Below are 131,203 nucleotides of genomic sequence, written 5' to 3'. Positions count from 1 at the left end.
TTGATACTTATGCAAAAACTCTCGCAGCAACCGTGTATATGACGTCATAATGACCTGTTGTGATTAGGTTCTAGAGTTGTAAAACAATCAGGTGATTGTATTTCACTGCAGGCATTTTGCAAACTTGCACCAACTTTAAGGTTGTGGCTGATGCAAGGTATAGTTTATGTTTAACTTTTTACTGACGACATTGTTTTAACAGAAGGATTGGAAAAAATACAACTTATATTAGAGGAGTCTGCGATTTCCAATGTAAGGTTTAAAAAACAAAACCAATATGTTGTTTTTGCTGTAATTGTTAGCCAGTCTGCTTTCTGTGGCAAGTGTGGATCTGAGTTGTATTTAGAGAAATTTGTCTGCACATTAGAATGAGAAAATTACACATATTCTAGAAAAAGATTACGTTGTGCTAGATTCCCGGACCTCTGGTGTGCTTAGCCTTGATTTCACACCTAATTATCAGAGGATATGGCGCTGCACTCCCGATATCTCGGGAACAAATGCTAATAAATGCAGACTATGAAGGTTAGTTCAGCCTTAAATGTTTATCAAATAGTGCATCTCTCTCTGTATGTTTTGAAATGCGATATCCATTGCAGGTAATTTCGTAGCTAAAAGTTGGAAATTAATTCGTTTTTAACGAACCTGAAAAGTACAATTTAAAACAAAATTAGTTAAAAAACATTAGGATTTTAGAAAAAATACTTATTGGTTATTTGCACGGCCCGCTCGGTTACGAACACACCTATTAGTGGTTCTACATTGTTTAAAACTACTTTTTTGCCGGGTAGCATATTCCTTTTAAGAGTGATATACTTTTTGCAAATAGTTGTATATCATCGAGGTTTATAACCCATGGGTCTGATTAGCCAGCCCCTTAGGAACCGATCATCCGTGACGAGCCTGATTTAAGTTCGACAAATTGTCGCTTCGTAAAAAAATGTGAAAAAATGTTTCGTGAATGAAAATGTGTTATTGGGGTTAAAATGTTGTACCAGTAATAAAAAATGTAGAGGCTCATTTAGCTGCTATTTTAGATATTGGTTTTCCGTATAAATAGAAGTTTTTTTATTGTTCGCTGCTACTAATTGATTTTAGTTTTAAAATATATTTTAGCCCTAAAACCGCTTTGTAAATGAGCTACCAAAGGGTCGCATGCGTTGTTTACCAGTTTGGTGCAAAATATGCGCGAAGTACTTGAATGTGAAGTGTGCAGGCTAATGTACCACAGCTAGTTTTACGTAAAGTAAGAGAAATAGGTTGTTTGTATTTCCCATTCAGTTGGTTATTGAACGAATACTTTTATTTTGCGGCCAAACTGGATTCTGTTATTTTTATTGAATTATAAAAAATGATACCCGGTCAGGAATTTGGAGATTGTTCTTTTTTGTATCAAACCAAGACGTTAATAAAGAAGTAAAAAAGGTGGACATACCATGAAAATAAGATTAACTGAAACATAATATGCAAGTTATTGTGCGGACCACATTAAAAAATCAATGTTAATGTAGTTTCGAATCGCCGAGATATGCTGGGAATTTGTGAGTTGGTTATTCTAAGTATATAGTAGAAGAAACACAACCCCCCAATTCCGTCATATGGAGCCTATGTTAAATAAATGAGTATTTAACGCAAAAGTTGTACCAGCAATAAATACGAAAAGATATCCAGGTTTTATAAGTTTTGAAATTAATTTGAAAACTTGATCTACTGCAGTTATGCTAATACGCAAAAAACGTCATATTTAGTGATTGTGAATTACAACACGCGATTTTTAACGGAAGTAAAGTTGTAAAACATCGCTTTAAGTTCAAAAACTCTCTGCATCTGATTTGTTATTTTCGACTTTTAATAGTTGTCCAAACAAAAGGCCACCAAACTTTTCATAAAGTGCCGGTTAACTGTTAGGAATGACAAACGCGGGCTTGTAGATACAACATTTGGTTTCTAACTTTGTTATCGTTAGACGAAGGTAATTTCAATATATATTTCACAAAAAGTGTAGTGAGCTTAATGTAATTGTCTGCGGGTGATGGTTTGGCGAGCCCTGCTATAACCCGAGCCCAAACCTCGCCATTAACTTCCTACCTCTTCACTGTGGTTTGTTATTCGATCGCTGATCAGCTTACTTAAGTTACAAGTGGATTGCAATTGTGCTTATCAACTTCAAACAGAGGTCGACAAACTATTGGAATAAAAATACAGTCAAATTATATCGCAGCGGAATGAAATCAACTTGAAATGCTGCAACCGCCAAAATAATATTACCGCATATTTACAAAATTGTTTTAAACCCCAAACACTCAACAAAAGTTCCTTTACCCCACAATTTAGAACACAGTGGTTCACGTATTTTCACGCATTACGTTTTTAAAGGCGTTGGATTGACCGAAGTCGTTTTCTCAATTTCTCCGACGTTCTTTCAAAATAAAGCCTATACTTCTAACCACAGCAGAGAAGTAATAGTTAAAATATTTAGATGAAATAGGTCTCTTTAATTTTCTATCGGTCACCAAAGGTGTGGATTGGGTGTATTTCAACAAACTTAAAAACTTGCTTGTGATTCCAGGAACCTTGATGCAGTAATTATTCAAAGCACGTTTCACATCGTCATTTAAGGCAAAGTTTTAAAGTTCGGCTAAACCTGATTTTGTCAAATTTACCTTTAAACTTACAATGACAAGCGTTTTTTAATAAATAACGATTATAAGAATTGTAGCGGAATCTTATGCTTTTCACTTGCAAAACCTACTTTAAAATATAACCGCGAGAATTAGCTTGTATCGAAACCTTACAAGAGTGGCCCTTTGTTTGTGACGTAACAAAGAAATCGCGTGCCAAAAATCACGTTCAAACAAAGAACAGCTGGCGTTTATCTTAGAAAAAATCGGAGTCAAATTTGCCAAAAAATGCAGTAACTTTAACCTAAGGCTAAAACACGGCTTTAATATTTGTATTACGTCAAGCTAAAACTTCCAATCATTATTCTCTACAGAATGTGTTTAACAATTTCTGGTCATCTAGCATAGATCCCAGTTTGCTGCGGGCCTTGAGTTATTATATGCTTTAATGTCATCCTTATTGAAATTTGAGTTGGCCCTTTCTTAATCTGGTCGCGACTCCCTGGTGCCTCGTCTCAATATTGTAAAAACTTCGCACGATTATCCCCTTTCGTATCTAAAATCAAGCCCGGTAATAAATGTTTCCAAATATATTGATTGATCCCGCGATACGTGCATTTAAAATTTTGTAGCGATTTTATGTTACAAACAAGTAAATAAATAAAAATCTATAAAATTATAGTCCAACAATTTTTTTAAAGGCAATAAAAAAGACAAAAGTTTGCTTTAAACCATTGTGCCACTGCTTTAAACCATTGTGAAGTTTAAATTTTGTGACTAGATTTTATTGTGCAAAGTTAATGACTTAGTTTGCAAATGCTGCCAAAGGTAAAAGGTTTCCCAGCATTCGTGCATTCGTTTCGGTCGCATTCGCTTTGGGAGTTTTTTCGCGGAAGTGATGATTTTTAGCACGAAGTTTCTGCAAGATCGTGCTTGTTAATTGTTGTAAGGTGCAAAGTGCGACCATGAGTCATTGCTGGTAAAAGTTGGTTTACAAATACTGGTCATCGACTAATTTCACGCAGTTGATTAATAGTTTATTGTTAGAAGTAAAATCGCTTTTAAGCATTTTGTTGAAATTTGCAGCATTTTTTTATTTATTTTTTTGACAAAATAGATACATTTTTTTTTACAAGGCGACTTGCGTAGGCCTTTAAAACATTAGAGTTTAAATATAATTGCAATAAGAAATGTTTTAACAGTTTTGCGTCTGAATCAGTTTATATTAGTGGTTCCCAACCTTTTATTGCCCACGGTCACCCCAGGAATAATTAATAGATTGCGACATCCCTACTAGAATGTTTGCTAAGTGTAATGCTAAAACAACGAAAGTGGAATGAAATCAAATTACACAATGTAGGAGCATTTGATTTATTTGTCTAACCCAGGGGTGTCCAACTCAAGCATGCCGGCGTGCCAATTTTATCTTATAACTTCTTCCCGTGCCAAAGTTTCGTAACCGAACCAATTCTTTCTAATCATAAAAGCGCTTTTTTACCAAAAATAAAAACGCTTATTTAAACTTGAAAAAAAAAACTGTCTAGTAGAAATGCGCATCACTACATCAAAGTGTCTTTCGGTGAGCTGACTTTTGTTTCTTCACACCAAGCTATATAATATTATGTGAATGCTAGCCTCCACACAGTATAATGTTATAATATCAAAAGTAATTGTTGGTTGTCGTGATTGCCGCGATTGTTTTATATTGTGAACAAACAATGGTATATTGTGAACAAACAAATTGGCTGTATAACAAATTGAGCTTTTTTGGCAATTGGCTAAATAAAAATTTTAGTATTTTGGGGGAGGGCTTGCGTGCTATTTTTTATTAGGTCGCGTGGCACATGTGGCAGGCGTGCCGCTTGTTGGACACCCCTGGTCTAACCGTACACAAAGGGTTGTACCAGGACGCTTAACTATAGAGCAAAATCAGATTTTTAAAGCAAGCTTTTATTTTTAAACCAAAAACCGTGTAAAAAAATCCATTAGATTCAGTTTACCTCAGCCTGAATAGTAGCGATTAGTTGTGACGCAACAGTTAGATGCGTTGTTACGTCACGCATGGTGTACTTATTTATTTCAAAACGATCTAATCTATATTTTGTGTAAAGTTTTAACCGTTTTAATGCAATAAAATTTTACCATTGAAAATGTGTGTTTACCGTTAGGTGGCAGTGGTGAGCATGCATTCGTTGATAGTTTTTATGGTTTAATCAAATTATTGGTTCGAATTTAAAAACGATTTTTTGTCGTTGGTTATTTTTTGTGCTATACATTGCAACATAACTCTGTAATGTAAGATATTTTTGTTTAAATATTAGTTTAATTCGTTTCTTTTACGTCATAGTGTAACTAGTTGTTTGAAGCGTATAACGGTTTGCGCCTTGCAAGTATATTATTGCTGTATTAATTAGTTGTAAAACTATGGTGTTTTAGAATTAAAAAGAGTTCGTACCGCATGTCACACTCGATACAGGACAAGATTTGTATAAAGCGCAAAAAATTACTTTACTTAGTTAAAAAATCAAAAAAAATATCTGGAATGGCCTCATGCCCAGTTTATAAAAGTGGTCACCGACCGAATGGTTTGCTTGTCGGTCGTATTTGGCCCGTGGGCCGTTGGTTTTCCGCCCCTCAACTGGAAACAATTAGTTTACAATGTTCACACATGTATTCATAGTTTTAAATTTCACATTTTCGCAATCATGACCGGAGAATCGCGATGCTAACCTTGTTCCGTTCGGGTAATCACCGCGCGATGTCAAACTTAACGCAATTTACTTTAATGACGTCATAATGTAAACAAATAAAACCAAGAAATTACCAAATAAATACATAAACAAACTGTTTTATTGCAAAACAAACTACAAGTTAGATAATTTACGTTTTTACGTTGTGGAAAACCATGGCCGCGAAACCTCACTGGTTCTAGAAGGGTGATGATTGTGACGTCAGCCGATGAAACAATCGTCGATTGTTGGCGTGTGCAGCTATGCGTGGAGAGCCGACCGGCAATCTAAACTTACGTCACAATCGATAAGGTGCAGTAGGTTTGTTTCCTGATGGCGACTTAAGGTGATTAACCCTTTAAAGCTGGTGATGCTAATAACATTAAATAATCGCACTATGCCCTTTGTTAAAGTAACTTGTGGGTTCGAATCGTTTATTTATCGATTTGATTCGAACATTTCAAGGTATTTCTCGTTTTAAGATTCTGTAAAACGACTTAAATTTGATCAACCCGGTGCGTTCTCATAATATCTCGGGTCAATTTATCAAAAATATATCTCTGGTCAATTTATCAAAATATACACCCACTGATATGTTGTGCAACTATTAATACATGTGTACCGTGCAGGTATGTTTGTAATTGTGGCGTGTAGGTATTTGTGGGTATATTTGTGTATCGATATGCACATGATGTGTAGGTTCGTATGTTCTGTGTGGGGACTTATATCTGGTTTTAAAATACAAACTGTTAGTAGGCGTTAGTTGTATGCGATGTTTGTTCGTCAGTTTGAATTATTGCAGCGAATCCTCAAAGCATGTCGACCTGTTTAGAATTACTTAGGCGAGGCGAAAACTGACCTGTGGTAAGATTCGAACCATCAACCTTCGACATATACCGGGAAAAAGCGTATGAAATGCTACGTTTGTGTTCCTATTACTTGCTACTCTTCGAGTCTGTAAATGCTTTTTGGTGAACAATACGATTCGGTTTACAACTCAACCGTAACCACAACATATTGGAGTCGATTATTAAGCGTCAGTGGAAATGTGTTGTGAAGACTTTAGAAATTAACACTCGAGTGAGATTATTAATAAATAATAGTTGTCCAGCACTCGGCTGAAATAAAGAAGTTTTACTTTGCGATGCAAGTGCCTGAAGTAACTGTTCTCAATAATAATAATACTGAAAGCAATTTGTTACCCTTTAACAATTAAACCTAAGTGATTTTGGAGTTTTAATAAAACAGTTGATTAATATAAACAAAACTATCTTGTCTAATTACGTTTCAAGCCCATTTTTCGTTTTTAATTAGGAGTTTGTTGATACTTATGCAAAAACTCTCGCAGCAACCGTGTATATGACGTCATAATGACCTGTTGTGATTAGGTTCTAGAGTTGTAAAACAATCAGGTGATTGTATTTCACTGCAGGCATTTTGCAAACTTGCACCAACTTTAAGGTTGTTGCTGATTCAAGGTATAGCCTAGTTTAACTTTTTACTGACGACATTGTTTTAACAGAAGGATTGGAAAAAATACAACTTATATCAGAGGAGTCTGCGATTTCCAATGTAAGGTTTAAAAAACAAAACCAATATGTTGTTTTTGCTGTAATTGTTAGCCAGTCTGCATTCTGTGGCAGGTGTGGATCTGAGTTGTATTTAGAGAAATTTGTCTGCACATTAGAATGAGAAAATTACACATATTCTAGAAAAAGATTACGTTGTGCTAGATTCCCGGACCTCTGGTGTGCTTAGCCTTGATTTCACACCTAATTATCAGAGGATATGGCGCTGCACTCCCGATATCTCGGGAACAAATGCTAATAAATGCAGACTATGAAGGTTAGTTCAGCCTTAAATGTTTATCAAATAGTGCATCTCTATCTGTATGTTTTGAAATGCGATATCCATTACAGGTAATTTCGTAGCTAAAAGTTGGAAATTAATTCGTTTTTAACGAACCTGAAAAGTACAATTTAAAACAAAATTAGTTAAAAAACATTAGGATTTTAGAAAAAATACTTATTGGTTATTTGCACGGCCCGCTCGGTTACGAACACACCTATTAGTGGTTCTACATTGTTTAAAACTACTTTGTTTGCTGGGTAGCTTATTCCTTTTAAGAGTGATATACTTTTTGCAAATAGTTGTATATCATCGAGGTTTATAACCCATGGGTCTGATTAGCCAGCCCCTTAGGAACCGATCATCCGTGACGAGCCTGATTTAAGTTCGACAAATTGTCGATTCGCAAAAAAATGTGAAAAAATGAATTTACCGAAGTTTCGTGAATGAAAATGTGTTATTGGGGTTAAAATGTTGTACCAGTAATAAAAAATGTAGAGGCTCATTTAGCTGCTATTTTAGATATTGGTTTTCCGTATAAATAGAAGTTTTTTATTGTTCGCTGCTCCTAATTGATTTTAGTTTTAAAATATATTTTAGCCCTAAAACCGCTTTGTAAATGAGCTACCAAAGGGTCGCATGCGTTGTTTACCAGTTTGGTGCAAAATATGCGCGAAGTACTTGAATGTGAAGTGTGCAGGCTAATGTACCACAGCTAGTTGTACGTAAAGTAAGAGGAATAGGTTGTTTGTATTTTCCATTCAGTTGGTTATTGAACGAATACTTTTATTTTGCGGCCAAACTGGATTCTGTTATTTTTATTGAATTATAAGAAATGATACCCGGTCAGGAATGGAGATTGTTCTTTTTGTATCAAACCAAGACGTTAATAAAGAAGTAAAAAAGGTGGACATACCATGAAAATAAGATTAACTGAAACATAATATGCAAGTTATTGTGCGGACCACATTAAAAAATCAATGTTAATGTAGTTTCGAATCGCCAAGATATGCTGGGAATTTGTGAGTTGGTTATTCTAAGTATATGAAACACAAACCCCCAATTCCGTTATATGGAGCCTATGTTAAATAAATGAGTATTTAACGCAAAAGTTGTACCAGCAATAAATTCGAAAAGATATCCAGGTTTTTTAAGTTTTGAAATTAATTTGAAAACTTGATCTACTGCAGTTATGCTAATACGCAAAAAACGTCATATTTAGTGATTGTGAATTACAACACGCGATTTTTAACGGAAGTAAAGTTGTAAAACATCGCTTTAAGTTCAAAAACTCTCTGCATCTGATTTGTTATTTTCTACTTTTAATAGTTGTCCAAAAGGCCACCAAACTTTTCATAAAGTGCCGGTTAACTGTTCGAACGCGGGCTTGTAGATACAAAATTTGGTTTCTAGCTTTGTTATTGTTAGACGAAGGTAATTTGAATATATATTTCACAAAAAGTGTAGTGAGCTTAATGTAATTGTCGTTCAATTGAAAATTCAATATACAGCGGGCTGGAATAAACAACCCAACCGGGATGTTATTTCTAACGCTCAAGGCCGCACTTGGCTGCGGGTGATGGTTTGGCGAGCCCTGCTATGACCCCGAGCCCAAACCTCGCCATTAACTTCCTACCTCTTCACTGTGGTTTGTTATTGGATCGCTGATCAGCTTACTTAAGTTACCAGTGGATTGCAATTGTGCTTATCAACTTCAAACAGAGGTCGACAAACTATTGGAATAAAAATACAGTCAAATTATATCGCAGCGGAATGAAATCAACTTGAAATGCTGCAACCGCCAAAATAATATTACCGCATATTTACAAAATTGTTTTAAACCCCAAACACTCAACAAAAGTTCCTTTACCCCACAATTTAGAACACAGTGGTTCACGTATTTTCACGCATTACGTTTTAAAGGCGTTGGATTGACCGAAGTCGTTTTCTAAATTTCTCCGACGTTCTTTCAAAATAAAGCCTATACTTCTAACCACAGCAGAGAAGTAATAGTTAAAATATTTAGATGAAATAGGTCTCTTTAATTTCCTATCGGTCACCAAAGTTAAGGTGTGGATGGGTGTATTTCAACAAACTTAAAAACGTGCTTGTGATTCCACGAACCTTGATGCAGTAATTATTCAAAGCACGTTTCACATCGTCATTTAAGGCAAAGTTTTAAAGTTCGGCTAAACCTGATTTTGTCAAATTTACCTTTAAACTTACAATGACAAGCGTTTTTTAATGAATAGCGATTATAAGAATTGTAGCGGAATCTTATGCTTTTCACTTGCAAAACCTACTTTAAAATATAACCACGAGAATTTTTAAACTTCCGGATAATGATGACGTCACGTCTAGCTTGTATCGAAACCTTACAAGAGTGGCCCTTTGTTTGTGACGTAACAAAGAGATCGCGTGCCAAAAATCACGTGTAAACAAAGAACAGCTGGCGTTTATCTTGGAAAAAATCAGAGTCAAATTTGCCAAAAAATGCAGTAACTTTAACCTAAGCTAAAACACGGCTTTAATATTTGTATTACGTCAAGCTAAAACTTCCAATCATTATTCTCTACAGAATGTGTTTAACAATTTCATCTAGCATAGATCCCAGTTTGCTGCGGGCCTTGAGTTATTCTATATGCTTTAATGTCATCCTTATTGAAATTTGAGTTGGCCCTTTCTTAATCTGGTCGCGACTCCCTGGTGCCTCGTCTCAATATTGTAAAAACTTCGCACGATTATCCCCTTTCGTATCTAAAATCAAGCCCGGTAATAAATGTTTCCAAATATATTGATTGATCCCCCGATACGTGCATTTAAAAGTTTGTAGCGACAATAATATTCGATTGATTTTGATTTTATGTTACAAACAAGTAAATAAATAAAAATCTATAAAATTATAGTCCAACAACTTTTTTAAAGGCAATAAAAAAGACAAAAGTTTGGAAACCACTGCTTTAAACCATTGTGAAGTTTAAATTTTGTGACTAGATTTTATTGTGCAAAGTTAATGACTTAGTTTGCAAATGCTGCCAAAGGTAAAAGGTTTCCCAGCATTCGTGCATTCGTTTCGGTCGCATTCGCTTTGGGAGTTTTTTCGCGGAAGTGATGATTTTTAGCACGAAGTTTCTGCAAGATCGTGCTTGTTAATTGTTGTAAGGTGCAAAGTGCGACCATGAGTCATTGCTGGTAAAAGTTGGTTTACAAATACTGGTCATCGACTAATTTCACGCAGTTGATTAATAGTTTATTGTTAGAAGTAAAATCGCTTTTAAGCATTTTGTTGAAATTTGCAGCATTTTTTTATTTATTTTTTTGACAAAATAGATACATTTTTTTTACAAGGCGACTTGCGTAGGCCTTTAAAACATTAGAGTTTAAATATAATTGCCATAAGACATGTTTTAACAGTTTTGCGTCTGAATCAGTTTATATTAGTGGTTCCCAACCTTTTATTGCCCACGGTCACCCCAGGAATAATTAATAGATTGCGACATCCCTACTAGAATGTTTGCTAAGTGTAATGCTAAAAAAACGAAAGTGGAATGAAATCAAATTACACAATGTAGGAGCATTTGATTTATTTGTCTAACCCAGGGGTGTCCAACTCAAACATGCCGGCGTGCCAATTTTTATCTTATAACTTCTTCCCGTGCCAAAGTTTCGTAACCGAACCAATTCTTTTTAATCATAAAAGTGTTTTTTTACCAAAAATAAAAACGCTTATTTAAACTTGAAAAAAAAAACTGTCTAGTAGAAATGCGCATCACTACATCAAAGTGTCTTTCGGTGAGCTGACTTTTGTTTCTTCACACCAAGCTATATAATATTATGTGAATGCTAGCCTCCACACAGTATAATGTTACTCTATCAAAAGTAATTGTTGGTTGTCGTGTTGCCGCAATTGTTTTATATTGTGAACAAACAATGGTATATTGTGAAAAACAATGGTATATTGTGAACAAACAAATTGGCTGTATAACAAATTGAGCTTTTTTGGCAATTGGCTAAATAAAAATTTTAGTATTTTGGGGGAGGGCTTGCGTGCTATTTTTTATTAGGTCGCGTGGCACATTTGGCAGGCGTGCCGCTTGTTGGACACCCCTGGTCTAACCGTACACAAAGGGTTGTACCAGGACGCTTAACTATAGAGCAAAATCAGATTTTTAAAGCAAGCTTTTATTTTTAAACCAAAAACCGTGTAAAAAATCCATTAGATTCAGGTTACCTCAGCCTGAATAGTAGCGATTAGTTGTGACGCAACAGTTAGATGCGTTGTTACGTCACGCAGGGTGTACTGTTACGTATTGTGATTGGGTCACGCCCAAACAGAGCTGAAAGTCTTGGTGTTGTTGGGGTTTGTGGAAATAAATGCGACTCAGTCTGTTGAGACGTCTGGTGTAAGCAGCTATGCTGAGGAAGCTAAGTAGGTCTAATGTACTTCCTGCTACCAGGAAAAGGTTTTTTACTTTATTTTTAAAGCATTTTTTAGATTAAACTTACTAAATTACATAAGATTGTTATTTTAAAAATTATAGGCGCTGGTCTAGAATCCTACCACTTTTTGCAGTAACGAAACGAGTTGTCAAAATTAAAATTGCAAGAAAAAAATAAATATGGGAGAATAAATGTAACAATAATACTTGACCCAAACGTTAATTCGCACCCTAACCCACATAATTCATATTAGCAATATACAACCCTGACAAAAATGTGGTAATATTCTAGACCTGCGCCAAATTGTATAATTTATATATTAGTTTGTAAAAAAGTCTTATGAGACCATCCTTATTAAAGCAATAGTTTGTTTACCTGCATAGAAACCATTGATAGTATCGTATAGGAGTGTTCATGTTTTGAGTGATGAGAATACATCTGCCCTAGCTAACCTTTCCTGGCTAATATCTCGTCTGAGCGAAAAAATGCGCCGGGTATTTTTTCTCGCGTCTGTGTTGTGGCTTCAACATGGTTTGGAGACTAACTGATGTGGTCAGTAAGTCAGTAGAGAGTTCACACCAGCGGGTAACATTGCAGATTACCTTGTACATATGTAGTTGCAGTTATGTTATTCATTTGTAAGTTTTAGGTAAATAACAGCTTGACATTCTCAGCAAACATTTCATTTAGTTATTATAGGTTTTAAATAAGAAAATAATCGAATATCGATATAGACTGCTGTTCTAAGAACTGTAGGTATCACTATCTTAGTGAACAAGCTTAAGTGTTTATGTAGTAAGCAGAACAGGCAAACAACATAAGGAGAATCTATCTACCATTATGCGACAACAGATGCTATTGTGACGTGTAGGGTTGAATTGATTGAATGACTTGACTCAAAGAAATTGTTGCTATTTTGCCGCCGGGTATTTTGTTTCTCGTGATGACCAAAGGGAATATGTTTATGAGTTTTGGTGGTGGTAAAACTATTACCTATTTATAGTGCGTATACATGTTAAGTAATGTTGCCTAGCTATGTATGGCCAACTGTTCTTAACACAACTTAGAAGCAATATTTGTAGAACTGATTTGCTGATTTTTTCCCAATGTACAATCCACATCGTTTTGTGGATATAGCTGTTTACGTAATGTTGTTTGTTTGTTATTAATTCCACTTTTACCTATATATTTAAAACTACTCCCAAATTTTATGTTTGCGTTCACATGTTTAAAGATGCACAACTTGTTGTTCCAAAGCAGTTATTTCCTTTCGTCAGCATTTGCATTTTACTTTACAACATTGCAAGGCCGCTTATCGGTGAAAGGGCGCCATGCGTCTGTTGCACCTATCACGTCACAATGAGGCGACGCCCGAGCATGCTATTATGACGTCACACGCGTTCTTGTCTCTGCAGCGCGACAATAACTGGGGCTTGGGGTTTGCGGGTTTTTGGGGTTACCGTGGGTGGTTTCCCTTTTGGGGAGAAATAACTTAGCCGCGCTTTTTAATTGTTTGTCACATACGCTAGTGTGACGTAATAATAGAAGGCTCGCGCATTCCTTGTAATGCGTTGTATAACATTTGTGCGTCATAAGTGCTGTAATGTTGTACGTGGGATGCTTATAGGTTAAGAACCGATGTAGGTCACAATATCGCTTCTGTTATAATTTCTGCAAATAACTTTTTATAAGTTTGTCGGGAATTTTAGCGAAAGTATTTTACCAAGAAGTTATTTCTCACCCGACAAAAAGTCAGTTTTAAAACACAAAGGTGATTGCGGCTCAATATCACGATTAGCATGCCTTTCGTTCCTAAATGTTTTTTCAACAACACTGCATTAAGATAGGGAGTATTGGTCATTGTGTTTTGTCTGTATATAGAATGTGTTTAATTCAACCATTGTGGCGTAAGCGTAAAATTTACTTTTTCTATATTTTTTTTATTTAATTCGATTTGTGTTATTTAAGATATTCTGTAACAGAAGCATGTCCGACTGATTAAAAAATGTCTTCCAATTGTGACTCGACAATCACGCCATTGTGACTCATCATTCCTGGCTATTACATCACAATCATGTTTCTCCTTCTTCTGCTTCTTCCCTGCTCGCTGCAGGCCGTTGACGTCATCACTAGTGACGTCAGGGACGATTTTGTAATCCGACTCGGCGGCCTTTTCACGGTCTATCATCGCGGTCAAGACGAAACTTGCGACACAACAAAGATATTCGGCTCCAGCGTACAGGTCATTGTTACGTCATAATCGTTCTTGTCGGTTTTGGAATAGCTCGCATTGTTGGTGTTTTTGAAAATAAACATAAACAGAAACGCGTCATGGTCATAATGTAGATTTGCGTTTATTTTTATATGAGTTTCTGTTGATGCAAAATTCACTTATATTTGTTGAAGCCCAAAAATGAATTAACGCTCGATTCATCGCTTTCAGCAGATTTTAGATTATATATCGATTCGCCACAATAATATTACACGTGCGTTAAAACTTGAAGCTTATCATGAAGCACCTGGAATAGCTTCGCGTCCAAATATAAGTACAACACAATCAACACATGTAGCACAGGCTGAGATCCAATTGCTAGGGGCAATCTAAATATACCATTATTGCATCCATTGAATACCTTTGTTTACAATTTTTGTTGTAAGGTAAATTCATAAAAGGGTTCGGAATGTTTCGAATCTCTAACAATATGATGTTGTGTGTTACGTCACAGTGGTTGGAGATGACGTTGTACACAATCGAGCGCATCAATGCTGACGTCACAATGCTACCTGGTATAAAACTTGTTCTGGAACCTTTCGACGATTGTCTTGTTGATACGAGAGCGCTAAAGAGGGTAAGTCCCTCACTTGATACCTGTCGCATGTTTTTATTTATCTGATTTAATAAATTATTTTTCTCCACGCTGTTGTAATAATAAAATATTGTTTTTACTGCAAGTTATTGGCTTTTTATGAAAATCTGTACAATGCATAGTAAATAGATGCATATTTCCATAAAGCGTTAATAATATCACAGTCTATGCCTATTCACATGGAAGGTGACAAGTAGGGATGTTCAAAGTAGAATCCCAAGGTATTCTAGAATAATAGGTTTCGAATCTAGAATAACGAATCCAGAATAGCGAATCCTAGTATATCGTTATTAAATTATTTAACCTCGATTTTGTTTGGGAAAGGGATTAATTTTATATACCCTACAGGGCCCACAATCACAGCAATAAATCGCCCAAACAATTTTCTAACATGTGTAGTTGTGTACATTATAATAAAAAACTCTCTCATATGTTTAATATTCTTAACAACTGTCATTTGAAGCAGTTGTGTAAACTGTAATATGTCAACTGTCCAGGTTGTGTCCAAAACTTATATTTTTGCCAATAGTGAGAAAATGCAACACTGCACACAGAACTCTTTAGCAATTCGGACGAAACGAACTTTATCGCGAGACGCGGTAATTGGTCCTCCGAAAAAACGCTGACACTGCACTACCAGGTTGCATTTAAAGCAAGCACTATAAATTGGTCGCCGCAGCGACAGGCCAACTTACCACTCGCGTTGGTGCAATTAGGTGCAACATCCGCGGCATTAAATTATATCGGTTCCAATTACCCGAAATAAATGGCAGAATTGGATTCGAATCCCATCTGAAGGATTCGATATTCTACTTTGAGCATCCCTAGTGACAAGTTTAAAAAATATTTATTACCCAACAATTAATGTCGTTATTTAATCCTTAAAAGCTATAATATAAGTATTTTGCGCCAATAATCGACTAATTTTAACACACAGCTGTATAAATGAATGTATTTCTTATTTTCAAAGTTAGGGTTATTTGCACAATAATGTGTAAAGCTTTAAATGCTTTTGTTAAAGTCTAATTTTTACCTCTATTTAAATATGTAAGGTTTCTATGTTCAGATCGTGGAGCGATATTTATCGGGAATCGAAAACGAATCACGGAATGACACGTACTGGGCTGTGATTGGTCCAGAGACGAGTGAAGTGTCGGTTCCAACTGCGAAGCTTCTCGGGTTGTTTCACATTCCACAGGTGAGTTGGTGTTATTGTGCATTTGGTGGAATAAAATGTCCGATCTACCAAACGTTTTTGTTTGGTGGTCTTAAGGCAGTGGTTCTCAACCTTTTTTCTTTCGTGGCCCATTTACATTGAAAAAAAATTATGTGGCCCAATATTTTTATGAAAAAAAAACTGTAAAATAGGTTTAGAACAAAACACCGCAGAACAATCCATTATTCCTAAAAAAATAAATATAGTGACACAAATGAAACTAAATCTAGTTTTTTAAATTGGTCTGTGGCCCACCACTGGTTGAGAAGCGCTGCCTTAAGGGATGCCGAATATTTCTGTTTTTATTCCGATAACCGATATATCGAAAAAAGTTTGTCTGATCCGATACCAATGACGTCATTACTAAGGTCAGCTGATCAAACTGAAACGTGACATTATGATGCTTTTTAGCTTCGCACTATAAAAATCATTTATGAATTTTCCTTTCCTACTAGAAATAACTACCTTGAAGCGCAAATCATGGCTGAGATGCTTGATTTAGTATCGGATCGGCGCCGATACCAGCCTGGAATCGGACGAGTACCGATACTACCACTTGGTATCGGGTATCGGGATTGGTCCGGTAATATTTTCATTATACTCACAAAGACACTAAACTGTTTACCATAAAAAGTAGTTTTATTTGTACAAACCAACTTGTGACCTTCTTGAAAAATTTTATCTAGTGAGTAAAATTTTGATTGTTCTACTCTCGGATCCTTCGGTTGCTCGTTCATCTAGGTTTGGCATTCGTAAAATAATAAAACATCAGCGCAATAACAAATATTGTTAGTCGGTAAAAAAGTCTTTTTTGCGTAACACTCAATTTAAAACGAACACTGTATATTTCATTTTCGTTTTCATTTTGTTCGAAATAAAAAGAGTTATATAACTTTGAAAGCAGCGTTTTACATTTAAAGCGTTTTAAATGAACTAGCAATCAGTAATTCTCTACCAACGCGAAGCTACGTAACAAGGGATTGTGACGTCATAATGGCAATCAATCGATCTGTGACAATTGGCATTATGATGAATTAACCCACATATCTCAACTAATTGCTGCAAGCCTAAACTTCCATCGAATGACGAACGCCTTGATTATATCTGATAGCAAGTGATAGTATCGGTATTCGTCCGATACTCGGGTATCGGTGCCGATCCGATAAAAAAATTAATACAGGAATTTCAGCCATGGTTTGCGTTAAAACTTATCAGTATAATATTTATAAGGTAATTTTTAGAAATTAGTAAAATTACAATGAAGGTTGTTGGGTTTTAGGTCCTGAAGAATTTTTTTGCTTAAACAACCCGAAAACTTACCTTACAACGTTTCAATTTTGTTCGTTGGAGTATTGTAATGACGTCATTTCGTATCGCGATACTTTTGTTCAAAATATCGAGTATCGGTATCGGGAATAAATGATCCATAGTTTCAATTCGACACGTGATCGCGGTCATTGTGTGTCAGTATCACGTGATTATAGCGCACCAATCAAATGTGATAAGGTTTTTAAATACATTTCCTGTTTAATCGCTATAAATAGGATTCTGCACAAATCAAGTTATTTTTGTCGTTACGGATTTCCTTAATAGAAGAACAACCTCGTTATCTTACTATTCATTAACATAAGCTTGACAAACTACCGCCATCCCTAAATAGTCGCTCTATGTTTAGATTGTTAGGAAACCACAACAAAATATAGGTTGGTGGTCCCCATTTCACTTCCTGTTTGAGTCGATCAACTTATTCCTGGTTAATCAGGGCTCGTTCAGCTGCAGAAATGTTGAAAGATTTTAAATACAAACTTAGTTTTAAAAAGACTTTTTTTCAACAGACTTTTGGGCTAATATTAAAAGGCGGGATAATTGCCTGCCTATACCGTATACCTACGTTTAGTTAGTTTGCAATGTTAAATAAAGTTTATTTTATTCTTTTTTATATTTTTTCCACAAAAATAGTCATGCAAACCTAAAAATCCAACAAATTTAAAGCATCCAGCGTTGTATAATGTTAGCAAGTGTGACCTCCATCGCTAATCCTGTTTAATCCACTTGCTTTAATAACCAGTATGTTGTGTTTAGATCAGCAGTTCGGCCACCTCCCCCATACTAAGCGACAAACAGAGGTTTCCTTACTTCTTCCGAACAGCACCTTCTGATAACTTCCAGGTAATCAACTTCTCTTAACCCACTCTACCGGTGGATATTATATATTTTGGACAAAATCTATCACGATTCGATATTAAATGACGTCATGATTATGGTCAGATGAGCAAAATTAAAATCCCAATTAATTTCTATTTAAACGTTGAAATGTAATGTCAAAACATACGCTTTAGCGTCAATATAAAAAAAATGCATTTTTTAAGTTGCGTTACCACTGAGTAAAGTTATCACGTTTGAGTTTCCAGCATTAAATGGCAACCTTTAATCTACATTCAATATCGATTTCGGTCCTCTATTACGTCATAGAGGGCCAACGAGATAATCTATTCGAATGGATCTTATTTGATTACATTTAAGTTATAGCATTTGCTACATCTAGAGAAAAGCAAAGAAAGAAATGTTAGAGCTGTGGTTTAACAAATCTTTCCATTAACTATTCGTTCAAAGTGTCTCTTGCTGACCAATTAAATCACCTTAAGCAGTTTTAAGGGTTCCAATAAAAAAAAGTTTTTTTTCAAAACCCAACCAAATGTAGTTAAAAATGCAAGTGAACCCGTCTAAATAAACTTCGCGATAGATTTGTAACTTTCATATTTATTTCGATTTTACATTGGGCTTTATTTATTGACGTTTTCGTTTTATTATTTAAGTTCTGAGTGCGGAGCTGCTAAGGTGTTTAAAGATTACTGCTGTGTGGTTTAAACCAGGTCTTGAAACTTACTTGACGTCCATAAACCCCAGCATTAACTTGTCGTCAACCAAGGCGTGAAACTCACCCACTTAACCACCACCTGTGTCGCGCGAACACCTGTGTTACGTCACAGTAGCGTGTGTGACGTAACAGTGTGGTTTATAGCTGTACAAGCGGGATTTAACCTGTCGGCTGGTTGTGCGAAATGAAGGGCGTAGAGGGAATTAGGAATCGCAGGGGTGCGCTCGATATAATCTAAAATCCAATCAGCAGAATCTTATCAAATGAGGCTTTATAGGGGATTATTTTAGGCTGTTTTTGTAATTTGAGCCCTTTTATATTTGACCCTCTTTATATTTTATATAAACGGTTTTTAAACTGAAAAGTTAAGCTATTTTGCCGCAACAAATAAATTGATTTTCGTGGCAGCCAAAAGTATAAGATCAAACATTTTACATCAAAATCAACACAGTATTTAATTTGTCTAACAAATTTTAAGTTGATAAGGCTGATGACAATGGTGGCTTTATCTTCTTTCCGTGAATTGACTTAAAATATAAACTGAACAGGAGTAAAGCAGGACGTAAAGTGTAAAACTATTAGCCGAGTGTTTCTCAACCATTGTATCGCAGTTTAATTTGGTTGGGTCGCCGGCTGTAGTAGTTTTGTTAGCCCATAACGCCGTATACAAATTTTTATCCTACCTAATTGTTTTTTAATACCCCCCTCAATTAGTGTTTATTTACGCATGGATGGGCACGTGGAATGCAGCTAGATGCTCAACACTAAATAACGTTTTTATGTGGAATCGTTTAAACCCAATTCAAGCAGTTTAAGAGTTAATCACTTTTAAACCTTCAACCACTTTTATCCCGATAAGGTCTCTAACATTCCAGAACATTTCCTTTTCTCATTTCCTGCAAAGTTTGTCGCTAAACACAAAGATTTCTATGAATCACCTTTGTTGCTATATCCGGAGCGACAGGGTAGATTGTTTGTGTTAAACACTTGTTCAGTCAAGCGTGACCTTAATTGTGGCGGGATTTTAACCCACGTTTTCCTCCGACCTTTGTACCTTGTTTTGGTTTAAATAGGACTTTTACGTTTTGATAATAATTTTTACCTGAAACAAAACCGACAGATCAGTTCTAGCTTTAAGGTAAACAGCCCGGGCATTTTTAAAAAGCTTCGAAATCTATTAAAATTAGTGGTTTAGGAATAACCATCTTCAAACAATTATTGTTTTAAACTTTGACTGCAGATTATGTTAATATTTGTAGCATTTGTGAAAGTGAATTTTTGTAATATAGTTTCAAGCTTCTGTTATTGCTTATGCACCAGATAACATAACCCCTCTTAAATAAATACACAATGCCATTGCGCGCACACATGGCTTTTGATGTTTTCTTAGCTTGAGATTCAGCTACAAGCTTGAGTTAAAACTTGAAAATCTGATACTCACGTCACCACTTTTTAAAGTTAAATTACCACTTTGTAGGAATGCTATAAGCAAGCTTATCGAGTACCGTTCTAACAAATATACAATTTTAACCAATTACAGACACAACTTTGTATAACCGATATCAAATTGTAGAACCAGTACTCGGTTGTAGTATCAATACATCAACTGTTTTGATTTTAAAGTAAATGTTTTGTTTTATAGATTGCTGCGATAATCCAGATAATACAACATAATGGATGGGAGTTCGTGTCGTTTGTTTACGAGGACAACGACTATGGTGGGTTTATAACGTTTAGAATATAGTTAATACTTTTATCTGTTAAAATGCGGTGGGTGTGGTTTTAGAAGATTAACAAACTTTGCAAAAGTTAAAAACCTAAATTTATTTTACCTTGAATTAAAACAAATCATTACAAAAAGTGTTTTTAATAGAAATCACAATTTTATTGATTTAAAACATACGTTTAATGCACAAATGGCTAGTCTAATTGTTATACTTTAAATAGACAACAATAAGGGTCATTCTTACTTCGTCATTAATTGTGTTAAAATTCCGAAACATTTTTAGTGGTGAAAAATTTAGCTAGAATTGTAAACTCTTTAAAGTTAATAATATTGCTATATCCCTAAACCCATCAATATTCATTGGTTTACCAGAATTTATTCCCCACAGGAACGCAGGCCTTTAACGCCTTCAAAAACCAAACCCAAGGTTCGCCACTGTGTGTCGCTGCGGAGGTGAAGCTGCCAAGGTCACCGACTGAAGGTCAAATAAGTGCAGAGGTCGAACGACTGGCTGCTGAGAAAGCAAATGGTTTGTTAAAATTTATCGTGTTAATTGACCAAACCAATATTGGTGTGTGGTCAAGGTTTTGTTCACAAAAACCTGTAACATTTTTGCCTAAATTGATTTTTAGAAGTATTATTAATAATTACAATGTAACCAAAATGATGTTAACAACAGTGTATATGCTGCATTGGAAGGTTGCAATAATGCAGATAATTGTGCACATTGTCTATGTACAAATGTCAATCATATAATCGCTATTATGACGTCACCATGCCCATTGTTTAGTGGTTGTTGTGACGTCACCATGCCCATTATTTAGTGGTTGTTGTGACGTCATCACGCTCATTGTTTAGTGGTTGTTGTGACGTCATCATGCCCATTGTTTAGTGGTTGTTGTGACGTCACGATGCATATTGTTTAGTGGTTGTTGTGTTCGCGACGGAGTACAACATCGCGCTTATGTTGAAGCACGTGATCAGCAAAGGTTTAGCTTCGAGGTTCCAGTGGATTGGATCTGATACTTGGAATGGAATCCAAACCAACGACCTTATCGTCTTTCTCAAGAAGTAAGTTAAAAACGTTGTTTATTGATTTGTATGCTTATCTTACAGAGATGTAGAGTTTCAATTAACATACATAGTGTATTTGTTTTTTACCGCGATTAAAACGTAGAAAAAAGTAGGATTTTTACCTGTTTTTTATGTGTTTAAATGTTTATTCTGCACCGGTGTAAGTAAAAATTTCTTTAGGGTCTGTTTTCTGAATATATTTGTTAAATGCATTGAAATATTAGTATTTTGTCTTTGAATTAATATAACATACAGTATTTTTATTTTTAAACGCGTTTAAAATAAAGGAAAAAGTAGAATTTTAACTTGAACTATTACTTTATTTCGTCAGTGATTCTTTTTACGAGCCGCTGAACGAGGTGTTAGATGGCGCAATATCGCTCGCTTGGCACTCCCTAGCGGACGAAAAGTTCGAGAGCTACATTCGCACGGTGTCGCTAGAGAACAAGCGCAACCCTTACTTCAGCGAATATCTCGCGTTTCTTTACGAATGCTCGCTAAATGCAAATGACGTGAGTTGCGTTATGTTTAAAAATAGCGATATTAACCAACTTATTGTTGTACAGTGATATTAGATTCAAGTTTATTTAGAATTTGTCGCGATTAAAAAAAAATAATTTAATACTGCCCTTATTGCTGTGGTAGTTGGTCAAAGGATTTTTTCTATATAAGCACAATATGAAAATGAACAATGTGTAACAAATAATGCTTTACTAACTATTAAACTCTGTTGTCTGCTTAAACAACAATATTCTAATAACAGTGGCTAGCATAACGTGATTTTAAAACCTTTAAATTTTGTTTGACCACTAACAAAGGTTTACCTCGCCCTTATTGTAATTATGACGTCACACTGCGTAGAGCTCGAAGCCATTGTGTGCATCGAACCTTACCCTCCCCTCGGACCAGAAGACGAACCTGATGTTACAAACTGCTGCCAACGCCGTCCTCGCATTCGCGCACGCGCTAAACAACGCACAACAGCAACTCTGCAAGTCATCAAGTGAAAGGGTCTGCGAGCGGGTGAGTGACGTCATACGTACTTTGACAAGACGTCATCAAACTTAAGTTACTGTTTGTCCGCCCTCGTACAGCAAGAGCAAATAAAGTGCCCTTGATCCTAGCGCATTGGTCCTTAAACTGACGCCTCGGACATTTTTGGGGTACGTCGACAAGTTTTAGAGCAAGCTATAAAACAATTTCCTTATAGATAAGTATATTTTTAAAAACATGATATAAAATACTTTACTTCAAACTTGAGCATTAATTAAGGTAACACCGTTTCCATGTGTTCCAGCTGGCCAAGCTTCCAGGTTCAGAATTGCGAGGATTCCTTCAAAACGTGAGCTTCGTGGACACGAACTCACAAACCTTCACCTTCGATCGGTTCCAAGATGGACCGGCACATTACGACATATGGCGGTACGATGGAAAGAACAACCATACCTGGGGCAGGATCGGGCAGTACAACGATGGAGAAGGTGGGTGTGACAATGGAGAAGGTGGGTGTGACAATGGGGTAAAGGGTGTGACAATGGGGTAAAGGGTGTGACAATGGGGTAAAGGGTGTGACAATGGAGAAGGTGGGTTTGACAATAGAGTAAGGGAGGGTGTCTTTAGCTGCAACTACCTGATTTTCATGGAACCTTCTTTTATTTAAGTGTTTATATTTATCACTGTGGGTTCATAATGTACAAACGAAACGATGATGTAGATTTAGATATTTATTTTTAAGGGGTAATTTTTTCAAAAACTTCAACGTTTTAGATTTTATAGACCGACGTAGTTTAACCATTGTGACGTTTCAATTGAAAAAAAACAAAAAAAACAGTGGCTTTATTTTGTAGAATTATTATTCCTTAAATTGTTTTGTTTTCAGCAACCTTCATCCCTGACCTTGAGCCGCTCGGCAGAGGTCAAATAACTTCGATTTGTGGAGTGGAATGTGGCGCGGATGAATATATGTCGTTCCAGGTGATTTGTCACAAATAAATGTTTTTTCAAAAGAATGGCTGGCTGTGACCCACGTGTACTTTTGAAAATTGACCTTAAGTTTTATATTTTTTTTTTAAGTCATTTTACTCGGTTAAAAAGTTTTTTATGTATTGTATGACTGTGACAATTCAAACAATTATATTATTTTTTGGTCTAAATCATGATTTACTACCTGATTACCCTATTTAGAACTAGACAAATACGGGTATTTACAAAGATATGTGTATACCCTTCTTACTCACTCGTATTGAAACGTGTAGGCGCGCACCTGCTGTTGGCTCTGCATCGAGTGTGGTAAGGATAGCGTTGTCCGCTTCAACAATTCTGCTGCTAAGAATGTTTCTTACTGCTACGAATGCCCAAAGGAACTCTACGCCAACAAGATAACGTAAGTTGAACATATTGGAAAGTGTGGGGTTTAAACTCGCGACCTTTGGAACTCTTGCGCTATAAAGTTGTACCACAAAGTGCTAATTGATTTATAATTGTTTGGGTCTCACCCCCTAGTAACCCCTAATAACCCCTTATTCCACCACTAATAACCCCTTTTTTCACCCAGTGGTAGCTGCGAACCGGTCCCCCTGTCTTACTTGTCGTTTGTTGACCGGTGGGCTTGGGGGGTTGCAGGGGTCAGTTGTTTGGGTCTCATTCTCACCCTGCTCACTGCTGCCACCTACTGCTGCTACTGGGGGACTCCCCTCGTCAAAGCCTCGGGTCGGGAGCTCTCATCCGTTATACTCGCGGGACTTACCCTTGCCTTTGTGACGTCATTCTTCTTCTGCTTCAAACCGACGCCTGCGCTGTGCGCATTCAGGTGTGACGATGACGTAATAGTGGTGCTTTTTTGTAAGAACTTAAAGTGGATTATTTAATTTTTTTTTAATTTTATTATGCTGTTAAATTAATTTATAATTCTTCATCGCCATATTTACAATTATATGTTTTAGTTGAAATATCAAAACATTTTTGTCAATATTTTTTAACTTTAACCGATCCACTTAAATCAGGGCTGGTCTTAACTTTGCTGCTTTGTGATTTAAGTCTTATTTAAGATTGCTTAAAAACGTATTACCCAAACTATCAGTTATGAATTTCAAAGAATAACTAATCAATTAATTATAATTTGTATGTTAGTGCAGTGCTTCTTAAACTTTTTTAGTTTTGTTCACCCCTAGCATCTATCTCCAGATTTCATTCACCCTTGTCTCATGATATGATAAAACTATCTCGTCTATATATAACAGCACAATAGGACTTCGATTTTTGTTAAGATCAACTCAAGCTAATTTTACCATTTCAAATCTACATTTCTCGAGTCCAGAGATATAAAGCTAAAAAAGCACAAAACACAGTCACCAAATTTTTGTACTTAAAAATACCAAAAAACAACAGTTAAGTAGTCGATTTACTGCACAGCTATCAAACATTTCTGACGGTTCACCCCTATTCACCCCTTTTGGTTCACCCCTGCAAAAATTTTATTCACCCTGGGGTGAACCATTCACCAGTTTAAGAAACAGTGTGTTAGTGAATCTAATGTTTCTAAACCAGTTAACTTTAACTTGCAGACGCTTCAGCACAGGATTAAGCTTTACCCTCATATATTCAGCTGTTCTCGTTAAAACTGTTCGTATTTCGCTTATTTTCAACACTTTTGGTAAAAAGTTGGTTCGGGATTACAAAAGAATGCTGCGGCCATTTCCACAGGTACCCTACTGACCCTGTAAATATTAATACTATTAATTGGCTTTAAAACTACCTTATTTTGAATTTTGATTTATCACACAAACGGTTTATATATAAACCTAAAACCTGTTAGTAAATGTCAAGTATGAAAATGTCAAATATCAGAATTATGTTTTGACACTATTCCGAAACTTGACGTTTTTAAATGTTGTATTTACTTCACTATACACCTTTTAAAGAATATTTTTCCCGAATTCTGACATCGATATTTCACTTTCCATGCAGATCGTGATCACAATTATCCTCACAAGCATTGAGGTTTTCCTTCTTGCAACTTGGCTTGCAATGTTGCCACCCGTTGTGAGCACAACAAGGTCTGCAAGCTTAAACGTAAGTTGAAATATTAAATGATGAATCAAGTTTGTGCTCGTGAAAATAATTTTACTCGAACCCAGAATCAAGTTTGTTTATCATAAAACTAACTGTTTAAAAACAAAAATGCATTTTTTAGTTTAAACTATTGTGTTTAAATTTTGCTTGCATTTTTGACGCTTTTACGGTAAAACAAGACAAAGTTATCTTGTTACTGAACTCTTAAAACAATTTGAGCAAATTCACTTTTAAAATACAAACCCAAACGAACAAACACATTAAAGTCACATAAACTTCAAACACAATTAACTCTTTACCATCGTTTAACAAACGTATGTTCAAGTTGTTCCAACCCACACCATCAGGATTTCAACCCACGCCCTTCCCACTGTGACGTAACAGGTGTATTATGACAGGATGTTCCGGTTGACTTCGTTGACTGCGAGGGCTTGCGGGACCACGTGTTGTTAATTGGGATCTCCTACCCCATACTACTTGTGCTCATATGTTCTGTGTACGCATTCCGTATAAGGAAAGTACCAGCTGGCTTCAACGAGGCGAAACACATCGGGTTCGCTGTCTACACTACACTCGTCATATGGCTCGCACAGGTACGTTATGACGTCATTTAGAACGGGGATGTCCGATAATATCGGATCGGAGCCGATACCGAGTGATAATATCGTCCTACCCCAGCGCGGTATCGGTGCCGATCCGATATTAAATTAATTGATACATTTTGGGTCGAATTTGTGATATCAGTGTTTTTACTGTGAAATATGTTAATCTTAGTCAATCTAGTTTCCTCCTGAATTAAGCTAACTCACAGTCAAAGTCTTGCAAATAAAATTCTATACAGCTCATTAAATGCGGTCACGTAAAGGTTTTTTCATTGAATCTATGTAATTTATAGTTCGTACAAATATATTACGGTGGCAGGGTGTGATGTGCCTTTTATCTCACTTGTAGGTGGACAATCTCTTCATATATAACACATAGGGCGTTAAGACGTTGAGTAAAAACACAATAACCAGAAGAGTTGTTTGGATTAATATGATGCCTGGTTTATATGTTGGTATACAGAGCTTTTATAACCGCTTATATTTATGCGTGAAGCGTTTTAACACGTCACTTTGAAATCAACAAATTGCTTTTACAATCTTACACACGACCATCAAGTTTCAAAACACAGGAAAACTAAACCCACAATAATTTTTTCAGGTTTCAATTTATTTGGCCAACTCTTCGACCGACGTTGTGCTGCGCGACGCCATTTATTGTCTCGGTCTCTCACTAAACGGCCTCATTATTTTGTTCGCCATCTTTGGTCCCAAGGTCTACATCGTAATATTTCGTCCTGAGAAGAATAATCATCGGATGGTGATGGGACCTCAGAGTAAGTTCACTTGAGTGAATTACTTAAGGACACTTTAAAAAGTGATTTTCTTTTTCTTTGCGCATAGAATTAATGAGGTGGGAAATCAGGAGCAAATTACATTCCTTGGTTTTAAGATTTTTTTGTTCGAATGTAAGTTCACGAAATTTATATAAAGACAAAAATATTAAAGTTTAATTTATGACTCAAATATACAACTTTACTTTATTTATTCAAATAGCAAATCAAAAGTAAAATAAATCCAAATTACGCAAAAATATTTTAATCTAATGAAGAATTCAGTTGTTTTTGCAACTTATTTCTATCTGCAACTTTCAAAAATTATCAAAAAAACGCAAACTCAATGTAAGTAAAAACTGGTAATTTTCATTTATTTAATTACTCTTAAAATTCCTAATCAGTCTTTAAACAATCACACCAAGGTTCGCGGGTTCGATCCCTGAGCTCACCCTCCTCCGTCCCAATCCCCCCACCGGATGTTACGTCACGAAAGTCGCTCCCACAATGCAACACCAACCACAACAACGACACCTGGTGGAAGAGGAATCTATCGCTTGACGTCACAATCGGGAATTCCCCCACTAGCCCGATCCAACAAACGGTCAGCTTTTATTGAAATATTCACCTATAAGAAGTATTTAATCCAACGTAAAAAAATATTTATTTAACCTAAATTTTAATTATCACTTCCTCACTTTTTCAACTTTACCTTTTATTAGGAAAGTCGTTTCTTCCCTCTATATTACTGAACTAACAAACCACGTTTACTGTTTTGTTTCCCCAACAAAGTATAAGCCTTTTTATCGAACCATAATCTCGTTTCTTTAAACATTTTTATTTCTGCTCAGATTGAAGTTGTGACGTCACAAAACGGTTTGTCACGTGACGAAACCAGCGAGTATTCTGATGATGTATCAGTGACGTCAGACAACAGCCATCAGTGGGAAGTCGACTTCATGAGGAGCTATGACGCAATCGCTAAATCGAGTGTGACGTCATTAAATCACGATGACGTCATTATCGACACGTCATCGTCGAAAGTTTTCCGAGAAGAGAGTTTTCCGAAAACAGTTTCTGAGAAAATGTTTAATAATAATAGTTTGAGGAGGTTGAAAGGTCACCCCGGGGTCAGAGGTCAGGTGAACCCAGCTTTCCAATCAGACAACTTGGTTCTGAGAACGCGAAGTTTGCCAAAACGTGGCCAAGACTTTCGGTCAAATGACGTCACTAGAAACCGATCACTGATGACGTCACACAAGTTTGAATAAGGTCGATAATGATGACGTCTTATGTTATTTATTTTGTTCTATGCAATTTTTACTCGTTTTTTTAGATTTTCCTATCTCTCTATTTCATCGTGAGTTCTTCCAATATACGCGTGAAACAAATTGAAGTGTTGGCGTGTTTTAGAATGAGAATAGGAAGGTTTAGTACAGTATGGTTGCAATTGCAAGCTTTGGTGTCATTTAACTCAGAGTGTGGAGTATTAAGTTATAGGGGTCACCAGTAGGCCTGCATCGAGTCTACAAAAGTGTTGCGCCTATATTGTGTTGGTTACTTGCGAATTAAAAAAGTCAAAGCACGATCCCAAAGTGAGTTGCACAACGCTTTAAAATCAAACAGTAAGACATGTTGTGTTTATCGGACTCAAACAACAAGGGCCGCGATAAGTTTTATTAATTTAACGGAGCTGAAGATCTAAACGTTTTGAAACCCTGGTTTAAACAAGGAGTCGAGACAAACATTGTTGAGACAGAAAGAACAGTTGCCCAGTTTTCTATTTTATTCAAAAGCACGAATTACCCCACCTATGGACTACTATGAAAACAATTGTATGAGATTCTTCTTAACGCACTTTAGATCTGTTTAGCTCTGACACCTTACGAAATATTTCCAAATACATTATAGCAAGAATATTCTCAACAACTTTAAAAAAAATCAAAATTTACATTTTACATATTACATCTACTCAACTAGAGTTTGTTTAATACTTTTTATTTTGTTTGGTCAAAAATCTGTTGCCAAAATTAAATTAACTTTATGTTGGCAGATTAAATTTAAGGTTATACAACGTTGTTTAAATTCGTTTTTGCTAATACTAGACCTTAGTAACATTTGTGAATGTCGGGTACTGTATGATTAATGACCAACTCCCAGTTTAAATAATTTACTTATTTACTTTAACATAATACTAAAGACAACATTTTTGTAGACGTAAAAGTGGCAAATTATTTTATAAAATCATATTTCTTTAAAGGTCGTAATTTACCTTAAAAAAATATTACAATTTTTCGCTTTTTATCAAATATATTCTTTAATAAACTACAAAATATAAAACAAATGATTATTTATAAATTAAATTCAACAAAACAATTCGTATAGACACAAAGTTGTCCGTTTAATGCGCACGAAATAACAAGTGTTAAAAGGGTTGTGAATAGTTCCGTTTTGATTTGTTTCAGAAGTTTCATTTAATGGAGTTTCGTTTCCAAGGTTAATGAAATGCCGGGTCACAGAAAATATTCCATCGTGGAATTTAGGGGAACGAGGGGAGGTCGATTCTGTGGATATTGCGCTAAGAATGGCGGTAAATCGAACAGCGGTTAGTAATTTGAACACAAACTAAAAACCCAAGTTTACGGATTAAAACTAAATTTTAATTACATATTTAAAATAACATTTCTTAATTTAAAATTATAATTCCTTTAAAGGCTGTGGCTGTAATTTACCAGAAAGGACAAAATCAACTATTCAAAGTTGATGTATAAAAGTACGATCATTTTCTGATTTTAACATAACTTTTAAAACTTTGTGTGTTTTTGTGATTTATGTAGTTAGCAGATTAAAATTATATTTTTGTTGTGTAAAATCGTTTTTTTTCTTAATTAGAAGTTTTTAATCCGTAACCTTGTGTTTTTATTTGCAGATAAGGTTTTTGTTTTTATAAAATTTTAACGTTGTTTCTGTAAATATGATGAACGATCACACCTTAGTTGAATATTTTAACGACCATGAAGGTTATAAATGTGGATATTGCAAAAGCAAAACTACGTCGTTCAACAGAGGTGCATACCAAGTGTTTTTCTAATTACTCTTTCGCTTTTTAGTTTTAATAAAGAAGCAATCGAAAAATGACATTTAAAATTTTACTGTAGTTTTTCTGTGCTCTGTAGTTCTGCTTCTTTTTGTCTGGAGCTGGCAGCATAAAAAAAATTGCTTGAAATCGATCTGAATTGATCATTATCGTAAGCAACCTACATTTAAAAAAAATATTTTGAGAACGAAATATTTCATTTTTTGTTGTGCTCAAAAATAAAACATAACCTATATTGGACATTTTTTTACTGTCAATAAATGACAACTATATATTAATGTTTTTTGTCGTTTAGGAATGTGGGCTCACAGTCTGGATGTGGTCGACTACCAAGGACTCATTGACCGTGGATGGAGACGCAGTGGTAAGTTCGTGTGTGTCCCGATTTGTGTTTGTGGCTACCCGTGTGCCGTGATCCATATTAAACCACAGTTTCGCAACCCCACACTTGGTGTCTGGGCATCAAGATTTCAAGCAAACGTCCACCTGGCAATCCACTAGTGTTATTCTTGTATTAGAACAAAATAAATACCCTGGTTATGGATTAAACTGGTTGAAATTCGGGAACTAATAGAAATCAATGAAATTCTTTAAATGCATGTTAACTCTCAGTTTGTTACAATCAATCTTTTCTCAAATGTAAATCCTCTTCACGACAAAATCCCTTTAAATGTAACATTAATTACAGTAAATCATCTCTGAGCATCCAGTTAAGGTTAAGTGCTTGTTTATTTCCAATGTTTAGGCCAGTATTGCTACAAGCCAACGATGTCTGTCACTTGCTGTCCTCTCTACGGCATCCGTTGCCATGCCAAAAACTTCAAACCATCAAAATCACAGAAGAAGGTTATGAGAAAAATGAGGCAGTTTCTCGTCAGTGGAGGTAAAATCACTTGTTGACCTTTTATTTAAAAAATATACTTACTATTCATTGAAAAATAGTATGTAAACAACTCAAGGTAATAGAACTTAAAGCAAAAGCAGTTTTGAAGTATTAACCGAGAAAAATATATTTTTAACTTTGAAGACCATGTTACTTTTAACGGATATATGGGTGTCACTATTGGAACAAAGTGTCGAACATATAAACCACCTCATGTTTACATTAAACAGTTTTGTAATCAAGTAACAGTATTTATGACAGTCTAATGCTTACATTTAGGTCAGGAAGATATCGACAACTGGAAGAAGAGTTGTGAAGCTCGACAAAGCCACGACCCTCCTGATGATAACGTCAACAATGTTGCACAAAACGACACTCCTGCGCAAAGTACAGGTAAAATATGTTCAGTTGAAAGTTACCGATGTTGCAAAACTGATTCAGGGTTTTGAAATTTTTTTTTCTGGTGCTTTTTTTTGAATAACTTGATTTATGCTCGTTTGAAACAAAATTTTGCCACAGCCTGCATTACATTCATTTATATGTGATTGTAAAGTAAACTTGTATAACCTTGTCGATTTGTTAAAACCACTGCACCATACAACGATGCTTTAAACTCAAACACACAGACTCCAGCTATGGTTTTACTTTGTTATTTTTAATTTCATTGTAAAGTTGTAATACTTTTTAGATGTAGAAGGCAACAGTGATTCTATGCAAACCTCTACACTTCAAACTGTGGATAAACCCAAACCAGCAAAAGGTGATCTACGTACATTCTGTTGTACCAACATTGTATCACACATATTGTGAAATGTTTATGTTACTAATCCCAGCAGGTTGAGCTTGTGACAAGTTCTGGCAAAGTTAGGCATTCTGCTGTTGATGTTTCAATTAAAACTATTGAACTCTTTTTTTTAAACTTTTTTGTAATGTTCGCACCAACTACTTTTTTAACTTGTACAGTAAATAAAATGTCTTAATAAATTACTCAAAACTTGTTGCCTTTAGATGTCTTGCATTCTTACGTTAATTACATCATGAAACCTTAAAATAATTCAAGTCGGTCAAATGAAGCTTTACTCCACTTTTTCATCATCACAATATAAATCTATCGCTCACACATCACATTATAGCAATGTGTTTTGAGAACTTGACATTTCATATTCTTAATGTACCTTGCTAACATTTTAATATTAGAACTTTATTTCCAGGAAAAGGCGCCGACCCTTCAAAACCAAAACCCAAGAAAGCTAAACAACTGAGAATGGAAAGAAAGAAAGAAAAGCTGCAGAAAAAAGGTGAATTGGTCGTTGGGTTTTGATAACAAGTACAACATATTAAAGTTAAAAAGATCCAAAACATGTAAATTTGTTGTTTTTACTTCACACCTAATGGATTTCAAACACTATCAGTAATTATTATTTGCTTGTTTGAATAAAAGTAGGTAATAAAAAATATATAAGAAAGCTCCAAACAAACAAATATTTTTTCAAAAACAATAAACTTCATAAATCTAATGATTTCGTTCTAAAAACTGTGAAAGTGAAATGGAGTCTAATTACAGTCAGTGCAAAACCGTTTGGTTTTTAATTAAACTGCTTTCTTTGGAAAAATGATTACTTTTTAAATATAAACTAATATGTCAATTAAGCCTTCATGGACCCCTAACACTAATTTACCGCAAGGGGTCCATGGACCCCAGTTTAGCTTATGACTTATATTATTTTTCATCACTAATAATTTCTATGTACGGATCTGTAATGTATCATGATAACAACATATTAACCGATTATGATTGATGATACACATATGTAGCGAAATGTTTTTTTTTTGGTTTAAGATTCATTCTCAAGATATTGTGTATATTGTAAAGGTGTTGATCCAAGCACATCTGAAGTAAAACCAAAACCTGGTTCCCAGGAGAAAAGTCTCGAAGAACTTCTTCCTCATCTAAACCCACCTGAGAACGCAAAGCATAAACTAGAAGTGGGTGTTATAACATGGATAGAAGTTTATATTTGGTCTTAAGTTGGGCTTGTACAAAATATTTAAAGTAGGTTTATTTTTGTGGTTTGTTAAAATTTTACTTTTTTATCACTTGTGGCAAATTTTATAGTTTACAATTTGGATTGCCTTTTGTTGCCATTATGTTTACTTAAAAAAAGTGCCAATTTAATTGGTTGTACCTTGTTCTATCAATAATATAATTTTGTTTTCTAACTACGGTGGCCCGCATGAATTGTACAACATTTCAGGATGGCATAAAAACATAGTTGAGTTAGTTATTGAACAGACAAGCAGGCCCTTGATTTTATTATTTATAATTTGTAAACTGCATAGCTTTGAAGATTAAGCAACTTATCCCAGTTACAAATACACATATATGTAAAGTGGTTTAATTGTAATATTCCAATGTCTTAGGTTCGTTTGGTTCAAAGCAGCCCGAGGACACACGATTTTTCGAAATCGAAGCAAGAGTCGTACGAGATCTACAAACGTTACCAGATGGCAATCCACGGTGATCACCCATCAGACTGCCACGACAAACAGGTTGCCATCATAATAAGCTAAGACTAGTAAAAACTGCTTCATAATAAGTTAAAAACTGAGATAAACCGATATACGTGTTATTTTGTGATCAATTGTGTATTTAGTTCACATTTTCTGCAAAAATTTTGTGTTAAAAATTAAATTATGCTTTTTATCATACAAAAAACTTTGGGTCTGTTTTAAAGAAGCCTCTTTTTACAAAACACCTAGGTAGTTGGTGTTTTTGCTAACATTTTACTTTTTTGTTTTTCAGTGGAGTCGGTTTCTGGTTGATTCTCCACTCAATGTAAGTTTTTGTTTTTCCGTAAAATATGTTTTGTTTATTACATAGCTGTGGAGTAAGTTTAAATCTATGACTTTTATTTGTAAATTGTGATTTTTGTGTTAAAGAAAATTGTAATAAACCAACCCTGACTATTGTACCCCAAAACCTTACAAACTTATTACAAATTGACCCAATTTTATGTACAATTTGAAATGTTTATTTTTAGAAAAATATATACAAAAAAGTTTTTAAAAATAATATTTCTTGAAAAATTAAAAATGTCAAAAAAAGGCAAGCCTACAACCTTACCGAGTTTTTAAATACCACATACAAACTTTTGGTCTAGTTTTAAAAGGTCTTCCAACAGGTTGCTTAAAAAATCCCAACAAACTTTCCCAATAAATTTTTTTTAATTAAAAATTTAGCTCTTAAAGCATAAAAATTATTTTGTATTGGAAAAATGGCTAAATTGTACACTTTGCATTAAGTATCAGCTCCACTGAAATATTACTGGACATCCCTAGCCATGAATCCCACCCCAAACAACTTATAAACATGATCCTCAAATTTACCCTCAAACACTTTTCACCCCCACAGGCTGAAGACCGGTTATTCAGCCCAGGCTTCGGGTCGTTCCACAACCAATATTGGCTGGACGACGAGCTTATAGCTGTCGGTGTGCTCGATATCTTGCCAAACTACATCTCATCCGTATACGTTTACTACAATCCCGACTACGGGTTCCTCTCACTAGGTGTCTACACCGCCCTCAGGTAAACTGTTGTAATAACTAAAATATGGATTAAATTAAAAAAGACAAATGTTATTTATTTGACCTATTTTAAACCTTAGATTAGATATTTACAAACTTGTGTTCATTCACTACTATTTTTTGTTTGATAATCGAAAATTTGGTTTCTATTTGTAAGTTTTGTGTTTTAGTTACGTTATAAGGAGAACCTAAATTCTTCAGAAATAATGCTAATTTAACAATTAAACCTTAATTAAGTTTGAATCTTTCTGCAACATTATTATTGTATAATAAAAATTAAAAATTTATTTTGTCAACTCAATAAAAAGATGTTTTTCTTTTTGTTAAACCCCTAATTGCTCTTATTTATTTTCATGTTTTGTGAATTATAACCTGTTTTTGCGCAGCGAGCTCGTTCTCACCCGCAAGTTCCACGACTTGTGCCCGAGCATAGAATACTACTGCATGGGATACTTCGTCGAGAGCTGCCAGAAGATGCGATACAAACTGAAGTTCTTTGGATCCGAGATACTCTGCCCAGAAACCTACCGATGGGTTTTGGCCGAAAAATGCGTCGAAACTCTAAAGAAAACTAAATATGCAAGGCTCAATGTGCTCGATGGTGGGTAATATTAAACAACTAATTTTCAATAAAACCTGCTTCTTTGTAAACAATTTGATAGTTTTTCACTCGTTGTTTTACAATCTGCAAAAAATCCAAAAATTTACAAATATTGGAATGCACACATGCATCTTGCTTTATTTTCTGATGAAGTATAATGAAAAATTTGGTTATTTATATAAATATTATTTTTATTTCGCCGAAACTGGTTGGGCAACATTTACCATTAAGACAAAAGCAAGTAATTGTATTTAAAATAAAGTATTAGTTGTTTAAAACATGACTTTTAAAATTGTGTTCATCTTAAGATAAGGCACTAAACAGAATAAGTTCTTGGTTTGGTGTTATTCAATGAATACACAACCTTTACTAAGCACACAAAAGCAAGTATTTTGTTCAAAATAAACGTTAGTTTAAGGAAATTATAGGTCAACTATGCACGGATCTGTAATGTAGCTTGATAATAAATTGCAAAGCCAAAAAGGTCGAGTAGATCGACAGCATCTTGATTAAGACGTTTCGATACGAACTTGTATCATCATCACTTAATGTTTGTGTAATTATGTTCAATTTATAAAAAAATGTCCGAAATTCCCCTTTAGGTGGTTCCCCGGACGATAAGGACTTGGATGGTGAATGGGAGAACTTAGACGATGTTTTGTGTTTGTACCGACGAGTGCCTACCCGCTACGTTGATTACCAACATCACAAATGGTGGATTCTCCGCAAGGATGAGCTGTGTCCTCCAACTCCTGAGGAACTGGAGGCAAAGAAAGAAGAGGAGAGTGAGAAGATCAGGGTTTACGCGAAGATGGCGGGCAAGAAATGTGCCACCAGGATGCTGCTCTTCAGATCGGAAGCTGAGGATTATTACTGAGCTTTTGCAACTATTTCTAGAGTTTTGTGGTATTTTGTGAAAAAACTTGGATTATTTATGGATGTCTTAAGCTTTTTGTGGAGTTTTTGGGATTTTAAAGTTTATTGTGAAAAAATTATATTGTTATAGAAATCTTTGGCATTTTAAGGGTGCTTTTGGCTATTTTTGGAAACTTTTGTCTTATTTAGGAAAACTTCTTGAATGTATAATGATTTTTTTTTTTTTTTTTTTAGGTTCAATTTAAATATTTGGTGTATTTTTTCAAAAAGTTGCAGTTCTGAAGAACATAAAACAAATAAATTGTTTTTCAAACTAATTTTACCCAAATCCCTAAAAAAAATACTACTAGTCGTAAAAGTCGCATTTTCGACCCAACTTATTGCCCCACCTAATTATTCTGGATAATGCAAGTTAAAAAACCTTCTAAGACATCTTGAAACAAAACAGATTGAAGCGTTCTTGAAAAATCAAACAATTTGTTCAAATATTAAACCTTGAAGCCACATTTTGCCACTCACTAAAATATTTGTCTTCAAAGTTAAATGTCACTTTTGTACTTTTTTTTGAGATTCGCGTTTTGCAGCCGAAGGCAGTTTTTTGCCTCCCTTAGTGATTTTGTGTGAATTATTAAAGTTATTAAACTTGGGTGCTAACACTAGATTTACCACCAATCAACAAGCAATCCACTTTACACTTTACACTTATTTAAACATAGTGTCGCCTGTCTTAAACGTACAAGTGATAAATATTAATTCCTGGTCAAACCATGTTTTTTGTGCTCATTAATCTTCTGATTGTGCTTGAAATTGCGATCCGCCAATCTTTGTTTTTTTATTTCGAAGTTATTTTAAAACCCTTGTTTTGAAACATTTATTAAAAATAAACTGATTGGCATAAGTTTGATTTATGTTTTACTTGCAATTATCTACAAAGAGTTTTATTTTATGTAATGAAGTTCTGTCCAACTGCATTTTAGTCTTACTAAATGCTTCCCGGTATATTAACATACTTTGAGATACAAGTTGTTCTCCTTTACTTTGTGTTCTGCCTTTTACTGAGAGGTTTATGTTTGCCGACGAATCGTTGTAGATTTGCGCTCTGGGCTTCATTTTTCCACTTGTCGCATTTTGTGCACTTAGTTGCTCGTGGTTTCAATAAATTACAACATGCAGCGAAACTAGCTTGTTCTTGTGGAAATGTTTGGAGGAAAAAATATTCCAATAATTTTCTAAGTCATCGTTTCTTTGTTTTTCAAAAGTGTTTTGTAAACTAGTCATTTTTTTAAAAGTCCAACAAGTCATCTTCAATAAATAACAAGTCGAAGTCATTGGAATTAAAAATAAATGTTAAACCAATTAAATTAATAAACGTGTTTCCTTCAGGGTAATATTCTGCATAGAAGACCCCCCAAAATTAGAAAGGTAACATTTATTGCATTTCCTGTAAAAAATTGTTTCACAATCACTCTTGAATTAAGTCGTTATAACCGAAAAATCTGCTCAAATAGCTTGTGTTCTTCTTTCTGACTCTAGGCCTACCATATTGTAAGTGTTAAAAAAATGCCTATACACGATTTAGTGTATAAAGCACAAACAAACCGAACTACAAATTGAAAATTAGTAAGTTTATTGAACCTTGCTTGTATTTATTATTTTGATGTAATAAATGCATTATAAATACTCCCCATGAAAATAAAATTAATGGTTAACTTGAAATATCGTACTGTGATGTCACTATCTCCATTGTAAATCAGAATGCGACGATTGTTTCAACAAACTGTAGTTCAAGATGTTCAGTTTTACAAGGATTGTGGAGAGTACAGCGCTAGATTACTTTAATTGCTACCAGAAGGCAGAAACCTTGATTTTATCAGCCACAGAGCTATATATCATTAAATGTTTATTTGAAACAGAATAGGGCTGCTTTAAAACAGCTGAGTGCAATCTTTTGCAACTGTGGGGTGAAAAGTTGTTTATTGCGGTGTTTAGTGGCTGGCAACAGGTTTTGTGTTTATTGCGTTTCGCAAATTGAATGTGAGATAATAAGTACGTTTCACAACTGTGTAGTGCTTGATATATCAAAATAGTTAATAGTGCCTTATCTTTTGGAAACAACAATAATCTGGTAAACTTTAATTTATTCAAAACTTAATTTATTTTGCGATAGGCTGGCATTGCTTCGGCATTACGTCATTGCAGTACTCTATTAAAAACAAGTTTGATTGTACCAAATATCAGGGGTGGTAGTATAACAGTTTTTTGAGCTGGTCTACAATCCTACCACAGCATTGAAACAGTTATTAAAGCAACGCACATTATTTGTGTTAGGGTGCGGGTTAGTGTTTGGGTGAGGGTGGGTCAAGTATTATTATATTTATTTATTACTATTGCATAGGCACCCTTAACCCAAACGCTAACTCGCACTCTAACCCAAATAATGTGCGTTGCTTTAATAACTGTGATAGAATTGTAGACCAGCTCAGAAAATTATTCTACTAGCTCCTCCAATTTTCTTACTGGAACAATGAAATATGTTTTAGCCGACCGCGTGAAATTTGCATCGATAACGTTGTAAGTTACGTCATAAGGGGAAACAAAGTAACCTTTATAGCGGGATGGCCTGAAAAAAATTACACTTTTTATCGAATCGCCGTTCTGGACCGTTCCGGCTTATTTTAACCACTGGCATTTATCAAATTTTTTGTTCAAATTAAATCTTTCATGTTTGTTCAGTGATTACAATTACCATATTCTACAAATTGCTCTCAGCCTAATAACTTGTAAATTATCCTTTTTTCAGTTTTACGCAGAATAAGATATTTCAAGGCACGTGGATTGAGCGGCACTAATTTAGTCGAATAGCGATACCTTGAAGTAAAGAAATATTTCTAGATTACCAAGTAAATCTGTTGAATGGCCGACCATCCGTTTCCACATAATAACTTTTTATTTGTAATTCGAATTAAATGTATTTATCAATTGAAAATATTTCACGATAATTTTAACAAATCCAGTTTTTAACTTTGGTCGTTGAACAATTCACTGACGGAAAAGGTTTAACAAAAATAATTCCTTAAGGTGTCGCCACAGTGCCAGGTCTTCTGAATTCGGCGAAAATTCAACAAAGCATAACGAAAGTGCAAGGGAGCGCGACGAGAAGATGAGTGAAAAAAGGAGGTAGCTGTGTGACGAAACAATGGTTGTGTCGATCACTAGTGTTTAGATGCAGTGAGTAGAACGGGGCCAGATTAAGCTGGCGAATTAGAATGAAGACGATTTGGATTGGTTTATTCTACTTGGCTTCTCTATTTCTTTATGGAACTAAAGCTGCAGGTTAGTTCATGTTTGTTTGTTTGTTTGTTTGTGAAAGTTTCATGGATCGCGTTAAACTGTTTTTTAGTTAAAAAGCTCATGAACCTTATCGCTGTATGTCTGTTTTATAACTGCATTACGAGCGCAAAAAATAGATTTATTAGTTTTTGGAAGATTTGACGTTGATTTCAAATTGATTTGATTTTTTGAAAGTTCAGCTGTCCACGTGAATACTCGCCTCCCTTTGTTCGCAGACAATGGCGAAATAAACAAACAACAAATCTAGAACAGCTCGTTTGTTTCAATTGTTCCAAGCAAGTTTGAAGTGTTTAGTTTTTTTAAGGTGCGCTGATAGAATTGAAATTATAGGTTTAACGGATTAAGGCAGGCGTTCGCATGTATTGCCCAAGGCCAAAGACCAAGCCTAGAAGCCTCAAATACGCGCGGCTCAAATTGCAGTTTGATTTCTAAACATGCGAAACTTTACCTGCTGCTGGATTCTACATGCTGAAACTTGTACAACGTTGCACTTTGTTATAAAACGCGCTACTCAATGTTAATTCTTTAAAAATAACTTTTAGTAGCTTTGAAATTTAAAATTCGGCGGATTTTACATTTCGCTGCGTTTTTTACTGTAGTTGCAAATATATATGACACGCTTCAGGTGTGTTCATTTTAAAACGACTAGCTTTTTAAAGAGCTAAAAATCGCTGATAAGTTTGACAACATTATAATCTTTATACTTTTTTTGTCGACGAAATCAAACTCCAACTTAACTTTAGTTTAAATATCAGTTTCCTGAAGTAGATAGCGATCACTCAGTTGTTTAGTTTCGGCTTAATCTCACCAGAGCAGCCCCCAGCAAGCCTTAGCGAGCCATAAACACCGCCAGCCTTATCTTTAGGGCAAAAAATGCTTGTCTATAGACCATGGCGATGCGTTCACTCGTACCCACGACCCGCCTATACCCTCTACACTCGTGAAACGCGCCAAGCAGTGTGAGAAGCGTGTTAAGCTCCGTGAATAGCTCAAGCTTCTTTCAGCAGTTTCCAACTTCTTGGACCTGCTTTTGCTGATGATGTCATTTACACGGCCCACTTAATAATCAGCCAGAACCCTTTTTAAACCACTCTTATGACACTTTTTCAAAGTTTTTATTTAAACAAAAAATTTATTTGTTTGGCTGTTTTAATGAAAAGTGGCTATTTTTTACGTATTGTCTTAAAAAGTGCAAATACTGCGCTAAATATGGTTAAAAAATTAGGCCTGGCCACTTTAAACGGCCGATAAACCCGGCCAGTTCTGTCGTGTTTGCGTCCATCAATCTTATTTAGGCTTCTGCAAAACCTGCTCAACCTTCCAGACGTCTGAGCACAAAAACAAGTGTTTGCTAAAAGTGGCGCAATCTATCGCGGTCTATTGTTACGCACCAAAATATCAACCGTGTTTTGGCTTGTTGTGATAATTACCAACAGGTGACAATTAATCACGAACCTAGACATGTTCCAATGAGGCTTTGCTTTTGGTTCTAAGTGAAACAACCGTGAAGTGAGACTAGACGTTTTTTGAAAAACAGTTTATTTTTGACCAATTAAACTACAACACTGTCTACAAATCAATGTCTTGAGCCATTTATTGTTTTATAAAGAACGCATTGTATTTAAAACATAACTTGTAACAAAAGAGATTTTTTTATTCTATATATGGACATATAAAAAGGGGCATTTTTTATTTTTAAAACTCGTTTTTTCAATTTTTTTTGTGATTGGGAGATTTATTCGAAACAATTTCCACAAAATTATTCACGTTTTTGGAAATTATATCCGTGCATTCTGTTATGAATATGAGTCATTCCACTTTATTTATTCCCAGTATTTCTTTTGACAAACAGCAGCATCTGCTGCTATCTGCCACCCCCTGAATACCCCCCTGGTTTACCTTATTTAATAATTAATGCATGTTGGACATTTGATCCAAAACGTGCCAGAAGATAAACCGAGCAACATTTGGACTCGAGTGAAATTTTGCGACCGAGCGGTATTTTGGCTTGACGAATGCGTTGTCTGTTGTGGCTTGAGAATACCAAGTCGAACTTGTGGATTGTGTTTACTCTGGTTTGACATCTTTGCGTTAGTTTAATTTAATCTTAATTTTAATTGGTTTAATTTTGACTTGACTTTAACAAGCTGAGTATAACAAATAAACCCGTTGTTATCACTTTAGTTAACACTTAAACAAAAAGTTCGGATGATTTCTGTTGCAGAATTCGACCAGTAACCGCCTACTCCGCTATTTAGCCGTTATTATTATTTTATCTAACGCTTTAAGCAACATTTATAAATGATTAAGACACCAACGGGTTTCCTTACGTATTACTAAGGAATATCGCATAACTTAACAAACTTATACCCACTGTAAACATATCGCTGCACAATATTCCAACTTACATGTTCAAACACACACACATGTACAACTGGTTTATTCACCAGCGCTTCCCACTCAGATGACGAAGTGAGGCCTGTGGTGATATTAGAAGCGATAAACTTCTAAATAGTTGATGCACAAAGGCCCTCCATTCCCCAACACGCTATAGCGAGCCTCAATAGCTCCTAATCTCATTTGCTCGGGCTATTAACCCCTTAGTTTGGCCGGCAACCAACCGACCCACAACTACCTGGTAATCCAAAGATATCGCGCTAATTTCGACCATTTTAGCTTTCGAGTTCGTTTGCTGTGTCTTTATAAATACATTGTTTAGATAGTTGGATGACAATATAAAGTTTCAAGGGTATTTTTTTAACACATTGATGTAAATTTTGCTTTCTGGTTATCTATTAAGAATTGTCGAACACTTAGGTTGATTTAAATTCTAGTTTTAAAATAACAAATGCGAAAATATTGGTCTATCGTTAAATAAATGAGTCACCGTAATGTCTGGGTGCTATTTATTAATAATATCTTCATTTTAAAGAGTTAGAAAAATAAAACTACATTACTGGTTTCCTTTTTAAAATGGATCGTAGTCAATAGTTGTTATAATAGACCGACAACAACACTGTTTTGTGCTGTACTTGCCATACTTTGGTCGTCCTCTACCACCAAATACTTCCCCATGTTTACAGCGAGGTTCTGAACGCCCGAACCTTCGATCTGTGAATCGCAACTTTCACACCCATTCATACCCACGTGTCAATTTCTTTCCGCCCTTTATGTCGTGAGAATCAGCACCTTATGACGTCACACTCACTCTCATGCTAGCTTGTGACGAAACAATCAAGTTTACAAAGCCGTCTGTTAATTGCAGAATGCTGTGTTTGTCTTTGGCGCGTGCGACTTCCACATTTGATTTTGTTGTTGGTTGTTACGTCACAATGCAAATTTGCCGAGCAATAAAGCGGTTTGTTTATTAGAAGTAAACAACAGAAATCGGCTTAGCATTGTTTTGCAAACAATGAGCATTGTTGTATCAATTATTACGCGATAAACCGATTGTTTTAACAACTCGAAATTTTGTCAAACTTTGCTCAACATCGCCCTTGGGAAAGCGAGTTGGAATTAAGGCTTGTTACGTCATAAACAGTACGATTGTGTCTGGCGCCTCCGTGGTCGCGGGGGACGAGGTTTGACCCGGGCTTGATCCGAACTTAAAGCGAGGTTTTCTAGCAAAGATTTAAGGTTTTAAGGCCAGGGATGCCCGATGCTTGGATAATATCCGATCCAATCCCATACCCACAAGTGAAGTATCGACAGGTGTCCGATATATTAGGCTTGTATCGGTGCCGATTCTATGCATTATTATTAACAGCCAAGCCATGGTTTGCAGTCCACATCAGCGTTTTACAAATGAAGCTTACTTAGTCATTAGCGTCAAAGCGTTTTTGCTCGAAAAACATTATGACTTTTAATTTCATTCATTTTTTGAGAATAATGCAAAGCGTCAGACATCTTTGCTCGAGGTTGCAACTTAAAGTTTGGCACAACTTGGAACTCGTCCTAATTAAATCAAAAGTCACTGAGGTTTATATCGTGCTCCCTTGTGATGTCACAGTCGAAATTGAATGGTCGGTTTGTCCCCGATGCAAGTTTTGATCGTAAGAATCGATAAAACTCGATCAATGGCTGGCGTTTCGTTCCGCTTGGCTTGTTCCTACCTGGAAATTAATTCGCGGCGAGAAAATCGAATTTTAAAGATGAAAAGCGTTTTAGCGTAAGAGGTTTCGCTTCACAGGTGACGCGGCAAATTGCTTTTATCTCAACTTTTTTCGCCAAAGTCTTGTTTGAAGATCGTGGCCCGATTGAAATGCCAATTTTTTCTCATTTTTTTGTGTAACTTTTTACTGGAATCTGATTATGTGGGATTATTTTCCAGGTGATTCTTTTCGCCGATTAATAATTTCCATCTGCGCTTGTTTTTTTTACAAGGAAACCCACCTTTGCAGTTGAACCAAAGCAATTAGACATCAATAATTAATTGCTGAGTGAAAACATTTACCTGCTTCACGACAATTCGATTCCAGCAAATTGAAAAGTCGATTTCTATCGACAAGACACAATCACGTTTTAGTTGCTTTCTTAAAACCCTGACAAACCTGAAAGAAATGTAGATTGTGGGGTGATTTCAAAGGTGACTAGACTTGTCTTGAAACACATCTTTGCTTTTAAACTTAAGGATTTAACTCAGAAGTGGAAATTGATGTTTTTGTGATTGCGTAATGCGATTCTTGTGCAAATCCCCGTAAAAACTCAAATAACCCACCATTTTATTCTCACCTCAAGTTTCAAACCTGTGCTTACTTCTACTTACTACTTGTGTCAATCTTGTTTGTCATGTTCAAAATTTGAGGAAAACAACAACTTGTCTTTTAGGGCGGGCGCTTTTAATAAACATTGTGTATTTAAAAGCAAATCGTATTGTTTTTGTAACTTCAGAATTATTTATAATTAGAGAACCTATAAAGAAGAATATTTATATTTTTTTTATTGTTATGGCGCTGTAAAAATTGAAATCCCTCGCAAAATATTTTGGGTAAAAAAAGTTAACAGAGCAGCTTATATGTTTGTAAACCATTAATCGTTTTTCGTTTTTATATAAGATTTACTTTAAAGCCAGAAAATTGAAAAGCAAACATGATCCTTTTTAAAAATCTTGTCCCAAACCCCATTATAAGTTGCTTGAAGCGTTATGTTTGTGCTTGTAACCCCAGGTTTTAAGCGAAATGCCGGTTTGTTTTGCGTGTATCGGACACGTGCTTTATAATGAAGGCAGACCGTCGCTTCCATTTGTTTGCTTGGTTCTCGTCAGACACGGGATTCCATTCAGAACCGACCATTAATTGTCTTATCAGGAGAAGCCTGTATTTGCACAGTGTTGTATATTTTGAAAAGGACTCCCTTGCCACAGCGCGATAATGCAGATTTAGAACGACTAAGTACTGCTTGTATCCAGATTTAAAATCTTTTTTGGTGTTTTAAGTTGTATAATAACATAAAATTTTCCAAGAAATTTAAATATTGTTTCTCAATCTATTGGTTAACTTGTTTAGTTTGACTTCTTTCCAAAGTCTTTTAAAAAGTTCGGCGAATTTATTTGCCGAACTCACGATAAATGTACACAGGTTGTATTCTGTTCAAATTTAACTTAAAGTCCACGTACAATTTAATATATGTGCCAATATACGGGCATTCTGGCAGTAATAAATCGAATAATTTGGTATTCCTTCAAAAGCCGATGGTCACCGATCCAAGTTTGTTCCTATTGTATCGAATTGGTTGACTGTTTTGCTTCAAAAAAAAGAGCTAATTCCACTAGTTAGTGTTATTTCAAGTCTTTCTAACTTACAATTGTCACGCAAATACTGACAATATCTTCAATAGACCAAATGATGTCGATTGTCCCTAATAAGCTTCCGGGGTATCTTATTTGCTAATTATAAAAGACTAGTGTAAGTTCTGTTTAAATTTAAAAAAGTAATGCTTATTTGTACATATGCCATATATTGGCAGTAATAGACCGACAGGTTTCGGTAAATCTCCGGTGTACAGTTCAAGTTGATCTTAGTACAGTGAAACCGCGGTAAACATTTTTTCTGTCTTTAGCAACACAAATTAACCGCGTAGTTATAGACGTTATCCCTTCAGTTGCACTAGTTACCGGCTTAATTCCCGTCCCACTTGTTAGCATCGTATAGAGCTTGTCCTACTGGTTAGTGTAGTTAGCGTGGTTGCGCTTGCGCTGTTAATGCGATGATCCGTGGTGTTGGGTTGCAGTACGCTCCAATTCCACTGACTCACTTCTCGGTTTCCGCTCAAACCTCCATTCCTTGCACGTTTATCACTGGTGTAAGGGAATAGGTTGCTGGTCACTTTAATTGTTGCGGTTAAATATATTGAGGAGAATCATTTGGGAAGGTTGTAACTATAATAATCCATGTATAACTTCGGGAAACTTTAACGTTGCATTTTAAATATTAATTTAACAGTATTTTGGGGAAATGTTGCAAAGGTAGATATGTTACTAGTATCTGTATTTTTGTGTCAATCTGTTTGCAACCGTTGGAGTGAAATTGTGGCAAATAGAAACGCGCGATGTTTCGCGTTGGTCACCTTTTAAAACGCGTCGCTTTTGTGACGCCATAATGACTTAATCAAATCGATCTCCCGCCCTGAAGTGAACAATTTCACAGATGTCGCGACGTCTATTGTTCTCCTTGTGACGAAACAAACACCTATTCAATGCCGACTGTTACATCGGCAAAGGTTCGCTTCTCTAATCAAATTACGCGCGATGCGCAGACGCGAACCCCCCGGGAGACGATTTTTTGCGCTGTTGCCCCCCTAACAGATTGTTTCATTGGTGCAGAGCGAAGGAAATGCTTTCAATGTAATCCGCTGATGGATTAGTTGGGTAAAGATTGATGCTTCTGGTTTAAGCCAATCGATTGAGTCGCTTTCCATTAATTCGCTTCCGTTAATGTAAAAGCGAGGCTTATGCGAACATATGCACAACCTTAAACATATGGGAAAGTATTGATTTGACCGTTTAAAGTAGGAAGGGGTTGTAGGTCACATTTGAAACATTTTTCCTCGCTTAAATTCAGTAAAAGCAATCACTCAACATTCAACTAATTGAAGCAGGTTTCAAGCAAATGTAACGAAATTATTTCTTGTAACGTTTCGGCTTTTCGACGAATCCCCGCCGCGTCGCTTCCTTTTGTTATAAATCTTATTATGACGTAATTGCATCAACAACCAATAAATTGACGTCACAATAGGCACTCACGTCACATTCATTGGAGCGTGAGAAGTGGTCACCATAAAAATCTCAAACTTTTGCCAAATATTGCTTTCCAAATTGTAACTGTTTAAATTCGACCTTGAAATCACGTGGCATCACCTTCACTGGTTTTGGTCCTTTATGACGTAACAGTATGAGCTGACCTCTGACCTTTGGCAGCGAAGTGCGAGATTTTGAACATGGTCAGCGAATGTTGAAATGGACTTTGGTTTGACCAGGTTTTGTGAAGTCAGTTAAAGTGGAAATTAATTGTGATCAGCGCCTTGTTTAAGAGTTAATTGCATTGAAACAAACCTTAGTTGTTTTTTTGTAAAATATTTGAAACTCATTTTTTTATAAAACTTATTTTCCGCAAACCTCTATTTTCATTATTAAAATAAGCATTTTACTTACGGCTATATTATAGAAACATCAAAGTATTTATGTTTTCTGTTATCTAAGCGAATTGCTTTTTGTATAAATTTCCCAGCAACATTTCTTAGGTAAAAATTAGGTTGAATTTTCCACCACTGTGTTTATTGCCAGTCCCCAATCTCCATTTACAGTTCTCCAAAGTTTTACGTTGGATTCCTTTTTAAACGACAAAGACTACAACCAACCACTATTCGTTTGCAATTTAAATATGTAGGCAATTTTTCTATTAAATTTAAAAGATAAAGCGTTTCTTATTTTGGATTAAAACAAATATTCTACATTTTAACACAACCACATAAGCACAAAAACACTTGAAACCTTGGTTTTATGTCGAAGAGTGAGCTTAGATTAGCGCGAAATATTTCCACATCAAGCGAGACGCCAGATAAGGTGGTGTGTATATTTTCACTCGTGGTCTTCATAGCCCTGGGCATTAAGGAGCAGTTGCTGTGCCTTGGTGTGGAGAGCTTGTGTAAGAATACTTGGGATTTGCACGACAACCAATAATTATGCCGAAGCCTCTTCACAGATTAAAACCTTTCTCAAGCAATCTGCCAAATACCACGTGTTGGTGTGAATGTGAATTTACCGCAATTGCGTGCGCAACCTTTTAATGTTTATTATATTTAATAAAACCTGAAGTACTTAAAAAACGAGAAACAATGGGTTTGAATGCTTGATAAAAAAAGCATAAATGATTTACTAAAATTTACCAAAAAATGTTTTTGTTTTAGTTTTAAGAAATGAATTAAGCTTTGGACTTATTTTTGTTAAACAGGTTAAGCCAGAATATGTATATTTATTTTCTGCGGGAGATTTACAAATGTAAATGTTACAATTGTGAAAAAAATATTTCAATTTTAATAGTTATGATATTCAATACAAACCTAAAATATTCAAACCTCTAAAACTTTGTTTTATCTTGTTATGACGTAACAAAAGGGCTTTGAAAGCTCTCGAAGGATTAGAACGTTTTCCACTTCAATAAACTGTTTGTTTCGTCACAGAGATGCAACTTGGTAACAAACAACGAATGTTAATGGCGCAATAATCGCACAACAATGCAAAGAGTGACGTAACAATTACACAGCGTGCTTTGAATTGTTGCCCAGGGCGGTCAATTTGTAACGAGCTCGTAACCAATTTGTCAGCGATGCTCTTAAACTAAAAGTGTTAGCACCAAACCACGAATTCACAGCCATATAATTATACCGTGTCTGATTGGCGTTAATATTGCAACTCTTAAAATCGTTTTATTGCAACAATGCTGATGTGGGAATGGGTAAAGTATTTACAATCTGGCTTATTTGTGAAAACTTTTAGTAATACCAAATCGAATGTGCTACTTTGTGGAGTTTTATGTTGCAACTTCAAGATAGAGTTTATAAACGGCCTTTATACACAATAATGGTTAAAAACTATGAGTTGTATAAAACCAACTAAAGATTATTATGTGAAAAATGGAACAATATTCACAATGAATTTCGTTGAGGAACTATTTAATACAAAATGTGATGTTTGTATGAAAGTCTACTTAGCCCAAAATGATTTTAAGTTTGTTGTTGCAATTTTACAATATGGAACTTAAATATTATTGCCAAAAACTATTTTCTTCTGTTAAATGTGGAACTTTTATCTGGTTTCGAGTTTACTAAGGCCCAATATAAATGATAAGAAACTGGTATTTTGTGATACTTAGTCTTGTGCAATCTTGCCAACTGTTCAACTCTTCGAATTCTAAACCAGCCAAAAATAGCAAGGCTTCTCACAAACCAACGGTCGCAAGCCAGGGACGTGAATAGAAGGTTGTAGCATCCATAAACAAACTGCTGGCCGCCCTGTGTGATTGATAGGAGACCTGGTTTAATTATTCCTGGTCTAGTTGTCACCTGAGCAGTCTCACCACTGCTGCTGGTTGTTTCTCAACAGTCTTGTGCTAAGGAGTTTAATTCGGTTGGTTCTTGGTAATTTCTTGGAAGCTTCGAATGTTTATCGATGCTAACAACCGCCAACTTTAACTTAATGAATCTCATGAACTCCTAAACTCTATAACAAACCGCACTTGTTTGACCTTGAAAATTCAAATATTCGACCTTGAAAATTAAAATGTTCGACCTTGAAAATGCTAATGTTTGACATTTAAAACGTAAATATTCGACTTTAAAATTCAAACGATTAAACTTGAATCAAATTTTTGACCTTGTTAATCCAAAATTTGACCTTGGATAACGCAAGTATGTAATTTTTGGAAATTCAGACTGAATAACGTTTGTTTACAAGTTTTGTTTTTAATACTTTTTTGGTAAATTCTGATTTCCTGGCTGCAACGTTATAAAATGTTAAAGTCATGCAATACAAAATTTGAAGATACGCCTTTGTGGAACAAAAACATATTCTGGTGCAACTTTTTGCTTAATCGACATTTTGTCTCGTGTTTTTCCCGAAACATTGATTTCCGTGTTGAGGGTGATTCACCCCAACCCCTTATTCCACCCACGTGTTCCTTGCAGTATGACACCCCTCACTTCAGTACATTCCAAGAACCTCAATGTAATTAAACCACAAAACATTTGGGAATCATTCTCGAGGGATATAACTACATATATGTTCCAATAATGCTTCTGTGAATTTACTTGATTTTACGCCAATAGACTCCAGAGATATTGAAGCATATATTGGTTGGCAAATTCTAAATGAATAAAGATTTATTAAACTATATTGGCTCTGATATGATCCATTCTACAGCTCAGAATATGGTTGAAGTAGTAAAACTTTAATAAAAAGTTGTGGTTAATAAACGTAAATCCCATGACAATTCTTGGCGTAGAAACATATTGTTTAAAGTTTGGCCAAAATTCCTTCCACACAAAATGTCTGTGGTTGTTCTACAGATGCAAACCGTTACAATTTTCTTCAAAGCATGTCTTAAACCCCTGGAATCATTTGATCGCTTCACAAAAGCCTATTGTCGTTAATCGTGTTCATTCGATTACTTTCATCAAAAATGAAAATCGACGCCTAATTCGCGCGCGTCTATTGTCTCCTATTGTACACGTCACAATAGAACCGGCTTGTGCCGAACAACGTAACAATTGAGCTACAACAGGTTTCTTGTAAAGCGAGATGTTAATCAATGTTTTCTTTAAAAAACTTGTGTCAAACAGAACTTTCTTTAGTTGCGGGGATTTATTGTTTTCAAATAGTCCTAATATAATTGCGAGGACCATAATCAGTGCAGCCATATCTTTCATATTCTCAGATTTATGTTTAAGGACCACATGTTTCAAAATTATTGTTAAATCTGACTTTTGTCCTTGTTTTATCGGATTTTAACAAAGCAACAATCCTAATTGCAAATCTATTTATATTTTCTCATTTTCAAGAAAATGTTCGCAATGAAAATCGTAGTCCTAATTTAATCGAAGTTTGAAAAAGCGGTTGTTTTTATGAGTTTATAAGATCCCTTATACTTTAAAATATGAGATAGTTAGGTGAATTGGAATTAAACGCATTGCGATTTTAAAGAACAGCCAGTTCTCGGTTTAAATTCTGTGTCCGGAATTATCGCAAACTTGTCGATACAATTGTGATCGAAACCATTTGCTTCTCACATTTTATTCGCTTATCGCGTTGCGATTGTGACGTCACACAACGCTTTATTTGGTGATAGTGACACTTATTTGGTCGCGTTAACTTTGGCGCGAAAATCCACTTTATGTTGTTTGTGAAATTCAGACGCCACATTGTACAACTTTGGCGGTAATATTTTAAAACTTTTAAGGTTTAATTATAATGCTCGTTTGTCTGCAAAAGCTTTTTTTTATATTAAAAAGCTATCAGCTTATCAGTTGATATGTTGGTTTTATTTGGTTAAGGTAAAAATGTCAAATGAATGGGGGTCAATCAAATCTTCAAACATTTTTGTCACTAAATCGTTCAAGATACCAACAATTTTTTGTTGTTATTGAGTTAATTTGTTTTAAATTGATTGAGTTAATGCTTTGGTGTCAGTTGTACTTTGTGTGGTCTAGAAGTTGGTTATTTGTGCAGATTACTTTTGAACTCCCACATGATGTTTTGTGTTGTCCACAAACCTTCCCAGGGGTTATTAGCTTGACTCAACCTTTTAATTCATGTGAGGTCTTGTTTATTTTACTGCCAACCCCTCTTCTGCTCAACTTCACAATTAACTGGCGGGAGTGAACTTTCTCAAACATCATTTTTCGTTTTACAAAACCATTTTTCGTTTTACAAAACGATGTTTGGGAGGTTACACAACCTAGTTTGGCTGTTTTTTGCTTATATTTTGTGTGAAATCTACATTCAAATCAGTAGTAAATTGCAAACTAAATGTGCATAAAAAATGATTTTTGCCCAGCAGATAACAATGACCTCAAATAAAAGCGTATGTTTTTTCAGACTTTGCTGTCATAATTAAAGTCAAATATTTTTCTTCTACTTGTTAAAACTGACTTACTTCGATTGTGATAGAAAAGCCTGAAGAACACTAAATTAGTATTTGTAAGGGTTTTTATGGCTGGTTGCTTAATCTTTAGCATTCCTAATGTGTTCCAGTGCCATAATTTTGTTTATTTAAGCAGCAACGATCATTTTTGTGCAATCAATAGTGGTGATTTAATCCAGCCCCGTTCCCGCCAGTCGAGTGGAATATATCAGCTTGGTTTTGTTTCTCTAAGTGTCCTTAGACCTCTCACTACTGTCTTCACACCATTCATGTTTATGTTAGACTTCTTTGTCTGCTGTGATCACAACTTCATTATCTCCACTCTGCCGTTTAGCTTGGAATAATTTTGGGTTAAATTTGAGAATTTTAATTTTTGAAACACATTTTAGGAAATAATTTGAATCCAATTGTACTCATTTTTGTAAGTTTTCAATTTATTCCATAAAAATTTAAAAGAACCACTTTTATGTATTTTTAGTTGTAATCTAGCACTTCTAAAGTTACTCTTTCAAATGAAAATTTGAATAAAAAATATTAAAATTTGCATTTAGGAATAAGGCACTCAAAGTATTACAGCTTCTGTTCTTAAATTTTTAAAGAAACGTTTTATTTTCCACACTCCATTTATTTTACAGCTCTAGGCTTGGTAGAATTTTTATGCAAATTAAGATTATGAACACATTCTAGTGTTTAAGCACAACCAGCAGAAATGTCAAAAAAATGTTTGAATTTGCATTTAAAAATGAAGGCACACTTGGTGTTACAGCTTAGATTCTTATTTTTAAAGGTTTTACTTAAAACATTTGTTTATTTTGAAATGCTTGAAACTGCAGGGTGGCAAATCAGTTCTAAACTTGACTTTATTGAGTTGTTGTGACTTGGATCACCTATTTTGACGCCAAATAACGTTTATTGAAATGTCAAACTTCATTAAAACATCTCAAAAAACTAAAGCATTCTGTTTTTGGCATTTTGTGATTCTTTACTAAATATTGCAAAGAATTGAGTGCTTTGCAAAAACACTCACAAACTTTTTTTTAGTTTATTGATAAATAGTGGGAAATTACATTTCGTTTTCAAACTTATCTTGAGACTCATTAGCATTTGTTTTTTGAAAAATTAAACCAAATAAAACTGTTTAGTTCAATAAAAACTTAAAAATCACACCTAATTAAAACAGTGCTTTATTGTGTAAAGGAATTAACTTTAAATAATGAAGCAAAATTGGTTTTGAATTGTGCGAGTTTTAAACGTTGGAAAGGATTGTTCAGCCATTGTTCTGTCACAAACCGAGAAACAAACCTCGCATATTTTGCCCAAACCTTCTGACGTCACGCCCCAATGCACAACCGCTCGACCGATTCCCAGTTAAGCGCGACGGCGATTATGACGTCACAGTGGCTTGTAGCGTGTCTGCTGGAGAGGTTTTCTCGTGCTAAGATCGCGAGTTATTTAAGGCACACTTTTGGTGAAGATTTGAGATGAACTGAATGTTTGGGATGATTTTGTGGGTTGCACTTGCGTCTGTGTTCTTGATTCTTTGTTGAACCTATTATTACGTCACTATACAACTTCTTTAGGTTTTAAATCGGTTATGATGTCACCATTGAGAGTGTGTTATTAAGGTGTTTTGATGGATCTAATCGGTTTTCCAAATTTATCCGAGGGTCTCACAAAATATAGCCTCCTTGTGTAACTTCAGCAGTGAGAGATGGAACAAAATTAATACAATGCCTGGCAGCATCAATATGTTAATAACAGGAAATAGTTGGTCTTTTATAATTCTCAGCGATCACTAAACCATTCTACGAGTTTTGATGATATTATTACGTCACTATTACCAGGCTTCTACATTTAATTATTCAATTAATTAATTAACAAATATTATAATAATAGAAGATCCTAACAATGGCTATTGTTTGTTCCAGTGTCGTCATGTAACGCGCGTTTGGAGGGAACATCCGGGACATTTACTTCCCCCAACTACCCGGAACCCCCCTCCCCGCGCTCGCAACCCCCCAGGAACACCTTCCCCGACAACGGGGGCTTTGTTACGTGTCAATGGCAGCTTGTCGTTCCGGGGGGGATGGCGATCCAGCTAAAGTTTGGGGGGTTCAACATGGGGGCGCAGAGGGACGACTGCAACCAGGGTGAGGTAGAGATCTTCTCCGGAGTCGACAAAAACAAGCAGAGTTTGGGTAAGTGACGTAATTGTTAATGACGTCATGAGGATTCTTTGCAGGATTTTTTCTTTCAGCTCATCAAATTTTTTCCTGAAAAATCATATTTTAAGTTTATGTTGAAATTTCAGAAAAAATCTAATTCAAATCAAGACACAAAACCCAATTTAAATTAAGTTATTTTACTTTATTTGAAAATTAGTAAAAAACCTCAAGTTCCAGTTTAAATTCCAGAGAGGCTAACGTTTATGTAAAAATGCTGATTAGAAAAAGCTTTATAAATTTAAATATTGTTTGAAACCAAATTTGAATTCTCTCCAAAATATCGAACGACTCAACAATTCCTGTCATATTTAAACCCCTTGTTAAAATTTGCACCGTAAAATACTGCGAACTCCCAATATGTCTATTTTAACATGTTCTGGCAAACTTTTAATACGAATTGCGATCGCAGATTCTATAAATGGCCAACTTTTGTTAAATTTCACAAAGCCGTTAAATCCAAAATCGTGCTACAATGACAATTAATTTAATTGAACAGAGGTACGTCGCACAATATCACGATCGCTTATTTTCACGACGTCAGCGCCAGGGCGTCTCAATTTTGTTTTTTTAGAAGAGAATTTTCCTCGAAAGTTTTGAGCGTTTATTTGTGTTACCTCGAATAACGTGCATTATTTGGAGGGATCTTTATAAAAGCACAAACCTTAATGACTCATTTGAATCTTATATTATAATTTAACGCGAAAGAAATAATTAGGATTTCTTTTTGATATGAAGCAACTTAAAATCTCTAGAAGAATATTCATTTTGAGACACGATTCTGTAAAGCTTATCCCGTATTCGTTTAGAAAATAAACCCATGATTTATTAAAATACGCCAAAGAGGCAACAATTAAATCGTTATAAATATTAATGAGTTTTTATCAAGTTTTTTGTTTGGAAATATCACAATTTTAATTTAAGCAGACAAAAAGCACTAAATTCTAATTATGTTATACGACTCTCAAAATGTATTTCGTCACTAAGTTTTTCCCAAAAATAAATTTAAATAGTATTAATAAAAGAAATATGAGGTTGCACTGCGTTGTACAAATAAGTAAGAGCTCACGTTTATTTTTGTTGTTCATAATCTCCCAAACACAACCATCTGTCGCACATCGAGGAGTTAAGAGCGCTAATCTTGGGTTAAACCTGATATCCTGCGCTGTGAAAGCTGTTCTGATGCATACATAATTAATGCAGCCTCATGTTGGTATTTTTAACATCGATTCGCGCCAAAACCGCCACGTGGCAACCGCTGGTGAACGGTCGTGTGTGAAATTAAGATGAAAATCCTTCTAATCCGTCAAGCTTAAATCGCGCTCAAGTAAAAAGTTGGAATGTCTGTCCTTGGTTTATTTTGCGTCTCGATTTTTCTGTTTTTCCGCAGCTGCCACGAGATTGAGCGATTGTTATCTCATAACCATCTTAATTTGTTTTCCATGTCAAACCCTGGGGCATGAAATCACGTGCTTGGATGTTCTTATTGATGCTGAAACTTGGTTAACGTGGGTAATTCCTTGATTATTTCTAGGAAAGGTTAAACCTTAAGGTTGACTTTGATGCGGCGGGATTTTTGAGATCGTTTAACTCTGTCTCAATGACCGGATTTTTCTTAAATTTTTATGCTCTTTAAGATTTATTAACAACCAATTTTATTTTTAGAACTAAACTTGTAAAAGTTATATTTAAATTTGTATTAGACCAGGCGCCGTTGTACTCTTGTTGAGAAAAACGTGTTTATTGTGGTTTATTTATTGCTTTGTGAACCTTATGCTAAAATTAATGGACCAGACATTTCAACAATATTGATTTCTTGTCGAACGATTTCCAGCTCTTTAATTTTTTTTGTCAATCTTTTTCTTAGAAAACAAAAACTATAAAAGTAAAATTTTAACACGATACTGTTGAAGCTAACATGTGAAGGTTTATTTTAAATCTCCGAAAAAGGCTGCGTTTTTTCAATTTTATAAGCATCAAAAACGCTTTAAAATCTTCTGGTTTTGTTGAACTTTATCCAAGCTTACCCGAATCCATTTTGTCATCTTTGTGGCTTTGCGTGGAGTTGTATCAACAGACTTTCTCATGAAATTCGTTTGTAATTGTAGCGCATTGTGAGGTTTAGTGGCTCGTGAGTCCGCATTGAAGATTTGTCTCGCGCCAAACCTTTGATCTTGCTCTCACATAAACATCTGCCATAACCTGCTAAAGGGATTAAATCGTCTTCTCAGTAAGCTTGATCTGATCGCAGATAAAACGCAACCTCTGGTCAAAAATGTACGAATTTGATCTAAAAAATTAATAAAAAATAAAGTTTTTGAAGTGATTTTATTGAAATAAAGTTATAGAAGCCAAAACACGTGATGAAATGACATATATCGAATGTTTTGGTTTTCATATTTTATTGAATTGTTGAACACCTGCCTATTGTGTTAAGTTTTCTTTCAAATTTTGAAAAAGTTGTTACATAATAAAACTGGATTATCCCAAACCTTCTCTGAAGTGAAATACATTTTTTGCGATTTAAATTTCCCTTTGAAGTTCGAATTTAAGAAGTTTGTGGGCAGATTTCGCGTCTTATATTCAACGGCTGGACCTTGTAATATATTTGCGCATTACCTTTATGTGGGATTATGACGTAATACAGCGGGATTATTGGGTCATAAAGTTACGCGGGCTGACATTTCGCCCCAAAGTCCGTGGGAGTGGAGTTACTTGGGCTGGAAGCTTAAGTTGCGCGAAATCCCTGGTAATTGCGTAAAGTTATACCCCGTCTCGTGTGGATGTGACTTGCAGTAGATCCACAAGTTTAGTAAAAACACGAAAACCGTGAGTTTATTTGGCTCTCGGTGTTGTAATTCGCACAAAGTCACCAAATGATTTTACGATGTTCACTGACAAGATTTTAGTATAACACAAATGATTTTTCGGAAAATGTCTCAGAAATTTGTTTGGTGGCGGTTTGATTTAGGTTTGTTTAAACACCAGTAAACAAATAAAAACTAAAAAGTGCCTATTTTTAATTTTTAATTACCTGTAATTCATTGAAAATACTATAAATGCAAACTGCAAAAGAAGTATCATAATTAAAAAAAATATTTCACGGTGAATCTTCTTTTTAAAACAAAATACCTTAAAATTGCAAAACAGATCTATTTGAACCTTTTTTTTCTCACGTTCACTCATTCACCGTTACGGTTGGCTGCCCCCACCCTTGGCTAATGCGCGCGATTAATCTTCGCTTATCCTTCTTCTTTACTTGTTACGCCACAGAGGCCACCCAGAACGCGGCCATTATCTTTCCATTGATGGCGCACAAACCCTGGAACAATCGACTTGTTGCTGCAATGCATTGTTTTGCAACAATCTCTTTTTGTTTTGGGTAAATTCAAAACAAAACAAGTTGTTTTATAAATATGGCGCCAATCGATGCAATAAATAAACTTCATTTCCAAGTGGTCTTAAAAACAAGGCACAACTTTGATCAGTTAAGGACAGATTACAAAATTTAATGTGTTTTTTTCCAGGTTTTTGGCCCTTTTGATAATATTTTGACCTTATTTTTTGCCTTGTATGTATTCTAACAAGTGACTGGATTTATAGTTGATTTTTTTCTTTAAAAATAGCGTTTTTTCAGGAAAGTGTCTAGTTTCTACTCCAAGTTAAAGACCCCCAAAGTAGCCCCAGCCCCAAAACCCCACTTCCTCGTGCCTTTACCCTGACTGCTTCAGTTGTTCTCCGCTGACTCTAATGAGCCTAAACCTGATCGGTTTACGGCCCCGGGGGCGTCTGACCCAACATTTGACCCTATACGTGGCCCCAGGGCGCGCCAAAATGTGCCCCTCCCGCAAAAGTTAACCCAGCGCTTTCTTGACCCACTTTTAACCCAGCTACTTTCCAAAGTGCCAATCAAATTAAATCCGACGCGTTGTTATAGTTGAAAGATGTTTAAATTAATCACCTTTCAGCTAACTCATCAATTTTATTTTTACAACGTGTTAAGCTGTTAGAGGCGTTGGTTTGACAAAGTGTCCTTCTATAAACACATAACTTGCGTAATTAGGGTTTGGAAACTTTGTATACTTGATATAATGCCCTAATATGGAACAAAATGTGTTTGAGTTGAATCGTCAGCTTACGACCTAATTTAAAACCTGGCAACTGTAGAGTTTTCTGAGGCTATTTTGTATTACTTAACACATGAAAAGCTTGTTGAAACTTTTTAACTACCAATATTAACATTTTTGCATGTTTGTTTTTGTACAGAAACTGACGATGCCTTATAGGCGTAATATACCTTTTTCTGAAAGATTTTAAGAAATGATTTTGTTTTATCTCTTTGAATAAATAAGCAGTCTTAAGAAGCTTGTTGAAAGTCTTAATCACAGTTACCCACTTTTGCTGAACGCATAAATGTAATAGCTTATGTTTTACAAATATCATAGTTTTGATAACATTGTTACAGCCACAGTATTATATTAACTTTTATAATTAACAATCAACATTTTAAGATTTGTCCAGCGCAATAAACGCAAAGTTAATCACAAACTTTCTATTAATTGTCGTAAATGTTTGCTGGTGGGAATTATTAAAGTGGTACATGATTTTTAAACGACGCCATTCATTGTGACATCACAAGCGAATTCCTGAGCAGTGAAAGTATTCAAGGGTTCTCACAACAAGGCCTAAGCGGGTCGAGTACCTACAATCGACCATTATTACGTCACAGATGAACGCGCGAGCTTGTTGTGTTAGATGAATCTGCTGGTTTTCGGGCTGGTGTCTCTTATAGTTGAACAGAAACTGAAAGTTTGGCAAAACTTCGGCTAATATCGAAATTTAAATTCTTTTTGACTTACAACTTGGGAACTATTGTCTAATTTTTATCAATAGAACGTTTCTAAATATTTGGGAACTTTTCCGACTTTTGTCCGGAATAAAGTTAAATTTATTTTTTTATACCTTTTTACTTGCAATCATTGATTACTTTAAAATGTCACAGTCCTTAGCATCCGTGTTAGCAATTTTTCTAAAACTTTTATCCGAAATATTCTTTAAATTAACAATGTGTTATCCTAGAGACAATTTTAGCAAATACAACTGTGTTTCAAATCGAATAAACTTTTCCAATAAACATAGTTTAACTTTTACACCTACAATGTCCTACATATATTGTTATACTTCTAATCGGATATTTCCCGTATGTTTGTTTAACAATAATCCCACAAAACCCTGCCAATATTCACAGCGACTGATGCCCGCGGGTTATTGCTTCATTTGTTCGCTGCAACAACTCAAGCACTTCGTAAATCAATCGTCGTCATTTGCTGCCACTTTGTAAACACTTTTGTCATCGTCACAATGGCACGTTTTATGACATCACAATAAAGCGCCACGTGCATCTAAACACCGTGAGATTGATTGAGTGGCTTCTTTCAAATTTCTAGAAATATTTTGATAGTTTTTAGATTTACTCGATTTTAAGAAAATTTTTTGGAAACTTTGAATATTATTTTGATTTGCTTAATGTAGGGGTTCTTAAACTGGGGTCCATGGACCCCTTGGGGGTCAGCGAACTAGTTTTAGGGGGTCCATAAAAGCCTAATGGAAATAGTAGTGTATAGTAAAGAAGTAATCAATTTTTAAAATAACTTTAAATGACATTAAAACGGTTTTGCACTGAATGTTGACTCCATTATACTTTCATATTTTTTTGAACCGATTTCTGAAGTCTATTTGTATTGTGACGTCAATTGTTAAAAATTCTCAAAAAAATAATAATTTAGAGGTCCGCGGAAAGTTTAAGAACCCCTGGCTTAAAGTAAGGAATACTATTTGGAAATATCGTTTGTTTTATTTGAAGTCTTTTGATTTATTTCTTTTTTAACCAAACTGCAAATCATCAAACCTCTATTGTGTTATTTTTAAATTCGCGTATCAGACTCTCACGAAACAATTTCTCACCAGACTAAAGTCCGTCAAAACGTCAAACTTTAATCCCAAGTTAAAGAAAAAAACTTCGACGAAAATTCCGATCTCAAGTTTCAGCTGAAAAAACTCGAAATCTTTTAATCCTGAGATTGTCTGTTGAAGAGCCCACTGACACCTGCACAGCATTTACAACCTGTAATTAAGCCACGTGTTATTAGAGGTCGTTTAACCACCGCTTCAAGGTCAAGTCGCTGCGAAATGGCAGTCGTGATGTCGTGGTAACCGGTCGTTGCGGGAGAAACAGGAAGTTGATTATGATTTCTATGTCGTGTGTGGCCCAAGTTTAAAGCACATGGTTGAGAAGTGAAAGTTTTGTTAAAGCCACTTTTAAATTGCTGGTTGTATTAATAGCGCCAATGTTAAGTTGTAATTTGACTGACACGACAGATGTTGTTTTCTTAAAATCCATAAAATTTAAGTAGGTTTGTGAATTCTAAAACAATTTTTTTAAAATTGAGGTGTTTGTGTTGTTTTTAATTATCCAAAAAAACTTTTAGGCTATTAACCATTAAGCATTTTTTGAAGTGTTTAAACCCATTTAAAAAACAAATTTTCAGAATTAAAATGTTTGTGTTATTTTAAATTAGCTTAACTAAACTGTAAAAGCTACTTTAGTCTACTTTAGTTTAGTAATTTTCACCAACACACTTACAGCAGTTAAACCCACCCTAACAGCCTTGTACCGCGTTAAGTTGATATTTGTGTTGGAAAGCGCGATTATTTACTGCTTCTTTTGCTTGCTTGGTGATCCGTTTAAACTCGAGTTCCACAAACTTTGTGCTTGACTCACTTAATCCTTCTAAACCAACCCAGGATTCAAATTACGCACGATCCTTCAGCTAAAAGTTCACGCTCTAAGCCTAAAAGTTCTTGTTTAATCAACAGGAACTACTTAGTCGTAATGGATTGCTGTTCCTAAACTTTCCACGTGATGGACACCTTTGCTTTCTTAAAATTTAGGGATAAGTTAATAAAATAAGCAAAATAAAAATACATAAATGTGAACTAACAACTATAAGATTCCAATCAATCTAGGTTCAGTAAAACTTCTTAAAGGCCCTTCTATTGAGAATTGCCGATTATCCATCTTTTTTCTGAAAGTGGTCACAAAAAAAGTTTTCTTGTTCTTCAAATCGCTGACAAAACTACGGTGATGCACATTCGACAAACTTAAAACACAGCTTGTCAACAGTGGCCATTTGTAGAATGTTTTAAAAATAATCTTACTAAAATGATTTTGTTAGTCTATAGTCCAAACTTTCGCAAATTTTGCTTAAGAACCACACTGAAAAGTATCCCAATATGATATGGGAGGGCCCTGTAGCTTTTAACATTGTTGGGTCACTTGCAAAATAACGACACAAAAAGTATTTACGAAGTTATGCTTTTTTGAATTGTTTAAAATGTTCCTTAAAACTGTTGGGATTAAGTTTCGGCGCCAAATTCGTTTTAACGTTGGGAAATATTATCTCAACAAACAGAAAAGTTATGCATCGGGGGTAACTTAATCCGGGGTCATACATCCCATGAGAGGAGCGTTCCACGTGATGACGTCACACCTGAGCTCTGTTCTGATTGGTCGGGCGGATTTGCGCCCACTCAAGCGTCACATCTTCGCGTGCAATGATCCTTTGTTTTGTCATAATCACGATTATAATTCGTTTCTCGCGCTTGAGTCACGTGACTGAATACCAGAGGAAAAGTGGCGCGAAAAGTGAAAAAGTTGAAACTGTTTGGCATTAGTTCAATTAAAAAAATGTCGATAAGCGTTATGTGATTGAGATTAGATTTATATTAAAATTATTAAATCTTACAAAAAATAATTTTAAACAGTAAATGTATGACAAAAAACTGGATGGAAACAAATGTATGTTTTAAATTAAATTGTGATAGAATTTAAAAAATGAATCCTATTTTTTTTAATTTCTTGTCGAATTTTTTCACTCCAACAAATAGATTTTCCAGACAACCTTGGGACGTTAATCCTTCATCCTCACATATCACCCACACCTCACTCCTTTACCCCAACCCCCACCCACACAAACAGTGACGAAGGATAAATCACCCCTACTCACCCCTAACCACCCCAAGTTACCCACTGGAACCCCAAGCTCGTTGATCCAAACTAAGTTGAAGCTTTGGGAACACGAGTTAAACTTTTGGGGTTTTGTTAGGTGACAAATATAACGCCTAAGCCCTTTAAACAAGAATAAGGAATATTTTATAAATCTCCATTTCGTTTAGAATCTAGGGTTGTTAATCTCAACTTTAGTTTAACTGTATTCCTGCCCCAGAGCCACGAACTTCGTAAAAACAACTTTTTTTAGATCAAACAAAGTTAAGATTTGAAAAACACAAGTTTAAATTGGATGATTTTAATCATGTGTGACATTTTTACTAAAGTTAATATTTTCATTTGCTCCTTAAACCATCCGAGCTTCACCATTTTACCTAAAAATCCTATTTTTAAATAAAAACAAGAATGGTTTTATAAATAGTTCGTTTTGTTTTAGTTCAGTTTCTGTTTTGTTCATAATAATTCAACTTGTGTCGTCATAATGCCAAGAACAATGCACAGCGCTCGTGGCAATGGGTTAGAGCGTTGTTCCGCTTGAACGCACAAAGTTGGCAAACAAAAATCTTCAACTTAAAAGATTAGAGTGCGTTCAGTGGAGCGTGAAGTGCTTAACGCTCCACTGACGCCGCCCTGCATTGCTTGCGAGTTATGCCCAAGTTTTACTTTTCGCCTCATTTATTTAAACGTGAATAATTGCTGGTTTGTTGTTGGTGATGACTAATGCTTCGGTCCCACGCACGTTCCTATGGACTCGTGAAATTTAATATCCGCGAATTTTGACAAATAATCGTTGATTCTAAGCGAATTGGCGAAAGAAGAGTCATTCTAAAACTTTTATCATCATAAAATAGTTAAAAATATTTATAAAAAATCTAGCCAGAGTTTGTAAAGGTGTTTTGGGTTTGTTTTGAGGTCCATAATGGTCTCCAAAATTTTTCCAATAGGTTGTTTTCTAAAATTCGTTTCACCCTTTTTTCACAAACTTGTATAAAATAGTTTTTTCAATTTTATTCACCTAAGCTTAATAAAAAAAATCTCCCTAGTTTTTAGGCAAGACAGTCTCAAAGTTAAATGCTCTTTAAATTAGTTATTTATACATTTTTTTAGCTACTAGCATCAATCATGTCTGCTACAATAAAAATTCCAAAAATCATTCGCAGAACAATTCTTTAAACATTTGCGACAATTTTCTCACATCTGCCATTTCCTTCCCCTTATTTTGACGTCACAAGGGCAGTTATTTTGTCACCAAGCGTGTCGCAATAAACTTGACTAATCTACTTTGGCGAAACACCTGGATCCGGAAACAAACACAATTATCGATTTGCTTCGTTTCTATCGATTCCCGCCAGATGTTACAAGTTGATTTTATTAAAAAATACCGAAAAGTTGGGGTTTTTAGCCTTATTAACGACTGTGTTGTTATTTTTTGAAGAGTTCTTTTATTTTAGACTACACTGAATTTAAATTAAATCATGTAAACTTGTCTTTTTTTGTTTGCTTTTTAACAGTTTAAAATACTTTAGTAACGTTGAGTATTATTTTTCAGTGTATTTTTGTTATATGTTTAAACAACAAAAGTTTAGTTATTTATATATTACCTATAATATAGCTTGGCCAGACTTGGTTTTAACTACAACCTTGTGTCGGCTACAACCTTGTTGTGTAACCTAGTACCTTACCCCACAGCCAAGCACTGTTTCGGGGTATAAGTAAATACTTTAATAATGGGGAGGAATATATTTTCATTATTCTTAATTAATTTTCATTCAACAAAAGTTTTTATATACCACTTATATTATACCTTACACCCTGTTCTTTGGTTTAACCCAGTAACTTACACACCGACAAGTACTGTTCTTGAGTAAATGTAAATATTTTAGTAGAACATTACATTTTCATTTAACAGAACTTTGAGGTGTTTCATTTTTATCCTACGACTTTTGATAATGAAAATATATTCCTACTTTTATGTTTTTTGACTTTTTGATTTTTGATAAAAAAACTCAGTTCTGTTGTTTAACCCGGTACCTTTCCCCACAGACAAGTACTGTTCCGGTGATAGTCCCGACACTGTTATACTTCCCAACCACTCAGCAACTGTGATCTTCAGGAGGCCTTCCACATTCGCTGGAACTGGATTCCTCATCTCGTACATCGCAATCAAACCCGGACAGTCAATACACGGTGAGTGTACTTTATTAACGTAAAAAACCCTCTTTATTATAACAAAACTGAAAATTGGGTCTCAATCAAAACAGTTTGCGAACGGCATTTCGCAAGCCCAAATTTGTAAGTTGTTGAACAGCGATGTATTTTTGTTGATGTTCGTGGCACATGATGAGCACCTTAATACAAGCCGAGGGTTATACTTCATCCACACATTGTATGAAGTGTTTTAGATTATATATTAGGCCGATGTTTCTTAGCTATTTTTTACCTTAGGCCGCATTGCTTAAGAAGCTATAATATAGATTTCGGTAAGGGGTGAAATACCGATTTTTTGTATCCGCTGTTAAAATACACGTATGTTTTGGTTGTTATTCTATTTGCGTGTTACCAGTCGAAAAACATTTCATTTTTTTGTACGTTTCACCCGTATTAAGAGTTATTGAACCACCGCCCTTCTCGCAATTTAGTTAAGTGTTATGCGAAACAACAGCTTCACAAAATGCGACACACGTTTTAAAATAAAAGTAACTTTTTCTGTTTTTTGCTCGGCCACAATGAAACCACTTGTTTTCGATCCATGATTGAGCAGACTTCGTCTAAGTGGGCTCCGGTTCAACTTCCAGCACAAATATTGAAGTACAAGGGTTGTGTCGTGTTAATGCGGGGAACTTTATGTTTGCTTACATCTTGCTTTACATTGTTTACCACCAACCCGGGGTCATGGAAAGGGCAGGGGTCAGAGGTTATCAAAGTCTTATTATTAAGTTAAGTTGATGTCAAGATAAATGCGACTGTTATCGACTTTAGAATAGTTACGAAAGTCCAAATTAAACAGCAACGGGTAAGCCTAACCCAAAACTTAACTACAAGGTTTTTATAAGTCACTAAAAATCCAGTTATATGATGAACGTTTTTGCATGTTTCATTTAACCTATCTATTTTGATTTTAATTAGTTTTATTGAATGCGACATCTTACTCAAAACCCACGAAAGTTTGTAGTTCACAATAAATCAAGTTCTAGCTTTTTGTCTCCATGCTTTTGTTAAGCCTTAACCCCTTCTTTAAAGTTGCGTTTGTAAAAGCTGGTGTTCTGGATAAAAACCCACTTTAGCGTTTTAAAAGAATCCTTGTTAACCTGTAAAGCAGATGTTTTGTGATCTAACAACCAACATTCTTCACCCATTGTTCCCAGTTGATGATGTCAACAATGCCCTTGTTGCGTGACAATCAAACTAATTGTATTTATAGAACGAAACAAACCGCGCGATTTTTAACGGTTGTGTTCAAATAAAAGAATGCTCAACATATTTGACATTTTTAAATAACATTTTAACACAAAAATGTGGTTAAAATTGCATTTTGAACAATCAGCTTTACAGTATAATTTATATTAATTGGTTTTAAGCGAGCTGTATTTTTAACATGCAACTAATTCGATTGCTATCAACTAAATCGCTTTAAAGTAAGGTTTATCTTAACCAGAGTTCTTCTTATCTCCAGCTTAAGCCATCCTGTTTAAGGCTGCAAGATAATGTCAGCTTGTAATGGGAGACTAATTCACTCAAGCCTTCCTCTCAAACCCCTTATATGGGGTTTAGGAGGTTAGTTTGGGGGTAAGGGGTGGGGTAACTTGATCCGACCAACTCGGTATTTAGGGGCAAGGGGCGCATTATTACCCACAGAGTTGGGACTTAGCCCCCATTCTTGCGTCAAGTGTCTGTTCTTTCTTTTTGTGTTGGGTTGTATGGGGTTGGTGTTTGCCAAGCTGAGCAAATCAATTCATCATAAACTCGATTCATTTAATTTGCCGTGAAGTATTTGGCTCTTTTAGAATTAATGTAAATGCATTATTTCTTTAGGAACTGAAATACGCAAATACTTTGTTTTAAAAATTATTATTTATCGAATATGTTCGTTTGTCCTACTTTTACTTTTTGGAGTCTGACTTTAATGAAATGATCTTTTAATAATTTAAACAAACACAATTATAATTCCATTAACTTTAATAAATGTAAATACTTACAAAGATACGCAATTGCATTGTTTACCCCCAGTTTCGCAAAGTACAGCTGGCATGAATGCATTTGACATCTGCCCACACACATAATAAATACCCCAGCCCCACGGGCCCTGTAAATCTGCTCTGTACTTGTAATCCCCATCCCCATATGTCATTGTGACGTATACGCGACGCAACAATGCCCCTTTGTGATGTAATCAAGCGGAAAATTCACTGGATTTTTGTTTCGCAGATTTCGTCACGTGTTCGGATACCGCCTCCGTTCGACCAAAAGCTCAATCATTCAGGTACCTTGTGACGTAATAACAACCATTGTTTTCATAACAATGATCATCGTTGCGACTGTTTTTAAAAGAAATCAAGTGCTACAATTTTATTGCAAGAATTTAAAAGTTTTTCGTTTGTAAACCTTATAATCGTTTATTAATTGGTTGTTTCAATTTGGTTCTGAATTGCAGTGCCTTGTGACGTAATAACAGCCATTTTTTAAGCAACAATGATTACGGTTGATCGTGTTTTTAAAAGTAGAAATGTCTCGCTTGAGGGTTTAATATTTTCAGAACTGTTGATTTCTAAACTTTAAAATTGTTTTTCTATTTTTGTAAACTTTAAAAACGTTCAAAATGCCACCTACTTCTGTATGGGCTTTGGTATTCTTATTACATCTTACTGCAACCTCCAACCATTATGCTCCAAAGTTTAGAAGTTGGTTATGTTGATTGACTTTCGAAATGGTCCATGGTAAACCCTGCAAATATATTTCGTCTTTCATTATGGTGTTAACATTCTTTAGCATTATGACGAAATAGCGGTTTCGCGCTGGACGCTTTATCGAGCACAGCGAAGCTCAGTCGATGACAGACGTGACTTTAAACCAATAATTTGCTCGGTTTATCCACAAGAATGTTCTTGTCAAGTAAAAAGTTGAAGTTTGAGGATTTAAAATGGACTCCAGAGTGACATTAACGTCGAAATAAATTAAAATGTGAAATAAGACCAAAAATAGACTAACAACTAAAAATCGGAATTAAATCTAAATCGACCAGAATATATTTTAAAAACCTTTTATGCTACCCTAAACGCACCCCTCACTTTATCACCAAATCAATATTTCCATCCTTAACTCGAACTCTAACCCCAGCAACAAGAATATAGTTTTGTAGCATTTGTGTGAACAAGGTTTGGTGTTATTCGGGGAATAGTTTATGTTTTCGTGTTAGGTTGGGTTTATGAACTTTACCCGGCAATTAAAAGCTTGAAGTGTTGCCAAGATTCGCGCCAAACTGACAAAGTCGCAATCAACTTGTAATTACATAGTTTTGTGGTCAACTTCCACGATAATTACAACCTTTAAACTTCCCAGAGACCGTGAGACTGTTTTCAACCTGTCTAGCTTCAACCTCTTGTCACTAAAATAAACGCCATTTTTTGTTTATAAATTTTAATTTTATTTTAACCTGAATTTGTCAAATTCACAGTTATTTTTAGATTTTTAACCTAGTAAATTACATATTGCTCCATTAAGATTTCCATAAGTGTTCTGACAATTAAAATGATTTGCTCAATATTTAAAAGCTGATTTCTATGTAAAAGCAAGTTTAATAGTTCCATAACTTGAAAATGATTTCCTTACTTAGACCAGACACCGTTAAATTTTGTGTCGCCAATAAAACCAGTCACTTAGAAAATTAAGAAAACCCACTAATCTAGTGATTCCGTTGAAATAAGTTTTTGTCAAATTCATATACTGACCATGTTTACAACTTTACAGCACACACATTTTTTTATTGGTCTCCTGCAATTATAAACTCCCAGTTCATACTCAGCTGTTCATGGGGTCGCGTTTTTCCACGCTCTCACATTTTCACGCGATGTATATGCCGGGTGCCCTGGGGCGAAATATTCTCGTTTCATGTTCGCTCAAATTACTGCGAGATAAGATCAGAGACGTCCAAGAATCATAACTCACACAAACTGGAGATTGTGGCCAAATTAGGAAGAATTTAGAAATAAGTTTATTGTAAATTCTTAATCTCAAATGAGTTGAAATACGGTTGGGGGTCGTTAGAACAAAATTTTGTCTTTAATTTCGCGTTGTACCTTCTTAAAAGTGCTTTTGGGGAAAAACTGAATTAAAAAATGATTTCCAACATATTGAAATCAAATGTTTTATTTTTTTCTTCAGCCAAACAAAATGTCTTTCTAGAATAGGTGTCAAACTTGGAGTATTTTTTATTGACACTTCAGGGTTCTTAAACTTTTTCTTATTACAAATCTCAATCTTATGGGAATGTTGTTGTAACATTCAGTCAAATCACCTTGAACTTCTTAAAGAAACCTTGCAAACACTAGCTTTGAAGTAGTAACATCAGACTATTGTCCAAAATCTTCACACAATCCGCTCCAAGTGTTTAAATTTGAAGAAACTAAATCAAACAAAAAAGTACAACAGATAGGAAAATATAAATAAGACTTGTAGCATAAAAATGTAACATTTTTGGGTACAAACTGCTAGTCAAGGCGCATTATTTCCCATATATATGCTACAATATATATATATATATATCAATCAGGGGTGGGCAGTCATTTTTGACATTTAGTCGTATAAGAAATGTCTTGAACTAAGTCCAAATTAGGATTTAAAATACACATAATATAAAGTGTAATTCCCCAAGAAATTTGTAAATATCCTAGTTTTGACAAACTGGTAGGAAGGAATAAGTGAGGGTGCCTTGCAAGTGAAATTTATTAAAAAAATATTCCAAAATTGTCAAAAAAACCTAAAGGTTTATTTTTACTTTTTTATGAAAAGTAAGCCGCAAAGTAAAAACTTGCTGGCGGACCAATATGGTCGTGTTTTGTCTCTGGTTTAAATCATTATCCTTCCTTGATCTGTTTTATCTGATGATGATTCTGTTGTTTCAGCATCGTGTGTCCAAGTGGCTGCGCTGGAATCAAATCTCACCAAGTCTCGGGAAGAACAACATACAGAGACGTGAGTACCCGCACCAACCCGTGTCAAAATAAATCTCCTGTTGTTTCAATCAATTGTGACGTCACAGTTAAGCGTGCGTTGTTTGAAAGTTTGAAACGTTAATCCTTCGTTGCCTGATTTTAACTTTGTTGAAACTCTAATAACTCCAGTCAATGCTTTATTTAATTTTTGAAACATGGAACTATTAATGAAAGTAAGGTTTTATTTTTGCTGACTTTGACAGAAAATATAAATCACCCGCATTTATCTATTTTAGACTAATAAACTAATTTTGTGTTAAATATAGTTTGAAAATTTAGAATTGACACAAACAAGATAATTTTTAAAATCATTTTACTTGTTTTTATTACCTCTTTTGTTTAAGATTTTGCGCCACATTTTAAAGTCAAAAGTTTATAATCCTTTAATCAGACAAATCCCGGATGAGTTTTCGGCGATTCTCCTAACCCTTAATCCTCACGCTTATTCAAACATCCGCTGCTCGTCACCAACCGTTGTGTCTCTAACCTCAGTTTGCGCGCGAAAATTTGTCACGTGACGATATTTCACAAATTACGTTAAACACTGAAAAACTAATTATTCTGATATATTTAATATTGCGTTAAAATTTCACTCAAATTTAAAAATATATTTGGTATGTCTCTTTACTGCCACCACGTGAATACTTTTAATTGGATTTTTGCGACTTTTTTGGCTTATCTTGTCACAAGGTTTCAAACCTCGCGTCATCCTTCAACGATTCGACTTACTTACACACTGATTGAACATGTTTAGAATTTTATGGCCGATTAATCTTGGTCGTTTGTGAATTTTGCAATAAATTCTTCATTGTGTTAATTTATTTCCCCTCAACTTATCGAGTTGAAGCTCGTGTTTTTTACAGTTTTAATTTAATTCGACAACCGTTGCTTTTATTTTTGAATCAAACATCGTTCAAAAAATCACATTAATGTTTTGTTTTTGAATTATATTCAACAAATCGTTGAGTGTTCCAATTTAACGTCTTTATCCTTACAAATGTTTCTTTTAATGGTGTTTGAATGCTTTTTATAACATATTGTGTGGTAACCCTGAATGCGATAGCTTGTGAGAATATGCGGCGCGGTGTGATGGTTTATTACAATAACTCATATTTTAACGACTCACGTTTTTTAACAAACGTCCAATTACATCCTCCGCCATTTGCAAACTTGTAACTTTATAATAAACTTGTCAGTTCCTCATATGACAAAATGTGAAGCCACTTTCTACCGATGGCTAAGTTTTACAAGCCCAGAACCTTAAGCAAGCAATCCGCAAATACCGTGGGTGGTCCAACACATGAACATAAATTCAAGGTGGTCTTCCACTGACAGACAACGTCACACCCAACCGCTTTGCGAAATAAGCCAATTATCAAATTTTTAAAAGATAAAACAAATTTTTACGAGGTTCAATGTTCGACCTTTAGGAATTATTTTTGTTTTCAGGATTTTATGTATTTCTTATATTTTCGCATAATTTATAGTTTAGCTTCCGCTCGACTAAATGCCATTGTTTTATGTATTTTCACGTTTTATCCAGGAAATCAAAGTCTGGTAAAACAAGCATAACTTATTTATTGGTTAATTTCATTCGCATATCTCACTTATTTGTTGTAGGAAAAACAAAAGTAGAACCGCCACTATTTATTTTGTTTTACATTTCGATTCCACGTTTTACATAGCCTTTTTCATTCCATCTGCAGCAATCCATGTTATATGTATATTTGGCATTCTATCCATAAGATTCCACGTTTTACATATCATTTTTCCATGTTTCCACAGGATTCGATGTTGTGCTTGGCGGCGATCCACGCAGGGGTGATATTGGACAGTCTAGGCGGGAGGGTCCAGGTTAAAAGAGCAGCCAGCAAACCTGTGTATTATGGAAGCAAGGCAAACAACATCTCGTCAACCACGTAAGTAGAACCTTAATGCTGCGGTCGGTGATGTTCGGGATTTAAAATACACTTTTATGCCAATTGGAAGTGTATTGTTTCGAGAATACCAACTTGTTTGTAGAATTTAATCAAAGTGTATACTATAGCTGCTGCTTTCCATTGACTTTTTTTAATACTAAACAAATAATTGACAGAATGTAGCCAATAAAATGATTTTTTAAAGTTAAATCGAGTTTAATAAAAATGTTAATCGATATAAAATGTACCACGTTTTTAAACACCCTAACAATCGACATTTTTGTTACGTCACGCCTTGTTGAAATATTGTTGTGTTACGTCACAGAGCGTCATATTCGGAGGTGGCGATCTACTTTTCTGCTGTGGAGGAATGCTCGGATCGAATCAAGATGAAGCCTCAGCAATTCACGGCGTCATCATACTGGAACGAAACCAAGCGGAACAGGTACGTCACAATTGCTGCGTGTGACGTCACAAACACTGGCTGTGACGTCATAAATAAAACTGATTCCCAAACCTGTTTCCATCAATAAATGATTTTCAAATGACTTGTTTGTCAAAAAAGTGTTCTTTTTGTGACGTAATTGTTTGTAACAATCGTTGCTATGGTCAGGTTGTGGTTGCCAAGCAAAGCTGACTTCCAGAACTCGCTTGGTTGGTCGCCTAGCAACCCACAGGTCGAACAATGGATCGAGATGGATTTGCTCAAACCGAGGAACGTCACGGGTGAGTGGAGATCGATATGCTTCAATAACCTTAAACATGGATTAATCTTGTGAAGATTAGAATTATAATTTATAAAAATTGGGTTTTTAAACAAGTCAAAATACTGACGGAACAACTTTAATATTAAATACTTTAACATAAGGGTCAACAAATCATCGGAAAAAAGTTGTTGTTATAAATACTTAATTATCGAAAACGTTTGTCAGAGGCAAGACTATGTCAAATTTGGCCTTTATGAAAAATGTTTGGCCTGCTTGAAAACCAAACATGAATTTATCCACACGCATACGTATCCATTTCTACAACTGGAGATCTTAAACAGCATTATAGCCGTTTCTAGCCTTTTATATAATGCTCAATAGGCCGAATGAATTTGGTAAACCCCGCAAAGGTCTATATAGTGCACCTGATGGAAGCAGTTGTAATAAAGTATGTTGTTTATTTCCAGCCATCCTCACCCAAGGTTCATCAACTCGACCTTACAAATGGTGCAGGTCATACACGATAAAGTACAGCACTAATGGAATAACGTGGACAAGTTACAAGGACCAGGGACAGAAGCAAGCAAAGGTTTGTGCCAAGACCACATATAATACCACGTCTGTTGAATGCACAGGCAGGGTTAACACAAAGTCTTTGAATAAGTTTGTATTTTGAAAGGTCTCAAAAAGCTATGTTTTTCCAAAATTCTTTGATTATTATTTCAATTTATTTTATGTCCAGCTGAAGTTATATGTTAAAAAAATGGCATTTATACTGATTTGTTTTCGAATTATTAAAATAAAAACGTCAAGCGATCCAATTTTATTTGCAAACCTAACAATTTTCTTTGAAAAGTCTTTTGAAGTTTTTAACATATATGTATATAGAATTATAAGCGTCTTTTAAATGTCTTTGAATATTTTCATAAATTTGTAAGCGACACATGCTTGCTACAACCTGCAGTGACCAATGTAGGGGGACGTAGGGTTCACACTGATCTGTGTAAAGTAATTGTCACTCGGGCGAAAATTTCGGCTGAAATCATTGGTCGAGGTGAAAAAATAAAATTTTAAAACCGCAAACTAACCGCGCATTTAAAGTAGTGGAATGCACGTGTTTTGACCACATAAGCAACATATGCTCAGCCCTCAGTTTCGGAAAACATTATTTTGGGACCGCAAAGTAAACTCTTTAGTTAATGATGTTGCTAATATACACTGAAAATTGGAAACACGCTCATATGTCAACGCATATCGAAAATGTGACTTTTAGGCTAACAATATACACATATATATGCAATTAAGTGAGCATCCAAGAGAAAGGTATTTTCCCTGCATTGCTACAAACGTTAGCGTGTTAGTTGGAGAGCGTGCAAGGCGATGTTGTGGTTGTGTGGTCCATATTGGTCTGTGTAAAGTAATTGTCAGTGTGAGCGAAAATTTTGATCAAAATTACTGGTCAAGGTGGGAAAATTAAATGTTCAAAACCGCAATTTTAAGCCACGCACTTGAGTTAATGAATTTTATTGCGATTTTAGCGCTTGACGACAAATTCTTGTAATATTTAATTTGCCTCAGAACCACTCAGCTTGGACTTACTGCGTTTTTTTACTTTTTTTAATGATTGCGAATGAATATATTTATTGTAGTGTTACTTTATTAAACTTAATTTTTTTCAATTTGTTTTCCGTGCATCTCCATATTAAGGTTGGTTTTGTACAGACACCTTTTCCTCCCTGTAGTCCAGGGCTACCTCACAAAAAAACTTACCTCAATGCACAATGCTTCTCTAACCTATGGGTGGTTGGGTCGCTGACTGCAGTAGTTTACATAGTTCGATGTAAAGAGATTGGTTCTTTGCAAAATTACTTCAAAATTTGATAAAACTGCAGAGGACGGCATGGCTACCATTGACTAAACTCCAAGTTATTAATCCTAATGTCTTATTGTTGCTTGCATACAAAAATCTAAGTGAAGAGGATTTGGTCGCACATGAGCTTCGCTGGTACACACAAGATTAATAACTATAATAATTGGGTCGCCGCGAAAACGGGTGTATCAACACTGGACGATAGATAAGTAAACTTACCACATAGTAAGAATCAAAGCCCATACAGATGTAGGTATCATTTTGAACGTTTCGAATAATTCTTTATTCATTTTCAACATTACTTACCACATGAAATACCACAAACTACTTCAATAATGTTTCCTTGAAATCTTATTTTTATTCATTTTTCCTAATTTAAACTTTCGTTCCATTCCAGTTGTTCTCTGCTAACACGAACCACTTCGCGGAGGTACGTAACAACTTTATTTCTCCCCGCTTGGTGGCGCGCTACATCCGCGTTATCCCCACACCGGTTCGTGAGCTCACAATGAGGTACGCCCTCACCATCAAGCTCAATGGGTGTGACACCAACGGTAAGTGCAGTAACCACTGTAGACTTTTCACTGTTTCTTTACACCAACACTGAGTATAAGCTAATAGTTGTATTTTCCTAGTTCGATCTAGAAACCAATTAGCACGGTTTAACGACAAGCAGTATGAATATGTTGGTAAGCTTTTGCATAACCCTGTTTCATCAGGTCAAAGTAGAATAAGGGATACGCCACTGTTAGGATTTTTGTGTTTCTTTGACAAAAGAATGTATTATATTGTACATTATTATCCTGAAGAATATTGCCTGCATAGGTGATTACCTACACGGCCGAACTTCGGCCGTTTTAATATATATTCATCAAAATAAAAATGTTTTTAAATGACATCAGTATATTTACAGGTAAATATTTAGTTCTTTTATGAACATTATTAGTATCAAAATCACCAAAAAGTATTAACGCACATTTAATTGCAAGAAATTGGTTCACAATAGGCTTATTTTGTTATTTAATAAGTTGTTATCACCTTGTTTGTTCAGAACACATCACTACAACTCCTATGATCCCAAAAGATATAACAAGAAGAACACCTCCAAGCACAACGGCAACTACAACAACAACGAAAAAACCTACAACAAGAATAACTACAACAACAACTGAGGTCCCACCAGCTAACACACCTTTGACTGGTGAGCTACAAAATACAAACAACACGAGTTTAATGATATTTCCACGAACAATTCATAAAATCTTTTGCCTTTTGAACTCGATTAGGTTTTTAAACCCGGAAGAAAATTTAAAGTACTTTTTAAAGTGTTTCTTAACCTTTTTACTGAGCTGTTTGGGAGCTCAAAGTGAACAAAACACAAACAAGAAAATAGCAATATTATTGAGTTAAAATTTAGTGAATTTGAGCCTGAGCCATGTCTCTTATTTTGCTTCACAATAAAAAAAAAAGTCCCTAAAGGCTAACATGCTTCATTGCTAGCTAACTGTCAAATGTGTTATTACAATATAGGTCATCAGTTAATCAATTAAAAAGATTAATTTTCAGTTTAATTTATATTTTATTTTGTGCAGAATCTACAAACTTGTCGAAACCATCTAATAACACACTTCCACCTGTGGTGAGTATTTTTCAACTTGTGCTGTAAAAAGTAATAAATTTCTTGTTTTTTCTTGCTAAAAATATTTGCAAGTAAGTTTTCCTTGAAGATTAATTGTGTGTTTTTATAAATAAGTTGCAATTTTACTGAGCTCGTTGTATTTGAAACCTCTTATTTATAAACATTCATGTTTTTGTTTAGTTGTTCTTGTATTAATTTATGTTGCTTATGTATTTTTTATTTTCCTCACATTTTATTTTATTCCATGTTATTTTTTCCAGGTGCCAGTCAGCACGAACAACAATCCCAGCAAAACCCCAGATGTTCCACTTAATGGTAAGCAACTAATACGTCACAAAGACCTTTGTAATATACGTCACGCTCGATGCGCTCCAGCGGTCTTTGATACGCTTGGCTGCGTAATCGTGCGTTTATCGAATATTCTTCTCGCATGATTGCCACGGGCCTTTGGTAATGCTTTATTACGTCACAGAGCGGAGCATCATCATAATCGCGATCGTGGCCGCCCTAGCTGTGACGTCAATACTTCTCGCGGCCCTCGTTCTTATTCTCGTTCGAAAAAGGTGAGTTTTGATTGTGACGTCATAAGGTTGGTTGTTGATTTTGTTCTAAATGTCGTGATTGTTCAGGAAAAAAGAGCCGAAGATTGAAACGATTGTTCCGAAGATTACTACGTCACAAACGAACGCGACTTACCACGCGGGAATCGACAGTAAGTTGTCATAGCAACGTTAACCATAAGTCCTGGATTGTTTTAGATTAATTGTTACGTCACAGGTAAACATAACAACAGTTTTTATATTTAACATTTTCCAAACCAAACATGTGGCAACAAAAGTACGAATTATCTGTACAAAATAAAGTCGGGTTGGTTTCCATTGTAACAATTTTAAAGTCACATAAAAATAAAATTTATTTAAAATTTAAAATTCCCATGATTTATCTCAAGTTCAAGTTAACTTGGGTTAACATGTATAACCCACTTACGTCATCATTACGTAACCTCGTGACGTCATTCTTCCAGGCGCGCGCTTTTCCTACAAGAAAGACGAGAAACAAAACGGGAGAAAAATAAGCGGGAACTTTCTCTTCAAGAATTACAACTACGCCGACAGCTACCCTGTCAATCGTGACGTCACAATGCAGAACGCACGCGGCGGCGTCACTTTGCTGTATGACGAACAAAGGGCGAGCAACGGCGAGATTGTGACGACATACACGGCCGGCAGTGACGTAGCTGGCCCTAGCAACGCGCTTCTGCAACCTCAACGCAGTTGCCATGACGACAGCGACAGCTTTCAAACAGGTGAGGTTATGACGTCACAATCACATTATAATTGCGATTGTTTATTTGGAAGTTTAAAGAAGTGAATAATTTGTATTGTTTTATCATTTTTAGATAAATATTTAATTTGTTTAATTTTTAGACGATGAAGACCACGAGTATCAGGTGATTCCCGACAACGTCACTGATTACGTCACCAACCCTCGTACGTCATCAAAAGCGTCGACAGCGTCGAGCCACCACAGCAAGCGGTCTGAGGGCTCGTGGGGGAAGGACCCGGTGTTTCCCCCCGCCCACATGACGTCATTCGGGGGCCGGTCAAGGTCGGGGACTTTCCCTCACCACAACTCGGTCGGGGAGTTCCCCCAGCCCCCTAAAACGGCCCCCGCCCATTTCACAGCCCCAAGGTTCAACTTGAGCCGGAAGCGAGGGGGGAGCAGGTCCCCCGAGCATGTGACGTCACAAAGGAACTCCACGTCATCGGGGGGTTCTTCCCCGCCAGTGACGTCATACCCCCCTTACTACTCCGCGGTTCCTGATGCGCCACCCAGCGGTAGAAAGGCGTCGTACAAAACACCGAGGTCTCATCCGTTCTCGCCGCCCAATACTAATGGTGACGTCATAATGGCCGGAAGCGACCCCGCGATGTCACGTCACAATGGTGGGTCTATTATTGTTTGTATTTGAAACGTAAACGTTTGTTTTTGTTTTTTAATAAAGTTTGTTTGATGAAGAATAACTCGTGTAAGTGTAAGGTTTTGATATTTATGCAAATTATTTTCACGTTGAAAACTTGACTTTATAAAATTTCTATAAACGCATTTATTTTTCAAAATGTGAAATAATATATTCAGTCTGGCAAAGCTGGGTTTTTAGTTTATAAACGGAAAGCTGACTTATAAATGTAATTAAATCACAGATATTAATTATTTTAAATAATTCCAATTTTTTTCTTTATTTAACGTAGCTTAAAACATCTGTTGGAAATAAAATGTGTTTTAAACTGAAAGTTTGAAGTTTTATTTATTAAGTTTAGAGCTTCATTAAAACAAATTGTTTTTTCCAGGTTACGAGCCTGGCTTGCGTCACTCGTCGTCACGTGGAAGCCAGCAAAGCGGTTACGACCAATTATATCGCCCCAAAAACCCGCCAATATCGGGCGAAAGCGCGGGAAAGTGCATGGTTGTCGTGACGACCAACAACTACAACCAATTAGATCTGCACACGCCCGTTTGAATTTCCCGCCATTTTTACTTCAACAAGTGTGAAACAACCATGACGTAACAATGATGATGATGACGTCACAGCTAGGGATGTCCGATACTTGACAATTCATTCCGATACCCGATATTTTGGACAAAAGTATCGCGATCCGATCCCAAATGACGTCATTACTGTGGTTATCAAGGAAACCTGACGACATTGAAACTTCCAAGGTATTTTCTGTTTAGACCAAAATTTTCTCAAACGTCCAGTTGTTAGAATCGCTGCGTTTGTTTGTATCGTATCGGCAGCGATACCACATATAGCGATACTACCACTTCCGATATACCAGTATCGGACATATAGCGATACTACCACTTGGTATCGGGTATCGGCTCCGATCCGATATTATCGGACGAGTACCGATACTACCACTTGGTATCGGGTATCGGCTCCGATCCGATATTATCGGTCATCCCTACTCATAGTTCAATAGACTGCCTAGCTTGCTTTAGATTTCTTGCCAACTATAGAAAGCCACGTGTAACAATATAATCGGCCATTCCATATTTGGGCATTCCTGGATTCAACTTTTCTTCTTTTTTTGCTTATTTTTGCCAAATATTTTCTTTTTGCCATTATTATTCTTTTCTCGTGTTATTATGCATTGCTCAGTGTTTATTTGCTGCTTATTACGTCATTATTACCAGTATTGTGACGTATCACTTACATATTGTCTTCAAGTGGCTCCGAAAAGTTTGCGAGCGAAAAAAGATTTGCTCCGAAACAGAAATAACTTTCAATTGTTCGAAACGAAGTGTTTGTATCTGCTTTATGACGCAATAAATAGTTATTGTTTACCTTCTTGTTCTAATTATGCTCGTTTCAATGTACGTTGTTACGAAACAATATAACAGTAAAATATAACCATTGTCTGAATTTATTGAAGCTTACTTTTCAGAAAGCGTCTTAAAAAGCGAATCGTTGAAACGAAAGCTTAAGTAGGTTAATGTTTGCTTATTTTATGGCACTTAGTGACTCAGTTGATTTACGAATTATTTACAGTTCGACTTTTTCCATTGTTAAGCCTCAATCGACGGTTTTATAGATTCCTCGTTAAAATGAATCAGTTGGTTACAACCTTAGTTCTCTGAAGCTACATAAAGTAGTGGAGGGTTCTAGCTGGGAAGTAGAGATGCTTGTTATTATGTGGAAAGTTAAAAAGTTGGTTTAAAAACGCAAAACAAAGCGTTTCTTAAATCGTTTAGATTTGTAAATTAACATGAACAATATTTTTTACCAGCGCTTTTTATCCTGGTTATAAAAGCAATGGAACAAGTTTTTGTGGTAAAATACATTGTGCTACAGGTTTAGCTCAAGCCATTTTATTTTTCAGTCAATGATTTATTTGTTTTTTATTGCTTAAAACAATGTTAAAGCGACAAATGTCAAACATAATTGGCGTAAAACAGAAAATAACTACATTTAGCTGCGTAGCCTTCTTATACTGTATTACAGTGTTGTAATGAGTGCACTTAGTCACTGTTGTTAAATGGCTTGATTCAGGTCTTTTGGACGAATGACTTGGGTTAAAATGAAATGTTTTCAAAAAGCATTTTTTGAGAAATTGGGTTATTTATCCTAATTTTCGCACATAAAACAATTTTGCTTGCTGCATTTTTCGTATTTTTTGATGAGTTACGGCTTATATTCGGACAAGTTAACCAATTCTTATGGTTTACCGTTTTATTTTATGACAAGAGTCCTAAAGTTGACTGACCTAATTATTGAGACTGGACTGGGACTTGACTTGTTATTTTTTTGCAAAATTGCAAATGACTTGACTTGTTTAAGTTGTAGAGCTTTTGGACTTTGAAACCGTGACCCCGTAAACTCTGTGCATTCTGTCTGCCGGCTCAATCGCTCATGCTGTCACTTTAATTTCCTGTCGCGTGTTGTATAAATTGGTTCGTCGAATGGCCGTTTTCCTAAGTCGTGTTTTGTGTCGCGTTTTCTAACGAATTAGTAATTACTCACATCTGTCCGATGTAGGCTATATCAGAAATGTTGTAAATCGTTAATTTAGCAGTCTCACTGTTCACTTAGCTGGAGTCAGATCGCCTACGTTAAAGAGGTTAATTATTGTAGGTATATCGTAAGTACCTGTAAGTACTGTTTGTTGTTTGTTTATTTGCAATAAACTTTATTTCATTGTGGCTGCGCCCCACAAAGTTATTGTACAATGACTTGTTTACAAAGCTGCTGTATTAACTTTTTTATAGTAGGACTGGATGATTTCAAAAGTGCATTATAAACAGCTTGGTAAGAACAATATAGTGACGTAGTTTAAAAGAGAACTTAAGAGGAAATGACTGTTCAAACTTTAAACTGGCAGTAAGCTGATTTAGATTGTATTTCGAAAATGACAATATAATTGTTTAGCTGCAAAAAGCTGTTCAATTTGCTTTGTGCCCTTTTATTTTGCGTTTGGCTTGTATTTTTTTAATTGGAACTTCTGTGAAAAAAGTAATTTCTGTCATTTCGTCAGATTCTGTGATCAATCTTGGCGGTTCTAGATATTCCCCTTTGTATTGTTACGTTGTTTGTTACGTCACATGCCAAATTGTTTTGTCGTTAACTGAACAGTTTTATCTTTTGCAACTAGAAGTTGGGTTTAACTTGTTCAACTTCAGTCTGCATTTCATGGCAAGTTACCCGATATCTTGGATGTTTGCACATTTTGGTTTTGAGTCCTGTTGGGTGTGTATCGCCAAACTTAGAAGTATGCAGATGTGTAGTCAAGCTTTTATACACACCTGGGCTTAAGGAATCCACCATAACTCGACCTATTTACGAAACTAGGTGTAAGTTACTATTTGAAGTGTGAATAAAACTTGCTTTTGGAGCAAATATAAGGTTTGCAAGTTCACAGAATACAGACTAGGATTTCGACATTTTATCTGCGTGAGAATAAAAGTTGTTTGCCTCGATGGCTTGTAGGTTTTATTTAGCAAAGCTTAACAATAAAACAGTAATATTATACTTTGTATTGTAAGTCAAGGCCCGTTTACACTACAGCTGCCCTGAGCTGCGCTGGGCGTAATTTGCATTTAAATTATATTGTGGCGAGCGTTTCACGCTTTGCTAAACTCAAGCCCCGTGCAGCTATAGAAACACATTACGTTTGAAGCGATTTTTACGCCCATCGCAGCTCAGTGCGGCTGTAGTGTAAACGGGCCTTTATCTATTGAGGGAAACACTGGGATAATTAGTAACTAGCTGTGCAAGAGTTCAGTCAGGCAAATAATTCTTTTACAAACTGCTGTTTATGTTCTTCCGTTAAGCATAAATTAATAGAACTAGCAGCGTTAAGGGCTGCTTTAGAATTCTACCTCATCTTTTGTCTCACATTGCTAACAATATTTGGGTTAGGGTGCGAGTTAGCGTTTGGGTGTTGGCGAGTTAAGTATTAATATTAGATTTATTCTCTCATACTTATTTATTTCTTGCAATTTTAATTTTAACTCGTTTCGTTACTGTAAAAAGTGGTAGATTCTAGACCAGCTCAACTTTCTGTAAAACATACCTTGATATAATTAGTTGATCATCCCATATCAAAAAATGTAAACAAAAAACAGTGCAAGTACTTCTAATTTATATTTGTATATAATATTTTTTCTACTTTTATTACTTAATGCGATGGAACACAAAACCACAAAGATTTTTTTCGTGGAAAAGTTCTTGCAAAGTATAAAGGCCACAAGCGATTATTTCGATTCAGTCTATTCTAACCATCCATCTGGCAATACTAATATGTTAAGCACTGAGAAAGCTTGAATTATGAATCTGGAACTTAACCGAGACATGTGTTTAGCTTAACGCAAAATTCTATTTTGGAAGCATCTTATAACAGGGGTTTCAATCAAGTCCAACTGGCGGCCCGCGAGAACATTTAAAACCAAACATTTTTTGTCTCAAATTGTTTGCTTGAACTGTTTATTTAGAGTTAAGCTTTTTTTTTAAAAAACAGGCAAAAGTTTGCTGCGTTAAATTGTTTTGTAATACAATTAAATTTAATCAGATTATTTTCATCGCCATGGAGAAGCAAGCAAAACAGGCAAGTGGCATTTATATTTAAAAATGCAGGATTTCGCTAATAGCCTACTTGTTTTATTTGGTATTTAGTCTATATATTTAAAAAAATAATAATTTAAATATTTTAACGACCAAAACAGATATGTAAAACCAAATTTTTATGTCTATAACGATGTAAACTTTTTCTCGTATCTCGTATTATATTTACAAGTTTTAAACGTTATCTTGCTCCGTATTTGATTTACTTAAAATGCATTTGCTTACGTTTATTTATAATTGATTTTTGTTTGTGAAATGTGGTTGGATTACAATTGCAATCTGATTATAATTTTTGTTCGATTGCAGTTCGATTTCTATTGTCTTGTATTGTTGTTTTAGCGTGTGACGCGATACGCGTTGGTGCCAGCAGTGGTGACCCCCCTCACATTTCTATTCACTTACGGCTTCAGCATTGGAACAACCAACTCGGCTTCACAACCAATACAACAGTTCTACAACCAATCGCACTTTGTAAGTGGGAATAAACGGAGTTGAAAATTATGACGTCAGATATGTGATATTTTTAAAAAGAAGTATTACGTTTCGATTTGATAGCAAATGACGTCATTAAAATGCTAAACGAGCAAAACAGATGAAAATGAAACGTTTGAGAGTATTTTTTTGAGATTACTATGCCAAAATTTGCTTTACCGTTAAGGAGTTTAGTTACCTCCAGTTGTTATCTTACTATTTTTGATGACTTTACCTTTCTAGATAGAATTAGTGCTTTAGATCGCAAATATAATCCCAATAGTAATTTTGCATCGGACAGCGATACCACCCTAGTATCGGATCGGCACCGATACAACCCTAGGACGAGTATCGATACTTCCACTTGACATCGTACAACCCTACTTATCCCTAGACAATTTGTAAAATTTAAACAACAAGCAAAATTGATTAAATTAAAATTTACAAAAAGGCCCATTTTCACCTAATTGCCATGTTGCAGCTAATCAAGTATTGGCTTCAATCTTATAATACGACATCCATAATTCAAGTTAATTGCGTCATATGTTTGAAGTTAGAGCCTTGTCACAGCAAATCATTTTGTTGATGCAGATTCGCTACGGTACCTACATGAACGGCTCTACGCTCGAACTTCTCTGGGTTTTAACAGCCTCACTTTATCCGCTAGGTGGCATGGTTGGGTCGATGTTTGTGCGCCCACTAGTGACGAGGTTTGGGAGGAGAAGATGCCTCATCTACAGCCAGGTGCGAGTACATACCCCCCAAACTGTAGTTTTGCCTATTTTAACACGTAAAAGCAAAACATTGAATTTACATTACGTTTCTAGTGTCTTGGTCCATTTTGATAACGAGGTTTTTAGCCCATGAAGGCGTTTTTTTGTAAAATATATTTTGTACTGAAAGTAACACCTCTCCAAACTAAAACTTTAACAATATAAACGAACTTTGTGGTGCACTTAACGGTAATTTTATAATGTCACGTTTGTATAACTTTGTGGCGTCATCTCTGAAAATATTATCATGCCCCAAAACAAAACCTAGAAACCTGCTTCCTGCTAAAGTGTTTATCTGTTCCCGGTCTGATTCGGCCATTAAGAATAACTAAGTATTATCTTGCTTATATTTCACCATCTCCCCTTATTTTCCTCCCAATACTCCAGGTGATTTGTTTCATCGCCACAGCCCTCATGAGCGGATCAGCTGGAATGAATTCTTACGAAGCGCTGATCGTCGGAAGGTTCGTGCTCGGGCTCTACGCAGCCATCGGGACAGGTGAACATGCTAGATGTGGAAGACGTACAAATATTAAAAAATTTGAAAAAAACTAAAAAAACTAAAAGAAACCTAATAAACGTAAAAAAGGAGGAAACAAAAAAAATGTAATAAAAATAAAATAAAAAGGTGACAGATTTATCATGAAATTAACGTTAAAAATTTTGAAGAGGGTTAAAAAACAAAAAAATATAGATAAACGTATATATAAAATAATTTATTTTTAATATAATTTTAATGCTAGGGTGAACGTTAGTAAATAGTTGAGCTGTGAGTAGATTTATAAGCTTGCTCACTTACTTTCCAGGTATCGGGCCTATATATGCTTCGGAAATCTCAGCAACTCACATACGTGGAATAATTGGAAGTATTTTCTCACTAGCAATCGCAATTGGGGTTCTATTTGGAAATGTCCTGGGACTAAAACAGGTGGGGAAGCAAACGCTGATGCAGCAACAACTAAAACGTAAACATCTTGTTAAGTATATTTAGTACCTAAATCTGTGTGGACCCAAATATTTAACTGCACGCAAGGCATTGGCTGCTAGCAAAGCAAGCCTGCGGTGAGATTCGAATTCACGACCTCGACCATTTCGTGACAAAAACAGCCTGAAAAAAGAGATTCAAGCCACATCATGTTTGTCAACCCATGGCGAGCCAAAATGTAGCGCCGTTTAATTTAGTTGTGTTGGAATGTCCGTGGTTAGCTTTATTGAGATTGGTTCTGAGCAAAACTACAGTACGAATACATGCTTCATATTAATTAATTTTAAACATATTATTGCTATTGTTTTACATGTGTTTTGCTCACTTTGCAAAAAATCCGTTTAAAATAATTCGATCGGTGGAACTTTGCTGTTACACTTACGCCGAATATTCCGGAAAGGGCGAGTAACAGCGATTTACATGAAGGCCGACAATCACCATTCCACGTCTTGCGCCAAACATGACCAGGCAGTTTCCACTCGACTTTTATTTATTTATATTTTTCAGATTCTAGGGACATCTAGTGGATGGCCGTACCTTCTCGCAGTAGGGGCTATCCCGAGCTGCTTGTTCCTCGCTTACTCCCCCTGGATGCCACAAAGCCCCCGGTAAACGCCTACGTCACAAACATCTGTTGCGTCACAACTAGGCGATGTTTGATGATAATATCGGTGCTCTTCCGATAAATTGGTATCGGTGCTCGTCCGATATAGAAAATAGGAAATGCAGCAATGGTTGGCAATATAATAAAGCAAATTTTATTTAAATCTTTCCCGAAGGTAAATGCCTTTCTTGAATATAAGTAAATTATGTCAAAAAAAAGATTACCTCATCTCCTATTTATAGTTGTATTGTTTTACTTACTTGACCATGATAATGACGTCATTTTTGATAAGATTGTTATACTTTTGCTGACGTTGTCATGCATCGGAACAATTATCGGACATCCTAGTCATAACCATTATGCTGTGACGTAACATATATGATATCACACAGGGCTTTGTTCTTGGACCAGAACGACCGCGCGAATGCCGAGATCGTCTTGAAGCGACTCCGAGGTTGCGATGACGTCACCAGCGAGTTACGTCACTTGTCGAACGAAGCCGAATTCAACAAGAAAAGCAAAGCGCTAACAATCAGTCAGGTTTATATGTATTTAGTCCATGACTTGCAGGCGGCATTAGTGGGTTGTGACGTAACGATGACGACTAACGGTGTTGTGACGTCATAGGTGGTGACGTCACGTCGTGTCAGGTGGCAGCTGGTGTCTGGGATCGTGTTAATGAGCGGAATGCAGTTGAATGGAATCAACGGAATCCAGTTCTACTTGGATGACGTGTTCGTTATTGCGGGGGTTCCCCTGAGTATTGTCAGTTACGTCACAATAGGTGTGACTTTTTATCAAGTCGTCATGAACCTTGTGGGGGTGAGTGGATCACGTGATTCACGAGAAGTAGTTTTAAGTACTTGCATTTATATTTTGTGTATTCAGGAGTTTTTGAAGCAAATTATTACTTTATTACCTTTATGACAATCGGATTTAATAACGTCACAATTACGGATTAATTGATGTTTTAAGTCCAATTAAATAATTATGTAAACTAAGGTTGTTTAGCCTTTTCAGCAAAAGTTAAAAACAATATATATTAAAAGAAAATATGGGATTTTTTTAAAAACAACTTCGTTTTTTTTACAAAAGGAAACAGCTTATATTCGTATGTTTATTTTTCAGGGCATTTTGTGCGACAAAGTTGGTCGGAAGAAGTTGTTATTGGTCGGCAACCTGATCATATGCGTTTCAATCGTGCTTTACACTTTGACGGCCGGTTTACAATCTAAGGTCGACTGGTTGTCCTACCTCAGCATATTAGCAGCTCTAGGTAAGCACGACCACCATCACAGTAGTACAGTTGCCTCCACACTTTATCGCTTACGGCGCACTATACCAATCCACTCTAGCCGAACCCTGCGATGTTTATCTTACAGTAAACGACTGATCAGGGCTGCGGAGTCGGTTAAAAACAACCCTAGTCCGACTCCGACCAAATGTGTGATTTCGTCGGGCCCGGCTCCGACTCTAGAGCCTGCTTTTTTACCTATTTACGTAAATAAAATTCAGCAATCCACCCATAGGGCTGTCAAACAACCAAGAATACGCGGTGGGAAAATATTCAACCATATATGCTATTTCACTTTTACAATTTACAGTTGGAGCCCTTATTCTTTGAAGTGTTAATTGTGGCCTTAAAAAAGTTAACTTTACTGAAAAAAAGATTAACTACTTATCGTTACGATTAGGTGACATTTTGCTGAAGCCGCAAAAAGATGATATGCTACGTTGTATATCCTTCCAGTATCTTTACTTAGTGGTTTAATGTAATGTAGCGATAAACTGCATTAAAACAACACACACCAAGTGTGCGTAACGTAGGGAAACATTCTTGTTTTGTTGCACTCCAATCGTACAGAAATAACTGAATACAGAAGAATCGCCAAACCTCCTCAAGCGATAGCTCAGCATGTTTACAAAGCAGTAATTCTAGCGAGGGTTGTAACAGGGTTTACGCGAAGGTTCATCGTTAAACCAGTTAACTTTATTGCTCTGTGAGTTGGAAACGTTTCCTAGGAAGTTAAATATTTGCTCTTTTAAAATCAAGAAGCGTCATTTGGTAATTATGTTCCACTAAAGCTGTAAGACTGCAACTATTTTATCGACCTAAAAGTTTTTCAAGTTTTATTTTTCGCTTGATCTTTTCTTAGGCCCCAAATTAAACCTTATTTTAAACTCAAAATACACAAGTGGCGTATGTGTTTCCAACGCCAATACAATCGTATTAGAAACCTTACATATTTGACCTCTAAACCTTAGTTTGACCTTTGTCGCAATTTATCTCTGTAACATTATTGACCTCTCAAATTAATTGAACTCTCTTGTAACATTTGACCTCTACTTCATAGTTTGACCTTGGTTGCAACATTTCACTTCTGTCGAATTAATCAACCTCTACTTCATAGTTTGAAGTCTGTAACATTTGACCTTTACATCATTGTTTGACCTCTACAGCTTTCATTACGGGATTCTGCATTGGTCCCGGTGCTGTGACGTATTCGATCACGCCCGAGCTTTTCGACCAATCAGCGCGCCCAGCTGCGATGACGTTGTGCGCCTTCAACTTGTGGATGTGGTTTGCGCTCATCGGATTTATCACCCCCTACTTGTTCGTAAGTTCCAAACCAACATAAAATATGGGGGGTGTTGGTCTATGACGTCATTGTTGGGTTTCATCTTAATTAAGCGAGCTTTAAGCAGTGAATTTCCAATGCCCTTAATAGAATATAATTTATATAAAGTCAAGTTTAAAACACTCACGGTGTGCGATCAATTCGGCAAAGAAATTATTAATGCCAATCTTTGGCGGCCGGAAATTATGGGATGCAATCTGGTCTTTGGGGGCGTTTTTGGTTTTGAAGCTCTTAATTTAAAATTTGGCAAGATCATATTTTTGAAAATTTTAATAATTTGGAACACTATTCTTTTTTCGTTTTTTAAATTTCTAAGATCGCGTCGAAATTCCCTTTTCGTGGAACTTACCGTATTTTTTTCAACGACAGAAAAATGTTTCTCAAACTTTTTTGCCGCGGACCCCTAAACTTTTTTTTCCTTCGCATGGACCAAGGTAGGCAATATATTTTCGGAGATGACGTCACACAAACCTTTTTTTCATTAGACTTTCTTCTTTGCCTTCATGGACCCCCTAAAGTATAGTTAACGTGTACCCTCAAGGGGTCCATAGACCCCAGTTTAACAGCCACATGTTAGGATTACCTCAATTTGGTTGAGCCATGGTTCGGGACAACTTGTAAATTTCTAACCACCGACTTTCCAGGATCACCTACTTTACGCCGCCCTCACTCCGTTCCTCGTGGTAACCATAGCAACGTTCGCCTACATCAAGATCGTTGTGCCGGAAACCCAGGGGAAGAGTGTTCCCCAGGTGCAGAGTCACTTCGCAAAGTGGAACCGCGTTCCCATAGCAACCGTCGACCTGGGGACCAAAAACCAGGCCTATGACGTCACAGACGAACAGCGTATGACGAAGTTGTGACGTCAACTTGACTTGAATTAGGCATTTTAATTAATCGCCAATATTTTTTAACTTAATTCTAGTAAATGTTGTATAACGGTGGTTTTGAAGGTAATTGGTCAAATTAAATACAAATCTAGCATTTGCACATTGAAATATTTTGTTTTTAATGATCAAATATCAAGAAGTAGTATACAGGGATCCTTCAAATAGATTAACCGAATTGCTTGATAGATTTAAGTATTTTCATGCAAGCAAAGACATGCTAAAACAACTAGCCGTGTGGCCGGAGGTCGTGAGTTCGAACCTCACTGCAGGCTAGTTGTTTTTCTAGCCTGCCCTGCTTGCATCATTGATCGACAGATTAGGTGAATCTGCGATGGCTTTTGTTGTAGCCTGCTAATGATACGTAAGGGCTAGATCACAGTTGTTCGACACATGTGTGTGTTTATCTTTTAAAATGAGAATTATGTTTAAAAACGTGGCCACTACGTGTTAGTTTTTTTTTTTTTTTTTTTATAAAAGTGTTATAGATTCTACTTTTAAGGCTTTCATAAAATGTAATAATTCGAATACTTATGGTTGCCACGCTCTCTTGCATTGAGACTGTGGCTAAACATTTATTTTGTTTTAATGGAATTGCAATCCACTCAAATTATTGTTCACGCAACTGTTTTCAATGCTAGTAGAGGATAAGATAAAATATAATTAAGATCGTTAAACGAACGAAAAATTACAAAGTAAAATGGCAAACCGTGTCGTGTTCACATTAAATGTTAAACTAGCTTCAAATAAAACCACCAATGGAAAAAAAGGATTGAACCAAATGTCCGCTAGGTGGCGATAACGACAGTAGGTTTTAAAAGTGTAAATACGCTTAACAGTTATTATTGAAAAGAAACCTGCACTACGGTGGCAATTTTGAGAAAATTAAACGATCATTTGCGACTGTTTGGGCCTAAACTTACTCTCGCCAGCGATAAAACATTTTATATGTGATCTTTCGTTGCAGGGTTAAAAATAGAACCGAACAATATTCATTTCAAAGCTGACGTCTTAAAGTTAGGCCATTAAGAGTCGTCCAAAACAAGTTACCTTAAATCTTAAACTAAATACATTCAATGAGATGGCGGATAGCCTAATGAAAAGCAACATATTTTTACCAGTAAAACCTGTCTGCGAAAATAATTTTACATGAACGTCGGTCCAGTTTCACCACTAGTTTTGGTGATAAGACCGTAAAATCGGAAGAACCCTAATCATTTTAATGGTTCTTTGGCGCCTCAAGTGGCTAAATAATCCTACTAGGGTCCAAAAAATATTATATTTCTTTCAAATAACTCTTTCGAATATTGTTCAGTGCTATATTCTTGAATCTATTTGTCATGTGAATGTTTCAACAACAACAGAATCCTCAATTTTTAGTCCTTAATTTTCAGAAAACAATATATATAATTTTGGCTTCAAAGTACTATGTTCTGGGTATGTAACTCAATAAGTTTGAATAAAACAGGTTTGGTTTAGGGAAGTCCCAAATTTCTATAATAATTTTACATTTATTCGACAAAGCATAAAATTGATTTGAAATAATTATTAAATTTAGCGATTTAAACGTTGAAAGTGAATAAATAAAGTTAAATCAGCAAAGCGTAAAAAAGTTTTATTCGATGTGTTAAAGTGTATGAAACTATTGTAGGTTTTGTGAATTATTAACTTTTTTGCAGATTTTGGTTTTTTATGCTAGTTTCTGTAAAGTAATTAGAATAAAAAGAACGTAAAGAAAAATAAATAAATAAAATAAAATATTTAATTTCGAAACATATAACTATTCCTGATTCAAAAAATTGTGCAAATTACATTATCAGCAATGTTATTACAAACATATACAATCAAACGTTATTATAGTTAGCATCAACAATTTACTTAAATGTTTGTGGATTTATTATGCCCGAAACATTTGTTTTTATTTTGTATAAAAGCTAGGGCGCCAGTCTAAAATCCTACCATTTGTTTTTAACATTAATGAAATGAGTTGTCAAATTTAAAATTGCTCGGTTAAATAAATATAATAATATTACTTGACCTACCCACATCCCACTGTGGAAAGTATGGTAAGTGCACCCGCGAGATTTGTTCAACCTTTTAAAAGTGCACCACGAAAAAATCTGAACTGCACCCGAAATATGTAAAACGCTTGTGCAGCATACGTTTACAAGTATGCAATACAGAGTGCTTTGGAAAATCATAAAGTTCACCCGAAGTCCATTTTTTGACCTTAGTTGCACCCGGATTTTTTAGGCCGTGCACCCGCGAGATCTCGTCAAGATATGCCATACTTTCCAGCAGTGCCCACACCTGAACGGCGAACGCTAACTCTCACCCTAACCCAAATATTGTTAGCAATATAAACCCCCGGACAAAAATGTGGTAGGATTCTAGACCAGCGCCCTACTGTGTCTTTCCACTATTGCAATTGGCCGATGAAAATAAAACATGCGGTTAAGTGTCAATCTGCATTTTGTGGCAGGTGTACACACAATATATATATTAAGCAATTTCAACCACACCTGAATTGGTGAATTGCACATCTAAATTCTGTAAAAATGTTGAGTTTTGCTAGATTCTGATTTGCCAGGCGTGCAAAAAAGCTTTTACCTGCACTCACTGCATCTTGTCGAAAATGCAATGAAACGCAGACTGGGTGCAAGTTCTGGTATACTCTGTGGCCCAGCAATTAAATAATTGTAATTGTTACTAATGTTTTTTTATGTGTGTGAGGGGAGGGGGTGAAAAGGTTACAAAAGTTACATACATGTAGACATTTATATACCTTTTAATGTGTGTATCACATTTGTTAAATATTGTGAAAAAAAAAGTATTTGTGCCAGTCTGCATTCTGTGGCAGTTGCACACCCGTTTTTTTTTTCTAAAATAAATTGGTGTGCACACCTGAAATAGTAACTAAATTGTTCTAGGTTTTTTAACCTTTGCAATTATGTTTTTGCACACCTAAAAATTTGATTTTCAACACCCAGAATCTCAACGTTAAGTGCCATGAAATGCTTGTGCATAGATTGTCTGTTTTGTCTGTTAGCCAACAAATAGTTCAACAAGCTTTTTATATTTATAACCAACTCACTGAGAAGCTTGTTGAAGCAAGATAAATGTTGGTTTGCAGGACGATAGCAACTTTTCAATAGGAGGAAAAAGTTAAAAAAAGTTTATCTAACGTTAAACCGTATGGTTTAGTTGTATTTTGGCGCAGGTGATCTACAAATCCTTTATGTTTTAAAGATGAACAGTTTTAACAATAATTCACCTAAACTTGAAAATAATATGAAAGCTCCGACTGATTCATTTCGAGTTCCGCTGCCCAAGAACGTGGAACCTGCTAAAACTAAGGTGTCAAAGTTCAGCGACGGCCCACAAACGGCAAACGGGAAACCCAGGAGGTCAAAGTTCTCTGATCGACCCCCGAGTGACGCCATTCCGGTTAAAATTGATCCAAAGCAAGCTGCGGCCGCTGCAGCTGCCAGGATAAATGCAAGTCTACGAGCCAAGGGGAAATTATCGGACGAAACGTTGCTTAAACCAGCTATAGCTCCGGTCCAGGCTCCCAACGCTTTGTTGAACATTATTCAAATATCCCCAACAACTAAGGTTTTTGATTCTTACGTTGCTAAGATCGACATCAACGACCTTCCGCTGAGCACACGCACACATTTCGCCCACTTTAGCATCCAAGACGCAATAAATAAAGAAACTGGGGCTGCAGTTTCAATGAAGGGGCAGTACCTCACAACCCAGGAAAAGTCACATTTAACAGGAATCGAGAAACAACTCCATCTTTTTATTCAGTCTCCAGTCAAGTTAAAAGTGGACATGGCTCTCTCGAAACTTCGTGACATGATTTCAAAGCATCCAACGACAAACAATGCTCCTTTGAGTACTTTAAAACCATCTCCTTCAAGCGAATTAACCCCAAACAAGCCGGTTGTTCCGATGGTTGGACAACCAACTTTACCAACGGGGAATTTCGTCCAGGAAAAAGTGTTTGTGGGGATGGACAGCGCCCCTAGTGGATTTGATCTACGGACAAAACTGATTGGGTTTAATTACACAAACTTTAACTTCATCGCAAACTCAACAGCAGCAAAGGTCATTCTGAGAGGTCGGGGGTCAGGGTTCATTGAGCCCACCTCGGGTCGTGAAGCTTTTGAGGCAATGTACGTTTTTATAAGTCACCCAACTCAAACTGGGGTCGACGCGGCAAAAAAACTAGTGCTGAACCTGATTGAAACTGTAAAAACCGACCTCGCATCCCATATCTCCAGGAACAGTGGGTTCGGTGCACAACCCCAGGTCCCGCCCCCCATTAACCCCTACTCATCATACCCCCAACCCCCGGCCCCGATGTTCCCACCCATGCCAAACCCATATTTTGCACCCCCAATTGCAAGTATGCCCCCATATTCCAACCCGTACCCCCTTGCACCCCCAGGTACCACAGTTCCACCTGTGGCTCCTGTAGAAAGCATTCCAGACCCTCTTGCACCCCCTGGAACCGACCCTGACCCCCCAACGACGGACCTAATGCCCCCACCGCCGATTCCAATCCCCCCAAAACCGGTGGAAGTGAAGCAAAGTCGGAAACGATGTTTTAAAGAAGAACAACCGGATGACTCCGACGTTCTCGGGTATAAACAATTCTCGACCGAGAACAAAGAAAAAACTTCGAGTGAAGAAAAGCAGAAAAAGCAGCGGAGAACTTTTAAGGAGAACACGGTCGTCGCAGAAGTTCCGGTCATCGATGCGACTAAACCTGACGAGGATTTAAAACCCTCTGGAAATTTACCGTTTTGGATGTCACACAACTAGGAGTGATATTTTTGTTTTTGTTTTGTTTATCAAAGGTGGCCTTTCGTGGGAAGTTAGGAAAGATGTATTTAGGAAAGTACAGAGTTGCTTTGCTGTGTAAACTTTTGATGGTTTGCCAAATTATATTTTATAATTTACTGTTTAAGGTATAGATGTGCGATAATATCCAATCGGAGCCAAAACCCGATGACAAATCAATATAACAATTTTGTTGTTTTTTCTACATTATATGGTATTTTTTAATCGAATTATCAATAAAGATTTCCAATGATACAGCAACTCTTTGCATAATAACTGAGCTAAAAGAGCGTTATTTTTTATTTTGATATTAACAATAACGGTAAATCAGCATTAAAGCAATTTACTGCCTAATAACCTGAAAAAACGTTACCTTGGCACGGTAAACTTTTTAATCCCTCCAGACTTCCCAAATCAAACTATGTTTTCCTTTCTATGTTTTCTGACATATTGTTGAATGTGTTGGTTGTAATAGTTTCAAACAAGCGTCAAAATAATACTGCTTAAGTTTGTGTTTTGATTATTGCTCAAGTTCATTAGTTTCTTGTTTAATTTCGACAAAGATTTGCGACCTTAATTCAACTTTTGCGACGCTGCTTTTGTACCTAAAGGTTAGAAGTTCAACAATTGTTTGTGGGTATGATGTAACAATGAAGCGGTTGTGATGTCACATGTTGCCACAGCAACCCCGGTGGCAGAATCGCACCCGGGGTTTATTGAGGAAATTGATTACGATGAGATGGACATCAGAGATGTAAGTCAACTATTTTTATGAATTTCTGTTATTTATTGTAAAAATAATTAACAACCACTAAATGCTTTTACACTTCATTTTATTCCTATGCAATCAGTATTGTTGTTGTGTTATAATCTACATCAGATATAGACTAATATTCTTGTTTAACAATGTGGACTCACAATGGTAAAGGATAAAATTTTTTTGTTCACTGTTTAATATTTATGTTCTCACAACATTTTAGAACAGTAGTTCTTAACCTTTTCCTTGGTGCACCCCTTTTAATCACCAACCAATTCTCGCACCCCTTCTAGAATTGCTTTAATTTTATATTTGTGCATGCAACTGATAACACAGTAACACAATACCAAAGTGTGAGTAAGTTTTACATTTACCTGAGCAACAGACTAAATTACATACATTTTCTGTGTCTGATTCAGCATCCCTGCACCCCCTTGGAACAGTTATTGCACCCCTGGTTAAGAAACACTGTTCTGGATGTTTCTACTCTAAACACTTTTTGCTATTTTTTTTTATTTCCTGTAAAAAGTATCTGATATTAAAGTTCTATTAAAGTTAAAGACAAACATAGTTTAGTGATAAATACTGTTTTATTGCAGCCGGTTGGAAAAGGTTCGTTTGGAGTTGTTTACATGGCGATATGGCGAGATTTCCATGTTGCTGTCAAAATGATTGAGTCGGAGTCGGAGCGTATCGCTTTCATGACGGAGTTACGACAGTTATCGCGAGTCTGTCACCCGAACATCATCCGTTTGTACGGAGCTTGCCGCAATCCTGTGTCACTCGTCATGGAATTCGCCGAATGTGGATCGCTTTATAACTGTGAGGATGGAGTTTTGTAGTTTCTTATGTTTTTAATATATGGGAATGTTGGTATTAGGTAATTTTATGATTATAGGTCTGGTGTAAAAATAAATATGCGCTAAAGTCAATACACTCTTTTATAATAATTTTTGTAATGAAATTAATATTTAGTAAAAAAAAGTATAATATTTCGCTTTAATTTTGACCCTCAAAGCATTCTACATAACCACGGACCCCAGTTTAAGAACCCCTGCCCTCACAATTTGGATTCCATTGCAGTGCTTCACGGCCCCGGGCACCAACCACATTACAACTCTGGTCATGCGATGAGCTGGTGTCTACAATGTGCCACCGGTGTTGCGTATCTGCACGGAATGAAGCCTAAAGCGCTCATTCATAGAGATCTGAAACCTCCGAAGTAAGTTGGTTTACCCATTTGTTTTTTGTGGGGATTTTTTGCTTTAAAACATAAGTTTTTTTTATTGTTTGTAGAGATGTCACTTGCTTAAAACAAACCATTTTGCGATACTTACATGTTACCCTTTTTATTTATTCTGAATCAAACTCATCTTTTAAGGGAATCTTGAGCTGCAAAAACAATATAGTCTTTGATGCTGTTCTGTCAAACCGTTTTGTTTTTTATTTTATACCAAATCCACTAAACTGTTCCTTCAAACTAATGTTCTTATGTAATTGGGAAAATAGAAAAAGTCTGGAAATACTGCTCTCGGCTCTCTATACATAAATGCAGTAAAAAAGCCAAATTATTGCTTTTAAATATATATTTGTTAAATGTTTCAATTTCTTGTTCTTTAATACTAGCCGCTCTGTTGTCTTTTTGTTTCTCAAGCCAAATATTTTTTGTTCCAGTTTGCTTCTAACAAACAACGGAATTGTTCTGAAGATTTGTGATTTTGGAACGGCCTGTGACCAGCACACACACATGACAAACAACAAGGTAAGCTATACGTTTACATATTAAATAAATGTTACCATTTTGAATTGTTCTTTTAAAATTTGATTATGGAAAGGAATTGTATATTGTTCAAAGGCCAAACACAATGCTAATATTTTTTTATTTGTTACAATTTTGAAGTTTCTAAAACTGGGTTGAACGCAAGTAAAAAAAAAAGTAAAATGGTAATTAAATAGTATTTTGCTAGCCGTGGTTTGGCCGGCAGATACTAGGCAAATTATTCTGATGTCAATAGCAGACAACATCAATGGTAAAATTGAAAATATTTAAAGGCAATTTCGCAAGATCATTTTGCCAAAATTTGCTCCTCCAGTTGTTAACCTACTATTTTTTGATATATTGACTTTTTAAGTTCTGAATGGCTGTATTAGATGACAGCTATTGGCTGAAATTCTCCCTACATTAATTTGATATCAGATTGGCACTGATACCACCCTAGAAATGGAAAAGGACCGATACTATCAATAGGCAGTTTTCTAAGACCACCCTGTTCTACAAACCTGTCCTAATCTCACCCATAACAGATACACACAAAACCACTCATTCTCTCCCCTCAGGGTTCTGCAGCTTGGATGGCACCTGAGGTGTTTGAGGGATGCCAGTACAGTGAGAAGTGTGACGTGTTCAGCTGGGGGATCATAATGTGGGAGGTCCTTACCCGACGCAAGCCATTCGATGACCTCGGGGGACCGGCCTTCAGGATAATGTGGGCTGTGCACACCGGGGCGCGACCCCCCCTGATTCAGGGGTGTCCTGGACCTGTGGAAAAACTAATGTCAAGGTGAGGAAATGTAATTTGCAAAGAAGATTGTTGTGAGTTATAACTGGCAATGATTTTAGGTAAAACATGTTTTATTATATTGCTATGTTAAACATTTTATTTTAAGTTTAGAGAGTTGTGTACAACCTTAAATCAAACTAACTCAATCAGCAAAAAGGATCAGATTTCAAAATGCACTGACGATGATTTTCAGCATATTAGATCAAAATTGGGTAATTGCGTTTAGAAGCCAAATCAGCAAAAATCAAATTGTAAAGTACTGTTGATAAAAATGTTTAGCGTAGCAGTCCAGAATTTGCTTTTTAGTATTTTTACTCAAAACAAACTTTTAGCTAACTTGTACACAATACTGAAATAATTTATATTTTCCTTGTCAGTTTTTTTTTTATGTGGTATCTTCTAAAAAAATTACCGATAAAGGTAGAATGCTCATAATTTGTATCGCAATGCTTTTCACATGGCTGAAATTTTTATTTTGGCCTAACCCTAGTGTTGGATGCACACCCAATACCCATACTACCACTTGGCTTCGGGTTCCGATCTAATTTAATCACACATTCCTGATACCAATACATTTTTTTTTAATAATTTATTATTAGATCGGCGCCGATACCAACCTATTGTGCCGGACGAGTACCGACACATTAACTTGGCATCGGGTATCAGCTCCTATCCAGTATTATTAAACACCCCCCTAAAGAAACATTACTTACCCAGGTGTTGGTCCTCGAAGCCACATGAGCGTCCAAGCATGGACGAGGTCGTTGATGCGATGAGCGACATGCTTCACTTCTTCCCTGGAGGGGATTCCCCGCTTGTGTTCTCGTCACACGAGGAAAGTAGTTCAGGAACGAACTCTTCGTACGACCTCAGTTCCACTGCTGACAGGTCGGTGCTTTCAACTGAGTAGTTAGATGGTTGTCAGTGGTTCCCAACTTTTATGGCTTTCATTGCCCCAAGAAATAATCATAACAAAATTAACAGTAGATTGCTGCACCCCTAATTTAATACCATTTTACTCGTTTAGTGTAATGACACTACAAACGTATTTGTAACAAAACAATTAACCTACCGATGTAGAAAATTGTCATTCAATCTATTGTACTGTATTATTACACAACAATGAGTTGCATTGAGAAGCTTTCGAATACAGAAAAATCAGAATGCAAAAATACCCAGATATTTCTCGGCACCCTTTAGCACTAGAAATGGCATTCCAGTTGAAACCACCGCCTTAAATTCATTTTAATATTAAGAGGTTCTTAAAAACCCTACGTTTTCAAAAGCCTTTGTAAGAGAATATGTTCAGCTTAAGTTATATGCCTACCCGGGATACCATCAGGGAATGGAACTTCCCAACAGCACGCGAAGTAGAACGACACAAAAACTAGATAAAAATGCGCTACTAATTTTCTGAGTAAAACACGATAACGACAAGGCAACACTTAGTTGTTGTCTTTTAACACCTGTTTGTATGGAGCTGAAAATAATATTATGAATCTTAAAACGTTTTATTTCCAGCTGGGTACATACAGGTGTTAAAAGACAACAACTGAGTTTTATGTCGTCTTCGGAGAAAAATAAATTAGGAATGGCACGGAAGAGCTTTTTTTTACTTGCCTTGTTCAGTTTACACAACCAACTTATATTGTGACACTTGTTGTTCTTTCAGCTTCCGTGAAGGTCACATGAGCACGATTAGTGATACCGTGAGAAAACCTCACCGTGTTCACCCGAGCGTGTCGTCCCTCTCCAAATCACATCTTGGATCTTCGTCTCCATCTCTCACAAGAACTAACGTAAAAATTAAATTTTTTTTAACATTTTTGGCAACTAAATGAGATATTCGGCTAAACTTGTACATTCTAAACACTGGGATTCTAAATCCAGAAAATTTATGCAAAAAATAAAGTAATGTAGGCGGTAACTTGGTCATAGCACTTTCTTTTTTCTTTTTTTTAAGTTTGGACATGAAATTATGCGATCAACAAAAGTTCACTTGAAGTAAATCTGAGATAAAACTGAAACCTCATTAAAAACACTGGCTTGCTTGTATAAAATGTCCAGCAGAAAGTTACTGTGGCATCTCAGCGTTACTTTGTATTCATTGATTTGTTATTCGCAGGATGTTTTTGACGTCCGGGTTCGATCACGATCGCACACCCCCGACCCACAAAAAGCAACCCCGGACCCAACCCGTGAGTAAAACTGCAATAAAGCTACTTTATAAACACTGGTACACTTTCAAGCAAATTTATCGTTTAAAGCAATTTTTAACTTGTTGTAAAATATCACCAAAGGAACATTGAGAACTTAATGGAGTAATTTCGATAATGATATGTTATCTGTAAAAAGCTAAAAGTAATACCATTCTTTCATACGAAATTTTATTGTTTGCCGAAAGGATTTTTTTAAAAAGATTTTCATTGATTTTCAATTTATCGCAAAACATACCTTTGCAAATTAAAAAAAAATTGAAATATTTATGGGTAAAAAATGTATAACCAGTACAATTTTCCTTTTAAATCGTTTAATTCAGTTTTTAAATTTGCTCGATAAATCTGAGCAAAGAATCCAGACGTTAGGTTTACTCTGGCAATTTGTCAAGGTCAAAAATTTAAGAAAGGTCACCGTCGCGCTTCATCGTTTGGCAACAAACTCGAGGTTCCGCATGACTTGATTCGCGGCGGAGGTATTCAACCGTGTAGAGTAGTTTTTAACCACTAGAGGGTGCAATTGTGCGGAGATAATTTGAAGATTTTTGTGGGTTGAAAAAATTAGTCTGAAATCTTAATTCTGGCCGAAGAGTTCTGTATTTTGCCGCTAATTGTGATTGTTGTTTTAACAATTGAATTTTGAAAATAATCATTTAATAAAATTCACATTTCGTTGTTTACAAACGTTTCAGCAAAAACTCTTGCCACCATCAATAAAAATGAAAAAAAATCGAAGATATTGTCGACACGTTTATGAACAATTAAATATCGATTTTATTAATTATTATTTTTTAAATATTTTAATCATTGAATAAGTTTTTAAAATAAAGACTTTTATTTGATTAATTATTATCGGTAATTAATTTTGAATGATTTGTATTTTTTTGGAAATAGCTAATTTGGTAACCGGGTTTTTAGAACTAACCTCTGACACATGTAGAATAAAAAACAAAAGTAGAAGTAGATGTTTTAGACAAAACCTCGCAACAAAAATAACCTTTAAACACTTCGTAAGTTATAACAAGTGAATGTTAAGGTTTATTCTGTTGAATATATAGCAAAGCCTGCACAGAAGTAGGTGGCATTTTGTACGTTTTGAATAAATCTTTATTTATTTTCAACATGGGATGCCTACTTCTGTATGAGCTTTGATATTCTTCCATGTCTTATTTACAACCTCCAACCATTATGCTCCCAAATTTATTCTATTTAATTTTATACAATGTTGGATCTTATTAACCTGGTAATTCCCCTTAACCCCATTATCACCCACAGCTTTGGGTGAGGCGGGTAAGCGAGGAACCCGGCGTTCATCTGCCGACCTCATCAACGAGCTCGAGAACTGCCCCATCGAGCCCCAGCGAACCCCGATGGGGTCGCGCTCTGCAAGCCCCTCGCCAGGAAGGTAAACGTCGTTCTGGTAAAGTTTTACACATCGCTCCCCAGCATTGCCACATGATCTAGTGCTGCAAATGTGCGAAAACAATACTTCACTTTTAGCCCTTTCATATTAGAAAGTAGATTATGAGTAAGCAAGCTTTAGTTATTCGTTACAATTATATCTTATCGTGCTGTCCGTAGCCAGGTTTTCCATAGTCGCATACGGTTATGTATGCTTTTCTACGGTCGTTCGACGTGCTTTATAGCGCCTGTTCGCCTGTACCATTGTAATGATCCTGTAAAAAAAAACCACATTTTATGTGTTTATTTGATAATTAAGCTGATAATCTGCTATCACTTCGCGTCGAAGGTTCTGCTTAAGTATTTTAATTTCGTTTACTTCTTTTTAGAAAATAAAAACAACCGTAAGTAACGTCCAATATATTTAATTTCCAAACTTTTTTACCACAATATACGTGAATAAAAAGTTACGCTTTCTTTTTGATTAGGTTAAGCATGAGCATAAATAAGAGTAATTTAGGAAAAATTTTTATTCACAACTTTGATTTTATTTCCCACAATCGAACCACTGTGATCTTTGTTTGTAACAATGTGTTATTGTTGCAGGCCGCGAAGGGTGTCCACCCCCTCACCTGTGGCCATACAGGTGCCGGGGAACCCCCACACACCCCCCAGCATCACGACCCCAACTAACCCCACCAACCCCCGACCACACAGGGGATCGCTTGGGAGTCAAGGTCAAGGTAAAAGCTAGGTGTTTGAGAAAAACGCAGAAGTTTATTGTTAACTTAGTTCATTTTTAAGCGTGATTGATACTTCAATTTGGAAAAAAAAGGCAAGCAACGTAATATATGTAAGACTACAGTTTATTAGGTTTTAATTTTATTGCTAAGTCTCAGTATTTTACTTCTATTAAGTTTAAAAAAACTTGCAGTGTTTAAGTTACAATAAGGTCTTAGACAAGCAACGATAAGACCTTGTAAGTACGTTGAATGGTGTTCAGCAATTTCCGATAACAAACATGACCTTAACTAAAAAATAACGAAAGCTTAACAATATAGCAAGCAAATTGTTTTACGTTCATAAATAAAAAATATATTTTTATAAAATAAAATTAATAAAAAAAATATTTTTATTTAAATATATATTTCTCAAGTATATAAAATTTGTGTTAAAAATATTCATTAGAAACATTAACTTTAACCCTGGTCATTTGACACAATTACTTAAGCCCAAGTCAAGTCTTTTAAAAACAGTGACTTAAATCAATGGCTTGCAAAACACTGCACGCAGTTAACCTACAAGTCTAAAATTAGTTCGATTTTACGGCTTCTTACATTTATAAAAGTGTTCAAATGCTTTTCAGAGCACATCAACAGCTCCCAGTGTGATTCACTTCCACGAGCTTACATCACGTTGGAACTCCATCTGCAACCTTTGCCCCCAACAACCTCATCGAAGGAGTCCATGGACATCTACGAGAAACACTGCATGTTGGCGGAAGAATACCTCAGGGTTCAGGTTAGTATGTTGGCGGAAGAATACCTCAGGGTTCAGGTTAGTATGTTGGCGGAAGAATACCTCAGGGTTCAGGTAAGAATGTTGGCGGAATAATACCTCAGGGTTTAGGAATGCTAGCGGAATAATACCTCAGGGTTCAGGTAAATATGTTAGCGGAAGAATACCTCAGGGTTCAGGTGAGAATGTTGGCGGAAGAATACCTCAGGGTTCAGGTAAGAATGTAGCGGAATAATACCTCAGGGTTCAGGTAAGAATGTTATCGGAAGAATACCTCAGGGTTCAGGTGAGAATGTTGGCGGAAGAATACCTCAGGGTTCAGGTAAGAATGTAGCGGAATAATACCTCAGGGTTCAGGTAAGAATGTAGCGGAATAATACCTCAGGGTTCAGGTAAGAATGTTAGCGGAAGAATACCTCAGGGTTCAGGTGAGAATGTTGGCGGAAGAATACCTCAGGGTTCAGGTAAGAATGTAGCGGAATAATACCTCAGGGTTCAGGTAAATATGTAGCGGAAAAATACCTCCGGGTTCAGGTAAGAATGTTAGCGGAAGAATACCTCAGGGTTCAGGTGAGAATGTTGGCGGAAGAATACCTCAGGGTTCAGGTAAGAATGTAGCGGAATAATACCTCAGGGTTCAGGTAAATATGTAGCGGAAAAATACCTCCGGGTTCAGGTAAGAATGTTAGCGGAAGAATACCTCAGGGTTCAGGTAAGAATGTTGGCGGAATAATACCTTAGGGTTCAGGTCAATATGTTGGCGGAATAATACCTCAGCGTTCAGGTAGATATGCTAGCGGAAGAATACCTCGGGGTTCAGGTAAGAATGTTGGCGGAATAATACCTCAGGGTTTAGGAATGCTAGCGGAATAGTACCTTATGGTTCCGGTAAATATGTAGCGGAATAATACCAGAGAGTTCAGGTAACTAATAATACCACATAGTTCAATATTTTTTGCAGAGCAATACTTTCAGAATTCTGTCTAATATTTTAGCAGAATAGTGCCTCAGCATTCTGTGTAATATATTAGCGTTAAATCATGGTATAGCACCATAATTGACTTTATATATTAAAAAAGTTTGTCTGTCATGCTGGTAAAGTTTATATTTATCATCTTTCCAATACTAATTGCTACAAACAATCCATTATCTAATCCATTATAAAAATCTACAAGCAATCCATTATCTTAGCTGAACTGCCTTAATTGAAAATAACTTTTCAAACTACCATGCTTTAAGCATATCCCGTGGTTGAACTGTTTTTAGCAATGGTTTCTAACATTTCGTCACCGCGGCCCCTTTTTCACATTTTGAAAACCTATGCAACCCTGATTTGGTGTATTATGCATAAACCAGATTACAATCACATACGATTAGGCAAAATGTTCATTTTTTACAGTTTTTATTGATTTACTTTAGTTATTTAAGCATTCAAATTGAAATGATCTTATAATAAAGTATGTACGTTAAGAATTAAGTAAGCAGAGAGCTTTCTCCACGCCAGGAATTGTCCGCCATTTTGTGTCTTTATCGCGTATAGTTAGGTCACATGTTGTTGTGATTGCCAACAGGTTGAATACATCAGGGCTTGCTCAATAAAACCCACAATCACCTGTTGGGCCAATATCTTGTGAAACTAGATATTAAACTTACGCATTTCTGGTCCCAACAAAACGCTATTTATTTGGTGCAACCTTGACCCGTGGTTCCTAACCTTTTACTCCTTGCAGAACCCCCAGAAAAAATAAATATCTTGCGACACCCTTTATAGAATTTTTGTTGAATGTTTACCGTAAAGTCAGAATAAACGAAACTCGAAGCTCTACACGATTGAGGAAAATATATTTTGATTCATTATACTCTAATGGTACACAAATATTTATAAGAGGCAAATTGAGGAAAATTACTGAAGATCCACAAATATCTTTCAGCACCCTTGACCATTAGATATAACATCCAAGGGTACCGCGGCACCCTGGTTGGGAACCACTGGCCTAACTAGTGTTTGCAAATTGTAATTTGCACAAGGTTAACGGTGTCATCATGCGTAAATGTCAAAAGTTGACTATGGTAAGAACATGTCATCGTGAAATGACTGTCGGTATAACTTAATGACACAAACACACACAGTGAGTATTTTGAATCTAAACTTGCATTCATTCTATGTAATTTTGTTTGATAATAACACAAGCGCTCTATTAGCACGGTGTGTGATGCGGTTGGGGTAAAACCTGCCATAAACTGCATTAATCACCCACTTTTTGCTTTCCTGTGCGCCCCAAACTATCCACACAACTCCAATATAACGTTAGCTTTGTTAGTAGTTGGCTAAAATGTGTTTGTCTGTAAACCCTGCCTTATCGTAAATGCAAGGTTATCAAATTATCCCGATCCTCGATATTCTGGACGAAAAGTGCCGCATTCCGATTCGCAACAGATTATTTAGCTATTTATGCGACAGAATACAGGAATGACACTTGACACAATAAACAAATGAACCACAAACTGTAGGAACGTTCAGCAACAAACAGATTCTAATACACATTAATGAACTCGAGCCTTTCTCCGACTCTTTACACTCTTGTAGCATTATCGACTTTTATGGATACAAAGCTACATTAAAACGTGCTTGATTGTTACGCAGACGGAGATCTCATTGTTACGTCACCGCAAGGATCAGCTGACCAACGAGTTGGAGCAAGACCAGAACCTTGAGGGGAATCCCCGCCTAGCAATCGAGTACCAGCAGCTTGTTGCTGAGAACACCTCGCTACAGAAGTGGTACGACAAGATGCGAAAGGACCTTACCAGGGTCAGGGAGAACCAGCACTAATCCACAGGTCGTTGGTTCGAACCCCGGCTCGTCCGCTTCAAACAAATCTGTTTTTATGGCCACCATATGACTGAGGTTCCTGGTTCAAACCTCACCGTGACAGGTTTATTGTATTTGGTTACCACTATAAACCCAGAATTCCCGGGTTCTGTTGTTCGAACCTCGGCTTCGGTGGATTTTTAACGTTTTGTGACCTTTTGACCTTGGAATTGTTGGTGTCTTGTCATTAACACCTACAAACTACGAAATCCTGAGGTATTGAGTTCGAACCTCATTGTTGCAGGTCTTTAACAGAAGTTTGTGGCCAATAAACCTTGAGTTCTAGAGGTTCGGGGTTCGAAACCTGGCTTCGGTGAAAAACTTTAAAATTTCTACTGTAATTGTGTTAATCACTAAAATTTCCGATTTCACGACGTAGAATTCTGTTATTACCGCAATTTAACACCAATAATTCCTGGGGTCTATGGTTCGGACCCCAGCTCTGCTTGTTAATAACTCGAAACATTCCTGCTGTAGTAAGCTACGAATTCCCGGTCTCGGGTTCGAATCGCGACCTGATAGTCAGTACACTTTGGTATTTTGTGATCACCACAACTTTAAAATCCAGCGGTCCCTGGTTCGAAGCCCAACAAAAAGTGTTTTTCTATTATTCTATTATTCTATCTTTGTGATCCAACAAACTAAAAAATTCCCAAAGTTGCGGGTTCTAACCCCTGCTACACCGCTACATTTTAAACACTCGTAACGTTAACTGTAAATCACTACAATGTCCGAGTTCCCAGGGTTGCTGGTTCAAACCCCGCCACCGTTTTCCACTTTTAACTTAGACCATCACGAACCGCAAAATTTCCAGGGTTTATGATTCGATCCCGCCTCGACCATCGATGCAACTTTCATGACCGAATGAATTCCTTTACATTGTGTTTTTATCGATTTCTTACATTTATGCTTACGGTGACGTCACTATTTGATGACGTGTATATCTTGTATTACCCAGAACTATTTGTTGTCGGTGCTATTTAACAAATCAACTATGTTGCGATTTTAAACTTTGTTCAAAGACCATTTGTTGCCATTTTTTAATATTTTTGTCAGCATTAAAACTCCAACATTCTGTCGTCTTCCAAACTTCCGAAGGTCCCGGATTTGAATCCCGGAGAGAACTGATCGCGTTTCGCAACTTTTTACTTTGTTTTAATTAAGCCTTTTACCTTTACGTGTTGCGAATATTTGCATTGTTACATCACAAATGTAAGCACTTAGTTGAACGCCAATAAAATGTGAATTGTTGGTAAAAAAAATGTCGCAAAGAACTGAGAATTTAACTTAGCAAAGCGTTTTAAGTGGAATCTATGAGCAAACTATGTTAATAGGGCGATAGGAAATGTTTTGTTTATTTAGCCTTTTTCCCTAAAGGCGGTTCGCACATCTAGTTTTAGCATCAATTAACACAAAGTGTTACGTTTATAAAATTGTACTTTTTCTCCACTTTGTAATACATTCATTAATGCAAAACCACATTACTTTAACAAATTTATGACCGAGCTTACAACAAGAAATCAATTTTTAACATAGTCAAAGTTAAAAGTTACAATAACTGAAAGGCATTGGTAACCTTGAACTAAGAGTTTAATCCGGCGATAGATAATAATTACCGTATACCAACAAGAAAAAAAATCTTTTTAAAACAAATATAACGCACTACAATCCGTTGAAATAGTTCCAAAACTTATATCGTCATATTTACCCCGATTTTATAAATCTCACTTCCCGAATCCAGCCGCAGTGATCCCAACTAACTTCTGTTTTACCGCTGTGCACTTTTACACCAAGCAAGTTGCTTAAACTTTTAAAAGCCTCGCATTACATATGGACACTTTGACGCCTAGCTTGCTGCTGTGACGGGAAGCTTTGCTCAATTAGATGGACGAGCGCAACTTCCTGTGCGCTTTTGTTGACGTTTCATCCGAGCGTTTAACATCAGTTTAAAGCAAAAGGGCGAAGCTAAAATTTATAGAGTGGGAAAAGTCTAGGCAGAATATATTTTGGCTTTGCAGGTTTTAGCAAAATTTCATTTTTGTGTGTTTTTTAAGCTCATGGTTTACTAACCTAATGACAGCCGATGTTTTTATTTAAATAAACACTAATTAAGTAAAACGTATTTATTAAATTGATCCTCATTCAGTATTAGTCCAGTTACAGAATTAAAACTAAGCGATTTGTGGAAAATAAATTATCTTTTTAAAAATATATAATTGTGTTCTGAGTTGAACTTTTTTAGGCGCTGGTTTAAAAAGTTAAAGCAGTTTGTACGAAATTCTATGTATATATTTATTATTTCTGTTAAAATGGACCCATATAAGGTCACGGCTCTGCGTAACAAACCGAAGGAAAAGGGCAATTTAAAATTGCTGTAAGCTTCTAAAAAAAGATATCTAATGTTGGCGTATTGCGTCAAACATTTCGGTCGAATCTTGTTCTAGCAGAAAAAATCAAATCGCGTAGACGGGAAAGAACTCGTCAACAGTTCTTTTTGCAACCGCGTCTAAATCGTTTTTCCGTGTGTGCTCGAAGCCAGTGCTCTTCAATCTTTTAGTTTTGTTCACCCCTAGCGTTCATCTTCAGATGTAATTCACCCTTGTCTCATGATATGATAAAACTATTTCGTCTATATATAACAGCACAAAATGACTTAAGTTGCAGGGTATTATCCATTTCTGACGGTTCACCCATATTCACCCCTTTTGGTTGGCTTACCCCTACAAATTTTTTTTTCACTCTGGGGTGAACCATCCACCTGATTGAGAAACACTGTTCTAAGCGATTCCAAATGACGTGATTTTTGCGCCGCTTTATCTTTAGCGAAGGATTTTGGATTATAGGTAAACAAAATGTTGTGCAGTGGGGTTTTGCTGTTGGAGGGCATGAAAAAATGCGACGTGTTAGAAAATGTGGTCGACAACTTCCCGGACTTGTCCAAACATCACAGTTTCATGAAGCAACATTTAACGCCCAAGCTCTACGAAGATCTCAAGGATTTAGTAAGTTCAACTCTTGTAGAGCTCTATTTATCTTAAATCTTTTTCATGCAAATCTTCCGTGTTATATCTTAATCCCGTTAATTTTGCTTCAATGCCTAACGCTTATTCAACACTTTACGAAGCAACCCTCTAATTATTCTAACAATTTTTGTTTTTGTTTCTTGCGCGATAAATTGCAAAGTGACTTGATTTTCAACGTTGTTTAACTTATAAAAGCCAAAAATATATATATAATTATTTTTAAATCGTTCTAAATGTATTATTCAAATAAATCTAAGCACAAATACGCTCCTGGGTCAATTCATTTTCTTTTTTTGTTATTTTGAAAACACATTATACGCTTATTTATTAAATATTTTATTATACTATTTAGGACAACTATGACAACAATTGATTTATCCCGATTATTCCAAATAAATTTTCGTTTTTTCTGCTTTACCAGGAAAACTGTAATTAACAAGAATTTTGTCAATTTGCAGCGCACATCTAACGGTGTTAGTTTGGACGATTGCATACAGACAGGAGTGGACGACCCTACACTTGATATTGGTTTGGTTGCTGGGGATGAGGAATGCTTCACTTTGTACCAAGATCTATTCTACCCCGGTGAGAAATACACCACGCTAGGGGTGTCCGATAATATCGGATCGTAGCCGATACTCGATACCAAGTGGTAGTATCGGTACTCGTCCGATACCAAATTATTAAGGCTTTTTTAGCCGTGGTTTGCGATCTACGCAGCAAATTAAAGTAAATTTATTAAAAATAGTAGGTTAGCAATTAAATACCGAATGTAGTTTGTTATACTTCTCAACACCGAAGCTGTGGTCTAATTACCTCTGAAAAAAAGAAAACAATTTTCGCTTTTCTTCTTGCATTCAATTTAGTGACTCATTGAATCCCCTTCAATTTATTAAAAATTATCTTTTTTACCTATTCCATATTTCTTAATACAGCAAATATTTCTGTAGATATTTTTTGTTTTATTTATTAATTAACTATTTTAACTGATTTACCAAACAACAATTTATGTTTTAATGAATATTTTAAATTGTTTTGTTTTATTATTCCTTTACCACGTTTTTTCTGCAGTGATCCAGAGTTACCACAACGGCTACAATCCCTTGATGGACACACACCCCACCAACGTGACGACACACCCCCACGATCTACCAATAGCAACGCTCGACGAAACCTACGTCATTTCGTCACGTGTCAGGACCGGCCGCTCGTTCCGGGGATTCCCCTACTCGCCCTCCTGCAACAGGCAACAGCGACGCCAAGTGGAGAAAATTGCGCGCCAAGTTTTGTCGGAAATGAAAGGGGAGAATCAAGGTGGGGGAATCACCGAACACAATTATTAAACAAAAAAATATATGAAAAGAATGTACACCTTTCAATAAATATTTGTTTGAAATTAATCTTGTCCTTTTGGTAATTTTTTTTGGAAATTTGTAGTAAAAGTTTTGTAGAACTCTGGTCTATTTTATTATGTTTTTCTATGTAGACCTCCTAATATTTTTTTCCTTTTCCTTGTGACTTTTTATCAGGGCTTTCATGTTGACCTGCTATTAAAATTTTTCACTTCAGTAATTTTTTACCTTAATGTCTGAATAAGAATTTTATTTTTTTCAATTTAATTTTGTCCTTTGATAAAAGTATGTTTGCCTTGTTAGTGAATTCCAAAAAATATATTTTGTCCCATTATTGAGATTGACAAAAAAAACACTGTGCAGTGAATCTAAAATTGTTAATTTTTTTCTTTTTAATCTTTGATCTCTCAGTAAAGATTTTGTGTTTTCTTTAATAAAACAATATATTTTTCAAGCTTTGACCACCTAATAAATATTCGATTTTGAAATGCGTCCTTTTATAAAATATATTGTTTTCAAACTTTACTTCTACTTAAAAGTTTCTTCAAGAACCTTAATATTTTTTTACTGCACCATTACACCGAATATAATTCTTGCACTTTTTTAATTTTTTATTTGTTTACAAAAAAATGATTTCAGGGAAATATACTAAGTTTTTCTACAGCAACCTTTAAAACAGCCTCAAACTATGTGGAATAATTTGGAGCATAAAACTCTTCAATTAAAACTATGTGATTACACTCATGAAAATTTAGCTCTTGGTATTTCTTCAGGTAAATACTACTCGTGCCCCGAAATGACCCCTGATGAGACAAAGGAGCTTGTGACGTCACACTACTTGTTCGCGAAGCCTGCGTCGGAGTTCATGCGTAACGCGGGGATGGGACGTGATTGGCCGGATTCGAGGGGAATCTTCTTCAACGAAGAGAAGTCCTTCTTGGTTTGGGTGAACGAGGAAGATCACATTCGTATAATGGCAATGCAGGTTCGTATTTCCTTATAGTTGAGTTATATTTTGTTGTTGAATTTGTTAATTTCGTGTTAATTTCGTTTGTCCAAAATACTTTATTTATTTTCTTCATTAAATACAAAAAACGACCCCGGACCTTAAAAAACCTAATTGAAAAGAAAGTAAATATATAATGCAGCTTTATATTTCAAAGATATACGCTGCATACATTAAAGATTCTTTCATTTAAACATAAAAGCACTCAGACACAAATTTAAATTTCAACATTTTTTTGGGACAGTCACGACTTCGATGGGGCTTCCCCCGACCGTTACGTCAGTAACCACCAGCGTCGCATTTCCACCATTGTTTATTTTCGCTCAATCGTGCCTCAGCCGTTCTTGCTTTGGTGTGGTCTAAATTGTTAAGTTTCATTTGCAATTTTTTGTTGACAAGTTGTACTTGTATATTTTTATTTTCGTATAACGACAATTCATGCTTATTTTATGTTTACTTGGTACAGATATTTTGCCTTCGTATAATGACTATGCTGGTTCGAACTTTTGAATAGTGTGTTATCTTAATTTGTTATATATACATACTTGTTTTAGCAGGTATAATAGTTTAATTACAGCTACAATTTTTGTTGTTAGTTTGTTGATTTGTTACATCTTTATATCTTTTTCCCATCCTTCAAGATTTTAAATAGTTTTATTAAAGTTACAATTATTCTTGTTATTTTGTTGGGATTATATATTTATGAATCATTAATAATATCAGATTTATTAAGCTAACTAAAAACCAATCTTTTATAATAAAAAACGGATTTTAAATTAACATTTGGCCACAAAAGTTTGAAATATAAAGATTCTCCAACAAACTTTCGTCACTGTGACGTCACAGTCCTGACACGAGACTCAACTCATGACCTTTCACGATCTTGTTTCAGAAAGGAGGAAACTTGAAAGCTGTTTTCTCAAGATTCTGTTCAGGAGTAAATCAGATCGGAGAGATTCTCAAGGTAAGTCATATTCATATGAACAATCGTGATAACATCACGAACAATGCACGTTATCACGATTGATCATGTGAATATGATCACTAACAGTGATATACTACACATGTTATCACGATTAATCATGTAAATATGATCACGAGCAATAATATACTGCACACGTTATCACGACTGGTCATGTGAAAGCTATCACGAACCGCAATTCCTTTAGAACTTATCGTGAAACGTGACGGGTCCGAGATATGAACACCACAGGTTTAACTGATTATATCATAAATTTAGTGACTAATGAAGTAGAAACTCGTCTTAAAGATAATATCAGCTTACTACGATTATCATATGAACTGGAATTGATAACTGTAATCAATTCAGTCAAAACGGGTTACATGTGTTTTATTTTGCATCTTGACGACAATTAAATAAAAAAATAAAATGAAAAAATAAAAAATAGTTTTTTTCATGTGCGATCATGACTGATTATAAACTTGTAGTAAAACTTATGAATGTCATAATATCACATGAGCTAATCACAATTATGTGTTCACGCCAGGACAAGGGATATGAGTTCCAGCAATCCACTCAGCTTGGTTTCATGTGCACTTGCCCCAGCAACCTCGGTACAGCAATGCGAGCAAGTGTTCACATAAGGTTGCCAGAACTAGCCAAGCACAACAACTTCGACGACATCGTCAAGAAAATGAGGTTTGGAAGTTTTACTCTGGGGTGGGATACCAGATGCCGAGTGGGAGTATCTGAACAGATCCGTACCGTTATAGTTTGCAATCCAACGGAGCGATTTGAGTTTTAAAAATGTGAAAATAGTAGCTCAAGGTAAATTTCTTCATGCTAAAGCAAAATTTGCTCCAATATTATGAAACAAAAAATACCAAAGACGTTAAATTTTACGAAATTCGCTTCTTTGAATATTTCAAAGACGTTGGTATCCTACATTTTGGGCATTTGTTGATTGGTCGAGGTCGTGAGTTCGAATCTAGAGAGAGGCCAAATTATGTTGTTATACTAGTTTGTTCTTATTTTTATTTGATTTCAACCATTCCTTTTAACCAGATGGAAATAAATGTTATACTTTAATTTAGGCGCTACTAAAAACAAGCTTTGGAACGAAACCTTGATTCAGAAAAACATAAAGTTTATTTTTATTCTATATTTTATTACAAAAGTCGATAAACAAGTAAAATACACAGTTTTTATTTCGTCAGATTGGAGAAGAGAGGAACATCCTCTGCAGGTCCGGATACTTTCGACATCTCAAACCTTGACCGACTTGGAAAAAGCGAAGTTGAGTTGGTTCAACTTCTTTATGACGGAGTCAAGATTCTCATTCAGATGGAGAAGTTGCTCGAACACAATCTTCCAATCGAACATCTCGTGCCAGCATAGAAATATTACATGTTGTTCCAACATAGAAATCCTACACCTTGTTCCCACATAGAAATCTTACACCTCGTGTCCGCATAAAAATCTAACACCTCGTGCCAGCATAGAAATCTTATTTAAAGTTCCACATAGAAATTATACACACATACATGTTAAAAACATTTTTTTAACCTTATTAAATTTTAAAACACTAACATAAGAAATCTTTCGCCAATATGACATGCTGGCATAAAAATCATAACATATTACCCGATTGTATTTGAAAACGTTTAGTTTGTACCATTTTAGAGTTTTTTTTAATTGTATTTAAATCTAATAGTGATATGTTTATTGCCTATGGATTTTTTTTACATATTTTGAAACTATTTTGCTTCTTGTTGAACTGTGCTGCAAATCAACATTAGGAAAAAAACTTGAAGATATTTAATGAAATGCTCAAAGCAAAATAATGAATGTTCCGTGGAAGCTCGTGTTTGTTGTTGGATTTTTTTGCGTTCCGGATTTGGGGAAGGATCAGCCTTGAACCACAAGTGGTTATACAAAGAGACCGACCCTTTCTATATAAGCAATATGTGAGAGTGAATTGACGAAAAAACAAAGTAAATTATCATATAAACAAATTACGACTTTTGCTAGGAATGTATTAAATAAAACACAGTTACACACATAGCAATAAATAATACATACATGTCATATTTATTAATACAGAGTATAAACGAGGCGTTGTGAAATTACCGAAATAAAGAACCACGGCGACGACTCGACAGTAATTGAATAATTAATCACAACCAACAGGGTTGCAATCAAACCGCATTTTTAGATAGAACAAAGCCAGAGCAGCAGCAGCAGCAACAGCAACAGCAACAGCAACAGCAACAGCAACAGCAACAGCAACAGCAACAGCAACAGCAACAGCAACAGCAACAGCAACAGCAACAGCAACAGCAACAGCAACAGCAACAGCAACAGCAACAGCAACAGCAACAGCAACAGCAACAGCAACAGCAACAGCAACAGCAACAGCAACAGCATGGTTTTAGCAATTTACATATGACGTTCGTAACACGTTTGAAAACAAACATACTTTTGGTTGCAATGGCATGCGGTATACTGTCCCATACTTGTACACATTTGTATCTTGAAGATTGTTGGCCACGTGTTGTGGAGATGCGAGGGACATAGTAGTTTTGCTTAAGGGCTTTTCTTGTACCATATTTGTGGACTTCTGTCAGTCGAGTGAAAAAAATCATCAAAGACCCTAGGTAACTTTTTACTTTTAAATTGATACATAAATTTTGCCAGTTCCATATTGTTGAACACTGGTAAGGGCTATTGGTTATTATTTTTATGATTCTGTTTTGTAGCACAACTATCTGCTGTAAATTTGTCTTATTTGCAAAACCCCATGAAATCAAGCCATAAAGTAGGTATGGATGAACTAATGTGTGGCAGACATTTCTAAGTATGTCTGGATTTACATAGTGCTTTAATTTGGCAGGTACTCCTGCTGCTTTGACGAGTTTGCCACTGAGGAATTTTAAATGAGGAACCCAAGACACTTTTTCATCGAGGATAACACCAAGATATTTAATGGATTTAGTTTGTTCAAGTTCTGACCCATTTATTGTTATTTTTAATTGTGTTCTTGAAGCAATATAGTCTTGCCTAAATTTCTGGCACAAACTGGTTTGGGGTGGTTTAAACTGGTTGCTCAATCAAAATCAGTTAAATTCCCATGAAGAATGGATAATTCAAAAAAAATAAAAATCGAAAAAGTGCAATTTCAAAAATATTATCCCCAACTCTCACCCTATGTGTAAACTAAGCATGATTTTTCTTGGGTGATGATGTTCACAGTCCAACATTTTGTACCGAGGAGCAACACTGAGCCTAAAGACTTAACATCTTTGCAACAAAAAATCTATAAACAAACACGGGCTTCAACGGAACATTTATTATTCTGCTTTAAGCATTTCATTAAATATCTTCAAGATTTTACTTCCTAATGTTGATTTGCAGCAGAGTTCAATTGGCAACAAGAATGGTTTCAAAATATGTACAAAAACCATGAGTAATAAACACACCTCTATAAAGTTTCAATAAAAAATATAATAATTATTGAAGTATTTTAAATACAATCTGGGACTGCGATATTATTTCTATGCCAGCATGAAATAATAAAGATTTTTATGTTAGTATTTCAAGGTTTCATAAGATATAAAAAAAATTTCAACAGGTATGTATGTATGATTTTTATGCGAAACTTTTAGTAAGATATGTATGTGGACACAAGGTGTAAGATTTCTATGCTGGCACGAGATGTAAGGTTTCTATGCTGGCACGAGCTATAAGGTTTCTTTGCTGGCACGAGTTGTAAGGTTTCTATGCTGGCACGAGATGTTCGATTGGAAGATTGTGTTCGAGCAACTTCTCCATCTGAATGAGAATCTTGACTCCGTCATAAAGAAGTTGAACCAACTCAACTTCGCTTTTTCCAAGTCGGTCCAGGTTTGAGATGTCGAAAGTATCCGGACCTGCAGAGGGCTGGTACTCCCCTCCTGTACCTCTCTTCTCCAATCTGACGAAATAAAACTTTTTTTTTACTTGTTTATCGACTTTTGTAATAAAATATAAAATAAAAATAAACTTTATGGTTTTCTGAACCAAACCACCAATATCGAAAAAGGTTTTCTTGTAAAGCTTGTTTTTCAGTCGCGATTAAATTAAAGTATAACATTTATTTCCATCTGGTTAAAAGGAATGGTTGAAATCAAATAAAAATAAAAACAAACCAGTATAACAACATCATTTGGCCTCTCTCTAGATTCGAACTCACGACCTCGACCAAACAACAAATGCCCAAAATGTAGGATAGTTAATGCATTTTTTGAAAAGGTCAAAGAAGCAAATTTCGTAAAATTTAACGTCTTGGTATTTTTTGTTTCATAATATTGGAGCAAATTTTGCTTCAGCGTGAAGAAATTTACCTTGAGCTACTATTTTCTCATTTTTAAAACTCAAATCGCTGCGTTGGATTGCAAACTATAACGGTACGGATCGGCACCGATACCACGCTAGTATCGGACGAATACCGATACCACTAGCTCTATATATCGTGTATCGGAATGGTAAGACACGAAATGTTCAGATACTATCACTTGGCATAGACCAGGGGTTCTTAAACTTGGTTCCATGGATCCCTTGGGGGTGCGTGAACTAGTTTTAGGGGGTCTACGAAGGCATAATTGAAATATTAGTGTATATTTAAGAAGTAATTAGATCATTAAAGAAAACAATTTAATTGAAAATAAAATGGTTTTGCACTAAAGTATTTAGACTCCATTTCACTTTCCCATTTTTGCACCAAAATCAGCAAACTTATGAAGTTTATTTGTACTGTGACGTCAACTTATGACGTCATTTTTGAATTTAGTTGCCTACAGTGGTCCATGCGAGCTAAAAGAACATTTTAGGGGCCTCGGTAAAAAAGTTTAAGAGCTCTGGCATCTGGTATCCCACCCCAGAGTAAAACTTCCAAACCTCATTTTCTTGACGATGTCGTCGAAGTTGTTGTGCTTTGCTAGTTCTGGCAACCTGATGTGAACACTTGCTCGCATTGCTGTACCGAGGTTGCTGGGGCAAGTGCACATGAAACCAAGCTGAGTGGATTGCTGGAACTCATATCCCTTGTCCTGGCGTGAACACATAAATGTGATTAGCTCATGTGATATTATGACATTCATAAGTTTTAATACCAGTTTATATTCAGTCATGATCGTACATAAACACTTTTAATTTTATTGTCGTCATAATTCAAAATAATACACAATTAACCGGTGTTGACTGCATTGATTACAGTTATCAATTCCACTCCATATGATAAGTCATAATACTGTTCACATGATCAGTCGTGATAACATGTATCGTTCGTGATAGCTTTCACATGACTTACCTTGAGAATCTCTCCAAACTGATTTGCCCCTGAACAGAATCTTGAGAAAACAGCTTTCAAGTTTCCTCCTTTCTGAAACAAGATCGTGAAAAGTCATGAGTTGAGCCGCCCGTCAGGACTGTGACGTCACAGTCACCAAAACAATGGTTGCGACGAAGCTTGAATAAGTATTTGTTGCAACAATATTGTGTTTTTGCAGAATCTTTGCACATTAAACTATTGTGTCAAAATAATAATTTAAAAGATGTTTTATTAAACAACATGGATTTTTATAAACTAAGGCGTTATCGCGGCACTTCGAGTTAGACAGAGAAAAACAAATATTTCTGGATAGCTCTGTACAATTTGCAGAAGAAATGTGATATTCTGCCGGGAAATTTGTTTTACTATTTTGACATTAAAAAAGAAAAGGCAAAACAATTTACATGGATGGGTACAATCCTACCTAGACATTGTACAAGGTTAAAGAAATATGTACACAGCAAATCTAGAAAAAAAAAATAAGTGCTTTTCTAGACGAACCAGCATTTCCATTATACGAATGTGGGGATATATAGAAGAAATAAATTAACAAATTAAACAACAAAATATAACTCAACTATAAGGAAACACGAACCTGCATTGCCATTATACGAATGTGATCTTCCTCGTTCACCCAAACCAAGAAGGACTTCTCCTCGTTGAAGAAGATTCCCCTCGAATCCGGCCAATCACGTCCCATCCCCGCGTTACGCATGAAGTCCGACGCAGGCTTCGCGAACAAGTAGTGTGACGTCACAAGCTCCTTTGTCTCATCAGGGGTCATTTCGGGGCACGAGTAATATTTACCTGAAGACATACCAAGAGGTAAATTTTCATGAATGTAAACACGTGGTTTTAATAGAAGAGTTTTATGCTCCAAATTGTTCCACATAGTTTGAGGCTGTTTTAAAGGTTGCTGTAGAAAAACTCAGTATATTTCCCGGAAATCAATTTTTTTATAAACAAGCAAAAGCGTGCAAGACTATGCATTCGGTGTAATGGTGTATTAAAAATATTAAAGTTCTTGAAGAAACTTTTAAGTAAAAGTAAAGTTTCAAAACAATATATTTTATAAAAGGACGCATTTCAAAATCGAATATTTATTAGGTGGTCAAAGTTTGAAAAATATATTGTTTTATTAAACATTGTTTTGAGTGAGAGACCAAAGTTTAAAAAGAAAAAATTAAGAAGTTTTAAACAAATCGTTAGATACAATTTGGCAATGTTGTTTAAATGTAAATCTTAAAAAAAAAAACTAATCTTTAAAGTATTTTTACAAGCAGGGCAAATTTCCAAAAATTTTTTTACCAAAGGGACAAGATTAATTTTAAACAAATATTTATTGAAAGGTGTACATTCTTTTAATATATTTTTTGTTTAATAATTGTGTTCGGTGATTCCCCCACCTTGATTCTCGCCTTTCATTTCCGACAAAACTTGGCGCGCAATTTTCTCCACTTGGCGTCGCTGTTGCCTGTTGCAGGAGGGCGAGTAGGGGAATCCCCGGAACGAGCGGCCGGTCCTGACACGTGACGAAATGACGTAGGTCTCGTCGAGCGCTGCTATTGGTAGATCGTGGGGGTGTGTCGTCACGTTGGTGGGGTGTGTGTCCATCAAGGGATTGTAGCCGTTGTGGTAACTCTGGATCACTGCAGAAAAAACGTGGTAAAGGAATAATAAAACAAAACAATTTAAAATATTCATTAAAACATAAATTGTTGTTTGGTAAATCAGTTAAAATAGTTAATTAATAAATAAAACTGTTTGTATTTTTTTAACTTTGCCGTATCCAGCAATATTTAAAAGGCCATTTACAAGGTTCGTTTTTAAACAACGTTTTATACGAATTTGCCAAATTTGTGAAAAAAGAAACTAATATCTGACACCAAATGACGTCATTATGCCCAAAGAAACAAAATAGATTAGATTTAAACATTCGATCGCGATATTATCGAACATTCATTTATTATTTAGTATCGGATGTGGGAACCGATATCACCTTTGTATCGGACGAGTATTCTACCACTTGATATCGGGTATCGGCTCCGATCCGATATTATCGCACACCCCTAGCGTGGTGTATTTCTCACCGGGGTAGAATAGATCTTGGTACAAAGTGAAGCATTCCTCATCCCCAGCAACCAAACCAATATCAAGTGTAGGGTCGTCCACTCCTGTCTGTATGCAATCGTCCAAACTAACACCGTTAGATGTGCGCTGCAAATTGACAAAATTCTTGTTAATTACAGTTTTCCTGGTGAAGCAGAAAAAACGAAAATTTATTTGGAATAATCGGGATAAATCAATTGTTGTCATAGTTGTCCTAAATAGTATAATAAAATATTTAATAAATAAGCGTATAATGTGTTTCCAAAATAACAAAAAATGAAATAAATTGACCCAGGAGCGTATTTGTGTTTAGATTTATTTGAATAATACACTTACAACGGTTTAAAAACAATTATAAATATATTTTTGGCTTTTGAAAGTTAAACAAGGTTAAATATCAAGTCACTTTGCAATTTATCGCGCAAGAAACAGAAACAAAAATTGTTTGAAAAAATAGAGGGTTGCTTCGTAAAGTGTTGAATAAGCGTTAGGCATTGAAGCAACATTAACGGGGTTAAGATATAACACGGACGCTTGGCAGGAAAAAAGATGGAAATATTTGAACTTACTAAATCCTTGAGATCTTCGTAGAGCTTGGGCGTTAAATGTTTCTTCATGAAACTGTGATGTTTGGACAAGTCCGGGAAGTTGTCGACCACATTTTCTAACACGTCGCATTTTTTCATGCCCTCCAACAGCAAAACCCCACTGCACAACATTTTTTCACCTAAATTCCAAAATCCTTCGCTAAAAATAAAGCGGCGTTAGGTTTTGGAAAATAAAACTTGCACCTTGTTAAAAGCAGATTTCGTTGGTCACCCCTACAGTGTCGACAATGTACTTCATTATGAGTTGTTTTTAAACGGCATTATAATCTTATATAACCTAACCATAACCCTTTTCAAACTGTTGTTTAAATGCTGCGATTTACAAAGTCACTTTTTAAACATACAACTTTACCTGCACAATAAATTCTATTCATAGATTTTTAACAAACATATTTTTATAGGCCTTTCAATATCAATTTAAAGACATTCTAAAACTTTTACCTGTTCAAATACAGCGCCAATATTGGTAGCCGAAAGAAACGAACGACATCTCCAGGCTTTTATGGAGGAGCTGTTGTTTTATTTAACGAAGCACAAATGACAAGGCTAAGTTAGGGTTTGTTTACGAAACGTCAAAGCTGGCTTCCTGTTTTGCCCTAAAAGATTCATCATCGCTACTCCACAAAACCAACGTGGTGTACCGACTGCGATGCAGCTGCAACCAGTCATACATCGGCCAAACGCAACGCAACCTAAAGACGCAGATGAAAGAACACCAGTCGTCACCAAAGTCGGAAGTTTGTGGCCATTTGCTCGCGAATCCAACACACAAGGTTAGTTTCAACAAACCAGAAATATTGGGTATATTTGCTGGAGTCTGTGATGTTTGACAAACCATACCTCGGCACCTCTGCATCTTTTCAATACCTAGTGCAGTGCGTTTTAAACTTTTCTAGTTTTGTTCACCCCTAGAATCTATCTCCAGATTTCATTCATCCTTGCTTAATGATATTATAAAACTATCTCGTCTATATATAACGACACAAAATGACTTAGGTTGTTTCGATTTTTGTTAAGATTAACGCAAGCTAAGTTTTACAATTGCAATTTTACAATTTATCGGGTCCAGAAATATAAAGCTACAAAAGCACAAAACACAGTCACCAAATGTTTGTACTTATACACTCAGTGCAAACCAACTTCTATTACAATAGGCAAAAAAACACCAAAAACAACAGTTGAGTAGTCGATTTACTGCAGAAAACAGTTCACCCTTATTCACCCCATTTGGTTGGTTCACCCCTGCAAAAATTTTATTCACCTTGGGGTGGTCTATTCACCTGATCAAGAAACAATGACCTATAGTGGTAGGTACTTACTGACCTATATACATCGCCTTCTTTGCCTGTCACTTTTTCATGTTTTGTGCTTCGCTTTTATCTTGGCTTGAGTTTTTACACTGATCATGTCATGAGGTTTTGCGGAATCGTTTGTTTGTAACAAACAACTTATTTCTATTATAAATAGAGAAGAAAGCATGTCAGACTTAAACACACTAATTTATTAGAAACTGATAATATTAAGCTAATTACCTTCTGGCTTTCCGTGTGTATTGAGAAATATAACAAGGCATAAAACTGTTGTTTAATAGAAAGCGCGCGCAAATAGTTTTCGTTTTTATTAGGTGTGGACATTTTGACAAAGCGCTGACTACCTTAACAATCTCTTGAGTGTATTTATTGTTGTTAGTTTCTCTGAAGTTTTGTGCTTCTGCACACAGCGCTCTGGGCGTCTTGAATAATCAATTAAACTAATGAACCGAACCTGTAAAAGTGCTAGTATACTCGTCCGATACTAGGGTGGTACGGGCACCGATCCTAGCACAAATTGATTCTGGAATTTCAGCGATGAAAACAACGATTTATCCTCAAGCTAAGCGATGCAACTGACTTCCAGGATTTAAAATTCGACAAAACATGTAAAAAGTTAAATAAAATAATTATTTTTGCGCACTAGATCATTTAAAAAAACAATGCCGAAAAGCTGACTTTGTCTGGGAATACTAACGCACAATTCCATAGAAAACATAATTCCATACAAAATGCATTTAAGAACCAATTTGAACAAAGCTAACCATATAAAGCTACTGCAGTTGGCGACCCAATCAAACTGCCACACAAAAACTATAAGCAGATATTCGAAAGGTTGAATATGCTACCTTTTTCTGTATAGGCTTCTTCAAATATCTTAACACAGAATAAAAATTACTTTAACAGTATTTAAAAACCTGTGTAATAATCCACTTTGTAATCCATTACAAATGTAACTTGATGTTCATAAAACCGAATACAAACAAGTTTTAATGTTAAATAAACCGCCACATGAGTTGGAACTTACACATGTTAATGCTGAAGTTGCTGACGGCAAGAAATGCACAACCTGAAGGTAGAAAGCATCAAATTACAAGTTTGGAAGAAACTTCAGCCGGTCGATGTTGTTATTTCAAACAAATTAAAGGTTACTTGGCTCTCAAACCCCAACCGAAGCCAAAACGTGTTTTACCTCAAGTTGCGAAAAAGCATAAGTTATAATTTCTGATTACTTTTCGATTTTTAGCCAAACTTATTAAATGTCTGCATTTAGAGATTACATCGTAACGTTCACAATCTGGGTCAATTACCGCCTATTGATCTTAATAGTCAAGTTTGTAATGAAGGGTGAAGGAAACTTTCGTAACTTAAAAATTCACACAAAACTCTGTTTTGTTCCTTAGAAGCCGCTAAAAAAATTGAAAAAAATTTTACGTTTGAAACTAAATAAAACAAACGCCGCCAAAGAATTATTGTGGCAACGATATTTTTGTTTCGTTCTAAACTATTTGAACTTGTTTCGTCACAATAGAGATACGCGAGAGTCAAAATTTAAAATCACGAGCTCAACAATTGTTTGTCATTGTTACGTCACAACAGAACGCGCGCTAGAGCCAACCCTCATCTAAACCCGAAGTTTTTGCTCTGTTTAAATAAACCAATGAATAAGAAAATGCGCTAAAATCACTATCTATTTATCACAAAAGTTAAATGGTTTGAAAAACATTTTTTACCTCAAATTTGAAAAAAAGCACAAGTTAGAACTTACAAAACGCTTTTCGCGTAAGATAACGAATATCTGCATTTACAGATTGCACCATAGTGTTTCCAATTTCGAGCCAATTACAGTTAATAGACGACTTAATGGTTAAATTTATATAAAGGGCGGGTAGTAATGAAGGGTGAAACTTTTATTACATAAAAATGCACAAAACTTAGTTAGAGAATTTGTTCAAGTTTCGAAGAAACTAATCAAGTTTTGAACGGCGTCATAATTTAAAAAAACAATAAACCTGCAAAAACATGTAAAATAACAATTGTTGTCAGTCTAAAACAAACACCACCAAAGAATCAATCTGGCAACTATATTTTTTGTTTCGTTTTAAACTGTTTACCCTTGTATAACGTTCGTTTAATGCGCCCCGGTCTATGCGCAGAACGTTATATGAGGCTAAATTCTTGTAGCTAAACGCGTCTCTGGTTTCCGCCACAAAACAGCCACACACAGTTTGAATTTGAAACTTGTTGTTGAACTGAAGAAAGAATCAACGAAGCTGGCACAATACGGGAAGGAGACGGTTTCTACACAAAGGCAACGTGTCAAAACCAATTAACTCGTAGTACAATTTCAAATATTATGCTCACCAACAGTTTGGGGAACCGGGAGAATGTGAAGCAAACAGCGTAAGTACATAACATTTCAAACGCCTAAATAAAACAAGCAATTTAACAAACAATGCTTCATTATGACGTTACACGCATAAACATAAACTTACCAAGAGATCAGGCAAATGTGATCGAGGAAGAGCGATATTTACACTTTCAAAACATTCACAAGAAAAGGCACTGCAAAACAAGAGCAGTGTAAATACTACATAAAGGACGTTATCATATACAGAAAGCCATAATGCTGTGTGTCATCGTAGAAACTTTAGCAAAGGTTACATTTACATAATATAGACATATTACCAGGGCTGCAAACCCATATTATTCAAAACGCAACTCACCAAGAATAATCTTCCGAGTGACAAATCCGTCCTGTTCCACCAGTGGTTCTCAACCTGTGGTACGAGTACCACTAGTGGTACGCGAAGTCATTTTGGGTGGTACACTGTACGCAGTATGTTTTTAAGTAAAATTACGGCTTTACCAAAAGGTTAAGCCTTTTTTTCTATTTAGTTAAATGTTTTATGCTTCATAAACGATAGTAACTATTATCTTTCCGGAACATCTGTGCAAATTTATTTTATGACATTATAGAAAAACAACAAAGAATCACAAAACTTGACTACGGGTATCTTGCAAGGTTAAGAGAGACACTTTTTTGAGAGTAGTGGGTCGCATTTGTTTCGAAATTCCTGGGCTCACTAATTAGCAAATCCGATCATAGAACCTCGAGGTGGTACGCGGTGAAAAAAAGGTTGAGAACCACTGTGTTACACAAAAAACAGCAATACAAACTTGCGCCACGACAGTCAGGCGAAAATGAAAGACCGCATGTATCAAAAAGCTAGTTCACAACGGTACAGCACCAATGTCTCATAGAAATCGGTAATTACTGGCAAAGATGATGTAACAACTTGTTTCGTCACAATAGAGATACGCAAGAGTCAAAATTCAAATTCACGAGCTCAACAGTTGTTTGTCATTGTTACGTTACAAACAGCAGAACGCGCGCTGCAGCCGCATCCGAAATATTAGTTGGAAAGATGGGCTTTTCTGCTCCACTGATATAGTCGGTGATTCAACACTTTCGACGAAAACTTTGACATTGATATAAAATAATATTTAAAGTGATGACGATATCACTCTAGAGTTATGACGTAAGAATATTGCGTCACCGAGTGACGTCATGAAACCGTCCTGTGCTCATTAGAGCTGGTGCGCGAAATCACAGCAATAATACGATTAGTGGAAAATAATTCAGGTCAAGGAAATGAATTGTCGAACTTCGTAGTTCTATAAGTAAATCATCATTAACATTGTTTATTTGATTTTTAACTATGCGTGTTCCAACACTGTCAGTTGATGATCTTTTATCCAAAAACGAAATTAAAATTAAACACGGAGGTTAATTAAGACGTTAAAACAATTTTCGTAGCTGAATTGGTAAGAAAAGGTAGTTTAAGGAAAGTTTTTTGCATTTCTTTTAGAAAAAAACGTTTTTTAATATATTTAATGTGTGGTCGCTTTCAGATAATCGCAAAAAAAGTTGAAAGCATTTTCCAAAACACTAAACCTTTATAACTGCGAATATTTTGTTGAACACAATGGTTTGGTGGATGGTATTGTGGTGTTCAGTGCGCAAAACTACAGCGCTGCTGCATTTAAGGGAAAATTTATGGGAAGTGACGTTTTAGGAAATGACGTAAAAGTGAAAACCAAATCCACCATCAAGTGCATCCTGATAAACGAGTAAGCTGAAACCTGCGGCTGACCAAAAAGTAAATAAAATGAAGCAATGGAATATGTGAACCATTACACTACAAAACATTAAAAAATAAAAGGTTTATAAAGTGGTTCTCTTATTTTTTCACCTTGCACACAACTTATGCTTGCAGTAATGGCAAATGATAAAGGACATTTAAATTAAACCAACTTCATACAAATGTTTACTGTTACCTTTCCACCAGTTACATTAAACCAACCAAGACTGTTTTCATTAAAATTATATTGTAATAAATAAACACATTTTTAAATTAGATGGAGACCAACTATTCAAGCACTTTGTTTGATTTTGAGAGTTGCATTGAATTTCTGTGCGTTGCAACTTTACAAACATTGTCTACCACTGGTTGCTCAGAAGCTTTGAAGCTTAAATGTCCTTTCATCCCTTGATGATTAAAACAGCGAGAACTAAAAAATTCACCGTACAATAAATAGCCTAACATTCAGTTCGGTGCTCATACTGACTATAATTACTGTAGACAACTGTTAAAAAAATTGTTTTCAATAAAGTTCAAGAAAAAATACATATTCTACCGACTAATATAAAAGTCAAAATAAGAGGCCCCTTTAAACCTTCTCACCTGCTTTGACAACCACTAGTTACAAGACAGGCTGAATATTGTTAAAACAGCGTAAATATCTTGAAACTACCTTAAAAAGCTGCATTTAAATCACAAAAACATGATTATTGCTGCAGCTTTAAACTAATTTGTGCCTTTTCAATTAAACTTTAATTTAATTCTACTCTGAAATACGCAGAATTGACTCCAACAAAAATAGACAATTCTAGAATCGCTTTCGTTGCAATAATGGCAGTAAAATTTAGTTTTTCGATAAACATTAATAGTATTGTGTGCGGTGAAGCGTGTCCGCTGCTCATTAGCGCTTTGTTCCGCATGATTGACTTGCCTGTTAGCTATTTAAATAACATGCAAAGTTAGCCGAAACTAAGGTGGTATCGGTACTCGTCCGATACTAGGGTGGTACCGGTACTCGTCCGATACTAGGGTGGTACCGGTACTCGTCCGATACTAGGGTGGTACCGGTACTCGTCCGATACTAGGGTGGTACCGGTACTCGTCCGATACTAGGGTGGTACCGGTACTCGTCCGATACTAGGGTGGTATCGGTACTCGTCCGATACTAGGGAGGTACCAGTACTCGTCCGATACTAGGGTGGTATCGGTACTCGTCCGATACTAGGGTGGTACCGGTACTCGTCCGATACTAGGGTGGTATCGGTACTCGTCCGATACTAGGGTGGTACCGGTACTCGTCCGATACTAGGGTGGTATCGGTACTCGTCCGATACTAGGGTGGTATCGGTACTCGTCCGATACTAGGGTGGTATCGGTACTCGTCCGATACTAGGGAGGTACCAGTACTCGTCCGATACTAGGGTGGTATCGGTACTCGTCCGATACTAGGGTGGTACCGGTACTCGTCCGATACTAGGGTGGTATCGGTACTCGTCCGATACTAGGGTGGTACCGGTACTCGTCCGATACTAGGGTGGTATCGGTACTCGTCCGATACTAGGGTGGTATCGGTACTCGTCCGATACTAGGGTGGTATCGGTACTCGTCCGATACTAGGGTGGAGTCGGTGGCGATAATTAATAAAGATGATAATTCTAAAACAAGTTATATTTTTACAATAAGTGTTTGGCAAGAATGCCTTATAACCACCAAACGCTATCGTAAAACAACCGCAATGTTTTTATTTCCTGATATTTTAAAAGTTCAAAGTTCCGACGGCACTGGGTTCAAAGTTCCGACGGCACTGGCACCCTCGCACCAACTTTTAAACACCACTCGTAGTGACGTCATTCTTCTCCAGAAGACAGCCATTGTTTGCGATTCAATGCAGCGATCTGCCGCTAAACCAGGCTGTGTGCTTTAAAGTTTCTAATAGTAGAAAAAAGATGACAAAAATGAAAAGCAATATTTCGAATAAAAGCGAAAAGCACAAGAGGCTTAATTGCAAAATACAATTCGCCAAGCACGAAATCGACTTTGACATTTTTTATCTTGGCTTTTCCTAGAGCGAATTAAAGTGGTTTATTTTGCTTTTATGAATGTTTTATAAAACGGCTTAATATTTTATAAACTTGGGACATTTTTCATTTCCTTGAATACACAGCTAAATGGAAACTAAATTATTTATAACTATTCTACAAAACCTGTGGATATAACTTCAAGTCTACTGAACAAAACCAAATCCTAGACTCTCATTGTGGCTCCATATAACGAAATGTTGAAAGAAGTGGATTAAGATCGTTATTTTAAATCCAACAAATCACTTAAAAACTTCAAATTAGGAATTTTTAAAGTATTTTTGTTAACTTTTAGAAAACATATTGATCGTATTTGTCTGATTCTAAATCTGAAAAAGGTGGATTTCAGGAAATATGACCAAGTCTAAATTTCAATCCTACATAACATTTCTCCTAAAAATGAAAAAAATCCACAAAAGTGTGTTACAATCAGTATCGACCTCATGTCAAAATTATAAATAAAAAAAAAACGAAAATTTCAACAAAGAATTTAATAATATACATAGCAAGCAGACTTATTTTTGGATTCTTTCGTCAAACGGTCGGAGTTATGTACTTCCAAGTTAAAACCGACAAAAGAGTAAGTCAAACAATGCCGCGATTTTTCGTTTAAAACTCAGCACAGCCACGGGTTGAGTAGAGGTCACTTGAAGGTCAACTAAAAATGAACCGAATTGTTGTTTATGTTCCAGTCTGAGACTCATAGGGATCCAGTAAAATTTCTCAATATCATTTTATCGCAAAAATTGGTTGACGTTTTTGCAGTAATTGTTACATATCGCGTTTGATTTATTACGTAATAAACCAACGTTCATTAAACTTATAACTGCTTTAGTGGTTTAAATTTTTTAACCAGCGCCTAAAAAAGTTCAACTCAGAACAGAATTATATAATTTTAAATAACATAATTTATTTTCCACAAATCGCTTAGTTTTAATTCTGTAACTGGACGTATACTAAATAAGGATCAATTAAATTTGATTATGATTGAGCAACCAGTTTAAACCACCCCAAACCAGTTATGGACAGAATTTTAGGCAATTTTGAGAAAAATTATTTTTTAGCAGAATTTCAAATTTTTCTTCTTCATGTTTGATTAATTTTAAAAATATCCAATTCATGTGGGAATTTACTTGATTTTGGTTGAGCAACCAGTTTAAACCACCCCAAACCAGTTATGGCCACAATTTTAGGCAATTTTGAGCAAAAAAGTTTTTTTTAGCAGAATTTAAAATTTTTGAAAGGCTATAGTCTTGCCGTCTTTTCAATTTTTGATTAATTTTAAAAATATCCATTTTACGTGGGAATTTACCTGATTTTGATTAAGCAGCCAGTTTAAACCACCCCAAACCAGTTCAAACCAGAATTTTCGCCAATTTTGAGCAAAAAATTTTTAGCAGATTTTGAAATTTTGGCAAGGCTATATAAGTTTTGCCTTTTTTTTCAATTTTTGATTAATTTTAAAAATATCCATTTTACGTGGGAATTTACTTGATTTTGATTGAGCAACCAGTTTAAACCACCCCAAACCAGTTATGGCCACAATTTTATGAACTTTTGAGCAACAAAGTTTTTTTTTAGCAGAATTTGAAATTGTGGAAAGGCTATAGCCTTGCCTTTTTCAATTTTTGATTTATTTTAAAAGTATCCATTTTACGTGAAAATTTACCTAATTATGATTGAGCAGCCAGTTTAAACCACCCCAAACCAGATTAAACCAGAATTTTAGGCAATTTTGTGCAACAAAATTTCTATCAGAACTTGAAATTTTGGCAAGGCTATATAAGTTTTGCCATTTTTTTTAATTTTTGATTAATTTGGCCACAATTTTAGGCAATTTTGAGAAAAATTATTTTTTAGCAGAATTTGAAATTGTGGAAAGGCCATAGCCTTGCCTTTTTTTTAATTTTTGATTAATTTTAAAGTATCCATTTTACGTGGGAATTTGCTTAATTTTGATTAAGCAGCCAGTTTAAACCACCCCAAAACAGTTATGGCCACAATTTTAGGAAATTTTGAGCAACAAAGTTTTTTTTAGCAGAATTTGAAATTTTGGAAAGGCTATTTCAATTTTTGATTAATTTTAAAATTATCCATTTTATGTGGGAATTTACCTGGTTTTGATTGAGCAGCCAGTTTAAACCACCCCAAAACCAGTTTAAACCAGAATTTTAGGCAATTTTCAGCAAAAAAATTTTAGCAGAATTTGAAATTTTGGCAAGGCTATAGCTTTGCTTTTTTTTTCAATTTTTGATTAATTTTAAAAGTATCCATTTTACGTGGGAATTTACCAGATTTTGATTAAGCAGCCAGTTTAAACCACCCCAAACCAGTAATGGCCACAATTTTAGACAATTTTGAACAAACATTTTTTTAGCAGAATTTGAAATTTTGGAAAGGGGATAGCCTTGCCTTTTTGTCAATTTTTGATTAATTTTAAAAGTATCCATTTTACGTTGGAATTTACCTAATTTTGATTAAGCAGCCAGTTTAAACCACCCCAAACCAGTCATGGACAGAATTTTAGACAATTTTGAGAAAAATTATTTTTTAGCAGAATTTGAAATTGTGGAAAGGGGATAGCCTTGCCTTTTTGTCAATTTTTGATTAATTTTAAAAACATCCATTTTACGTGGGAATTTACCTGATTTTGATTGAGCAGCCAGTTTAATCCACCCCAAACCAGTTATGGACAGAATTTTAGATAATTTTGAGAAAAATTATTTTTTAGCAGAATTTGAAATTGTGGAAAGGCCATAGCCTTTCCTTTTTATTTCATTTTTTGATTAATTTTAAAAGTATCCATTTTACGTGGGAATTTACCAAATTTTGATAAAGCTGCCAGTTTAAACCACCCCAAACCAGTTAGGGCCACAATTTTCGGCAATTTTCAGCAAAAAATTTTTTTAGCAGAATTAGAAATTTTGGCAAGGCTATAGCTTTGATTTTTTTTTTTAATTTTTGACTTATTTTAAAAGTATCCATTTTACGTGGGAATTTACCAAATTTTGATTAAGCAGCCAGTTTAAACTACCCCAAACCAGTTTAAACCAGAATTTTAGGCAATTTTGAGCAGCAAAATTTCTAGCAGAATTTGAAATTTTTGCAAGGCTTATAGCCTTGCCTTTTTTTAAATTTTTGATTAATTTTGAAAGAATCCATTTTGCGTGGGAATTTATCTAATTTTGATTAAGCAGCCAGTTTAAACCACCCCAAACCAGTTATGGACAGAATTTTAGACAATTTTGAGAAAAATTATTTTTTAGCAGAATTTGAAATTGTGGAAACGCTATAGTCTTGCCTTTTTTTCAATTTTTGATTAATTTTAAAGTGTCCATTTTACGTGGAAATTTTCCTAATTTTGATTGAGCAACCAGTTTAAACCACCCCAAACCAGTTATGGCCATAATTTTAGGCAATTTTGGGCGAAAAAAATTTTTTAGCAGAATTTGAAATTTTGGCAAGGCCATAGCCTTGCCTTTTTTTTCAATTTTTGATTAATTTTAAAAGTATCCGTTTTGCGAGGGAATTTACCTAATATTGATTAAGCAGCCAGTTTAATCCACCCCAAACAGGTTTAAACCAGAGTTTTAGGCAATTTTAAGCAACAAAATTTCAAGCAGAATTAGAAATTTTGGCAAGGCTATAGCTTTGCTTTTTTTTAATTTTTGATTAATTTTGAAAGTATCCATTTTACGTGGGAATTTACCTAATTTTGATTGAGCAGCTAGTTTAAACCACCCCAAACCAGTTATGGCCACAATTTTAGACAATTTTTAGAAAAAATTTTTAGAAGAATTTAAAATTTTGGAAAGGCTATGGCCTTGCCTTTTTTTAATTTTTGATTACTTTTAAAAGTATCCATTTTACGTGGGAATTTACTTAATTTCGATTAAGCAGCCAGTTTAAACCACCCCAAAACAGTTATGGCCACAATTTTAGGAAATTTTGAGCAACAAAGTTTTTTTTAGCAGAATTTGAAATTTTGGAAAGGCTATAGCCTTGCCGTTTTTTCAATTTTTGCTTAATTTTCAAAATATCCAATTCATATGGGAATTTACTTGATTTTGATTGAGCAACCAGTTTAAACCACCCCAAACCAGTTTAAACCAGAATTTTAGGCAATTTTGAGCAACAAAATTTCAAGCAGAATTTGAAATTTTGGAAAGGCTATGGCCTTGCCTTTTTTCAATTTTTGATTAATTTTATAATTATCCATTTTATGTGGGAATTTACCTGGTTTTGATTGAGCAGCCAGTTTAAACCACCCCAAACCAGTTATGGCGACAATTTTAGGCAATTTTGAGCAAAAAGTTTTTAGAAGAATTTAAAATTTTGGAAAGGCTATAGCCTTGCATATTTTTCAATTTTTGTTTAATTTTAAAAATATCCATTTTACGTGGGAATTTACCTGATTTTGATTGAGCAACCAGTTTAAACCACCCCAAACCAGTTTAAACCAGAACTTTAGGCAATTTTGTGCAACAAAATTTCTATCAGAATTTGAAATTTTGGAAAGGCTATGGCCTTGCCTTTTTTCAATTTTTGATTAATTTTAAAATTATCCATTTTATGTGGGGATTTACCTGGTTTTGATTGAGCAGCCAGTTTAAACCACCCCAAAACCAGTTATGGCCACAATTTTACCCAATTTTCAGCAAAAAAATTTTAGCAGAATTTGAAATTTTGGCAAGGCTATAACTTTGCTTTTTTTTAATTTTTGATTAATTTTAAAGGTATCCATTTTACGTTGGAATTTACTTAATTTTGATTAAGCAGCCAGTTTAAACCACCCCAAACAAGTTATGGACAGAATTTTAGACAATTTTGAGAAAAATTATTTTTTAGCAGAATTTGAAATTGAGGAAAGGCTATAGCCTTGCCTTTTTTTCATTTTTTGATTAAATTTAAAATAATCCATTTTACGTTGGAATTTACTTAATTTTGATTAAGCAGCCAGTTTAAACCACCCCAAACAAGTTATGGACAGAATTTTAGACAATTTTGAGAAAAATTTTTTTTAGCAGAATTTGAAATTGTGGAAAGGCTATAGCCTTGCATATTTTTCAATTTTTTATT

At 35.6% G+C, this 131,203-nt stretch overlaps 8 protein-coding genes across 9 annotated transcripts; 7 read left to right on the top strand and 1 right to left on the bottom strand.

Annotated features, from left to right (window-relative positions):
* The first annotated feature begins 11,615 nt into the window (after positions 1 to 11,615).
* On the top strand, positions 11,616 to 28,231 carry LOC146139005 (metabotropic glutamate receptor 2-like). Its single transcript, XM_083393260.1, has 19 exons — positions 11,616 to 13,880; positions 14,365 to 14,487; positions 15,572 to 15,703; positions 17,804 to 17,890; positions 20,242 to 20,317; positions 20,714 to 20,854; positions 21,252 to 21,396; positions 21,731 to 21,920; positions 22,270 to 22,422; positions 22,697 to 22,880; positions 23,279 to 23,373; positions 23,655 to 23,782; positions 23,954 to 24,208; positions 24,963 to 25,101; positions 25,366 to 25,470; positions 25,869 to 26,063; positions 26,674 to 26,848; positions 27,271 to 27,449; positions 27,697 to 28,231. The coding sequence occupies exons 1-19, from the start codon at positions 13,713 to 13,715 to the stop codon at positions 28,114 to 28,116; spliced, it is 3,090 nt and encodes a 1,029-aa protein (XP_083249386.1). The 5' UTR covers positions 11,616 to 13,712; the 3' UTR covers positions 28,117 to 28,231.
* A 1,541-nt stretch (positions 28,232 to 29,772) lies between these two features.
* Positions 29,773 to 37,067, top strand: LOC146139004 (arginyl-tRNA--protein transferase 1-like). Of its 2 annotated transcripts, none has more exons than XM_083394287.1 (12): positions 29,773 to 29,913; positions 30,238 to 30,306; positions 30,688 to 30,825; positions 31,105 to 31,218; positions 31,514 to 31,585; positions 32,037 to 32,123; positions 32,699 to 32,811; positions 33,247 to 33,375; positions 33,629 to 33,661; positions 34,238 to 34,413; positions 34,799 to 35,013; positions 35,616 to 37,067. In XM_083394287.1, the coding sequence occupies exons 1-12, from the start codon at positions 29,820 to 29,822 to the stop codon at positions 35,888 to 35,890; spliced, it is 1,515 nt and encodes a 504-aa protein (XP_083250413.1). In that variant the 5' UTR covers positions 29,773 to 29,819; the 3' UTR covers positions 35,891 to 37,067. The 2 variants fall into 2 exon arrangements, with proteins under 2 accessions (XP_083250413.1, XP_083250414.1); XM_083394288.1 differs by having other exon boundaries at positions 32,037 to 32,139; positions 32,712 to 32,811.
* A 2,018-nt stretch (positions 37,068 to 39,085) lies between these two features.
* LOC146139003 (uncharacterized) lies at positions 39,086 to 78,434 on the top strand. Its single transcript, XM_083393576.1, has 18 exons — positions 39,086 to 39,222; positions 53,303 to 53,572; positions 63,708 to 63,851; positions 66,090 to 66,144; positions 68,783 to 68,852; positions 70,658 to 70,791; positions 71,117 to 71,236; positions 71,405 to 71,517; positions 71,966 to 72,087; positions 73,766 to 73,922; positions 74,420 to 74,569; positions 74,961 to 75,007; positions 75,268 to 75,322; positions 75,480 to 75,570; positions 75,637 to 75,719; positions 76,032 to 76,313; positions 76,435 to 76,953; positions 77,359 to 78,434. The coding sequence occupies exons 1-18, from the start codon at positions 39,156 to 39,158 to the stop codon at positions 77,526 to 77,528; spliced, it is 2,649 nt and encodes an 882-aa protein (XP_083249702.1). The 5' UTR covers positions 39,086 to 39,155; the 3' UTR covers positions 77,529 to 78,434.
* Positions 78,435 to 81,591: 3,157 nt separating this feature from the next.
* On the top strand, positions 81,592 to 87,981 carry LOC146139002 (solute carrier family 2, facilitated glucose transporter member 5-like). The gene is made up of 11 exons (XM_083394758.1): positions 81,592 to 81,612; positions 81,969 to 82,100; positions 82,692 to 82,844; positions 83,261 to 83,372; positions 83,680 to 83,801; positions 84,366 to 84,466; positions 84,855 to 85,002; positions 85,090 to 85,284; positions 85,591 to 85,738; positions 86,923 to 87,080; positions 87,746 to 87,981. The coding sequence occupies exons 1-11, from the start codon at positions 81,592 to 81,594 to the stop codon at positions 87,962 to 87,964; spliced, it is 1,509 nt and encodes a 502-aa protein (XP_083250884.1). The 3' UTR covers positions 87,965 to 87,981.
* Positions 87,982 to 91,209: 3,228 nt separating this feature from the next.
* LOC146139001 (KH homology domain-containing protein 4-like) lies at positions 91,210 to 92,825 on the top strand. Its single transcript, XM_083394884.1, has one exon. It carries the CDS (start codon positions 91,238 to 91,240, stop codon positions 92,819 to 92,821), a length of 1,584 nt encoding a protein of 527 aa, XP_083251010.1. The 5' UTR covers positions 91,210 to 91,237; the 3' UTR covers positions 92,822 to 92,825.
* Positions 92,826 to 92,833: 8 nt separating this feature from the next.
* On the top strand, positions 92,834 to 105,391 carry LOC146139000 (mitogen-activated protein kinase kinase kinase 7-like). Its single transcript, XM_083394883.1, has 12 exons — positions 92,834 to 93,593; positions 94,196 to 94,418; positions 94,680 to 94,818; positions 95,271 to 95,358; positions 95,934 to 96,157; positions 96,875 to 97,045; positions 97,830 to 97,956; positions 98,283 to 98,355; positions 99,649 to 99,778; positions 100,381 to 100,517; positions 101,141 to 101,295; positions 103,937 to 105,391. The coding sequence occupies exons 1-12, from the start codon at positions 93,504 to 93,506 to the stop codon at positions 104,123 to 104,125; spliced, it is 1,746 nt and encodes a 581-aa protein (XP_083251009.1). The 5' UTR covers positions 92,834 to 93,503; the 3' UTR covers positions 104,126 to 105,391.
* Positions 105,392 to 107,001: 1,610 nt separating this feature from the next.
* Positions 107,002 to 112,259, top strand: LOC146138999 (creatine kinase B-type-like). Its single transcript, XM_083394132.1, has 7 exons — positions 107,002 to 107,166; positions 107,646 to 107,772; positions 108,259 to 108,501; positions 109,313 to 109,524; positions 110,438 to 110,509; positions 111,054 to 111,205; positions 111,724 to 112,259. Exons 1-7 carry the CDS (start codon positions 107,017 to 107,019, stop codon positions 111,902 to 111,904), a joined length of 1,137 nt encoding a protein of 378 aa, XP_083250258.1. The 5' UTR covers positions 107,002 to 107,016; the 3' UTR covers positions 111,905 to 112,259.
* Positions 112,260 to 113,908: 1,649 nt separating this feature from the next.
* On the bottom strand, positions 113,909 to 118,702 carry LOC146138998 (creatine kinase B-type-like). The gene is made up of 7 exons (XM_083394757.1): positions 118,553 to 118,702; positions 117,965 to 118,091; positions 117,281 to 117,523; positions 116,470 to 116,681; positions 115,854 to 115,925; positions 115,442 to 115,593; positions 113,909 to 114,479 (listed from the first exon to the last, which is right to left on the bottom strand). The coding sequence occupies exons 1-7, from the start codon at positions 118,700 to 118,702 to the stop codon at positions 114,284 to 114,286; spliced, it is 1,152 nt and encodes a 383-aa protein (XP_083250883.1). The 3' UTR covers positions 113,909 to 114,283.
* Between the last annotated feature and the right edge of the window lie 12,501 nt (positions 118,703 to 131,203).

The sequence above is a fragment of the Ascidiella aspersa genome, chromosome 7 (assembly GCF_963924565.1).
Source record: "Ascidiella aspersa chromosome 7, kaAscAspe10.2, whole genome shotgun sequence".
Classification (NCBI taxonomy): Eukaryota; Metazoa; Chordata; class Ascidiacea; order Phlebobranchia; family Ascidiidae; genus Ascidiella; species Ascidiella aspersa.
Note: the sequence above shows the minus strand (reverse complement) of the source record. Positions and strands in the feature narration are given on the sequence as shown.

Coding starts and splice junctions, on each gene's coding strand:
- LOC146139005 (XM_083393260.1), top strand. CDS start 13,713: ATGTTTCTCCTTCTTCTGCTTCTTCCCTGCTCGCTGCAGGCCGTTGAC. Junction 17,891..20,241: donor CACCTTCTGATAACTTCCAG/GTAATCAACTTC, acceptor TTTGTTTTATAG/ATTGCTGCGATAATCCAGAT. Junction 20,855..21,251: donor GGCTGCTGAGAAAGCAAATG/GTTTGTTAAAAT, acceptor CATATTGTTTAG/TGGTTGTTGTGTTCGCGACG.
- LOC146139004 (XM_083394288.1), top strand. CDS start 29,820: ATGATGAACGATCACACCTTAGTTGAATATTTTAACGACCATGAAGGT. Junction 33,376..33,628: donor CAGACTGCCACGACAAACAG/GTTGCCATCATA, acceptor TTTGTTTTTCAG/TGGAGTCGGTTTCTGGTTGA. Junction 34,414..34,798: donor GGTGTCTACACCGCCCTCAG/GTAAACTGTTGT, acceptor GTTTTTGCGCAG/CGAGCTCGTTCTCACCCGCA.
- LOC146139003 (XM_083393576.1), top strand. CDS start 39,156: ATGAAGACGATTTGGATTGGTTTATTCTACTTGGCTTCTCTATTTCTT. Junction 71,518..71,965: donor CAAACCGAGGAACGTCACGG/GTGAGTGGAGAT, acceptor GTTTATTTCCAG/CCATCCTCACCCAAGGTTCA. Junction 75,571..75,636: donor CTTATTCTCGTTCGAAAAAG/GTGAGTTTTGAT, acceptor GTGATTGTTCAG/GAAAAAAGAGCCGAAGATTG.
- LOC146139002 (XM_083394758.1), top strand. CDS start 81,592: ATGGAGAAGCAAGCAAAACAG. Junction 83,802..84,365: donor ATGTCCTGGGACTAAAACAG/GTGGGGAAGCAA, acceptor TATATTTTTCAG/ATTCTAGGGACATCTAGTGG. Junction 85,003..85,089: donor AAGCGCTAACAATCAGTCAG/GTTTATATGTAT, acceptor GTGACGTCATAG/GTGGTGACGTCACGTCGTGT.
- LOC146139001 (XM_083394884.1), top strand. CDS start 91,238: ATGAACAGTTTTAACAATAATTCACCTAAACTTGAAAATAATATGAAA.
- LOC146139000 (XM_083394883.1), top strand. CDS start 93,504: ATGTCACATGTTGCCACAGCAACCCCGGTGGCAGAATCGCACCCGGGG. Junction 97,046..97,829: donor CTCAGTTCCACTGCTGACAG/GTCGGTGCTTTC, acceptor TTGTTCTTTCAG/CTTCCGTGAAGGTCACATGA. Junction 100,518..101,140: donor GCTTGGGAGTCAAGGTCAAG/GTAAAAGCTAGG, acceptor AATGCTTTTCAG/AGCACATCAACAGCTCCCAG.
- LOC146138999 (XM_083394132.1), top strand. CDS start 107,017: ATGTTGTGCAGTGGGGTTTTGCTGTTGGAGGGCATGAAAAAATGCGAC. Junction 108,502..109,312: donor AATGAAAGGGGAGAATCAAG/GTGGGGGAATCA, acceptor GTATTTCTTCAG/GTAAATACTACTCGTGCCCC. Junction 110,510..111,053: donor AGATCGGAGAGATTCTCAAG/GTAAGTCATATT, acceptor TGTTCACGCCAG/GACAAGGGATATGAGTTCCA.
- LOC146138998 (XM_083394757.1), bottom strand. CDS start 118,702: ATGTTGTGCAGTGGGGTTTTGCTGTTGGAGGGCATGAAAAAATGCGAC. Junction 116,682..117,280: donor AATGAAAGGCGAGAATCAAG/GTGGGGGAATCA, acceptor GTATGTCTTCAG/GTAAATATTACTCGTGCCCC. Junction 115,594..115,853: donor AGTTTGGAGAGATTCTCAAG/GTAAGTCATGTG, acceptor TGTTCACGCCAG/GACAAGGGATATGAGTTCCA.